The 144179-nt window shown below is 44.2% G+C and overlaps 4 protein-coding genes and 1 long non-coding RNA gene across 8 annotated transcripts; 3 read left to right on the top strand and 2 right to left on the bottom strand.

Moving 5' to 3' along the window:
* Positions 1-294: 294 nt before the first annotated feature.
* Positions 295-10089, bottom strand: LOC139552162 (tubulin-specific chaperone A-like). Its single transcript, XM_071363604.1, has 4 exons — positions 9694-10089; positions 5352-5478; positions 2830-2916; positions 295-1843 (listed from the first exon to the last, which is right to left on the bottom strand). The coding sequence occupies exons 1-4, from the start codon at positions 9744-9746 to the stop codon at positions 1763-1765; spliced, it is 348 nt and encodes a 115-aa protein (XP_071219705.1). The 5' UTR covers positions 9747-10089; the 3' UTR covers positions 295-1762.
* A 35538-nt stretch (positions 10090-45627) lies between these two features.
* Positions 45628-103406, bottom strand: LOC139552161 (AP-3 complex subunit beta-1-like). Of its 3 annotated transcripts, none has more exons than XM_071363600.1 (27): positions 103124-103406; positions 98154-98229; positions 97822-97896; positions 96067-96162; positions 95171-95331; positions 95029-95095; positions 90497-90679; positions 89516-89671; positions 88513-88610; positions 88336-88390; positions 87825-87896; positions 87651-87713; positions 84113-84245; positions 81336-81445; positions 81042-81218; positions 79971-80157; positions 79012-79142; positions 76569-76725; positions 76270-76447; positions 72970-73117; positions 71304-71352; positions 70983-71086; positions 65326-65554; positions 62157-62241; positions 61712-61809; positions 60634-60772; positions 45628-46626 (listed from the first exon to the last, which is right to left on the bottom strand). In XM_071363600.1, exons 1-27 carry the CDS (start codon positions 103255-103257, stop codon positions 46473-46475), a joined length of 3315 nt encoding a protein of 1104 aa, XP_071219701.1. In that variant the 5' UTR covers positions 103258-103406; the 3' UTR covers positions 45628-46472. The 3 variants fall into 3 exon arrangements, with proteins under 3 accessions (XP_071219701.1, XP_071219702.1, XP_071219703.1); XM_071363601.1 differs by lacking the exon at positions 103124-103406 and adding an exon at positions 98961-99110; XM_071363602.1 differs by lacking the exon at positions 103124-103406 and adding an exon at positions 98699-98717.
* Positions 103407-103822: 416 nt separating this feature from the next.
* On the top strand, positions 103823-117321 carry LOC139552160 (uncharacterized). The gene is made up of 6 exons (XR_011670390.1): positions 103823-104030; positions 104163-104258; positions 104538-104894; positions 104981-105111; positions 115319-115373; positions 116492-117321. It is a non-coding gene; the product is annotated as an uncharacterized lncRNA (long non-coding RNA).
* On the top strand, positions 109738-114107 carry LOC139552157 (putative nuclease HARBI1). Its single transcript, XM_071363598.1, has 11 exons — positions 109738-110766; positions 111080-111150; positions 111238-111414; positions 111505-111566; positions 111649-111750; positions 111906-112079; positions 112159-112194; positions 112293-112847; positions 112917-113032; positions 113129-113240; positions 113335-114107. The coding sequence occupies exons 8-11, from the start codon at positions 112376-112378 to the stop codon at positions 113703-113705; spliced, it is 1071 nt and encodes a 356-aa protein (XP_071219699.1). The 5' UTR covers positions 109738-110766; positions 111080-111150; positions 111238-111414; positions 111505-111566; positions 111649-111750; positions 111906-112079; positions 112159-112194; positions 112293-112375; the 3' UTR covers positions 113706-114107.
* Positions 117322-124310: 6989 nt separating the features above from the next.
* LOC139552156 (secretory carrier-associated membrane protein 1-like) lies at positions 124311-138334 on the top strand. Of its 2 annotated transcripts, none has more exons than XM_071363596.1 (9): positions 124311-124517; positions 132292-132369; positions 134103-134216; positions 135658-135769; positions 135903-136031; positions 137056-137215; positions 137345-137446; positions 137594-137711; positions 137955-138334. In XM_071363596.1, the coding sequence occupies exons 1-9, from the start codon at positions 124461-124463 to the stop codon at positions 138102-138104; spliced, it is 1020 nt and encodes a 339-aa protein (XP_071219697.1). In that variant the 5' UTR covers positions 124311-124460; the 3' UTR covers positions 138105-138334. The 2 variants fall into 2 exon arrangements, with proteins under 2 accessions (XP_071219697.1, XP_071219698.1); XM_071363597.1 differs by lacking the exon at positions 124311-124517 and adding an exon at positions 129756-129866.
* The last annotated feature ends 5845 nt before the right edge of the window (positions 138335-144179 follow it).

The raw sequence follows: 144179 nt of genomic DNA, 5'->3' as shown, positions 1-144179 counted from the left end.
AAAGAAATATAATTATGGTTCCAAATAAAATAATCAGCATTGAAGAGCGATTTCCTTAACGAGATGGATAGGCTGGATGTCACGGAGAGGCGCGCGTCTCATTAGGGCGATAATGAGACTTCGGGGCGATCCCGATAATTATCGAAATCTGTAAAATAAGGATCAAGCCAACCCTTAAATGTCTGCCCAGTCAGGTTTTTTGTCTTGTATTATTAGACTGGCATTCATGTGTCTTGGATGCCTTAACCTCGAAAGAGTCCGAACTTATTCGGAGAGAAATAATAGGCCATGAGATTTGTTTGAACATTTAATCAATTATATTATTCATATCCAATGTTATTAACAGGCTTAACTTGAGCACAACCTAATGCATGTTTTGTCGGCTATAAAAACATATATAGCCTACATTGAACAACATCTTCAAGCATAGTTTACCTTTAGGATAATAGTATTTATATAATCCATAGGTGTTTCCTCTATCTGGTTGGCCTACATTTTATGGTCCAGTAAAAATAAACTATTTGGACAATTCCATAGTGGAACATAAAATCTATATATGTTAAGCCAAATAAAATATTTAATAATACATATTTTTAAAGTCTACACTTGTGGACCAAAATAAGAAGTGACTTGATGCCCAACAACTACCTTACTGGTAATTCGGCAAACAGTCTACGCCTATATGAAAAAACACCCTGCTTCGAGACAGCTACGACCGGAAGTGATTTTTTTTCGTAGCGCGTTAGATCTTACACAGCAGGTTAAGATAATTAACGTAGCAGGTTAAGATAATTTGATCAAGGTTAGGAAAATAAATAGCGAAAATGCTCTCCAAACCTGCTACGAAAATCACCTTCTGGTCGTAGCTGTATTTTAGTGGCTGAAAATAGTGTGTCCAAGTGTACCCCATGCTTATACAGTGGATGTGACAGGCTATGTCCAGTTGGTGATGGCAGTGCTGATGATGTCACTAGGCCGCATGGATGTTATTGACCAGCGGAGGTTGGTGTCCTGAAACAGGCATCATGACAAAACGGTCCGTGCTGTCTGGGATCCTTGGGCCATCCTTACACCATTGAAGATGAAATTGAACATGGTTTAGGGTTAAAATAACACATGGTTTAAAGTATGGGGCTAGGGTTTAGGGTAGGGACATCCCAAGGCTCCCAGATAGCACTAACCATGTCAAAAACAGTGCTAAATAACTCTCTCCATCCAACCCCACACAGACAATAGGATGGATGTTATATAATAACGGTTTAGCTAGCTCTCCTCTTGTTAGGTTCTTTGGTTCTTTAATTATGTTCACTGTTGACATCTTGCTTGTTATGAGAGAATACATACATACTAAATATTGTATCAGTTATCATACAATCATATCTATGCTCAAATCAACAAATTGAGGAACACTTCTAAATCACTTGATGCAAGACGCTGAAGTACAATAGCTTGAATAGGAGATAAACAAGACAATTAGGCTTCATTTGAAGCTGTATGGTAGAAGCCAAGCAAATCCCCATGGTAAGAACAGAAATAAGTGTTCATTTGATGCTTGTGTGAGAGTGTGCACTCCAGAGAAGAATGTCAAGATCAGGAGGATGTCAAGATCAGACGACACGTTGTTCTCAAACGGTAGAAATACATCAAAATAAAAATAAAAGAGCAAGAAAAAGAGTGCTGAACGATTCTGTTTGTCTATGATTCCAAACAAGCCCAGACGAACGGAATGGACATCTAAGCGACGCATTAGAGAGTGAGAACATCATCCTTCAAGCTTCACTGAATCCAATACGGTCCTAGCCTCTTTGTACTCCTCTGCTTCAGCCAAGTCCTCTTCCGTTTCCTGAAAAACACACACAGCACATACAGGATATCAATACTAACCCCATCACATACACACACAACATTAAAATGACTAACCCATCAAATAGCATAACACCAAATCTAACTTACAGTCCACAATCAACCCATAGTTAACCTAGCCATGAAAAGTCCACGGTCCATTCACGTGGCTATTCACCAAATGATTATACAAAAACTGTTTTTCTAACACGTCCCTTACATAGTGCATTTAAATAAAATGTACATTAACAATCTGCATACGTTGATTCCACAGTGTAACATTTCTAGTCAGTGCAGAAGAGTGTGTGTGTGTGTGTGTGTGGGTGGATGTGTGAGAGAGTGTGTGTGTGTGGGTCACATCTGTGCTAATCGAGTGCTGCTGGGTTCCTATGGTGGCCTACCGCAGTGACAGAACTGCTAATGAACTGTAATGAGTGTGTGTGCGTGCGTGCGGGAAGGGGTTGAGGTGGGTGAGAGGGGATTTTGGTGTGAGGTGGAGAGGGACAAGTCGCTGTCACGTCTCCCCACCCTCCCTCAGAGGAGTCATCTGTGATTTCCTCTCTCCCCCTCTCCCTTCCGCCTCTTTCTGCACGTGTGTCTCACCGAGGCCACGGCTGCCTGACTCCTGCTCTCTGCTAATTGTGAGGACCCTGAGACATGCATGGGTGTGGAAGAAGGGTGTATGTTCCTTTCTCTGGCTTCTTAGATCTGTCAGGATAGACAATGCTACAGACAGTCACACGCATCTGCATGACGAGTGTCACTGAAAATCACACACTCCCGACACGGAAGCCCAAAATACTAACATCTGGATAAACCTGCAGCAACCAAGACAAAGGAGGATTGACTCCACCTCCAGTCTGGTTCCTCTTAACATTTCTTCCTTCATAACAGAGTCCAGCTTGGTCACTGTTGCCCTAGGATTGCTTCCATGTGATTTTATATATATATTTTTTTATTTCGGGAAGAAAACGGAGCTGTTCTTACTAGTATCTGGGACAGGTCTGCGTGTGCTATGGTCAGACGCCTGTGACAGTCTGGAATCATCATCTTGGACTCCTGTAGCACCTCCAACTGGAACCCAGAGACAGTACAACACATACTACTCATCAGCACCATCATCTACACCATTTATAAGCATATCAGTTGTGTGTGTTAGTTTTTCTTCAAGGGGTCCTCCAAGCAGAAGAACCATAGTACAAAAAAGGTTTAGAAACACTGCTTTAGAACATAATGTATTAAAAGGTTGAAAAACAACGCGTTACAGCTTCAGTAGCACGACTGTGTCGTTCCTGGCAATAGGCAATGTCTTGGTTTAGTATCCCACATACGCTGTGTTAAGGTTAACATCCCACAACAAGCTCTCTGCCTGTGTGACATTTTTTATTGAGTTATTGATCGGGCAGGGAGTTGGGCAGCAGCAGGGGTCCTCGCCTCGCTCTGCCTCCGGCACACCTGGGTGAGTGGAGAAGACTAAAGCAGAGAGGTAGCAGCACGGTGATCAGGCATGGAGAGGTATCGCTACGCCTGTGGGGAAGCGGAGTTAGAGCCTGAGGTTCAGGCAGAACTGAGTCCCTCAACAGGCAAAGCGAATGGGGAATTCCCCTGACTGGCATCCTAAAAAGCACAGAGGAGTCAGACACACTTCTAAGAAACTCCAGTGGTGAGCTGGAGACACACACACACACACACACACACACACACACACACACACACACACACACACACACACACACACACACACACACACACACACACACACACACAGTGAGGTGGTAGAGTGGTCATGGTGCCCGCCCAGTACCAGTGCAGTGGAATGATCCCATCAGCAGCAGCAGGATAAAGACTACACTTAGAGGCCTATTGATTCTATTACAATGAAAACCTCTAATCCGTCCATCCATCCTGCCCTTCAACCTGACCATCTCCTACTATAATCCATCTGCTCTCCCAGTCCCACCACTAACCTACACCTGGTATATATATGAGACCCTAATCGCACAGGGCTCTGGTCAAAAGTAGTGCACTATATAAGAAATAGGATGCCATTTGGGACGCACCCCTAGACCTAAAGCTCCCTCGATGTTCTAAAACAATCCACATCAACTGAACAAACCTAACAATGGGTCGAACCAGAGAACTTGTAATTCTGCGGCGGGGAAAAACACAGACGGCTGAAAAAGCGGCGTTTACTTTACTTTGATTTCAGACGTACACGAGCTATCTAATGTGCATACTGCAAGAGTAGAATCAGTTGTCCATTGGGCATGAAATCGTTGCAGATGATCCTCTCCACAAGGTGTAAAATCCCTAGAATAGCTGAGATGAAAACAAAGGTTATGAGGTAGGGCACACAGGGGACAGAGGTCACCCTGGGTCTTTATCTTCTAACAGCCTCTCATCCCTCACTCATTCTACACCAAGCAGGGAAAATAAAGGAGGGAGCGAGGAAGAGGGAGGGAGCACACGAGGATATGGGCCAGCGATCTCCTAGCGGCTGTAAATTACCAGCATGTGGCAGTAATTATCAAACTCCTCCAAAGTTACATAACGTCATTAAATCAGAAAATGACTAAATCACTAACGGACCCCCCCCCCTCCTCAAGCCTAATTATTCATAATGATACTACGCTGACCTCATTACAGCGAATGTAGGGCTACCGGCATCATCTGTTCTCTACTGTACTATACTTCTCTTTTACAATAGGCGTGTTAAAGCACATTAGAACGCTTCTATACATTTAGCCACGAAGGCAACAAAGAAAATGTTGATGAGGAAAATCACAACAGGTCATTTAGAATGCCAAATAAAACGTTACTAAAAGCACACACCTCATCGGAGGACAAGATTATTTGTATGCATTACTTCATCAGGCCGTGTCTTTCCTGTGTAGTAACCAAGTGGCTAGCAACATTGTATTATCTTGTGTAATAACAAAAATGGCTCCAAATCCATGAATATGCAATCACAAATCAATTGCTAAATCATAATGAACTTAATACAACGTTGTTACTATAGTATGACATATATATAGTATAACTACACAGCTTTAAAATCAACTTAATGTAAAGTGTTTGTATGTGTCGGCCTATGTAAAGCATGTTTTTACAACTTAATGTAAAGTGGTTGTATGTGTAGGCCTATGTAAAGCATGTTTTTACAACTTAATGTAAAGTTTTGTATGTGTAGGCCTAAGTAAAGCATGTTTTTACAACTTAATGTAAAGTTTTGTATGTGTAGGCCTAAGTAAAGCATGTTTTTACAACTTAATGTAAAGTTTTGTATGTGTAGGCCTAAGTAAAGCATGTTTTTACAACTTAATGTAAAGTTTTGTATGTGTAGGCCTAAGTAAAGCATGTTTTTACAACTTAATGTAAAGTTTTGTATGTGTAGGCCTAAGTAAAGCATGTTTTTACAACTTAATGTAAAGTTTTGTATGTGTAGGCCTAAGTAAAGCATGTTTTTACAACTTCATGTAGGCTATTTATTCTGCTGAGTTGTCACCGACCTGTTTCTTGATGACATACTTGGCCTCTGAGTCGGCCTCTTCGTCGCAGGCCTCTGCTTTCAGTCGTTCAATCTTCTCCTCCTGCTGCCTGGTCTCCTTGACGTACATGACCTTCTCCTTCACCAGCCTGGGGAGACAATAATAGACAAGACACAGCACAGCGTAGTTACAAACATACAAAAACAAATCAACACACTGGGGAGCCAGGCCCAGCCAATCAGAATAAGTCCCCCCCCCCACAAAAGGGCTTTATTACAGACAGAAATACTTTTCAGTTTCATCAGCTGTCTGGGTGGCTGGTCTCAGATGATGGTAACACATGGTCTGCGGTTGTGAGGCCGGTTGGACGTACTGCCAAATTCTCTAAAACAACATTTTATAGTAGCCTTTTATTGTCCCCATCACAAGGTGCACCTGTGTAATGATCATGCTGTTTAATCAGCTTCTTGATATGCCACACCTGTCAGGTGGATGGATTATCTTGGCACTGGAGAAATGCTTAATAACATTCTGACCACATGTCCGCGTAGCCAGGCGCTAAAATAGAACTTGGTTCTATTTGTGATGCTTGATGCACTACAAGTCCCGCTTCTCCTATCTCCTCAGGAGCATAAACCCACGTGGGTGATTGAAGATGAACTGACATCCACACTCCAGGCTAGTTGGTGGTGGTAATGCACCTCAAAGTTGGTTGCAAACCGCAATATAAAGTCCAAAGAAGAAGAACCCTGAAGGAGGAGAGATTACTACAAACAAACTCGGTTTACCCTTTTATCTGTGGATTAATTGTCGGAGTAGAGGACCTTGTGCACTTCCGGTAAAATAACAACCCAATGTTTATAGCCGAGGACAAATTAGCTAGCAACAGCAAGCTAGCTAAATTACCATAAATGTTTAATGCTTTTCGACCTATCACCAAATTAATATAGTTGGTTCAAAGTTCATTTTCATATTTCAACCTGCGTGTCCTGATCAGGTCTGGTGTGGGTGGACATTTTTTTTTTTACATTTTTAAATCAACATTCGTGCGATGACGTTAAAAACAACACAGAAAAAACACAAACACCTAAAACACAAAGCTGTACAAACTCAGGCCCCAAGATGTCAAATAGGAGTTTTCATTCAACTTACCACCAGGTAAAGTAATGGTCAAACAAAAAACAAAAATAGTCCTGACCAATTTGTCCCATTGTTTCCAGATGTGTACAGCGTTGGTGTAATGTAACAATGCCGTCTGTGTGTTGGTTATCTGTGGATCTACTACCGTACAGCGCCTTGCCTTCCTCCTCTGCCTGATCACCACGCTCTCCATTTAACTGCCACTTCTGGCAGGACACACACTCTACTGGCCCTTTCTACGATTAATTGATCATCAATTTAGTCCCTAATTTGGACCAAGTCATGTGGTAAATGGACCACTTTTCCTTGATTGTTAGTGAAAATGGGTTTGAGTACATTGATATATTTTGATTATTTATCAATTACGGGCCAAATGGAACTAAATCTATTAAATAAATTCAGATCCTGATTGGCATAATGGAGTTTGAAAATATCACTATTGATAATGATTCCTGACTAATAGTCTTTTTCCGGCTGCAGCTTTGCTTGTCGGGATGACGACGCGAAATTCATTTTTCATAAAATCAGCTGTGTGCGTTGGTTCGTGTGTGTGAGTGATCCTTCATTAATCAGGCACATTACCCAGAAACACCCTCTCCCTCAGTGTTGCCGTGGCGCCTTGCTTAGCCGAGGAAGCCAACGGCACTCTGTCATATTTTATGTCAATTACCGCTCATTTTAATACGTTTCCATCAAGACGCTGTTTAAACGGGCGGCATATGCAACAACGAACAGCAGAGGAGCGCTCCTCCTCTCCTCTTTTCCTCTCCTCTCTCTCAGGCTTTACACAGTAAGGACGTCACCTCTGAGGTTATTTAGAAGGAAAGAAGGCCTCAACAAGAGAGAGGGGAACAGAGGAAGGAAAAGAAAGGGGGATTGAAATTATTTAAATAAAACTGAAGGACAGTCTAATAACTAAATGTCCACCCCCACCCCGTCAATCCTCCTCTTCCTCTCATCCAGTCCCGATGTTCATTCCTTATTTCTCTCCGGCAGGGTCTTGGAAACGCTGGCTGTGTGTGTGCGTGTGTGTGTGTGAATGAGGGGTGGGGTCGTCGTGGCTGGTTTTAAATAGACCTGCCACCCTGGACTTAATGGAAAAGGCATCTCTCTGGAAAATAAGGGGAAAAAAGGGAATTAGAGATCCGACACACATTCGGCCGCCTCCTCCTCCTCCTCAGGCAGCACTGCATTTTTGAGCACCGGCCTAGCCCTATGCCAAGGCCCGAATGACAAAGCCAAATTACTGTTGTCATTTTATTAAGGGCATCCGCCTCGCTAGGGCAGAGAGGAGGCACTGACTGGAATGTACAACGCCACAAAGCCAATGGAACAGGCCTTACTGGGAGAGAGCGGACAGGGAGCTGCTAGGCTTTTAATAACACATGAGGAATGAGAGGGGGAGAAAGAGAGAGTGAGAATGAAAGAGAGGGAGGGGGACATGAGAGAAAGAGGGAAAGACAGACAGACAGGAGGACATAGTAGGGTACAGAATTACACGAGAAACAGACAAAAAGAGAGAAAAGGCAGTCTGTTCCATCTGACCTTGAACAGAGGCTGCAGGTTCCAATACCAAGGTCATGCTACAGGCCACAGGTGCTGAATGGGTAATGGGTCTCTCCTTACTTAATTTGCCTCAGTGAAATATTCCATTCCTAGGACAGCCAATGATGAAGTCAACCTATTCCGAATGGGGCCGCATGGGAAGGAATGAGAATAGAGACGTTTTAGAATGGAAATGAAGCCATTCTAGAATGGAGATGCGTTTGAACCAACTTGATAAAGCACCACCTCTCATTACACCGGCGTGCCTACAGTTTCCCCACTGCATCAGACTCTGTGACGTCACCCTCTGAGGGAGAAGTCTCAGCCGCCAGCGCCATTACCCACAATCATCAGGGAGCCCGTTAGTAATGTGACCCTGATCAAAACACAATCGATAGCACATTTACACAAAGGGCCACGGAGGAAGGGAACCTGGAGGTGATGAGGGAGAGAGCAAAAAAAATCCTCTCCATGCTTAGGCCGACTATTCTATTTATGGATATATATATATATATATATATATATATATATGGATGATGTCCAGTGTTGTGATGGAATCTCTCGATGAATAGAAGCTCTTGAATAGCTTTCAGGAGAATATGTATTAAAATATGACATTCTTGTTCTGTCCTTCCGATAAAAGATTAGGCTGCATCAGAAAAAGGGGACGCTGTAATTATTAGTATGATTAGTGAATTAGATCTAATCGTGACTACTTTTGTGTGTTCAATAAAATAAATAACAGATTGTGGTCAGATTTTGGACTGTAGCAATGGAATGCCCTGTCAGGGAAAACATCAGTCATTTGCAGCCAGGGTCTGATTGTGCAACTCTAAGCTAAAACTGATTGCCTTGTCAACAAAAAAAGAACCTGGTTCAGATGAGAATGAGCTTGCAGAAAATCAGCTGCAGTGCATCAAATGCCGCATTTAGGCTTATGTTTACAATTGCACAGTCACTGACCATAAATAGGCCTTTAGCCTACATTCACTTGAAAACTTAGCTAGCAATGCCTGGTCTTTTGGCTCTGATGAGTGCATCGCTCGCACCTTAGACAGAGATGACAAGAGAAAACTGCTTATTGCGCACCTGCCAAGAGAATGCCAAAGTAGATTTTTGTTTTGTTTTATTCACAACAAAGGCCTGAGCAAGTTTTACATAGAAAACAATAAGATACATTAAAAAAATAAAAAGTAGGACAACAGTACATGAGGGGTTGTCATAACATCAGATTTGCATCCTTAATAATTGTCGAGAAGAGAATGCAACGGACGTTGCATGCTAGCTTGTATGCTAGCCGCTTAACTTGACCGTTATAGGCAACACAACCTGGATGACTTGCTAACGTGACACACGCACTTACTATAAATGGTTAAAACATTGTATAAAAAGGCGAAAATGTCATCCAACAACATACAATGTATATTTAAATATGTTATGAAGTACAGGTTCCTATGTCCTTGCTACTGCCTAATTTTGATTGACAATGCATGCACCTCCCTAAAGTACCGGTGTATAGTTAAATCTATACCGGCGAAGTGTTCTCGACGCACAGTCTGACTTCTGTCTCGAGCCGTAGGTATCAGCGGCCTTGTGGGTGTAGCATGTTAGTCAGTTAGCAAGCTAACTAGCTAGCCTGCTATCTTTTAAGATTGTATTAATTAAAAACTACACTTACCGCTTAACAACGCCAGTCTTGATTTTAATCTGTCGTATTCTTGGATCTGCCATGTTAACTGATATTCTTAAACGACACAATAAAGTACTAGTTTACTGAAATACTGTGAAACGGTTGCTATCCAACACAGCACAACAATATCGCCCATGAGATCCTGGGCATGCGCACTGTGTACCGCGGGAAAGGAGGTGGGCATTTTGGGGCAGAAGTCCCTCTTGGAGTAGGCCTAATTCCAGGAATTTGGAATAAAGAAAGGCTAAGAATTTGATCTGTCTAGCGAGTCGACGATACGAGATCTAGTTAAATAATGTCATACAAGAGGAAATTAAATCAAGAAATGTTGGATTCAAATCCTACATGATTGGATATGTGTATGCTAAATCAAAATTTCGACTGATTTCACCGATTCAGTCATGTCAGATCATTATAACAACGGATGGGGTGGGTAGGGAAGGGAGAAAGGAAGGAAGGAAGGATGCATTCCTAACATTTCTTAATAGGTTCATGTGTGTTCAGTAAAGTAGTAGCCTAGACTTGCTCATTTATAGGCTACTCTCAAGTTGCAGAATTTTTTATATATTTTTTAAAACGGAGTTTTTGGTTTTACTATCCTTGTGGGGACCAGAAGTCCTCACAAAGATAGTAAAACAAGAAATGTTCGGACAAGTAGAGACATTTTTCCGGTTCCCACAAGGAAAATGTCAATTTTTTGGTTTAGGGGTTAGGTTTAGGGTTACAATCAAATCAAATTTTATTTGTCACATGCGCCGAATACAACAGGTGTAGGTAGACCTTACCGCGAAATACTTTACTTACAAGCCCTTAATTAGGGTTCGAATAAGGGTTAGGTTTAGGGGTTACGGTTAAGGTTAGGTTAAGGGTTAGGGTTAGGTTTAGGGGTTTGAGCTTTTGTGTGTGTGTGTGTGCTGTGCGTGTGTTGAGGCTGAGCATTTCAGCATCATGGACAGCGATTTTTAAAACCCATCTATATAACGTTAGTATGGAGATGCAATAGCGAAACCTTAAGCTGCTGAATTATTACGCATTGCGCATGGGTTGCTTCCATGTTGCTCCATGAGCTTTGTTCAAAGGCATTTTGTCTAAGTACATTTTGTGATGTAAAGTTTATATGTGTAATGTAAATGATTGTAAAAACTAATTCGCCTTACCTATATAGATTCTAGATTCTACAGCCTAGATGTTCAAAGCCCTCAGTCTGAGAACCTTACCTCGGATGCATCACTGTGAATAATAAGTCAAGTTACACCATACATTTATTTGTCTGCGCAGCTAGTTGATTAGTTGGGGCATAAACAAATGGCTGTGTGTCTTCCAAAACAGCCCATTAGATTCCATTTGAATCTCTGTGTCCTCGTCTGCTATTGATTTGTGGTATCCATGAAAAATCATTTAATTTCATAGCATTCTTCAAGGTCCCCTTGACTTGCATCACAAATGCAAGCACGTCATCAAATCTTGTATCATAGCCTCTATACAGTCGCAATGCGTGCGTTTGCCGTTTAAGATCTATAGGCCACACATTTCAAACTTATATCCAATTGAATAGCTGCATTGTCTCTATTTCACCAACAGCAGCCACAAGTTCTAGCGTAACGTATATTACAAAGGATGAATTCTCTAAACCCTTCAATGCACTCTGTTATCGTAATGTATGTTCTGCTATTTGTTTTATTGTTTAACAGTTGCAGAGAAGTCACTCAAATATACTCCCTGCATGTTTTAACCTATTGTATAATTTTTGACACAGAATATAAGTCAAATAATTTGAGGAGGTGCAAGAACAGTATCATCGATGCAATCTGTTCTGATAACTCTTCATTGTTTTACGGTATCCATTCGAAGGCTCAAAATTAGGTTGTGCCTTATCATGATAAATTATAATAATAATTTACAATTTATATTACTACAACTGCTAGGCTCCATTTGCTATAAGACTGTCATCGTTTCATGTAAGCACTGTTAGCCTACATAGTAATAAGTACATTCGCAAAACGTCATTATAGACAATAGGCCTGAAGTCTTTATAATCACAATTGTTATTGTTGTAGCCTAATACAATCGCAATCAAAACCACTGATATAATTAGATTATTACAAATGATTGTGGTCAAAAACAATCCATGATTCAGAGGAAACAAAATTAGGTTGTGCCTCAATCCCTCCATCATGTCCACTTCCACCGGTTGGACAGGTTTACATGTGGCGAGGGAGAGGGAGAGAGAGAGAGAGAGAGAGAGAGAGAGAGAGAGAGAGAGAGAGAGAGAGAGAGAGAGAGAGAGAGAGAGAGAGAGAGAGAGAGCGCGAGAGAGGGGGATAAATAATTATAGTCTTATTAGGAAATCTTTATCTAATGTAATAAATAAATAAAATCAGCCATGATTAACTTCTGTTCCAGCAGACTACAGAGGTTAAAGCCAGCGAAAAAAACTGTATCCATTCCCTCTTCCTCTGTAACGACCTAATGATGTAAGATTTTAGATTTGTCATGCCTTAATGCGATTCATTATTTTCAAAAGTGACTCCAAAAAGCCAGAGATATTACCTTGTCGAATACATTTTTCCTCCCTTGCACTTGACACGTTTTGGGAGATTTCAAAAATGGACAAGAGACAAATGGAACGCGCGCGCGTGCTCGTACGTGCACTCACGTGTAGGTGACGGTGGTTATTACCTGAGGCCTGCAGCATGCTTGGTACATGGTTCCATTAAGCGACAACAACAAAAACAGGGAAAGCTCTAGAAAAAAAGGTCAAAGGTCGAATAGCCAGGCCTTACAGCAGGCCTATTCTATTCAAACTGCAAGGAGGGAAGAGAAAAAATCCGTTGGCGGTTTTCCCTCTAGCTCCATGACCGTTGATTATTGGTATTTTCCGAGTTTTCCAAACTAATAAGTGGCACTATCAAGCATTTGGAAGCGCTGGGAGACTACAGACGGGCTGCTAAACTTAATTGATATTGAGCGAGGCGCTGGTAGGCGCGGACGGGGGCCACTGCTGGGTAATTTGCAGTTTAATCAGCGTTTGTAATGAGAGTGGCTGATTAGCACGGGGTGGAAATAAAAGAGAGTTACAAGGAACGTCTGTCAGAGTCCGGTGATAATTCAGGACTAATTGTAATGATTAGAGCAAACTGGATGACTTTGGAGTTTTCTAATGCGTTGTGTGTGCAGTGTGTGTGTGTGTGTGTGTGTGTGTGTGTGTGTGTGTGTGTGTGTGTGTGTGTGTGTGTGTGTGTGTGTGTGTGTGTGTGTGTGTGTGTGTGTGTGTGTGTGTGTGTGTGTGTGTGTGTGTGTGTGTGTGTGTGTGTGTTTAGCCATTAAGATTTATGTGAAGTAAAGCAAAAAAAGAAAAGCTAGACCTACTTATTCACCCCCACACCCATTGGTCTAGCCTACAGCATTGACATGATGTGATATTAAAAATAAATACCTAACCATACCATAACCATTTTCTGTAGCTCTACAAACCCCTGACAATGGAATGCATAATGTTTGTCAGATACAGTACATAGGCCTAATCTTGCGGTGTTACTGCCAATCATTTCAGCACCACGGACAGTGGTTTTACAAACGTGCAGGTATGCAGCCTCCTGCACTGCAACCAATACCGTGCTGCATTATTATGGGATGGGATGTTGGGTAGGCCTAGGCCTAAAGATAAGCCTGCTCTTACGTTGTTGTTTGTAACAGAAGGAAATATATTTTATTATTTTATACGTTTATATTGATGCGGTGTGTGTGTTTGTGTGTGTGTTTTCGTCCTCGTTTGCTAGCGCGGGGGCACATATTCGGTAAGGGGAACTACTAGACTGAATCACGGAGATCTGATTATCAAACAAAGCAGCTAATTTATCTGAAAAATCGTTGATGGAGTCCACGGTGACTGAGGGTGCCTCGGAATACCTCAGGAATAGCAAATGTGAAATTAGTGAGATTGTGTGTATGAACGTGGAAGGCCAATTAGCGAGAGAGAGGGACAGAGAGAAAGAGAGCGAAGGGAAGGGGACGAGCAAATCAGCTGTATGCACGCGCACATGACGCATCTGCCCGTGGAGCCGCGAGGACACTGGCAGCTGCTGTTGTTTATCTCTCTCGCTCTCTATGTCCCTCCTCCCCTCTCTTCTCTCGTCTACTGCTCTCTCTCCCTCTCTCCTTCTAATTCCCTCTCTATCCACTTCAGAGTAAGTAAAGTTGGAGATATGACAGGTGAATAACATACATTTCATGACCGGCAGCCACGAAAATAAAAAAAGTGTTAATTTGAATATCAACCACCATCTGTTTAAAAAACAAACACACAATAATGATAGCCTACCTATTTAAATACAACTGTAAGCTACATTATAGCCTATCTTTAGAGCATAACCACTCCATCGAATTAAAATGCAGGCCACGGCTTTCTCTTCATACTCCCCCTGTTAACGACAAAGCAGCATGGGTGACCTGTTTCATCTGAGCGTTTGTCTTCCATGCTTCTCTAAGTGACCTTCTCTTTCTTCCCCTCTCCCCGGCCTCCCTCCCTCCACAGCGGCCTGATAGTGAGAGCCAACTGCCTGGCTGGCTGGCTGCTGGGCTGACTGGAACCCGATCGATTCTCCCAGCAAGAGGTTATCTATACGCGGTATTTTAATGTCAGGGAGTCAGCCAAATTGATAGTGATAAATATTTGCCGGAAGATTAGGTGAGGGGAGTGTGTCGGTGGTGCTCTATCTCAGACCTGTAACCTCGGCAGAGCCGTCCCTCTCTGTGGCGGATTAGCCCCATCCATCCAGTGTCAATGCCTGTCTTGTTGAGAAAATCAGTGAGTAAACACGGCTGACAGAGAGGGGAGGGGGGCTGGGGGGAGGGGGGGGCGCTGATTACTCATACAAATAGACTGCAAACTCCGCCAGGACGCGCCTGCCTGCCTGCCCCTCCTGAGATGCGTTTTATCCTCTTTCCCCTGTCCTCCCTCTCTCCTCTCCTCCTTTTTTCCCGCGTGTTGACAGCGCGCGTTGTCTCCAAGGGTCCCCCTGTCCTGCTGTTCCCACTTTGTCCGCCATCAATCACTCCGTCATTGTGTCCTGGATGTTATATAGAGTCACTTAATATCCCCTCCTTCATCTCTATTCACTCCCAGAATGATTCTCCATAAGGGCCAAGCGCCGCGCGGTCTGGACTGGGGGAGGGGGAAGAGGAAGACGATTGGAGTCTGCACGCATTGACACCCCAAGAAACAGAGACAGAGAGACAGAGAGAGAGAGAGAGGGAGAGAGAGACTCAGAAACAGTAATATCAGATATTGGACAAGACATGTAAGCCTATCTGCGCGTTATTGAGACGTCATGGACTAACTGGATAGGGGGACCACTGGCCCGGTTCCTCTCGAGCTTCATAAAAATGAAACACAAAATAAAGTAGAACAATTTGGCCCGTGAAACATAACTTATAAAAATGTGTTCTCTTCCAAAATGTATTATGGGTTGAAGAGGAACATGGGGATATAGGCCTATATGGTTAGTAAAGTTTAAAAAAGAGAGATATTATTAATGCAGTGAAAATGTACATTTTACAAAGTCAATCAAAAGACAATTATTGCTATTAGTATCAAAGTGGATTTATAATTATTGACCTATACCAAACAACGCTAGATCAGTCAACGCTAGATCAGTGAGAAGCAGTGACAAATAGCCAGTTTTATTTGAATAGGCCTACATCTGAAATATTTCTAACAAATAAAAAAATGTACCTTCTAATGAAGAGAGTAATTTCTGAACCTATGCAAACACTTAAGTCATTACGAATAGATTTCAGTTCATTAGAACTCAGTAATTTTTCAATTAGAAATTACTTAGCGACTATGGTGGTGAATTAAAATGCACGTGCATGCTTTTAAATGTCTATATGTGAAAGGATGATTTATGCTCCTACAGCTTGAGAAGTTTGGAGTTCTTAAATTGGCGGTTAAACCTTTGGCCTATTACCTCGCGCCTCAGTCGAATCCAAACGCGTGATTATTTGGGCATACAGGCCTACATACATGTCAAGCCTTGGGGTTAACAACACATTAGGCTATGACTGATTGTTGTTGTTTTTTCCCCTATAACATACTGCTAGGCCTATTACAAAAAAAAATGATGGTAGGCCTATATCTCCCAGTTAATGTTGTCCTCTAACGGTCTACCCTCTGAGCCTCTTCGTGCCCTCTGCGTAAAAATAGAGACGTCAACTCTCCAATCCAGCCGACTATTCTATGAAGGTTCTCTGACAAATAGACCTCCGCGCTACACTTGGGTGGCCACCTTTATTCTGCCCTGGTCTTGTTTACATTGCGTCAGAACCATTCCCCTGGATTAAACTAATCACTGCCCGAGGGGGAGACCCATAACCCGCTAACAGGTCACCAGCCAGACAGTTATAAATGCTGGTGTCTGCTGGTTAGGTGGGATAGATGTCCGTGTCCAAAAATGACCTTCCCAACACCGGCGCTTTCAGGTAAAGTGTGTGTGTGTGTGTGTGTGTGTGTGTGTGGGGGGGGGGGGGGGGGGGGGTATGTATGTTCTGTTGCCTCTCTTGTTCCTTCTGTCATTATTAGCTCTGTTATAATTTTGAACAAATTGCCAAATATGTGTAAAAACGCCAACTACGTTTCACCGTTAAATCCATGCAGCCCGGTTCAGAGGAGAAACCATAACTTGGTTATAAAATAAAATGTGGGCCATCATCTTTTATCAGCTTTAACGACAGCCAGATCTCAGATGGGAGGTGTATGACACCTAAAATCATAGCAGGGGATAGCCTAATTTTCCGCAAATAGAGAGGCCGGGGAAAGAAATCCGGAAAATATTGTATAGATCTTGAACCTATTTATTTCATAATTCTGCATTAGAGCGTTATGAGTTGTTCAAATTTGATAACAAGCACTCAATTCACTTCGTTAGCTATGTAGCCTAAGTTAAATTAGACTTCAATAAAAAAAATTGCAGTGGCATTCAGTGGCTCCTTGAATAAAATGTAGGCCTAATTTGTGTTCGAATTTGTTGTATCTGTCACAAATATCCCCAATTAGCTGCAGTAATTATTTGATAGTTTCTGCAATTACGGCTTAAACGGGTGAATTTGGAACTGTGCGGGACCGTAATTGGCCTAAATGTGATATTTTGCATATTTGCATAATGAGGAAATTGGTATAAAATTGTGTTCATTCATTTGTGAAAAATCCTATGAATTTTATGAATTTGAAAGGTCTGTTCCCGCAGTCTGTGACTTTGGCTGGCTGATCCCGGAGGAGTCAACTGGAAAGTAGGGCGCAGGCACGTCGCCAAGTGTGGAGGAGGAGGAGAATGAGAGAGGGAAGAGAGAAGAGGAGAAGCGCAAGGAGTGGAACATGACAATCTCAACTCACGATCAAGAGGGAAATGCGTGCGCACCGTGAAGCTATGTGAAGCGGGCCTTTTCTCACGTCAAGCCAAGAATGTCTTGCCAGGTGGAACTTTTAAGTGTCAAAATAGTAGGGCCTATCGATTTTCGGTTTCATGATATGAGCTATTTTATGTGAACTCCGGGTTCTCTGAAACGTTTGGATATAATCAAACTATTGTGTGAAAATATTATAAACAGGAAAATACAAACATCCTTTCTCGCAGCACAAAAGGAATGTTATTTTTCTATCACCCCGAAAAACCCGCGGATCTATTTTGATTGAATACGGTCCTTCTAGACTTGGCTACATTGCAGGAGGGTTAATGTGCGAGAAGGCAGGTATAGGCCGTTATATGGTTATAGGGGCAGAGCAGAGACACGGTCACTTACAGTGCAGTTAAAGTGCTTTCAAAACCGCATACGGCCAGCTCTTAAATGCCGTGGTCTAAATGGTCTTAGGAACCTCAATTACTTTTTAACATACTGCGATGAATGACACTGTAGTGAATGAGGCCATAGGAGGCTAAGTGAGGTGTGGGTAATTGGCAATAAATAATCTAATTTCAGTCATTTGCAAAATCACAGTATTTTTCGTTCAACTAAATCCTAAATTACAGTGCTATTAACCTTCTCTGCCTATTCTCTCCCACGCTCTGCTAGAATGACTGATAGTAGTAGTGGGTTGCAGCAATGCACACATTCCTACCTCCAGCTGAGTGATATTGAACTTTGTAGGGAGTAGATTTATTCTACCTTTTTATTTGACCACGAGCAAATTAAAGCAAACTTAGTTTAGAATACCTTGCAAATTTTGGACTATTTTAAAGTAAATAAATAAAAGGCTACTAAATTGCGTAATCTCTCAGGGAGAACACACACACATCTGATGTACGAACGTAACAATTGGCTGCATGTTTTGAAATGTAATAAGGCTTAGCAAATCTTACAGGAAGATGGATATACTATCTTTATTTACATATCTGGACACATACTTATTCTCGATTGTGAAGTGTGTCCATGCACAGACAACATAGCAGAATTGTTGAGATCAAACTTTCCTATATATATCTAGAAAGCACGCCAGAAATACAGTCACTTCTTTGTAAGCATTGTAAGATTCTTGTTTTAGTCAAATTGTGTGAGGAATGTTATTTTTGCCTCATTGCAGAAATGTGAGAATATAGTTTTTGGTTGAATGTGTCGGCTATAAGCAAAGCATTGGCTGATATTTCCATTATCTTACAAATGTTCTCCAGCCTCATCATTCTCTTTTTAATGCGTGTCCAGTTGTTTATGTTTTTGCTTTGAAGATGGTACACATTAATCAGAATTTGAAACGCAATTAAAACAGTGGCTGTTGTTGATGTGATGGGACTACCACCAGGGGAGATACATAAAAATGCACAACACTGGCTTAATGCAAAGGTTTATAGTAACACACACACACACACACACACACACACACACACACACACACACACACACACACACACACACACACACACACACACACACACACACACACACACACACACACACACACACACACACACACACACACACACACACACACACACACCTCCATCTCTCTTTTCTATACAGCCTCTCTACCACGCCCCAGCAGCCCATAAAGCTAGTAGATGATAATGTTGCTGCCATAGACAGTAATGATCCAGCCATTTCATGGGGTATTACTCTATAATGATGATAGCCCTCTACATTTGCATCCCATCCTGCCTGCCTCCCGTGGCTGCGGTGAAGAGAAGCACCTCTGTCTTACCTGGCAGCCTAGTGGATTTATAAGGCTGAGGACATGAAGACGCTGTCCTGGAATAATACAAGCCATTCTTACAGTCAAGCACCTAGATTTATTACAGTGCTCTCAAACCCAAAACGCAAACAGAGCAGCCGTGTGTGTGTTTGTGCGTGTGTGTGTGTGCGCGTGTGTGTGTGTGTGTGTGTGCGTGCGTGTGTGTGTGCATGGAGACAAAGCAGAGATGAGTTGAAAGGATAGACTGCGATAAAGACATACACAAAAACTCACCAATGACAGCCCATAAAAGATGACTAGGGCGTGGGTCTGGGTGGTGGGTGAGTAGGAGGGAGGGTGAGGGACTGAGGGAAGGAGGAAGGGGAAGGGGTGAGGGAGGCAGAGAAGGAGGAAGGAATTGGGGGAGGGATAGTTGTTTGGAGGGATGAGCAGGCCCTTGTAAAAATGTACCTCCATAACGACACCAAAAAAACGACCATAAATGTGTTCTTTGCCAGATACATTTTCCACCGCCAACCTGTACAAACAAAAACACACACCACAGCACAAAGAAAACACACACACACACACACAATCACAAGCAACAACAACACAGAAAAGCCCGAACCCTGTGCGTATTTTACTCTGAGAGTTAATGGGAATGAAATACCTCGGTGGATGAGTGCAGATGTGTTTGATACAAATAGTCATTTTCCTATTTGCTGCCTCATTGAGCATGATGAATGATGGGAGTCAGGGAGGCGGCATGATGAATGGCAGCACCTTGGCTCCATTGCATGGCCTATTGATTCTCCTTCTTTATTACTCCTACAACCCAGCTGGTTGCTCCTGCCCTCCCTACACTCCCTCGCTCCCTCTCTCCCTATACTCCCTCTCTCCCTCCTTCCATCTCTCCTTCGCTCCATCTCTCCCTCTCTCCCTACACTTCCACTTCTGTCGCAGGTCCCTCATACAGGAAGAGGTGTGTGTGTGTGTGTGTGTGTGTGTGTGTGTGTGTGTGTGTGTGTGTGTGTGTGTGTGTGTGTGTGTGTGTGTGTGTGTGTGTGTGTGTGTGTGTGTGTGTACACGCCTGATTGTGTGTGTGTGAAAATGTGTTTTCTGATTAGCACTCATACTCAGGGCCAGCCAGCCAGCCAGTAGTCTCTAACAGGGTTGTGTCTATTAGAAGCCTGGTTAGTTAGTTAGTTAGAGGAGCCTCTCAGAACACCAGGACAGAGACAGGAAGTGAAGGTGCTGGGAACAGGATATGATGCGGCTAGAGAAGCCATAGGAGAGACACCCCAGCGGGCAAAATTTGGCATGGTACATTTCTTGGTTAAAATCTGTTTTGGGTCGACATCAGATGACAAGATTACAACCAGGTTAAGACACATTTTTCAAGCCTACAAAAAATATGTTTGATTTGACTAAAACATGCCTAAAACAGTTGCCTACTTCTTAAAAATACAAATCCACACAAGAGGAAAGTAAAGTACACAAAGGAGAATCAAACAACTTCCCAATGAGTCTAGTTTTCATCCCACACCCAACACAGTTGTCTCTGTCATAAGGCTCTACAGCGTGTGTGTGAGTGACAGTACTATGTGCAGCGGCTGACTGATCTGGTATAGGGAACAGAGAACAGAGAATAACATCTTCCCAGAGATTGTAACCCTGGTCCCCAAGGCTCTGTCATAACAAAGGCCACTCTTTCTGTCCTTGTCCGTCCTCTTGTCTCGTTCCAGATCTGAGACACACACATACTTGGCCAGGACAGAGCGACATGTTGTCATCTCTGGCCCGGTGGTCTTTTCATACATACAGAAGTTGTCACTGGTCTGTCTGACTCAGAGTGTGACCAATGACTGTAAAGAATATGTCAAAGTATGAGAATGAGCTCAAGAAGGATTCAACAGAGGTCATGTCACTATAGACATAAACACCTAGACCTACACCAATATGCCGACTACTTAAGTTTGCACGAAATAACTAAATGTCACAATGAATTAATAATAAACAAATCATATTATTGCTATTCAATATCCCTGACCTATCGTGAATTAGTCCTATTCAATAATGACTACATTTCGAGCTCTTTTACATACCCGCTCTCTTCCTACCCGGCTTGGGGTCAAACAACGAAAATCCAATTCCTGAGCTGAAAAACAATACTCATTGAAAATAATGGGCAATCTCTGCAGCTGATGAATTGCATTTCGATTCATTTCCTAAATGGGCTGAGTTGAAATAGAAGTGATCCAACCCCTTAATATGCATACACACATTACCCTGAGAGGTAAGGCCCCTGCTGATGCGCGCACACACACACACACACACACACACACACACACACACACACACACACACACACACACACACACACACACACACACACACAGACACACACACACACACACACACACACGCACACGCACACGCACATCTCCTCCATCTCCTGGCCTGTGTGTGTGTGTGCGCGCTAGCTGCTTCAGCAGACTAAATTAAAGATGTTTCAGTGGATTGGAATAGCGGGACATAATGAAGCAGCGCCGCGCTCCGAGAGGTAATTACCCAGAAGCACCCTCTCCCTGCGCCCGCCCGCAAGCCCCAACGAGGTGAGGGAGAGAAGATGAATAGCCAAAGTACAAAACCACTGACCCCTCAAAAGTTTCATTTACCGTCTCCCCTCTCCCCTCTATCTCCCTCTGGCTCCCCCCTGCCTCCCCCGGCCCTCCCCCTGGTTCTGGGCTGGTTTGGAAGAGGTAATCATCTAGGGACAGTTTTGGTGGCTTGATGAATGGTGTGTGTGGTTTTGGCGTTCGTACACACACACACAGCTATTTATCTGCTGCTGGTCCGAACGCAGCCGAGCAGCGCCGGGAGGTATGGAGCATGCTGGGACTTATTGAGTCACCAGGACCAGCAGAGCGGAGAGACAGACCAGGGAGGAGAGGGGGGAGGAGGAGAAGGAGAGGAGAGAGAGAGAAAGGAGAGAAGAGAGGGGGAGGGTGTGAGAAAGAGATGGAGGGGATGGAGCGATGAAAAGGAGGACAAACTGGTTGGCCATGGAGGAGAGAACAGGGGGAGAGGAGAGAGGAGTTGGAGGGATGGATGGAGGGATGGAGGACCAGGGGTTGGCCAGGGGACGTGGGAGCCGATCAATTCTCTCTCCCAGTCTATCAGTCACGTCCTCTCACTCTGTCTGTTTCTGCTGATGACACACTTTCTATGGCCAGCCACCCATTTCCAGGCCAGGAGCTAGGGGAGGGGAAGGTGTGTGTGTGTGTGCTTTCATGCATGTGTTAGCGAGTGTGTTTGTGTGTGTGTGCGTGTGCGCGTGCCTATATGCATGTGCCATCCAACGGGACTGCCTGCCTTGTCTTATTGGTTCTGTCAAACTCTCCCCTCCCAGGAGAGATTGGGCAAGGAGCTGAGAACAGTCCAGATCCCAGTTAAGGCCCCCACAGGTAAGAAGGCCAATCCAGCCCCTCTCCTATCTCCCCTCTTTTCCCAGGCGTGCCAGCCAAGGTGGCAGCAGCATCCAGGTTCCAGGGCTCTGTCAATGCATAATGCATTAGAGGCCTCCTCTCCTCTGCTGTCTGACAGGCCCTCTGCCTCCCTCTGCCTCCCTGCTCACTCCAACAGCCTGCACACTAATCAAATACGACACATCCGAATGTCCAGACACACACACACAGAAATGTACTAATCAAAAAGTGTATTTCCTAGAGGCCGACTCCCAGGAGAAATCCAGCTGGAAGAAATTGGAATAATTGATTAGCTTACAAGTTTTCGTTGACAGTTAGCGCGGGGCTATTTATCTCAGTAATCGAGATCAGCTCCAACGTGGCAAATTTGACCAAATCAAACAGCTTTGATCAGAAAATGAATCTGGCAAAAGCTGTCTGTTTCAAGGGTGTCCCGCGAGGCCAGAGAGAAACAAACACGACTGAAAGAGAGAGGAAGGAGAGTGTAGAGATAGAGAGATTTAACAAGTGGCCAGAGAGAGTGAATGATACGTTTACATTGCAAGTGAAATCTCTCAAAATGGATGATTAAATCCACAAAGGGTTTTGTCATTTCAAATGGAGGAGAGGGCTTGTGAAATGACGTGACAACATCAAACTAACTGGCGGAAGTTCAATACGCTCTCTCTCTTCATTGAGTTTGATGTGACAAAAATGGTCCCGCTTTTTCACATTACCACAAGTGGATAACTAATACATTTTGTCATCCGCAAAAACAATGTTGTGAAACAGAATAACCAAAAAGAACCTGTCAGACTGAAAATGAAATAGAAAGTGTTTTACACATAATTCTCTGTAGAGCTCTATCACATAGCTGGGGTAGCGAGGAAAAGCCATGATGGTGTTTTTTTCCGTCACATCCATTCTCATCTAATTTAATTAACAGTCCAACTACAGTTTGTTGAGACAGGAAAAGTGACATGATTTGCATGCTACAGCCGCAGGTTACAAAAAAATGATTGCTGGCTAGACATAACAACGCGTTACGTCACAAAGTTCCCTCTCAGGAAATAAAATATATTTGATTTGTATATGTTGCTTCCTCGTATTCCAAAACCTCTAGACATCCAGTTTGAATGAATAGGTCCTTCAGTGCCACCACATATAGCTTTTGTGAAAATAAATGTACTGCTTTTCGGATGTTTCTTTGCAATGCGAACCATGACACTGATCACAGAGAGAACTGCCTCTCTCAATTTCTCTTCTCGCCTCTCTTTCCTCCTCTCCCATCTTCTCTTTGTGACAAAGACAGTGAGCGCTGTAGAATATGTTCTTGACATGTTCCTCCCTCAGTGCCTGTCTGTTTGTTCCCCGGACTGACGGAGGGATTACAGGGTCGTCAGGCTGACACTGAGCGAGACGTAAGCACACGCCACGGCCGTCTCAATTAACAAGCAGCCCTCTGATCCACATTTCAAATACACACACATCACACTTTTTCCCCAGCCCCAGCTATCACACCTGACTCCAATAATCAACAATCATGATCTTCAGTTTAGAATGAAATTAGTTCAAATCAGGTGTGTTTGCTAGGGATGGGGGGAAAAGTGTGACACCAATCAGGCCCCGAGGACTGGAGTTGCCCAGGCCTATTCTAGCAGGACACACACACCACACGTTTTTTTTTGTCATTTGTAAACCGATGACAGCCCAGTCTTTATGACATATATACAGTTGAAGTCAGAAGTTTATATACACTTACGTTGGAGTCATTAAAACTGTTTTTTTCAACCACTCCACACATTTCTTGTGAACAAACTATAGTTTTAGCCAGTCGGTTAGGACATCTACTTTGTGCATGACACAAGTAATTTTTCCAACAATTGTTTACAGACAGGTGTATTTCACTTCTAATTCACTGTATCACAATTCCAGTGGGTCAGAAGTTTACATTGACTGTGCCTTTAAACAGCTTGGAATTTTTTTGAAAATGACGTCATGCCTTTAGAAGCTTCCGATAGGCTAATTGACATAATTTGAGTCAATTGGAGGTGTACCTGTGGATGTATTTCAAGGCCTACCATCAAACTCAGTGCCTCTTTGCTTGACATCATGGGAAAATCAAAAGAAATCAGCCAAGACCTCCACAAGTCTGGTTCATCCTTGGGAGCAATTTCCAAATGCCTGAAGGTACCACGTTCATCTGTACAAACAATAGTACGCAAGTATAAACACCATGGGACCACGCAGCCGTCATACCGCTCAGGAAGGAGACGCGTTCTGTCTCCTAGAGATGAACTCACTTTGGTGCGAAAAGTGCAAATCAATCCCAGAACAATAGCAAAGGACCTTGTGAAGATGCTGGAGGAAACAGGTACAAAAGTATCTATATCCACAGTAAAACGAGTCCTATATCGACATAACCTGAAAGGCCGCTCAGCAAGAAAGAAGCCACTGCTCCAAAACCGCCATAAAAAGCCAGACTATGGTTTGCAACTGCACATGGGGACAAAGATCATACTTTTTGGAGAAGTGTCTTCTGGTCTGATAAAACAAAAATAGAACTGTTTGGCCATAATGACCATTATTATGTTTGGAGGAAAAAGGGGGAGGCTTGCAAGCCAAAGAATACCATCCCAACCGTGAAGCACGGGGGTGGCAGCATCATGTTGTGGGGGTGCTTTGCTGCAGGAGGGACTGATGCACTTCACAAAATAGATGGCATCATGAGGAGGGAAAAGTATGTGGATATATTGAAGCAACATACTAGGATTAAATGTCAGGAATTGTGAAAAACTGAGTTTAAATGTATTTGGCTAAGGTGCATGTTAACCTCCGCCTTCAACTGTAGCTACACCCTCTCATCTGGCGACACAATGGAAAACCGTCATTAGAGCATCTAGTTCAGAGGAGATCTCTGTACCTGTCGACCGACATAGGAGTTGACCCATCCTCCCTCTCCTCCACCCTTTTTCTCTCTCCTCTTCCTCTCCATCTCATCCTTCCCCCTCCTCTCAACCTCTTCCCCTCACCTCCTCCCTCCTCCCCCTTCCTCCACTCCTCTCTCAACCTCCTCCCTCCTCTCCTCGCCCCCTCCCCCTAATGGGTTTTTACCTGGCACAGCCTGCCGTAAACTCCATTTGGACCTGAGCCTACAATTACCTCCTCAGAGTCTCCAAAGTAACTGCGGCCGGCCTAATTAGTATGCATTATCAATTAACAAACTTAATAGCTGGCAGATTGATTAGATCCTCTGTAGTGGAGGGGGAAGAGGCTGGAGCGAAACACATGTGAAAAATCGTCTCTGGTCTTGCACACTATTTCTCTCTTTCACTTAGACACACAGAGAAACACAGAAAGGCAAGCTTGCACACACACTTATGCAAATGTGAGCGTATACAGTGCCTTCGGAAAGTATTCAGACAGACCCCTTGCCTTTTTCCACATTTGTTATTCTAACTTTTTAATTGCATCCCTCATCAATCTACACACAAAACCCCATAATGACAAAGCTAAAACAGGGTTTTTAGAAATGTTTCCTGATTGATAAAAAATTAAAAACTGAAATATCACATTTACATAAGTATTCAGACCCTTACTCAGTACTTTGTTGAAGCACCTTTGGCAGCGATTACATCCTCGAGTCTTGGGTATGACGCTACAAGCTTGGCAAACCTGTATTTGGGGAGTTTTTCCCATTCTTCTCTGCAGATCCTCTCAAGCTCTGTCAAGTGAATGGGGAGCGTTGCTGCACATCTTTTTTAGGTCTCTCCAGAGATGTTCGATCAGGTTCAAGTCCGGGTTCATGCTGGGCCACTAAAGGACATTGAGGCTTGTCCCGAAGCCACTCCTGCGTTGTCTTGGCTGTGTGCTTCGGGTCGATGTCTTGTTGAAAGGTGAACCTTCGCCCCAGTCTGAGGTCCTGGGCAATCTGGAGCGGGTTATTATCAAGTATCTCTCTATACTTTGCTCCGTTCATCTTTGCTCGGTCCTGACTAGTCTCCCAGTCCCTGCTGCTGAAAAACATCCCCACAGTATGATGCTGCCACCACCATGTTCCACCGTAGGGATGGTGCCAGGTTTCCTCCAGAAGTGACGCTTGGCATTCAGGCCAAAGAGCTCTGTCAGAGTGGCCATCGGGTTCTTGGTCACCTCCCTAACCAAGGCCCTTCTCCCTGATTGCTCAGTTTGGCCGGGCGGCCAGCTCTATGAAGAGTATTGGTTGTTCCAAACATCTTCCATTTAAGAATGATGGAGGCCACTGTGTTCTTGGGGACCTTCAATGCTGCAGACATTTTTTGGTACCCTTCCCCAGATCTGTGCTCTGACATGCACTGTCAACTGTGGGACCTTATATAGACTTATATAGACCTTTCCAAATCATGTCCAATCAATTGAATTTACCACAGCTGGACTCCAATCAAGTTGTAGAAACATCTCAAGGATGATTCATGGAAACAGGATGCACCTGAGCTCAATTTCAAGTCTCATAGCAAAGGGTCTGAATACTTATGTAAATAAAGTATCTGTTTTTAATTTTTAATACATTTTCTGAAATATCTGAAAACCTTGTCATTGCTGAGGATTTAAAAAAATCCATTTTACAATAACAAAATGTGGAAAAAGTCAAGGGGTCTGAATAATTTCCGAAGGCACTGTATATTTTTGTATTTAACTCGGCAAGTCAGTTAAGAACAAATTCTTATTTATAATGACGGCCTAGGAACAGTGGTTTAACCGCCTTGTTCAGGGTCAGAATGACAGATTTTTACCTTGTCAGCTCGGGGATTCGATCTAGCAACCTTTTGGTTACTGGCCCAACACTCTAACCACTAGGCTACCTGCCACCCCCCCAAATAAATAAATAATAATAATATATATATATTTTTATATATATATATATATATATATATACGCACGCGCGCTCATAGAAAAATGAAAACAAATACACACAAATACACACATGTATGTAAGTATACACACAAGCACGCATACACATGCAAACAGACAATTATACATTGAGTGTACAAAACATTAGGAACACCTTCCTAATATTGAGTTGCACTCTGTCCATTTTTGCCTTCAGAACAGCCTCAATTCGTTGGGATATTTAACTTCTATTTAGCTAGGCAAGTCAGTTAAGAACAAATTCTTAGTTTAAAACGACGGTCTACATGAACTCTACAAGGTGTCGAAAGCCTCCACAGGGATGCTGGCCCATGTTTACTCCAATGCTTCCCACAGTTGTGTCAAGTTGGCTGGATGTCCTTTGGTGGTGGACCATTCTTAATAGACACGGGAAACTATTGAGTGTGAAAAACCCAGCAGTGCTGCAGTTCTTGACACAAACCGGTGCGCCTGGCACCTAATGCCATACCCCGTTCAAAGGCAATTAAATATGTTGTCTTGCCCCTTCACCCTCTGAATGGCACACATACATAATCCATGTTTCAATTGTCACAAGGCTTACAAATCTTTATTTAACCTGTCTCCTCCCCTTCATCTACAATGATGGAAGTGGATTTAACAAGTGACATCAATAAGGGATCATAGCCTTCACCTGGATTCACCTGGTCAGTCCATGTCATGGAAAGAGCAGGTGTTCCTAATGTTTTGTACACTCAGTGTACATACTTACAGTTGAAGTCGGAAGTTTACATACACCGTAGCCAAATACATTTAAACTCAGTTTTTCACAATTCCTGACATTTAATCATAGTAAAAATTGCCTGTCTTACGTCAGTTAGGATCACAACTTTTTTTTTTAAATGTGAAATGTCAGAATAATAGTAGAGATAATTATATATTTCAGCTTTTATTTCTTTCATCACCATTCCCAATGGGTCAGAAGTTTACATGCACTCAATTAGTATTTGGTAGCATTGTCTTTAAATTGTTTAACTTGGGTAAAACGTTTCGGATAGCCTTCCACAAGCTTCCCACAATAAGTTGGGTGAATTTTGGCCCATTCCTACTGACAGAGCTGGTGTAACTGAGTCAGGTTTGTAGGTCTCCTTGCTCGCACACGCTTTTTCATTTCTGCCCACAAATGTTCTATAGTATTGAGGTCAGGGCTTTATGATGGCCACTTCAATACCTTGACTTTGTTGTTCTGAAGCCATTTTGCCACAACTTTGGAAGTATGCTTGGGGTCATTGTCCATTTGGAAGACCCATTTGCAACCAAGCTTTAACTTCCTGACTGATGTCTTGAGATGTTGCTTCAATATATCCACATCATTTTCCTGCCTCATGAAGCCATCTATTTTGTGAAGTGCACCAGTCCCTCCACCGCCACAACATGATGCTGCCATCCCCCGTGCTTCATGGTTAGGATGGTATTCTTCGGCTTGCAAGCCTCCCCCTTTTTCCTCCAAACACAACGATGGTCATTATGCCAAACAGTTCTATTTTTGTTTCATTAGACCAGAAGACATTTCTCCAAAAAGTATGATCTTTGTCCCCATGTGCAGTTGCAAACCGTAGTCTGGCTTTTTTATGGCGGTTTTGGAGCAGTGGCTTCTTCCTTGCTGAGCGGCCTTTCAGGTTGTGTCAATATAGGACTTGTTTTACTGTGGATATAGATACTTTTGTACCTGTTTCCTCCAGCATCTTCACAAGGTCCTTTGCTGTTGTTCTGGGATTGATTTGCACTTTTCGCACCAAAGTACGTTCATCTCTAGGAGACAGAACGCGTCTCCTTCCTGAGCGGTACGACGGCTGCGTGGTCCTATGGTGTTTATACTTGCGTACTATTGTTTGTACAGATGAACGTGGTACCTTCAGGCGTTTGGAAATTGCTCCCAAGGATGAACCAGACTTGTGGAGGTCTACAATTTCTTTCTGAGGTCTTGGGTGATTTATTTTGATTTTCCCATGATGTCAAGCAAAGAGGCACTGAGTTTGAAGGTAGGCCTTGAAATACATCCACAGGTACACCTCCAATTGACTCAAATTATCTCAATTGGCCTATCGGAAGCTTCTAAAGCCATGACATAATTTTTCTGGAATTTTCCAAGCTGTTTATTTAAAGCACAGTCAACTTAGTGTATGTAAACTTCTGACCCACTGGAATTGTGATACAGTGAGTTAGTTATAAGTGAAATAATCTGTCTGTAAACAATTGTTGGAAAAATTACTTGTGTCATGCACAAAGTAGATGTCCTAACCGACTTGCCAAAACTATAGTTTGTTCACAAGAAATGTGTGGAGTGGTTGAAAAACGAGTTTTAATGACTCCAACCTAAGTGTATGTAAACTTCCGACTTCAACTGTATATACGCTCGCGGATCACACATACACACACTTTTTTTGAAACAAATTAGCCGTACATATTCCATTAATCCATTCTCTGAAAGAAGCAGGAGGCATGATAAGATACTTTACAGAAAAAAGGACAATGGTCAGGCAGTAAAACATATACACACACTGGCTTAAGAGGCCTCATTGTGTCGGTCTATACAAGTCTCCACATTCAGGAAATATAGGCCCTAGTGAATGCACTACGCCATTTCTGTAATTCACAGGACTTTTCATTTGTAATTCACACAAATGATTGTTAAACCAATAAGAAAATATGAAGTGGAAGGAATAACTTGTATTTTGTATGCAAAGGGTCCATCCCATAATGAGCGTGTGTTGTTATGGACTGCTTCACAAATACTGCAAAATAGAAAATAGAACCCTGCTTCCTAGAAGGTAAGTGGAGCCATGGGAAGCATGTTAGGAAAAGGAAGGCAATTTGTCAGGGAGATGAATATTACAGTTAAAGCAGGCATTCATTTTCTGGACATTGACGTCGCCTTTAAATTGTGCTGTCTGACATAAAAGTCGCTGAATAGATAGGAATGTCTACATGTTTCACTCTCCTTCTCTCCATTTATCTTTTTGTTGGCCTACTGTTTTTTTTTGCTGCAATTACATTTTGACAAGGTGATGTGTTTTTGAACACCCGTTGGGGACAAATATCATCGTTCCATGTTCAACTGCTCGATTAATTGGTTATCCTTCAACTGCTCATCTCACATTAAAAGTTCCTCCATTTTCATTACCCAACATAATAGGCTTGGCATGTAGATATAGCACCTTTATCGAAATATTGAGAAAATAAAAGATTTAGAGAAACGAGAAAATAGTTCCAGGTTGGAGGCCAAGAGTCAGTCCTGTTCACATCTCGGTTAAATTCATCATTACAAAGAATAAAAGTCCAATAATTCAGCCGAATGACAGAGCGTATGGAAGTCCCGTTACTGTGGAAAAACGTGGATTTATTTTCAAAAGCATTCAAATAACACCGAATGATTTATGACTACACAATGCGAGATTTGAGTGAGCAAATTTAGCCGAATGCGTCTCTTTTTTTCACGCATGTTGTCCATGGTGCTGAAAATTACTGTCGCCCTCATTTTCCACAAGCTAAATGAATTCCTGTGTGCTATTCAAACGTTTTCATCTATCTTAAATGATTGAATTAAGAATAGTTGATTATTTACATAAATATCAATAACAAAACATTACGCGAATTACCCGCAATACTGGCCACAAACTTTGTACGCCTGAAAATATACTTTATTTTCATTAGGAAGCATGAAATGCGATCATTATGCATTCATTAAAGGCCACTATAAACAATTACCTAGGTTCGCCTTTCCGTTATCCTGTAATGGGTCATTGTGGTGATGGAAGAAACTTCAGGGTAGGCCTATCATTTTTAAACATGCCCACTAATACAGAGGCCATTTTAGCATAGTTAGGTTACCTTAAGGGGCAGAGATGCAACAAATGGAATACAATTCAGCATTTTGATGGTGCCTGTATCATTTCCGTCATGTGTGTATGCGTCTTTCTCTGATATTTTCCGCACAGCAGACGGGTCCGGCAGATCCATTACCTGGGCATAGTGGGCAGAGAAGCGACAAAACGCTAGTTGCCCAGATAGCTCACAGAGCGGTAGGAATGGGCAGGAGATTCGGGGAAGCAGCGGAATTGAGGAGTCACATACAATGAGTGTCACACCGCACGGAGGACAATGGCGGAGGGGGAGAGTGGACCCCGCCGCGTGCTCTTTGGTGTCTGTCATCATGGTAACAACATTCTGAGGTGAGGGGACAGAGGGAGGGAGAGAGAGGGAGAGAGAAAGTGAGTGTAGGCCAGGGGATCTATCTCAACATCAGTGACAAATCTGTAGTAGAGGTTAGCAGTGTGTTTGTGTGTTTGTGCTGAGTGTGTTATATTACACACACAAAGTGCACTTCTCTGCGGATTGTATCGTTTTACTGAAAAAGGGAAAAGCACTGTGCGTTAATGCGGATCCATGATATTGGACTAACATGTTATTTGTTTGTGGGTATAAGCCTACATCTGGATGCATTATTTCAGGGCTCTATAGACATTCTCCAATGATAACGTTTTACACCATTTGATTTTCCCTCTCCACCCCCTGCCTCTAACTCGGGCCTGTGTGTAGGGACCGGTCTCACAAAAATACGTGTTGATGCTTATGCCTTAATAAATTACGTAAATAAATTACAATGTAAATGAATGAATTAGGTTAAATACAAAACAGCTGGATAATAGCCTTTTTTTCCTGAGACGTGGAGGCAATTCAAAGCATCTGAACTTTTTCTGTGGTGTAGTTTTCTAAAAACTGAACGCTGCTTACCATTAGATGTTTTTTAATTTGACTTTTCGCCTATTTTAAGAGGGAGTCCCATTTGATATTTCAGTAAGCCTAATTAATGTCAATATGCAATGACATTAACCTTCAAGATATATTGTCACGGTCTCTTACAGATGTAGGTAGGACTAGGACTGCAATAACCTCCTAGTTTAACACAAGAGTTTCAAGAGAAGCCATCTGCTCCAAGGTAACAAGAGTGGCCTCCGCATACAAGTGTATCCACATAACAGAACAGAGTTCGGCTCAGCTCACACACAGCTTGCTACCACAGAACAGAGCATATGTTCCCGCTGTCTCCGGGCACGTTGCCTATATACCTATGAGCTTGCTTCAGCGTCAGTTTGCACTGATGTATATTTCGTTGTCCGCAAGCTTAATTTTGATTTATCGTCCGTCCATAAATTAGAAAAATATGTTTTAGAATTCCATCCCGCGGAAAAGCGGCGCGTGATGTCAGGGGATTGGGTGATATTTAATATGTCAGAAATACATATTGGATTAGCGCGTTTTGTTTCCCGGCAACAGCAGGTGTTTAATCACGGTTGATGGCTGAGGCGAAATGCGTTAGGACAGCGCAGGCCCAAAACTGGAGCTGCCTTCCCCGGATTGCGATAAATCATATGGCCGAATGTTGCTGTTTACCCCCCCCCCCCCCCCCCCCCATATCAACACACACACAAACCGTGCATGGCAAGCTCTTGGAACAACAATAGCCTATTTTAGAGGCGCGTTTTTGTCGGTGTGAAATATACCAATAGGCCTACACTAGCTGTCTCCACTGAGAACCATCCACAGCCAAAAAGTCTCTCCTATAGGCCTAATTCACATTGTGTTGCTTGAATTCACTAACCCATGTCCACTCGGGTTAAATCAATTGATATCACCAGTGTAATTGTTACTAATATAGTAGGCCCATCCATTATCAAGGCCTGGAGACTGGGGTGATAACATCGGTGGAACAATTATGGCGAATATTAATCTAATTCTTTCTGTTAATCATGATTTATGTAACATAAATACATCTAGATAACTCGATTAAACTCGCGAAATGTGGACTGAGGCACTCAGGCTCAAGGTGTGAATGAATTCTGGTTTCGATATGGCACTTTAGTTCAGGCAGGAGTCTGTTACAGTCTGCTGCAGTGTCAGTGTGCTCGAAGTTTCTCATACACAGCCAAGCTTTCTTCCCCATGCACCATCATCGTTATCATTATCACCTTATAAAAATAGATTACTTTGCCAATACACGCTCTCCCGTTTCACACGGATGTGTATTTCCCCGGTAGGCAGAAATGGATGAGAGGTTTGGAGAGGCTGAGGGAGAGAAAGGGGGAGATAGGGGGAAGGAGGGAGAGAGAGAGGGAAGGAGCGGGAGAAGACGTTTAGGAGAGCAAACATTTTCAAGGTCACTTGGTGAATTGGAACGAGCGCGAGGAGATGCATTGCGAAAATAGCGCGTTTTGACACGAGCGCGCGGTTTGATTAAAAGGCAAAGTAATGGGTTTAAACACATGCCACGAGCATGCCGCCAGAGTCCATCGGCTTTTTTTCCTTCTCGCAAATTACTTAACGGTGCAGTGATGGAAATACGATTGTAATGTTTGGTAATAGAAAAATAAAGCCCATATTCTTTTTCTTGCCTTCTTGTTTTCTGACATACACAAAATAAATCACCCAAGCTAATAGCCACGGTGAATGGGATTTTTTTTTACTCTTCTCCCTGAAACCTTCTGAGGGAATTCGAACGCGTTCCTTGCGGTTTCATTTTACATTCGTTATCTCGGAACAATATTGGTTGAACTGATGAAATATCAAACACCCAATGTAACATTAACAGTTATGACTGCTGAGACAAAAAGCTGGTGTAGGTTTGCACAACAAATAAGGCAACCTTGGAAAATGAGGAAGGAGCCTTGTTACAGAGCGCCTTAAATATGCCTAATAGTGGAACCAGAACGATGGGAACCCTCATGAGTGGAACCCTCCGAGCAGAACAAAGGGGGTTGCAAAACAAACTGCGGGATGATTTAATGTTGTATGCGTGGGGGAAACAACTAGGACCACATTAGCCAGCAGAGAAACGTGCTAATCATGATTACCTGCAAGTGGGAACGCTGCCAGGCACGAGCTCAAGTCACAATGGATATGTATCCAGGATTCTGAAGTAGGCTATGAATAATAGACTATACCTGCAGGCCTAAAGTCACTGAATAAGCCATGCAGGTTTACAGGCTGCAGAAGACGGACCAGTGTGACTGAATATACGTCGATTGCTAATGACATAGGCCTATGTAGGCTATTTGAATATATTACAGGTGGAGGCTATTTTGTGTTTGACACCCAACCTCTGGTAAACCCTGAACAGCCATTCAGTCCCCTCCTCTCTGTCTATCGCTTCTCAAATCAAATGCTATTTGTCACATGCGCCGAATACAACAGGTGTAGGTGTACAACACCTTACAGTGAAATGCTTATCCTCCTCTCTTCTCTGTCTATTCTTCCTCTGTGTTTATCCTGGAACCACCTCTTCATTGAGGCTCTTAATTCGCCTCTAATTCTGTGTGTCAGAACAGTGTTCCCCCGCTGTCCCGCCATCGGCCCCTTGTCTCCCCGTTTTCAACCCGCTCTCTCTGCAGCGCTACACAGCCCAATGACACAAGGCAAATTGCGTTTAATAAATTAGCTTAATGGATCCGGCGATCGGTTAGCGGCAGCGATGTTTCCTCTAGTTAAGCAAAACATTTATATCCGCCACATTTCTCTCTCTCTCTCTCTCTCTCTGAGTGTGAGGGGAAACCGGGGAACTGGGCTTCGGGAGATGCACGTGCGCACAATGAGGCCCAAAATAAGACCTGAATGCGGCACGCTCTCACTGCACTTTGTTTTGCAGGGATAGGCTAGTTAGTTTGCTCTTGTTCGATGTATCCTTGTCCGTCCATGGCGGTTACAGCATGTTGATGGTAATCAGGTATAATGCTTCATTGATTAATGTTGGTTTGGATAAATGTTTAATGCTGCTGTGCCAAACAGTTTAGATTCATGCATAATGGGGGGGGGAGACACATTTTCATGACGTGTACCATTACATCATCATTACCATCGTCGTCATCATCATCGTCTGAGGAAGACGTCACCTTTAAAATCCTATCCTCTTCAACGTTAATGGCTGAGTGCCCTTATGCTGTGGGTTAAACGTCAATGACGATATGACACCCATCTCTCCATTCTCCCCCCCCTCTATCTCTCTTCTCACCCGTCCCTTTCTCGCTGTCTCCCCCTCTCTTTCTCTCCATCCCTCTCTCTCGCCATCCTTTACGGCCTCTGCATGTTTGGTTGCGCAAAACAATCTCATCAGACATTATTGATGTTACAGATGTTATAGTAATCAAATTATCGGCGCGTGAAGGGCCTCCCTGTCACCGCGGCGCCTGATGAATTACGGTAAAGGTCACAGCATGCCGCGACTTTATGGGAGCCCTCTCCGGTTTGCACAGCAACGCTCAGGTGAGCTCCTCCAGGGCCGCGCGCTGCAGACACATTTCCGTTCAGGTTAACGGTGTTTCTCACTCGGAGGGGCAGAGGCAGGCAGGGTGCCCTGAATGGCTTTTCAATGAACTTGAGCTATTTGTAGATGCAGTTTCACTGGAGAAGTCTGTTGCAATTATTCGCAGATATAGGCCTATTCCCTTTTCACAATTCGGAGGTTTAAACCAGTATGGATGAAAATAGTAGCACCGGGAGCCAACTCCTGGCTATGTAGGCCTCTTCTCCCATTAAATGGGGTTTTCCAGAGAGGCCAGTAATTTGCAGCTTCACCTGAGACCGTCGCTGTCCACTGCCTTGTGTAGCTGAACATCAGACAAGCCACCAATTCTGTCGCTGGCTGTGGTTCTGAAAGGGTAGCCTATTGAAACGTTTCAATGGAAAACAACGAATTGAACGCAACCCCGCTTGCCTTTTTTGATGATTCAATACACAAAAATGTACCACTTGGGATCTCCACCATGTGCCCACAATAAACAACTCTGAATCAAAAGTAACAAAATAACAATATTGCACGTGTAAGCCTGCAGTCGTTTCGGTTGGCTCGAGCTCTGAAGCGAACAATATTCTAAGTTGATTATGTAATTACGGTAGTAGGCCTGCTTTTAATCATCCTGTTATAGATTGCTGAATTAATTAAGGAACCTGTCATAACAGTTGTGGGTCAGAGTTTGATCTGAACCGCATTTCCCCCCCCAAGTGCTGTTTATATCACCGTCTTTTAAAATAAATGTATATAGAAAAATGTACTCTAACCATCTGAGCATTCAAGTGTCTCCTGACACTACACCTGACATTGGCTTTTGGGAAATGTGTGCCCTTTCGGAGAGACCATTCATAGAACTTGGCAATACATGGGTCTGTCTGTGGCCTATATTTAAAAAATGTTCATAATCGCTTCTCAAAATGTAATGTAGCCCAATCAAAGAAATTACCAATCGGAGATGGATTCATCGTTTTATTAAAAGGTCCGGGATCCTTGGGACGTCCCTACCCCATTGGAATTCAAATGTAAAGGGTTAGGTAAGGGTTATTGTTATGGTTATGGTTAAGGTTAGGGTAAGGGTAGGGGTTAAGGTTAGGGTTTTGAGTATTGACGTCCCAAGGATCCTTTTTAGCACAAGTCCTTATCAAAAAGGCCAGTCCTCGATTTAGGGTCCTGCTGTCTGGCTGGTGGTTATTGTCTCGGAGCGAGGGGTGGAGAGGAGGGAGGGAAGGAGACTGAGGCTTTACCGCTGTCACTCTCGACCACATTAATCCACACGCAATTAGGTGTCAGAGCGCGCGGGGCTTCTCTGTTTGATGATAGCCTTGGGCTGCGTGAGGCCCTAATCAGGAGAGTAAACTCCGCTATATTTCAATTTGGGAGAGCGCTCTTCCGCTAAGGGGGGCCCTGGCACCGCGATAAATTAAACGCCCATTTACTGCATCGCCTCATGGAGACATCCAAACTGCGCTCGGCTCCAAGCCTCGCCACCACCAAGCCCCCTAATCATAGCCTACATTTAGAGACCCAACATAAATCATACAATTGGAAACGCCATGATTAGGGATGCCATATAAACTAAACCCGATATAAACTACACTGCCTGCTGTTTCCGCTTTTCCTTGTTGTTGTTTGGAAAAGTAGATATGAAATCATTTGCAATAAAAACTAGATGAAATTGACGATTAGTAACATTTTTCAATATATGGCTACTGTTTTATTTAGGCTACAGTGGACTTATTTTCTGGTAGTCCATTTATATGTGATTTGGAAGCAGGATTTATAGGCGTGATGAGTGACAAAATGACAACTATTAAAGCGAGTAATCCCTGGTAGACTATTATGACACATCTGTCATTCACCATGTGAGACGGTCTCTACCGAAGTGCCCCGAACTCCTTTCAAATGTTAACCAGCCTGTTCCTGATCTCGTTAAAGTGTTAATTGTCTGAATATAGTCCATTTATATAATCCCCTTGGCTTCGCCGCTGCCCTTCCAAATAGGTTACTTCTAATTCTCTAAACGGAGTGGATTTGAGTGAAGTGCCGTACATAATCTCTATTCAAATATTTCCATATGACAACTGCTTACCGACCACTTCAATTAAAGGTCAGTCAATTTCTATTTGAGCCGTTCTATGGAGAGCCAGGCGGGTGCGTGGAGAGAACAATAGAACCCTTTAAAAAGCGTTTCCAAAACTGCTGATCGACTGGACCGTCCCACGAGCCGCCTCTGAGATCCTCCAAACCGCAGGCCATGGACCTCAGGGATTAAGGGGTGGATAGGGAGGGATGGAGGGGTATCACCACTGTGCTTTTTTCCCTCTCTCTCTACACAAAAGTGCCTGGCTGTGCGGTGCATGCGTGCTCATCGCGTGAAAATGAGATGCGCATTTAAATCTGAGAGCGCTAGCAAGTCCACCGCCTGTGGCCACCGCAGGAGTAGGGTACCTGCTCGCCCCGCGGGTTAATTAATTGGTCCTGAATGCGACAGAGCACGAGGAGGAGCGGCCAGCAGCAGCCAGGGTTTGATACTCTACATCTGTGGTTTCTAGAAGAATCATTCAGTCCCCCCTACACACCCCATCCCCGCGCGCGAGGGTGGATTTTAAATAGGAAATTAGCATTCAGATGAGAGCTGCATGGATGGAGGGAGGCACTGGGACGGGAGGCCTCACGCCTCTGAAAAGAGAGGGAGTAGGGAGGAGGTATATTAATGACTCTGCGCGCACTTCCGTGACATAATCTCCAGCCCCTCCATGCTAAAAATGGAGTTCTCCGCCATGGACACGCTATACAGCCTAGTCCCCTGCTGGATCGGTTCTAAGTTTTCACACAAATAGGCAATTTGTAAAACATATTCTGATCTGGCGAGATTGGTGGGTGGTTGTGCTTGGAATGGGGTTGGCACTGTTTGAGCTGGTTGTTCCCACAGGCAGTTCACTCAAGAGTGACTTCGAAATTGGACGTCTATCCATGTCCTGAGGACGTCGGTAAATGCCTTCAAAACCGGCCACTAGTGGCAACAGTGAGCGCTTTTACCATCAAGTAGGCTTGGGTTTTGCTAGGGTGTTGTGGATGGGGTGGATGATGGGCGTAATCCCATGACTCTGGATCAGAAGGTTGTATGTTGGTTTAACATTTTTTTGTGTGTTAACCTTATCACAAACCTTAACCCTTACTTTAACCATTCTGGATCAGAAGGCGGACAGCCTAGCAGTTAGAGCGTAACCGAAAGGTTAACCAAAACCTTAACCTTCTAAATTTGACATTTGGAGAAACGTGAATAAATGTCTAATTCTGCAGTGAGACTGTGAGAGCTTGTTGTGTTATAAATTATACTAGGCTAATGGTTTATTCCCAATATAATTTCTAGTAATCTTCTCACCATTCATAGAGTGACTAACTCAAAATGTCAAATGCTCTGTCATATTGACCAACATTTATCATCTTTACACACGATTAATATGGAACGAAAAATCATGTTGTCCCTCATTTCTTGTTGTGTTGTATCAATGATAGAATATAAAACAACTGAAATTTGGGTAAGAAACATGTTAGCATTTAATGCAACCCCATTTGAAGGTCCATGGATCTGACTGCATTGCTGCTTCCAGTCACGCTATGTACAGTACACAGTGTTCTCAGTTCACAAGAAAGAAAATACACACTGAATTAACATGTGCCTTACATTAACATAGACATGTGCTTCTTTAATAAAATAAGCAGCCCATTTCCTTTTTCCTTTGGTGCAAATGAAAGTATTCTGTACATTTTGTAGCCACTTTGTATTTTTCCATGCTTTTACACACACATGTATTTTGTGTTATAGATATGTGGTATTGGAATAGAGGCCGGAGGGCACACATTTAATGTGTTGTGAAATCTGTTGTGAAATGTAATGTGATGTTTCAATCGTATATAACTGCCTTAAAGGAAAACTCCACCCAAAAACTATATTTTGAAAGTTACTTATCTTGAAAACTTGATTGCTGAGAAGCAAAACATTTTGGGACCATGTCAACAATGGACTATTGAAACAAATACCAAAATATAGTTTTTGGGTGGACCCCAGGAAGAGTAGCAGATGCCTTGGCAGCAGCTAATGGGGATCCATAATAAATACAAATACACCACACACACACACAAACAAGCTCTCACAGTCTCACTTCAGAATCCAACGTTTGTCCATAAACGTACAATTTCGAAGGTTAAGTTTAGGCATTCATTCCGAATGGTTAAGGTAAGGGTTAAGGTTTGGGACAGGATTAAAACCCCAAAATAAAAACGAGTGCCTAGGACTGGGAAACCGACCCTCGGCGCCAGAGCTCGCATCTTATGCCCATCCGCCATCCCTGTCCACGACGCCCTAGCAAACCGCTGGTCTGCTTGACAGTAATAGCGATTACCGTTGCCCCTAGTGGCCGTTTTATAAAGTAATCTCCTGATAAGGAGAGAAACCTGGGAGGACATCGAATTTCACCTTGGCTCTTGAGCATGTGAGCGCACGCACACATACACACTTTGGTATCTCAGGTCAGAGCCTTAACAACCATAATTGTCTATCAATGAGTCCCCTAATTTAAAAAGCAACATGGCGGATCAACCCAAATAGATATTGCCTGGTTGTGTCTTATCTCTCCCCCTGCTATGGCTTTTAGAGTCAAGAGTGAAGAGGGAGGAAGAGGCAGATGCAAAGTGCTTGTATAGGCCGGGCAGAGTACCAGCCCTGAGCACTCCACTCCGCTTTATTGTGTAGGTGCTGTGAAATACAGGTCTTCATTAGGGGCCTGCCTGGACAGGAGAACCGCCAAGGGGCTTTTGTGAGCGTGAATCACAGAGGTTTATGTGTCTTTTGTGTCGCTAACACTCCACTACGTCAGACGGAGTCCGTTTTAGTGCAAGCCTTTATGGGCCCAAATTGCTCCTGAATAGGACAGGCAAGCACTTTAAAAGGCACTCACCTTCCTCTCACCCCTTTTAACTTATTAACTTACATTAACTCATTTTAACCTGTCAGGGGCCTCGTGCCTGAGATCCCCGCTGCTTGCAAATAAATGATGGTCGCAGTAAATAAAGTGAGTGTGTAGGTGAGGCACAAAATGTGTTTACCTCGGCTTGAATCAACACACTCAAGCTTTTTACTTCCCCATCCATGTTAATGAAGCCCGTCTCCGTTTGGACTGCGTTGATCCCTCTTTAATGCACTCCGCTGGTTTTTACAGCACAATCAAACGCTAATTAAGAACTGGGTAGGGTGGAGGGGGGGGGGGTGGGATCTTACAGAGAGCGATCATAAAGGCGTTCTGTGTTTCCATGGTGCAGTCACTTAGAGAGCAGAGAGAAGAGACACGGGCAGGAGAGAGGAGAGGGAGAACGCACCTGGCTGCATGCTGCTCCTCAAAAACCCGGGGTTTGGTAACACTTCACATGAAATTGTACTTTCTAAATGGTTTATACGCCCGTCATAAAAGGGAAAGTTGATACGCTACAATAAAATAAAATAAATTCAAATGCAACTACTTGGATTTTGTTTTTCTTCTAGATTGAACGTATAGCTCATGAGACTGGGTTGCTCTATCACTTCATGGACATTTCCATCAGTGTGTGTGTGTGCATGGGCCGCCGCGCACAAACACGTGCATGTGCACGCATTCCATCAAACCCCCCCCCCCTTCCTTATTCTTACAGAACATGTTCCTCCCCTACTCGTCTCCACACTGCAGATAGATATGTGCGAATGCAACGAAAAGTAACAGCGGGAAAATCTAAAGTAGTGAAAGCCTGAATGTGTCTTGTGGTCCTAACAAGGAGCTGATTGAACATTTCTGCGGGGGGACATGTAGTTCATTAGGCTCCACGCTTCAGAGCAGCATTTAAAATAAACTTCAGTGCAGGAAAAAAATCTAATTACAATGAAAGGAGAGACACAATAAGCAGTGAAGCATCCATTTAAGACTAATCACCACAATCACCATCCCCGGGGGTCCCCTGGTTACAGACAGAGATAGGTTTGGGGCAGAAGATTGTATTTGGTGTAGATATGTCATTTTCCACTTACCTCCAACACACAGTATTCATTACACTCTATTCTGTTATCGCGCTTCTGTTACGGTTCCACTTTACCTCACAAATGAATAAAATCAACATTTAAGTATTATGGTTTGTAAATTGTCTACGTATTGCCTAAAAGTGTGAGTTCTTGTTTGCAACTATTTCCCTTGATTTCTTATCATATTTAGGAGAAATCAAGGTGGGGACACTTGCTAAAACAAATGCAATTGAAAGAGAGGGACATTCAATGTACAGCGTCAAATACAGCTGCTGTAATAGATGGCTTGATGTACAGCTAGACTGCGTGGATGGAACGATAAGGAAACGCTTTGAAGTTGGCGAGGAAAGAAGAGCAGGAGGTCTGACTGTGAGGAAGGCGTCTGGAGAGGAGGCCCCGTTTCTGTTAGTGTACGGATGAAGATCTAAAAAGGTTAAAACATCACCTTTCGGTCCAGGTTTAGGCTTTGAAATGGCCCCATATTATACCGTATATTACTGATATACAAAGGTGCGCTAGTGCAAGCTGCTAGTGAAGGTGTCTTTGAATTGTACTGTGTGTGTGTGTGTGTGTCTGCACATGTCTCCCTGTCATCAGATGAGGAAGGCAGAGGGAGACACTGTGGTTAATTAGAAGTGCCTTCTCTGCTCAGGTCAGGCAGCCGTTTCCTTTACTGTCTGTCCGGGACCCTTCTAGCCATCCTTCTACCCATCCACTACCCCATCCCTCCATCCACCCCTCCACCCCATCCACCCCTCCCTCAATTTGGCATTAAGAAAGGTGTTTCCTTAACTGGAAGCCTCTCTTTACCTCCTTCTGCCCCCCATCCATCCATCCAGCAATAAGACAGGCGTTTCTTTTATCGGGTCCTTTCTCTTTCCACCCCCCCCCCCCCTCTCCTTCTCCCCCGTCCTCAGACACCACGAAGAGTCCATATTAACAGGCCCATCATGTCACCGCTCTGCCGCCCTGAGAGAGCACAAAATCAAGCTGTCACCACCGACCAGAGGGGAGAGGAGGGAGAGAGGGGGCCCCACTCCCCATTATAGCTGGTGCCAACCTGGGAGAAGGATCAGACACACAGGGAGAGGCTACACACGCATCCACACTGCCACTGTAGCAACGCCTACAAGCTAGACTAGCGGTTGTGTGTGTGTTCGCTTAGTTTGTCTACCTCAGTCTATATACAATTTCTTATGAGGGCTAACACTCAGTCAAAGACATTGAATACAAGACCATGAAGGCTCGGTTGAGCTATTCTCCGTGTCGTTTCCAATCCTCTAGCTACAATCACATAACTCAGCCGCTGCCTACATCAAATTAGGAAGACGACTAAACTTTGAGATAGTAGATGTGGCGCTGTTGCCGTGGTGATCACAACAAGGAGACAAACAGCCACCGACACCTGGTATAATTAGGACTCTGATTACGTTCCAGTAATCAGAGTCAGACCATGTAGCTGGTCAGATGAAAACCATTATCAACTTAACTACCGTAGTTAAGTCGCTATTCTGCTTAAATTTAGCCACTCTCCAGAAATAACTGTTCGTTTTATTGAGATGAAGAGAAATAAATCAAATGAAAATGAAAAAATGTAGAACATTAAATCACTACTTAGACTGTGTCCTGCTTGTTTGTAATAGTGTTTGTAATATGCCATTAGAGTTACAGCAGACAAAGAAGAACATGCCTTTCTCACCTACATGCACAGAAGGTATGATTATTTAAAATCGGGAAGAAGCGTCCAGAGAATCCGGTCATGCAGCCATTCTGATTAATTAAATGAACATGGGTGTGGTAGTCCACCACCTTGCTAGTTGAGTTAGCTTTATTTGGTTGTTATCACATGATAAATGACTACTCTCTTTCTCCCATATTTCATGATTTGTGTTTTAATGGGAAATACCAATCTAGTCAATGTACAGATAGATGTAAGGTCCTCTCAAACACACACACACACACACTCCATTAGTCAAACAACTCTACCACTAAGACGCTCTTTTCTACACCACACCTAATGACTGAACGCGAAGGGAAATTGTATTCACAGTACTTAAGCGGGCTTACACAGTCTTGTGACCCGCAGTCAATCCCAGTTCAAACTCAGTCGCTGACACACAGCAGATTCCTATAAGTTGCTAATAAAGTGAATTTGAACATGAGAGCATCTTAGAAACACATTCATCATAACACTGTGACTATCTTCATAGTGGGAGAAATATGGTTCAGCCTCACTGGGTCCGTGTACGAACCAACAGTCTGCCAGTGTTTGAAGAATATAGCTGATTTATAGAGCAACTCTAAAACCAACTATAAACCGACCGTGGTACTTATAGTCCTGATAGCATGCCTAATGTTCGACAGAATAGATAGAATGGGTTGTTATGTGTTCCAGCCTAATGGTCTAGTTCCATTAGGACCAACAGAGTGGTGATGGAGGTGTGTTTGTGAAGACGACGGCAGAGTGAAACACATTCGTCCCTCGCTGCCCGAGTCGGTGTGTATCAGCATCAGACCGTTCCCTCTCTAAATGTGACATAAAAACGTCACCATACCGGGGGTGTAAAAGCTCCAGATTTATATGCCAACGCGTGTGTTTGTAGCTCAGTGTGCGCTGTAAGTTACGGCTGCAGTAGGCCTTAACGGCTTGCGTCATAATGGAAGATCAAGCCTTTTTCCCACAGTTGCCAGCTACAGTAGCAGCACCCAGGGTGTCTGCCCGTGCAAGGGGAAGACGGCATTAGTGTGTGTTAGTACCGTTTATATTTTAGTGCATATGTGTGTACGTGCAGCGGGGTATACGTATGTAGAGGTGGGAATGCGGCCTGTCGTGTGTGTATCTACTGTCGAGGTGTGTGTGTATGATGTGCCATGGTGTGTGTTTGTGCTGGGAACAGCTGGCAGGGGGAATGGGTACGTAGGGAGAGGTGGTGGATGCTAGCGGTGCAGTGCTGACAGATGATCTGACAGGTGTTCTCTACAGCCCTCGGAGACACCTCGCTTATGAGCCGGAAAACACGGCCAGATGCAAACCACACACTTCGCCCATACTCAACACCTCACCCAAACCCAACGCACACTATACTCGGACCCAAAACGCAGCCAGAAACAAACCACAAATGCACACAGCACCGTAATCCGACCCAACAGACTAGAGCTGCCGCTTTCAAGGAGCGTGACGCTAATCCGAACGCTTCTAAGAAATCCCGTGACACTCTGCAGCGAACCATCAAAACAGGTAAAGCGTCAATACAGGACTAAGATCCACTCCGTCGGATGTGGCAGGGCTTGCAAACTACTACGAATTACTAAGGGAAACACAGCCGCAAGCTGCTCAGTGACGCAAGCCTACCAGAGGAGCTAAATGCCTTCTATGCTCACTTCAAAGCAAGCAACATTGAACCATGCATGTGAGCACCAGCTGTTCCGGACGACTGTGTGATCACGCTCTCAGTAGCCAATGTAAGATCTTTAAACAGGTTAACATTCAGACAGATTACCAGGATGCGTACTCAGAACATGCGTTGATCAGCTGGCAAGTGTCTTCACTGAGACTTTCAACCTGTCCCCAAGAACGGGCTCGGTACTTCTTGTATATAGTCTCGTTACTACCTCGTACCCCTGTACATTGGCTCGGTACCGGTAATTCTTGTTTATAGTCTCGTTATTGTTATTTTATTGTGTTACTATTTCTTTTTTTATATTTAGCAAATTGTACTTTTTAACTCTGCATTGTTGGGAAAGGGTTTGTAAGTAAGCATTTCACGGTAAAGTCTACACCTGTTGTATTCGGTGCATGTGACAAATACAATTTTATTTGACACTGCACACAAAGCCACAGTAACACTGCATCCTAATCCAACCCACACAGACACACCGCTGCACAATCCCAAGACACAGCCAGTAACAATGCACTCCAATGCACCGCAACCCAACCCACACACACTATAAAGTAACCCTACACACGAACACACTGCACCACAACTCTACACACCAACCCAAAGCAGACGCACAGCCATCAAGAGACAACCACTGTTCGTTCACTTAACCATTTTTAATAAATTCAGTTCATTTCACCAATAGTGATACAGACCTCAATGATTGATGAACACATTTTTGGTTACCTAAAAAACATAACTTTCTTCATTTATAAAGGCACTTCACAGGTGTTGCTCCGTTGGAAACAATATAAGGGTTTGGAATGGATGAGGCACAGTAACAGTGGAATTTTTTATATTGTCACACCAGATAGGTGGGTGAAATGTGTTTTACAGGGTCAGCCATAGTAGTACGGCGCCCTAGGAGCAAATTAGGGTTAAGGGCACATCAAATATTTTTCACCTTGTTGGCTTGGGGTATTCCAACCAGCGGCCTTTTGGTTAGTAGCCCAACGCTCTAAACGCTAGGCTACCTTCAGCTAAAAAGAAAAGCACTATCTTGTTTATATCAATGTCATACACTATATAGCATCACGGTAGTTCATTCGTCTTGGCTTTTGGCTCTTGAAACGCTTCAAATTCCAATAACAGTATTTAAATAAGGCTATAAGGAATCTAGGAGTGCTTTTCTCTAAGCAATAAAAAAAAAACGTTTCTGGAGACGATCTGAGATCTCCTTGCCTGCATGTATGTAAGTGGGTATTTGTGTGACAGAGAATGCAAGAGAGGAAGAAAAATGAAAGATCGGGAGAGAGAAAGACATTTGGATGAATGAGTTGGAGATATTTTTCTCGGTGTGTTGGAGTACTGGGGCTAGGGAGGGGCGCTCTAGGCCTGGGCCAGGGCCCATTTCAGGTGTTGGAGTACTGGGGCTAGGGAGCGGCGCTCTAGGCCTGGGCCAGGGCCCATTTCAGGTGTTGGAGTACTGGGGCTAGGGAGGGGCGCTCTAGGCCTGGGCCAGGGCCCATTTCAGGTCTCGGAGCAGCATGGGGCCCATGACACTCTTCTCTGTGTTGATGGTGATCAGGGCTGTAGACGACTCCCTCAGCTCCACCGTCACCAGCACCACAGCTCCACTACTGGCCGTCTTACCAGCAAACCTACAGGGAACAGGAGATCGGAGACTGGGTTACAACACTGACTGGAATACAGGACTGACTGGATAAAGGGTTACAGGGTAGCACGACCAAATAGATATATGAGAGAGGGTTACAGAACAGGTAACATGGCAGGGTAACAGGACAGACTAAATACATGAGAAATGGTTACAGGAATGAGTAGATACAGGGTAACATGACTGACTGGATACAAGAAAGAGAGAATTACTGAACACACATTTAGTCTTTAATCTGGGGCTAGTACTCCAAGTTCAGAGACCAAAGTAAAGGCTGAATAGCTGACCTATAACTAAACTGCATGAAATGCAAAATCAATGTGGGTGCCAGCTGCCTATGCACACAGAGCCCGTCATTAAATCCTCAACTAAGAAACATTCCAAAAAACATGACAAATCCTGCAATTACACAGCATTAGTAAGAAGGTGTGTGAGTGAGTGGGAGAAGAGAGAGAGAGAGACAGGAGAGAGAGAGAGAGACAGTCTATTATCCAGCTAACTAAAAAGCCATTAGGGAGGAGACACACCATTCTGTCAATCAAACACATTCACCCCTTTTTCCCCCAGTGAGAGTGTGTGGAATCTGAGACCAGGGTGTGGGCCCCTGAGGAACAGCCCCCACCCCTCCTTCCCCCTGGGAGAATTCTCAGCAGCCCAGTTTCCTAGGACACCAGCCCCGCAGACAGGGGACCAAAATAGGGTGCACATGGTGCCCATTGAGGGTGCTAACAAGAGCCAAGCAGGGGCCCTGACCCGGGGTGACCCAGCCCCTATTTAGGGTGACAGGCCTGGGCTGAGCCCCCTCTCTCCTGTTCCCTCTGGTCCTCTGGAGCCCCACGTGGATGACAGGCTGACACCACCCAGCCATCTGCCTCCGTTTAGCACTACATCCCTGGGACAAAGACCCCCTGCGTGCCCCTGGTTAGGCCTCACAAATAACCGTTCTTAGGACTGACAACCAGCCCACAAAGACCCTCCTTCAGGCCTGATAATACCCCAGTAAAGAGCAGAGGAGAGAGGAGCCCCTCACAGCAGATCGAGCTGGAGCAGAGCCTGTAGGCAGGACCAGGGGTCACCAGCTGTCATCGTCTCCGGGTACAGATAAACGGCACGACCACCAATTAACACACACTGTGGCACGCACACACGCACACAGTAGTGTGTCTGGCTGTGCCTCTGGGGAGCGGCTAAATTACCATCAACAGAAGAGAGGGAGTTTATCAGGCAGCTCTCACAGTCCTCTCAGACTTAATTAAAATATTAGCCACTTCAACAGGATACACACTCCACTGAAAACACCACTAATCCCTCGCCCATCTTGCCCCTGCCCCTCTTGCCCCTCCCTCCCTCTCCACTCTTTTCTCTTATTGTTAAATATTAAGTATTAGCCAAAAAGTGTGATGTAAGTTCAGCAGTTGTATAGGCCTCAATATGTAATTTTGCCAAATGTGTTATTTATCACAGGACATCACATGTAATTGCACAAACGAGCGTTTTTAAAAGTCCTACCTAGCCACGGTGTCCTGTGCTTTAGCCTCTTTCCATGCCAGCAGCCTGAGGTGTGTGTGTGTGGTGTGTGTGTGTGGTCCCTGTGGCTTTGTTAATGGGTTTAGGATATAAATCTATCATTAACACTAACACTGCCCCGAGGCTGCTCTTTGAGGCTGCTCTCTCTCTCTCTCTGGAGACACTGGTTGGAACACTGCAGCCCAGGGAAGACTGTGTTGGATTTGTCACTGGATGGTGTGTACTTCTAAGAGAGTTTGGTTTGTGTGTGTGTGTGTGTGTTCTCTGTACAGGTCAGTTTGGTAGTGGTGGACAAATACTTGATCCATTAGTTCTGTGCTGAAGGCCTCAGGGCAGGATGCTGCCTGGTTCTGATTTCACACTCACACACACGACTAGAGGAGAAAAATCATAACGGGGCACACACAGTGGAGACCCGAGGAGCATCCATTTACAAACCAGACGTGACCCAACTCTTTACTTACACACACAACCACAGAGAGAGCGATCAGCGGGGGTGATAGTGGTCTAAACCAGGTCATTGGTATGCCCGTGCTCTCTTCAGGCAGGCGTGTGTGGGTCTAAACACGGGATTAATTGCAGCGTATGAAAAGAAAATCATAACCCCTGGACTTAGAGGGGAGATTGGCATCGATCGCCAGGCTGCCGCTAAGCATCACTCTCCAATTATCTGTGTTTCTCCTCAGTGGAAAGAGCCTCACCCTGTTGCCATCTGCCTCCCCTGCACCTCCATCCCTCCATTCTCCTCCGCCTGCAAAACACTAAGTGGGCTTCACCTTTACATTCAACCTTAGGCTGGGTCAGGAAGAACAAGGTTCAGTCTGCCACCCACCACAACCAACTGGCTCTGAGATACTTAACAATTATGCCTGGTTGGATTTATATAGAGCTCTTGCAAGTGCTCAAAGCGCTTTGCATTTTGTGGATATATTCAACCCCCCAAAAAACATATGGTGTTTTGACTGGTTAGTTAGTGGTCAAACAGAAATCTCCTATCTTAATCCTGTGGTCAGACAGACCGCGGCTGCCTGGTGGACTAAACTAGGCCCTGCCTGGTTAAAACCATTAACGGGGCAATGTGCTCCCAGCCACCCCACACTCTGTCCTGACTGAGCGTAGCTGGGATTCACTGGCCACGTGATCCGACGAGTGTCCAATACCAAGTGTCCTTCAGCAGGGTGGTCAGTTCAGATCAGCTACAGCCAGACTCCTACTGTTATTAGAGAGCAGGACACTTCACAGGACACTGCCAATAAGGTCACTGACTGACCACACCACGGGCCATTATGGACACACCACTAGATGGAGGGAGGGAGATGAGGGGAAAAAGAAAAGGGAGAGAAAGTAGTGTCCACTTCACAAGGACAGATGTGTTAACTAATGCAGAGCTAGGGTTGGGGAGAGAGAGAGTACTCACACATACATTTTTATTGGTTATGTTCATAAATAACCATTGCTACCACTGTTTTCAGGGGTTCACAGCAAAGCTGTGAATACCTATTGTTATTTTCTGCTGAATTTATTTTCTTTACACGGTCAAATAACTAATATGCCACAAAGAAAAGTAGAGGCCATAAGCAATTTGGTCAAAAAGAATGGCACCGATTGGCCTACAGGGGGAGCTGTTATAACAAGCCTCACTTAAACCCTCATATCCGTCACATCGTTTGACCTAGACTTAACTTTGTATGTAGGGGTCTTTCCTCATGCTGAACGAACTTGCCTCAAGGACCCATAAGGTCTGCCAGGATGGAGGAAAATCTATCTTGGACATTTTTGAAAACCTTTGGAAAAACGACTCATGAACCATAGGTCCAAATAACACAAATTTGGTATGTAGGCCCGTGGTACGTCTCTTAACTTCGAGATAAGCTAAGGTATTGATTAACCAGGAAATCCTTTGTAAATCCCCTCCACAATGTTCTATCAACTTGAAACTTTTTAAGGTCATCAATACATTATGATAAGTTTGGCAATGATACCTTTAAAAAAAATGAAGGAAACTATGAACAATTCACTGTTTAGACTATGTAACATTAATGCTTAAAATAATCATAAAACATTTCTCATTGACTGAAAGTCAGATTCACTCCAAATTTGGTATTTTGACTCAATGCATTCAAAGATGCATTCAATAAATCGCAAAACATTCAAAGATGGTCACACTATACCTGCAGATGCATATTAGCCATATGCTAAAATATACAAAAATCCTTATTCATGAACCATAGGTCCAAAATGACAGCAAAATTGTCTTAAACGTAGTTTGAGAAAAGCTAAGGGATTGGTCAAAAGATGGCTGAATTACTGACAAATAAAAATAGAATTTTTACACGTCCAGTAAATTAATCCACTCCAGTGGCCTATCAACTTGAAATCACTATAATGAACCACACCGAATTTGGTATTGACGTAAGACAAGGAAACTATTAACGACTCATTCTTTGCATCTGTAACGCTAATGCTCAAAATAACCTTCTCCTCGTGAACCGCACGTCAGACTCACTCCAGATTTTGGATTTAGAGACTCATTTCATCAGTCTTTAAAAGGGATACTTCGGGATTTTGGCAGTGAGGCCCTTTATCTACTTCCCCAGAGTCAGATGAACACCATCTCTGTGTCTAGTATAAAAAGGAAGTTCGAGGCGGTTTCGCGAGCCGATGCGAACTAGCATTAGCGCAATGACGACGTCTACGGGTATCTGCTAGCCTGCAGATGCCCATAGACATGCTAGCAGATGCCCATAGACATGCTAGCAGATACACTACATGACCAAAAGTATTGGGACACCTGCTTGTTGAACATCTCACTCCAAAATCATGGGCATTCAATCAAATGTATTAATAAGCCCTTTTAACATCAGCAGATGCCAAAGTTCTATACAGAAACCCAGCCATAAACCCCAAGCAATGCAGATGTAGAAGAACAGTGGCTAGGAAAAACTCCTTAGAAAGGCAGGAACCTAGGTAGAAACCTAGAGAGGAACCAGGCTCTGAGGGGTGGGCCAGTCCTCTTCTGGCTGTGCCGGGTGGAGATAGCACATGGCCATTAAGGCCAGATTGTTCTTCAAGATGTTTAAAAGTTCATAGAAGACCAGCAGGGCCATTCAGAGGTCAAGACAGGAGGTGCGAGAGAGAGAGAGTCAAAAACAGCAGGTCAGGGACAAGGTAGCATGTCCGATGAACAGGTCAGGGTTCCAGTAAATATGAAGTTGGTCACCCCTTTGTCACTATAATAGCATCCACTCTTCTGGGAAGACTTTCCACTAGCTATTGGAAAATTGCTGCAGGGACTTGCTTCCATTCAGCCACAAGAGCATTAGTGAGGTTGGGCACTGATGTAGGAAAATTAGGCCTGGCTCACAGTCAGCATTCCAATTCATCCCAAAGTTGTTTGATGGGGTTGAGGTCAGGGCTCTTCGCAGGCCAGTCAAGTTCTTCCACACTGTTTGGACCTCTCTTTGTGCACGGGGGCATTGTCATGCTGAAACAGGAAAGGGCCTTCCCCAAACTGTTGCCACAAAGTTGGAAGCACAGAATCGTTTAGAATGTCATTGTATGCTGTAGTGTTAAGATTTCCCTTCACTGGAACTAAGGGACCTAACCCAAACCATTAAAAACAGCCCCAGACCATTATTCCTCCAAACGTTACAGTTGGCACTATGTATTGGGGCAGGTAGCTTTATCCTGGCATCTGCCAAACCCAGATTTGTCCATCAGATGGTGAAGCGTGATTAATCACGCCAGAGAACGTGTTTCCACTGCTCCAATGGCGTCAAGCTTTACACCACTCCAGCCGACGCTTGGCATTGTGCCTGGTGATCTTAGGCTTGTGTGCGGCTGCTTGGCCATGGAAACCCATTTCATAAAGCTCCCGACAAACAGTTCTTGTGCCGATTTTACTTCCAGAGGCAGTTTGGAACTTGGTAGTGAGTGTTGCAACTGAGGACAGACGATTTTTAACGCGCTACACGCTTCAGGCGTCCCGTTCTGTGAGCTTATCTGGCCTACCACTTCGCAGCTGAGCCGTTGTTGCTCCTAGACGTTTCCATTTCACAATAACAGCACTTACAGTTGACCAGGGCAGCTCAAGCAGAGCAGAAATTTGACAAACTGACTTGTTGGAAAGGTGGCATCCTATGATGGTGCCACGTTGAAAGTCACTGCGCTCTTCAGTTCGGCCATTCTATTACCAATTGTCTACGGAGATCGCATGGCTGTATGCTAAATTTTATACACCTGTCAGCAACGGGTGTGATTGAAATAAACGAATCCACTAATTTGAAGGGGTGTCCACATACTTTTGTCTATATAGTGTACCCATAGACTTCCAGTCATTGCGCTAACACTAGTTAGCAATTGCGCTAGTTACCAACTTCCTTCAAACTGCACGCATAGACATAAAACATGGTATCCATTCTCATTGCCAAAATCCCATAGTATCCCTTAAATGGTTTAGATCATTTTTTTTGATGCGGCATTCAAATATGGCTGCACTGTACCTATAGATTTAGCATATAGACTCAATGAATTAGCCTCTAAAAGAACTTGAGAATCATTAGTTGCCGCATTTTAAAAAACGGCCACAAGAACTGAACCAACGGACATGGGGCCATGAAATTTGGTATGTAAACGTCCTTAGAAGCTGTGCGAATAGAAAAGTCTCCGCAACCTTAGATTGGCACTAGTGGCATAATATATTCACACCCTTTAAGAAATGAACCATAATGTGTGCTATTCTCACCTTGTTGCCTCTGGACAAATTGCCTTGAGAAATTCTGGAGAATCCCAATTGCCTTAACTAAAGGGTGTGGTGTATACACTTACCTGTTGTGCATTTCAATTTGCACATCACAATCAATACAATTCCTAAACCTTACCCAATTCACGGTAACACAGGTAACTACATGACGGACACGCTCAAATGCACAAGCAGTCAAGAACAAAACTGTTAAAAGAATTCTAAATTCACAAATCATATTCAAAACATATTTGGTACGTAGATCTCTAATGAGTTTATTTTATTAAAGTCCCATAATTCAAAGATGACCGCAATACAGTGGCTTTGTAAAGTATTCAGACCCCTTCACTTTGTCCACTGTTACAGCCTTATTCTAAAATGGATTAAATAGTCCCCCCCCCAATCAATCTACACACAATACCTCATAATGACAATGCAAAAACAAGTTTTAGACATTTTTGCAAATGTTAAATATTTAAAATAAAAAACCTGATAACATTTACGTAAGTATTCAGACCCTTTACTCAGTAGTTTGTTGAAGCACCTTTGGCAGCGATTACAGCCTTGAGTCTTCTTGGGTATGACTCTACAAGCTTGGCACACCTGTATTTGGAGAGTTTCTCCCATTCTTCTCTGCAGATCCTCTCGAGCTCTGTCAGGTTGGATGGAGAGCGTCGCTGCACAGCTTTTTTCAGGTCTCTCCAAAGATGTTCAATCGGGTTCAAGTCCGGGTTCTGGCTGGGCCACTAAAGGACATTGAGGCTTGTCCCGATGCCACTCCTGCGTTGTCTTGCCTGTGTGCTTAGGGTCGATGTTCTGTTGGAAGGTGAACCTTCGATCCAGTCTGAGATTTTGGGTTCTCTATCTTTGGGATCTCTACTTTGCTCCATTCAGCTTTTCCTCAATCCTGATTAGTGTCCCAGTCCCTGCTACTGAAAAACATCCCCACAGCATGATGCTGCCACCACCATGCTTCACCGTACTGAACCTGGTGCCATGTTTCCTCCAGACGTGAAGCTTGGCATTCAGGCCAAAGAGTTCAATCTTGGTTTCATCAGACCAATCTTGTTTCTCATGGTCTGAGTCCTTTTGGTGCCTTTTGGCAAACTTCAAGCGGGCCGTCATGTGCCTTTTACTAAGGAGTGGCTTCGGATTAACCACTACCATAAAGGCCTGATTGGTGGAGTGCTGCAGAGATGGTTGTCCTTCTGGAAGGTTCTCCTATCTCCACAGAGGAACTATGGAGCTCTGTCAGAGTGACCATCGGGTTCTTGGTCACCTCCCTGACCAAGGCCCTTCTCCCCCGATTTCTCAGTTTGTCCGGGCAGCCAGCTCTAGGAAGAGTCTTTGTGGTTCCAAACCGCTTCCAATTAAGAATGATGGAGGCCACTATGTTCTTGGGGACCTTCAATGCTGCAGAAATGTTTTGGTACCCTTCCCCAGATCCGTGCCGACACAATCTTGTCTCGGAGCTCTACAGATAATTCCTTCGACCTCATGACTTGGTTTTTGCTCTGACAACTTTGGGACCTTATATAGACAGGTGTGTGCCTTTCCAAATCATGTCCAATCAATTGAATTTACCACAGGTGGACTACAATCAAGTTGTAGAAACATCAAAGGTCATCAACGGAAACAGGATGCACCTGAGCTCAATTTCAAGTCTCATAGCGAAGGGTCTGAATACCTATGTAAATAAGGTATTTCAGTATTTTTAAAAATTATTATTAATACATTTGCAAAAATGTTTTACTCAATTTTAGAATAAGGCTGTAAAGTAACAATTTGGAAAACGGTAAGGAGTCTGAATATTTTCCGAATGCACTGTATACCAATACACTAACATTGAAAATATTTCACAAATCTTAACCTAAACCATTACTCAAATTTACCCCAGAATTGGTATATAAACTCAATACTTTAAGAATGATTAACTGCTTCATCAAACCTACAGGCCCAACTTAACTTGCATCATCCTTGTGGTATTGAGAGAAACACGGTAACGCTTTCACTGATTGCACATTAAGGAAGACAGTCCCTATATGATAGTGCCTGCTTTGTTATCCAAATGATATATTTTTTCCTTTGTCATCCTGTGAATCCCGTTCATTGCAGCTCACAGCTATATTTATTATTTGGTTGCACATTCAGCAATAAAGTTAACAAACCCAACACAAATTAGACGCCGCAGAATAATAAAACAAATATTATTACGCCATGAAAGGTCTTTAGACTGCAAATTGTTGGTATTACAAGTGCTAATCAAATACCGATTATGACAGTTATGATTATTTAAATAATGGAATAACATATTGAACATCCTCATTCATTTAAGACTAATAGGACAAAAAGTTTATTTGTATTTAACTTCGTATATCAGTCATCACCAATTGGAAACAAAACTGGATATATGAATAGATTATATTGAAGCAAAGCGAAAACATAGCTTACAATTCCAAAGGTGCACTTTTAAAAATGAAGGTCTCTAACCAACCAAAGCATACAAATACAATCAAATTTGCTTTCAAACTGAGTGAAAAATAGAGCAGATTTATTCTATTCCTCCTGTTTAGACATAAACAAGAACAGCTTTTTCTACATTTGCTTTTCTGCTTGATTTATTGCCAGCCTCCTTTCCAGCAATCAATTGGGCTGTGTTGAAGTGGTGGTTAGGTTTCCTCGCTTACAACAGCGCTGCACCCTGCTGGTGATTAACGGGACTACATGTCTGAGGTAGGTGTGTGTGTGTGTGTGTAACACACACACACACACACCAAAAATAACCTGAGATATGCAGTAAAGTACCCCAAAAGAATATTCAAATAGCCACAACAAATGTAACAGTTTTCTAGCTAATAGCACCACACAATATAAATGGTATCACATGATACCATTTTCAGATCATTATTTCTACATTAAGTCTGAACCTTGACCCCCAGGCATGGATGTGCTGGTGCCCAGGCCAGAGCAGCCTGTCCCTGGGGAGAGGTGGAGAGGGGGTCCTAGTGGAGGTCACCTCCATCACAGTAATATTAATGCAAAGTGACCTCCACAATGAGCTCTCAGCGTCTGTATCCACTCATATCGATCCCTCTCATTCCTACTGTGTGCGTTTGTCAGCATTCGTCTGTGGGTCTGTGTCTGTGAGCACTAGTAGTTGTGCAGCTTCGACCCACCTATGAGATACCGCCACCCATTTGGGATTTTCAGATCTGAAGGAAACCGTAGATGGCTCCACCTAACCTTACAGTATATACCTGACCCCTTCAGCTCTGCAGACACAGAAGGGGAGGCTCTTCGGTAGGCTTTGGCGGTATCCAGATTTTCATATTGTCATTCCATCCTTCTCTCATACAGGAATTTATGGTATTACCGGCATATGACACAAGGGGGCGCTAAAAACGCTAGAAAATCCCATTAGGACTAACAGAATGCTATCCAAATCAGCACAAACGAATAGCAAAATCAGACGCTGTTACCTAAAGATTTTGCAAAGACAAGCAAATCCAGCTCATAAAGTTATAGCTAGTAGCTACCAAATAAAATGTTCGGTGAGTGTGGTCATTTACAAGAAAAAGTGAACGAGAGAAATTCTGCAAATGAACAAATTAGTGATGCATGCTTTTCTGAAGGAAGGGCGGCATGTGTACACAGAGAACAGAGGAGAAAATAAAACACTAGTTGGAAGCACAAAAAATGACAACCTAACCAGAGCTCTTTGACTTCTGGCAGAAAGCCATAAGATATCTGATGGCAAATATTTAGTAGTGACTTGCATACAAGTGTAACTTCATCATCTCAAGTGCGCTGCACAACAGAGACTTACCGATAGAGCTTCAAGTTCCTCGGCGTACACACCACTGACAAACTAAAATGGTCCACCCACACACAGTGTGGTGAAGAAGGCGCAACAGCGCCTCTTCAACCTCAGAGGGCTGAATATATTTGTCTTGGCACCTAAAACACTCAAACCTTTACAGATGCACAATTGAGAGCATCCCGTCGGGCTGTATCACCGCCTGGTACGGCAACTGCACCGCCCAAAACCGCAGGGCTCTCCAGAGGGTGGTGCGGACTACCCAACGCATCACCGGGGGCAAACTATCTGCCCTCCAGGATACCGACAGCACCCGATGTCACAGGAATGCCGAAAAGATAATCTAGAACAAGAACCACCTGAGGCACTGCCTGTTCACCCCGCTATCATCCAGAAGACGATGTCAGTGCAGGTGCATCAAAGCTGGGACCGAGAGACTGAAAAACAGCTTCTATCTCAAGGCCATCAGACTGTTAAACAGCCATCACTAGCACATTAGAAGCTGCTGCCCTATATACAGTTGAAGTCGGAAGTTTACATACACCTTAGCTAAATACATTTAAACTCAGTTTTCACAATCGCTGACATTTAATCCTAGTAAAATGTCCCCGTCTCAGGTCAGTTAGGATCATCACTTTATTTTAAGAATGTGACATGTCAGAATAATAGTAGAGAGAATGTTTTACTTCACCTTTTATTTCTATCACATTCCCAGTGGGTCAGAAGTTTACATACACTCAATTAGTATTTGGTAGCATTGCCTTTAAATTGTTTAACTTGGGTCAAATGTTTTGGGTAGCCTTCCACAAGCTTCCCACAAACAGTTGGGTGAATCTTGGCACATTCCTCCTGACAGAGCTGGTGTAACTGAGTCAGGTTTGTAGGCCTCCTTGCTCGCACATGCTTTTTCAGTTCTGCCCACAAATTGTCTATAGGATTGAGGGCAGGGCTTTGTGATGGCCACTCCAATACCTTGACTTTGTTGTTCTGAAGCCATTTTGCACAACTTTGGAAGTATGTTTGGGGTCATTGTCCATTTGGAAGACCCATTTGCCACCAAGCTTTAACTTCCTGACTGATGTCTTGAGAAGTTGCTTCAATATATCCACATAAATTTCCTCCTCATGACGCCATCTATTTTGTGAAGTGCACCAGTCCCCCCTGCAGCAAAGCACCCCCACAACATAATGCTGCCACCCACGTGCTTCGCGGTTGGGATAGTGTTCTTCGGCCTACAAGCCTCCCTTTTTCCTCCAAACATAACGATGGTCATTATCGGGTTCAAGTCTGGGCTCTGGCTGGGCCACTCAAGGACATTGAGACTTTTCATCAAGGATCTCTCTGTACTTTGCTCCGGTCAGCTTTCCCTCAATCCCGACTAGTCTCCCAGCTTGCTCAGTTTAGCCGGGCGGCCAGCTCTGTTATGGTGGTTCCAAACTTCTTCCATTTAAGAATGATGGAGGCCACTGTGTTCTTGGGGAAATTCAATGCTGCAGAAATGTTTTGGTACCCTTCCCTAGATCTGTGCCATGACACAATACTGTCTCTCGGAGCTCTCCAGACAATTTCTTCGACCTCATGGCTTGGTTTTTGCTCTGACATGCACTGTCAACTGTGGGACCTTTAAATAGACAGGTGTGTGCCTTTCCAAATCATGTCCAATAAATTGAATTTAACACAGACGGACTCCAAGTTGTAGAAACATCAAGGATGATAAATGGAAACACCTGAGCTCAATTTCAAGTCTCATAGCAAAGGGTCTGAATACTTAAGTAAATAAGGTATTGCTGTTTTTATTGTTATATTTAAATATTATATATTTTTTTTACTCCTTTTTCTCCCCAATTTCATGATATCCAATTGGTAGTTACAGTCTTGTCCCATCGCTGCAACTCCAGTACGGACTCGGAAGAGGCGAAGGTCGAGAGCCGTGCGTCCTCCGAAACACAACCCTGCCAAGCCGCACTGCTTCTTGAGACACTGCTCGCTTAACCCAAAAGCCAGCCACACCAATGTGTGGGAGGAAACACTGTACAACTGGCGACCGTGTCAGCGTGCATGCGCCTGGCCCGCCACGCCACAGGAGTTGCTAGAGCACGATGGGACAAGGACATGTTTTACACATTTGCAAAAATGTCAACAAAAAAATATTTTCGCTTTGTCATTACACAATCAACATGTAGATTGATGTGCAAAAAAATTATTTACTCAATTTTAGAGTAAGGCTGTCATGTCACAATGTGGAAAATGTCAAGGGGTCGGAATACTTTCCGAATGTATACAGTATACCGCACAAGCCTACAGCTAGGCCTTGGGTCGTATCCATGAAGCGTTTCAGAGTAGAAAATTGGTCTTAAGTGATAAGAACAGGAACATTTTACTCCGACTCTTACGGGTAAAAATAAAAGCTCTGCAAGCCTCTTTAGCCACAAGAGTCTCACCTAGTCGACAGGTATTATGGAGACCTCGTGAAAAAGCCACCTTCCAGGCGGGAGTGTGATGAGACTATGGACATGTTCTAAAATCTGGACGAGGGGTTGCGCACCGCTTGTCACTCATTGCTTCAAGTCACACCCACCAAACGGAGCAAACGTTCAAGAAAGCAGAAAAACCTTTTTGGGGAAAACTGCCATGCAGTGTAGAAAACGTTGAAAATCCTGCTTTTAACAACCATTATACTGTATGATTCAGTACAATATGCCTATCACATTATTCAAAATATCAGAATTGGTAAAAAAAAATTAAGGTTATGCATGCCAACATATTAACCAAGAATTAAGAGTAGGCAAAGTGGTCGTGTCAGGTGAAAATGATATCAAACGGTTTACCATCGCAACATTTGGATGTACATTCACAATCAAGCTGGCGATGCCTCATCGGGTTGGTTATTCCCCATCATTTGCAAAAATGTCAATTAGCACCATAGATTCTATTTCGATCAGAGAGGAAGAAGCATATAGATGCTCCTTGTATCTTTGGTTGTCACCTTTCCTTTGCGATACCTCAAACTGTCGTGATGACCAGCTGAGATACTTTTAGGAGGTGATTTTACTCCTGGCTCAGTTTGTCTGAACCGTTTGTCTGAACATCCTAAAACCTACTCTGAGCTGGGATTCTTTTTGTCTTAAAAAAACAGGTTAACAGGAATTCCTAGGAACTTTTCTGAGACCCTTTGTGGATACAGGCCCAGGTCCATGTCATCATTGTGAGACCAGAAGAGAGCGTGTCATCATTAAGGGACGGTGAGGAGAGTGCAGCTTCCTCACCAGTCGTCAGCCAGCCAGGAGACAGAGATTGATAGTCCAGAGTCATTTGTCCTATTGGTTATTCTAAATGAAGTATGGGGTTATTGGAGGCAGGCCTCTCCCACCGGCTAACATTGATTTCCACTGATTCTCCTCTCCTCCCAGCTCCCTGTAACCTTGTGCTGGTGTCTCCTGTCATCTCCCTCCCACTCTCCTCTTTCTCCCTCACCTTTTCTACCCCCCCTCTATTTTTCCATCCCCTTCTCTTCTTTTTCTTCCTCTCTCGCTCTCTCTTATTCACCCTCTCCCGCTTTCCCCTCCCTGTTGCTCATCCTCTCTCTCAAACAGAAAGAGACGGGGGAGACAAAGAGAAGGAGGGAGAGAGACGGACATCCAGACAGTGGGATAGAGAGACAGACAGGGAGGTAAAGGTAAAGTGAAAGAGGGACAGAGTGGGGAGACAGAGGGAAAGATAAAAGGAGAGACAGGAAGAGGGACAGAGAGGAAGTGAAAGAGACATAAGGAAACAGAGCGAGAGATAGAGGGGAGGGGTAATTATCCGTCAGGTGTGTGGGTGTGCGTGACGGAGGAGGTAGCTCATTAGCACACCATGTGTACACCAATTACACAACAAGCCTTCACACGCACACACACACATCTCACCTGTGGATGTTGTCTTGACCGGATGGAACCACTCCCAGGTTGGCCACAGTTGCCACCTGTCTGCTGATTGGTTGGCTGGTCGTGTTCTCTGCTGCCATGGTGATGGTTGCCGAGCTCTCGTTCATGCCCAGCAGTTTCCCTGATTGGGTGAGAAACAGAAACAAGTGAAATGATGCACTCGCATCACATCGAGGAGGTTGCGCTGCAGGTGCGCTGAGGAAGAATCCTCACTAACTAACTGTTCACTGTGCTCAACACACACAGCCAGTCTGATTGTGACAAACGACAGGAAATGAACCTAGTGCTGAAGAGCTTGACTGTGAAGAAGACGAAGAAAGAAAGTGCACTTTTGGACAACACAAGAGCTCCCAACACTCCAGAAAGAGCATTTAATGAGGACTGGGGGAGGGAGGGGTGGAGTTTAGAGTGAGTAGGGTGGTGGGGGCACAAGTTAGCCAAGGGAAAATACCCCATTCAGGTCGAAATAACAACAAATCTGTTTCTAAAGACCACCTGAAGAGAAGTAAAGTGGTTTGGTTGAAATAATCTTCTTTAAAAAGAAAAGGGCGGGTTAAATCTAGCCGTTCGGTCTCCTATCCTCTTCCCTCTGATTGCTATGAGGAGGAGAGCCCAGAATAGGACTATAGTGAATGAAGATTCGTTAATGAATTAACAAGACGAGGAAAGCATTTAGCAGGCACTTAAGACTGCTGCATTCTCTCAATGCCTCTTATATTCACAGGAGAGTGAGGTGTGTGTGTGTGTCTGTCTCTGCGCGTGTGTGTGTGTAAAAGATATTCAACCACTCTTGGGAGGCGAATCAAAGTTGAATGTTTCTTATTGATTCAATTGATAGAAAGCCTCCATAGAAAGCAGGCCAGTAATTATTGTCCCCACTTACGAAGCCATTACCTACACACTACATATGTTGCTGCTTGGACTAAGGCACACATCTTTAACAGTGACTAATCCTAAACACCCGTGATTGGTCACGATAATGCAGCTAATGTTCTGTCTGATTGTGTAAGATAATGATTCGGATATTTTTGGGGGGAGTTAACAGCGTATGATAACTTACCTTGCTCCTTGCGGAAGTCCTGTTCGGTCATGGTGACGGGTAGGAAGAGTTCTCCTACGGCAGGCTGGATGGACACACTGAACTGGTCCTCCTTCGTACTGATGGACAAACAGGACGACAGACCAACAAGCCCCTCTATGAAATTAGTGGTGTGTGTGTACAGCTGCGTGCGTGTTTGACGTTTTCTCCATCTCTGTTGTGATTGTCATGCAAAACACACTGGGCGATTGGCATTTTAGGAAAGATTGATTTGCTCGGTCCCAAACAGGTTTTCTGATCAACCTATTGATCAGCGAGCAGAGCAGAGACATGGATAAGAGAAGAGAAGAAAATGAGGAGAGGTTCCTTCTACGGCTGGAAGAAAAGCAGGATAGGAACGAGGAAGAAGAGGCTATAGCTGTTTCAGCCTCACTGTCTAGAACGACTAGACGCCAGAGTATCTTACCACAGCTGGAAGTTGGCTGCTTGTGTTGAGTCGTTGAAGTCGACGCCCAAAGACACAGTCACCGAGGCCTCTGGCAGCAGACACTCTGAGAACGGAGAGAAGGAAGGAGAGGAGGATGAAAAGAGAGGAGTGAGTGACAAGGGCAGAGGAGGAAGGGGCAGAGGACGAAGAGAGGGAAAGGGGGAGGTCATTAGAGTGGAACAGACAGGCATGCAGACGCCACTTGTGTTTTCTACTTCACAAAGCAAGGCCACCGCGTGTGACAAATCCATCCTTCAATCTCATCCTCCACAACGAGACGAAAGACAGAACACAAAAAATGAAGGAGTAGCATATTTCCAAAACAACAGGGTTGTCAAAGAGAATGTCAGGGTCTAAAGAAGAGAGAGAGAGGAGAGAAAGAGAGAGAGACATGAAGCAGAGAGAGAGAGAGATCTGAGAGACCGAGGGGAGAGAGAAAGAAAGAGGGAGCGATAGGCCAAGAGGAGACAGAAGGATCCTCCACGGTCTCCTGAGCAACCATGTGTTTCTCTGTGTGTCTGCGGAGTGGAACTCTGTCACACAGAGGAGAGGACCCTGGACACCAGAGCCATCATCCACTCTTTTTCTCTCCACTCTTCTCAAAGCTGCTTTCTATCCCTCCATCACCCCTGTCTCCGTCTTCCCATTTCTCTCACTCTCCCTCTCCATTTTAGTTTGAAGAGAAACGTGGACTTTACTCCAGTAGATGCTGACATATAGAGGAGACAGATCTATTGTAACATTGTGGGCTATGCTGCTGTAGGAATAGCCAAGCACTAGTCTGTAACATGTCTTTATGAGGTTAAATACACTGTGGGGTAAAGTAAGGTATTCTGTCTGCATTCACTCTCTGCTGCTCAATATGAAAAGCAACTCCACTCTCACGCACACCCACACTCTAAGCTCAATCGATCCCAATTACCCAGTGTTTGGCTGCCGGAGTTCCTTCAATGCCCAATCAATCCACAGCCAATTGATGCTTTTAACACGCTTGAACGCACACCTTTTCATCTTGGTTTCCCCCCCCTTTTCTTTTGCTTTTCTTTAATGTCTGGGCTAAGAGGGATGTGTGTGTGTGTGTGTGTGTGTTATGAATGAAGACACACTATATAGACAAAAGTGTGTTGACACCCCTTCAAATGAGGGAATTTGTCTATTTCAGCCACACCCGTTGTTGACAGGTGTATAAAATCGAGCGCACCGCCATGCAATCTCCATAGACAAACATTGGCAGTAGAATGGCCTCACTGAAGAGCTCAGTGACTTCCAATGTGGCACCGTCATAGGACGCCACTATTCCAACAAGTCAGTTTGTCAAATTTCTGCCCTGCTAGAGCTGCTCCGGTCAACTGTAAGTGCTGTTATTGTGAAGTGGAAACGTCTAGGAGCAACACCGGCTCAGTGGTAGGCCACACAAGCTCACAGAACGGGACCGCCGAGTGCTGAAGCGCGTTAAGAATCATCTGTCCTCGGTTGCAACACTCACTACCGAGTTCCAAACTGCCCCCGGAAGCAAAGTCAGCTCAAGATCTGTTCGTCGGGAGCTTCATGAAACGGGCTTCCATGGCCGAGCAGCCGCACAAAAGCCTAAAATCACCAGGCACAACGCCAAGCATCGGCTGGAGTGGTGTAAAGCTCACCGCCTTTGGGCTCTGGAGCAGTGGAAACGTGTTCTCTGTGATGAATCACACTTCGCCATCTGGCAATCTGACGGACGAATCTGGGTTTGGTGGATGCCAGGAGAACACCACCTTCAAGAATGCATAGTTCCAACTTCAGTTTGGTTGACGATGAAAAATGGTTTGAGGCTGTTTTTCATGGTTCGGGCTAGGCCCCTTAGTTCCATTGACGGGAAATCGTAACGCTACAGCATACAATGACATTCTAGACAATTCTGTGCTGCCAACCTTGTGGCAAATGTTTTGGGAAGGCCCTTTCCTGTTTCCGCATGACAGAGCCTCCATACACAAAGAGACATCCATACAGAAATAGTTTGTTGAGAAAAACTTCACTGAGCGCTGAGCTCAACCCCATCAAACACCTTTGGGATGAATCGGAACTCCGACTGCGAGCCAGGCCTAATCGCTCAACATCAGTGCCCGACCTCACTAATGCTCTTGTGGCTGAAAGGAAGTCCCCACAGCAATGTTCCAACATCTAGAGTAAAGTCTTCCCAGAAGAGTGGAGGCTGTTATAGGGGCAAAGGGGGGACCAAATTCATATTAATGCCATTGATTTTGGAATATGTTCGACGAGCAGGTATCCACATACACTACATGACCAAAAGTATCTAACTCACCTATAGTATTGAAGCAGTGAATTACCAAAACATGTATCCAGCATTGAAGGTCCGCAAGAACCAGTGGCCTCTGTCATTCTTAAAGGAAGAGGTTTGGAACCAAGACTCTTCCTAGAGTTGGCCGCCCGGTCAAACTGAGCAATCAGGGGAGAAGGGTCTTGGTCAGGGAGGTGACCAAGAACCCGATGGTCACTGACAGAGCTCCTCTGTGGAGATGGGAGAACTTTCCAGAAGGACAACCATCTCTGCAGCACTCCACCAATCAGGCCTATATGGTAGAGGGGCCAGATGGAAGCCACTCCTCAGTAAAAAAGGCACATGACAGCCCGCTTGGAGTTTGCCAAAAGGCACCTACGGACTCTCAGACCACGAGAAACAAGATTCTCTGCTCTGATGAAACCAAGATTGAACTCTTTATGCTGAATGCCAAGCTTCACGTCTGGAGGAATCATGGCACCATCCGTACGGTGAAGCATGGTGGTGGCAGCATCATGCTGTGGGGATGTTTTTCAGCAGCAGGGACTGGGACACTAGTCAGGATCGAGGGAAAGATGAACGGAGCAAAGTACAGAGAGATCCTTGATGAAAACCTGCTCCAGAAAGCTCAGGACCTCAGACTTGGGCGAAGGTTCACCTTCCAACAGGACAACAACCCTAAGCACACAGCCAAGACAACGCAGGAGTGGCTTCGGGACAAGTTTCTGAATATCCTTGAGTGACCCAGCCAGAGCGATCAAACAAGTCAAGGGGTCTGAATACTTTCTGAATGCACTCTATAGTATTGAAGCAGTGTATTATGTTATCCAACCCACCTATAGTATTGAAGCAGTGTTATGTTATCCAACCCACCTATAGTATTGAAGCAGTGCATGTGGAGTCCTGTGGGGCTCCTGTCTCCGATGTGGATCTGTTCCAGAGGGTGGTCTGAGGTGTTGGTCAGGCTGATCTGGACTGAGACCATGGTGGGCTGGTAGAGACAGGGCTGTCTGGGGAACTGGTACTGGGCTGACAGACCTTTACCTGCCATACGGTGCAGCAGGTCATGCCTCTTCTCTGGGACAAACGTCGGGCCGCTCACCTGGAGGAGGAGGGTGGCACAGGAAAGAGGACAGGGGTTGAGTACACAGAGAGAAAACAGAGAGAGCGAGACAGGCACTTCTTTGGAACAAAACCGTGTAACCGCTCACCGGGACCGCAGATAGAGGACAGGCACTATGAAGGAGGTATGATCTTAAAAAAGGTTGGTTGATAACTTTCTGACCGACATGGTCTTTGTAAAAAGTACATGTACAAATACTTACTATTTTCATTTGTTGGTTGATAGCGTAGGCCCAGCACTCAATATTTATTCACCATCTACAATTCAGTGGTTATGCTATTCGACTTTGTTTCGAACGCAAAAGAACTGAGGGTTTGTTGACAACTTAAGCCTAGCTCTGTTCATTAAAACACAACCTTTCTCCCTTGAAAAGGGCCCATTCCACTGTGCTAGAAAAGCCCCATATAAACCCACTGTATTATTATTGGTATTATTCCCCAATCAGGCAGACTAGTAGTGAGTGGGTCTGATGGCAGGCTGAAGGACTGCACAGGCTTAATGAATGGGAACACTCGAGGCCTGCCATTCAACTCTCCATTAAACAGAGCTTTTACCTTTTCACCAGCAGGAAAATGGAATTACCATAGCACAGAAAGGCAGGACAAAACACCATGCCAGGAGGAGAAGAAACTTAGAGACATTCTTGGGTTTAAGTGGAGTGTTTTTCTTGTTCCTTATTTTCCCGCTCCCTGCATTAGCATGGTCCTTCTCGTATTCTGTTCCTTTCATTCTTTTCCCGGTGCATAAACCGGCTCTTCTCTTTCTCTCTCTCTCTCGCTTCGTCCGTTTGACGGCCTCCTCTCGACTCAAGAGGACCTACCCTACATTAGCATTGTACATGGACTTGTACCTAGGCCGACCTGTTGCAGTACAAGTCATGTACTTCACAGACGAAGACGGGAGCAACAACAATTAAGCTACATGGCAAAAACAAATAAACCTAAGTCGACTCGGTGGTTTCGTAACACTTTGCATAGGCACAAAACGAACCTCCATTGCAATATCCCCATCAGCAACTGTTACAAAATCAAAAAGCTACTTTTTAATGAGGATTGAAAAGTAGCATTTCGCAACATTGATGTGTAACCACTCATGTCGCATCCACGTCTGAATAGGGGAGTAAACTCATTAAAATGTGACGTTGCTTTGTGGCTCAATCCTCATGAGCAGTAAAAGGCTGCCCTGGTGACACTCAGCCCAGCCATGCAGTATAAACATACCTGTCAAACTATCAGGAAGCGAAACAAACGCACACCTGTTTCGGCGAGGTGCTGGCTAGTGGAGTAGAACACTTGAAAAATAAAAAAGGAGAGAGTCGCACACTCTAGGAGCTCAGATACAATAATTTTATAACCAACGTTTCGACAGCCAAGCTGCCTTCAGAGTGTAGAGACGGCGTGGCTGTCGGAACTAAATATCAGGACCATCATGGCCATATATACTAACTAGGCTATAGAACGCCCAGAACTCTACCAGCTTAACATGAACCTCTGTCAGACAGACACACAGATATCAACCGTGTTAATGAGAGTAAAGTGACAGAACGCTAAAACGAGTAGTTAACGCCCGAATCCCTCCGTTCCACCGGCGGCTGCCACGCGTTTACCTCGACAAGCTGAGAGATAGAGGACGTCAGGGGAAGGGATGGGGAGGGAGAGCGCTCGAGAGAGGTGTGAGAAATCTCACAATGCAACGTCAAAAGTGTCAACAAGTAAGATAAAACAAGACCAAGAAAAACAAACGTGTGAAACGAGGGGGCGAATATAACTCCTCAGTTCTGAAATGGGAACACACACGGTTTTGAGAGGTGTCAGAAACGCGTTGTTTGACAGGAGATAGGCGGATCAGACGAAAGGAGAAGGGAGAGAAGAAGAGATGTGTGTGAAACATTCTCAGGACTGTCATGGCGTGCGAGTGTGGAGAATCAGGTTTGAAATACAACAGGGTGCTGAAGAACTGGAAGTCAAAAGTGCAGTCTCTTGGGGCGTTACCGCCCTGGGTCCCTAACTGACTCAGCGTTCAACGACACTGCTTACTTTAGTAAAACAGAAACTGGCTAATCACAGTCAAAGGGTCTTCTTAATGCAGGCGGCAGGTTAGAGCGTTGGGCCAGTAACTGAAAGGTAGCTAGATCGAATCCCGAGCTGACCAGGTAAAAATCTGTCGTTCTGCCCCTGAACAAGGCAGTTAACCCACTGTTCCCCGGGTAGGCCGTCACTGTAAATAAGAATTTGTTCTTAACTGACTTGCTAAATAAAATAAAAAATACAGTAGAAGAGGTGGTAAACTTTATACGACACCACAGGTTTGAGAACCTCCTCTTCTATGGTAATAGTCAGCCTTGACGTTTCGGTATTGCGTACCCTCAGACATCCTGGACACACAGACAGGGGGGGGGGGGGGGGGGGGGTCAAACAAACATTTGCCGGCGTAGCGCGGCGCCCTCACACTCGCCCGTCACGCCAACGAGGGAAATTTATCGGGCCACTTTTGTCCGTGTCAGAGCAGTCGCTGTCGATAAAGCTGGCCGTAACGTCTGCCACCCCGTCACAAAGCAGATTTACCTTCCTGACAAGCACATCCTTGCCTCCAACCGGCGCTCAAGGTCCTGTCTAACACAACCCGAGAAGAGGGAGGGATACAGAGAGGAGGGCAGGATAGGACAGGGCTTTAAAGCGCTTATCATCACCAATTTCACACAACGGACAGTGACGGTTTAACGCACACAACCCCCCCCCCGTCTTCCGCCACCGGAGGCATCCCCCGGACCCAAAGTGTAAATAACAGCAGGCTAGGGATGTAACCTTGACTCCCCTGTGGCGCGCACACACACAGGGTCTCTCTTTTTGGCTCTCCTGGACTTGAGGGAAGCTGACAATGGGGGGAGGAAGTTGATTGAGAGGCTTTATTATGTCTCAACTTAAAGGATGCTACTGTGATGGATGATACACACACGCCAGTCACCTTCAGAGCCCGGATACACACACACACACACAACGGGACGACGCGCTCACTCCCTCCCAGCATCCTCTCTGGTAAATGACCTGAAAATCCCGCTGACATATTCAAAAAGGGGCTAACCGTAACCGGGCGTCTGGCGAGCATGTGGACGCATAAGATGTCCAATTTAAAGAGAAAGAGTGCGTGTTAGGAGATGTATGAGGACGTATTGAAAATCCATTTCTGCTTTTGTGACATTGGCGGCTTGTTACTTCCGAAAGAGGATTTCATTACATTGTGAGATTGTGCGAGAGAGAGAGCGAGAGAGAGCGATGGAGAGAGACAGAGCGAAAGAGAAAGGTGTGTAAGAGACATGCGTCTGATTGTAATTGCCCCCCCCCCTCCTCAGTCAGTCAGGAGCTGACAATTAATTGAGTCAGTCTATCAGAAGACCTTGACTAGAAGGAGTCAACTAGATGTCACTGCAGTCACCTACAACCATATTAAACCAACAGGAGTTAGTTAGCCCAAAGCACATCGACAGAGGTTAGCTCATCTGGGGTGAATCATCACCGAATGTGATTTTGTTTTAAGTGACTCACCTGGTTACTTTCAAACCAGCATGGATAGTTATGGTACAGTACACCAGTTTAATTGAAGCATTTGCATCAGGGACTTGATTCAGAGACAGACAGACAACCCCGACACACTCACCCAGCCACATCCCATCAAAACCAACCGATTGCATATTGCACTATTTCCTACAGGGCATTTAAACCTATTTATACCCAGCCAGTGTGTGTGTGTGTGTGTGTGTGTGTGTGTGTGTGTGTGAGAGAGAGTGGCAGGTAGGGGTGTGTGGAGGGCAGGGCTGCTATATTCCAGCCTTTCCCGGCCCACTGCTGATTCATAATTAGACCTTAACCCATCGCGCCCACACCGGAGGAGGTCAGAGTGGGGAGACGGGGGAGGAGAGGCCCGTCTGATGGGCACCAAATGAACAAATTATGATGGCCCCCTCCAGGTGTGATGGGGTCAAACGGCCCGCGCCCTGCTGCTGACAGTTCAATTTCCCCCCAACGCAGCCCCATTCGCCCAATGCTAATTATGAATGAAAAGTTATCAGCCTTAGTCAACCCCCCCACACACACACGCACACACGGACAGAGGGTGTGTGGCAGGGTGGGTTGGTTTAAAAGGCATTTGAGAGATCCTCTAATGTCAAAATGTTATTAGAGAGAGAGGGAGCATGAAAGACAGAGAAAAGAGAGAAAGGAGAGAGAGAAAGGGAAAAAGAGGGGGTAGAAGGAGAGGAGAGAGGGCGATAGAGAGGAGAGGAGGGAGTCAGAGACGGTGACCAGGGTTAATGTAAATATCTTTGATAACCAGGCAGTAATTCTCTAAAAAGGGCCGAAGCGCTCAGCTGAGACACACACCGCTTCTGCGGGCGGATTGGTGAGATGTAGAAAAGACACAGGGGTAAGTGTGTGTGTGAGAGAGATAGTGAGTGAGTGGGTGACACTGCGCGCGCGTGTGTGTGTGTGTGTCTGTTCGTACGCTTTTGAAAGTAAGTAGCAATAGAGGGTTTTGAGGTTATTTACCCCCCCAGTCTATGAATCCTGATGGCCATCATGTATGTATGCATAGGATTGACTCTCAAATCAGACGCTGATGTGCAAACAGCACCCTGTTTAATCTGCAATTCTATTCTCCATTACTGCCCGGGCTTTCACCTTTCAGTACACACACCACTCTGCATACAGACAGGCCTGGGAAGGGCTGTCAATCACACACACGCACGCACACACGCCTTGGACGAGTGATGACAGAACAATTCAAAAAGTACACAAAGACTGGCTACATGAGGGAACTTCTTTGTAGCTAAGATAAGGAACGTAAATGGGAACATTACGGGTCCGTATGGCGACGTTGTGGGGACATATCGGCTCTCTAATGGATTAGCTGATTGGTTGGTCACGCACGGTCCTCAGCTAAACTAGCGCGAGGCCAACCCGCGCACATAAATCTCAAACCAAAGACAGACAGAGTTGTTACACTGGGGAGAAAGGTCAAGCATCACGCACAGACACGCTGTGCAGAGACGACAGGGAAAGAGCGACAGAGAGAGATGGAGGGAGAGGTGGAAAGAGAGACGGAGATGGATGGAGGCTGTGTGAACAGGGCAGATAGAGAGACAGAAAAGCACAGGCATTGCACCTGGATGAGAAGTAGGGACGGGGAGGAGGAGAGAGGAGTACTAAATATGTTCAGGGAGGAGGAAAAAAAGGTCAGTAGCCAACCTCAGGAGGAGATATCTCAGCCACCGGAGAGACCCGACTCATTCAGGAGACACACTACTGGATGCTGTCTCTCTCTAAGCTCTGTCAACCAGACACACACAGGACCCAGTGGACTTACACACAGAGCGAGGGATAGACAAACCAACACAGATAACACACACACACACCTGTATGGTTGATGAGATGTTGGAGAGAGACAGGCCTTCCAGGTCTCCAAGCAGGCTGGGGGAGAGGACAGACATCGTGGGCCGGGTCACTGGTGTAGGAGTGACTACAGGACAAAGAGAAGGCCCGGGGACCACCCTTACGTAAAATGTATGCGCGCATTACTGTAAGTCGCTTCGGATAAAAGTGTCTGCTAAATGGAATATATATTATATTATGTAATTTAAGGCAGAAATAGGCTTAATTCCCACTGGAAATATTGTGATGACTACAGTCAATGTATTTTTCACAGTTACGTGCTGTAGCGCAGGCAGAAAACGTACAGTCATCCAAATCCAACAGGGACACCTCCTTCGTTGATTTCACCTCCACCTAGGGGAAGAACAGAAACCTACGTGAGACACAAACTGGCTCTAGAGCATACAGATATCGACTGGCTTGGAACAGGTGCTGGGTAACGAAATAAATACTAATTCAAATGTGTGACCCTTAGGTCTTTGTCGGATTGGGAAACAAATGTATAGTAAAACACACTTGGCAGAGTACAGAACGGTATATCATAACATATACACAGTCAACCTTTTTAGATAAATGTTTCAACATGAACGGCGCGACGAATGAAGGATATAGATGAAAGAGATAGAGGAACAAGTGGAGGAGAGAAAAGATGACAAGCAGAATATTGGAAGTAAGCCGTATGTATTGTTTAGGGGGGGGGGGGGGGGTGTAGCCTACGCTACCTAATTTGACTGACAGCGTCTATCCAATGTAACATGACATTTCTGAACATATCTGCTATGTACATAAAATTCAATTCGAGATCAATTCTATTTCTCAGGCTGCTGTGCATACACACAGAGTACATCTGAAGCGCGTCTCTGATCTGCATGGGCCAGCCATGAGGTGTGTCCCGTCACAGCCCGATGCACTCTAGTGACTCTACCTCCAACCACTAGGCCAGGCTTGTCAAACGGCCACTCGGAATATTAGGGCGTGCGTCGCCAGATCTACACGACAAAACGGGCAACATTAAAAACGCTATTAAACATACGAGCGCTTTTACAGCCCTCTCTCGCTCTCCGTGCCCTCCTAACCAACCACGGCCCTGTTCAAATCTTATAAAAGAACCGTAAAATTCCACTCTGCTTACTGCGGGATCCACTAACGGACAGAGCGAGCGAGCGAGAGGTGTAATAGTGAAAACAAACAATGAAGTTCGAGGGCGTATCTTATCAGATCGTCTCTGACGCTTGGTGGCGGCATAATAGAGAAGGAACCCTTGTTTGCAGGCGGAGTGAGCGAGGTGAAAAAGTGGAAGAGCAAAAGAGAGGGAGAGAAAAGACGGAGATGCATAGGTCACAGAAGCAAAGTATGCAAAATGAGAATTTCATAGCAGAGAACGAGGGAGGGACAGAGAGAGGGAAGGAAGAATGAGTGACGGAAGAGAGAGGGGGGGGGTGGTGAGGTAGATGGGGAAGACGACACTGCAAAGAAGCAGACCAAATCCTATTCCACTGTGTAGGATCTGATTTCTCGGCCTCCACTAGCACGGAGAAAGAAAGTGGAGGAATCTCAATTGCATACTCCCTCGCGTCCTCAATCCTCACCATCTTCTCAAAACCCATTGGATGAGAAACCCAGAAGTCCCTCCCATCTGACCTTCTCCTTCAATGGGATTTGAGAAGGTGGTGAGGAGAGAGGACGCGAGGGAGTATGCAATTGAGATTCTCCCACGGTTCACGCTAACACATTATATAGCGTTGTACTATGACGAACAGAAGTTTGGCTCAAACAGTCTTATTTACAGTGTGGAGAAGAGCTCAGATTGGACACAAGTCAACAGAAGTTCATCTGTTCAGACTCAGACCATGGCCTCAATTCAATCAGCTGCAGATAAAGGAACACACCACTAGGGGTTATTTCTGAGGTGCTAACCATGTTAAAACTGACGCACCCAGCAAGCGGTTGCCCTCACGTTGGTTGTCTCACCTTGGGTTTGGCTTTAGACTTGGTTTTCTTCTTGCGTTCGGTGCCTGAGTGGGAGTCTGCGTCGGACCCAGATTCGGAACCAGACGAGGTCTCTTCTGCAGACGAACTGCTGGCTTCTTTAGCAACGTTCCCATTCTCATCCGAATCACTGACACGGAGGAGAAATAACACGAAAGGGTGTTAGAGAGCTAAAACGGCCTAATCACAATACAACTGGGGGCTGGTACAATTACCGTATAACCGACGGTTATGGATGAAGACAGTCATGAAGATAAAATAACCGTCGTGACTTTTTTGTTGTTGTTGTGGGACCACGGGATGGACATTCTTGTGGTTGACTGTTGTAACAATGTGTTGCTCCTAGCTGAAACCAGCGAGGTGTTGGAGCAAACAAGTCTTCGGTTGCCTAGGCAACGCCCCCCTTACCGCAGCAACAGCACACAGAAATAGAATTAATAAAACTGGCTTGGTACCCCTTAACCCTGGCAATTTGACTGGTAAACTTGCAATGGCTGTCTGGTAATGTGCCGCAATAATTTCCATGTAACATTTTCATTCAAATTACGTTAACGGATGTGGCTCGTGCAATGGAATGTCTTTGTTTTGTTTCGTCAGTGGAGTTGAATCAACAAATCACAGCACAGATTGATGGGTACACTTTCTGCTTTTACTTCCTGCTGTGCTCCTATGGGTTTGCGGGTTTTTGTACAGCGCCAAAGCTTCTGGGACAGCTTTATGGTCACCTTTTGATTACATTCGCAATGGCCGCCAGTCCACCCGTTATGCCATTAAACCATTATTAAATCATTGACTTCCTATGGCAGCACATATAGCCAGGAGTTGCAGCCTAAATTCTTTGGCTGGCCAATAACCGTCATCCAAAATTCCATGAGCGTCTTCCTTATGTACCTGTGAGATTAAGGAGTGCGTCTTGAAGGGTTATTCCGTGGGAGGATTTTAAAAACTATTACACCGTCAAGATGGAATCCTTAGTGGTGAAACTGCCACTACCGTTTGCTATATAACAAACAAATGGCAAACAATGACCACTGGGTTTTCCCCCCTCGGACATCATTGCACGCGTGATCAAACAGCAGAATGTGTACTGAAAAGACATTTGGATATCACGTTGTGCGATGCTCCTCACCTCCACCTCGTCAACAAAAACAAAACATAACGGCCTTGGGGCAGACGGTGGCGCTGTTTTCCCGACCGCGGACTTCGTCTAACACAGATTGAAATATAACATTAACTTGGGTTTTTCCTATATTAAAACATGAAAAGTTTCATTATAAAAAGGGGAACGTGTTATGAATCTATCCATTAAAGGCACTCTAACCAAAACCCTTTCCACCCCCACCACGTACTGCAGTCTGCTGGAGCTCATGCTAAAACTCTGTCAGAACAACCAAGATCAATCTGTTTTGGTTTGCCCACTTAATTTAATATCGCTTTCGTTGAAACTTTTTTCTCCTCCTCCCTCGCTCGCTCTCCTCTTTCCATCTCTCTCTCCAATTTGTCCTGATAATGAGTGTTTACTCGGGCTGCCTGGGATTTTCAGCTGTTAAATTAACGAGCAGAATTGTGACGGTAACTGGCTTTTTAACTTGGCCGATGATGAGAAGCCAGTATTAATTTGGCCTACAGATTTCATTTGTTGCGAACAGGAAAAAGCGATATAAATCAGAGCGGGCCTGATTAAGCCCTGCCTGGAATGACTGGGCCGTAATGAGGGCATTATGCTGTGTTTGTTGTGGAAGCACTGGGGTGAGCTGGGATAATTACTGTGTGTGTGTGTTTGAGAGCGAGATGGTGTGTGTGGGACAGTGGGTATAGCATGTGTGGGTGCGTGCGTGTGTGGAAGCACTGGGGTGAGCTGGTCTAATTACACCCTCTAATGGAGGGAACAGGGTCAGCTGCCGGCCTGTCACACAGCGCGAGCAGGTAGGGTGTGTGTGTGTGTGTGAGAGAGTGAAATAGAACGTGTCAGGGACAAAATTTGCCAGTGTGTGTCTGTGTTCAACAGTAATGTCTCAGATCTCATTCATTGCTACCACCAGGAAGCTAAATGACCAATCCACAGCTGCACTGCCGTATGAGAGCACTTTACAATGGAGCACAATAAAGCAGAAAGTTCCTCTTTTCAAAACTAGTTGAACGGCTATTTACCACAGGGGAGATGAACTACACAGTAAACGAAATTCACTTGCCTCCAACCAAATTCATTTGAATTTCTTGGTCCTGTGCAGCTGTAAATCAAACAAAAACACATGGAAACCAAAAGTTTGAATTTCAACATTTTGAATAAATATAGTGCTGCGCGATTAGCTGAAATGTCGTTTTATTTCCGGTACATTATTTTTATTATTATTATTATTTTATTTTTTATCGACCAACGTCTGTTCAATGATTCTAATTCCATTTAGTTCTGGTATTTTCTGTGAGCTCAAATCATTGTTGTTGGAATTAGTAGGAAGTCGAAGTTTTCAAAAGGTTTTCAACAAAGTTTACCGCAGAAAACGTGGTACTTTTTACAATGGCCATTACGTTGCCTTCTTCACACACAGACACGAGAAAGAGAAGAGCGTGACATGAGGGAGTGGGACAGAAATGGAAACAGTTGCTTCGTGATGTAGCCCCATCTCTAGCCAATAATACATCTAATTGACTGATAGCTGGCATTAAAAACAGGTTTGAAGGTATGCCTTATGTACTTTGAAGAGCTACTAAAATAGTGATTTCGTCCACCAGGTAGCTAGCCTAACTAGGATGACTCATTGGGGAGCAGAGCAATAGATGGTGGCTGCTAATGCCTGAGCAGAGGTGTGATGACTCGGCATGAAATACAAAAGTCATCATGTGAAAATAGTGTAATATTACACAACTGAAATGTGTTATTAAAGTAAAGTCATGGGATAAAGGATGGGTAGTCATTGGCATTGCTTTTATCAATGAAACTGCTACTAAAGTCATCATCATACTAAAACAGATATTTAATATACCCAACTAAAATATTTGATTAAAGTAAAGTCATGTGATAAAAAACTAGTAAGTGATAAGCAGCAATGGGCTTTAATTAATAGCTGTATTCTGTGTTGTTACAGAATTCAACTGACTTAACGTATTTATTGCAAAAAATACATGAATTGAAACCCAAATCAAAAACCGTGAGGATTGTTCAAAGACTGAGCTGACTTCAGAAAGCACTAGCCCCTCAGCACCAAAATAGTGAATCGTACAAGGCTGCCACCATACTTAACCACAACTCTACGTGTTGCATACTTCATTATAGTGTGGTACCTGTCTTTGGCCGTTGGTTTGACTGTCTTCTTCTGTGGTGGTTTCTTAGTTGTTTTCTTCTTCTGTTCAGAGTCGGACTCACTTGAACTCTTCTCCGATTGGCTGGAGGACTTGTCGGACTCTTCACTGCTCTGACTACTGCTCTTTTCCTCATCGCTCTCTGCCTCACTGCTTGACTCTGTAACACACACACAAACACACAGGTTCATCTCGTACGATTATGAATACAACCTTAGCTGGCATTGCAAACATTCACAAAATAACATTATACTTTATGGTACACACATGGACAAACAGACCTTCACTACTGCTGCTGCTGCTGTCATCACTGCTACTGCTCCCTGAGCCCTTATCCTTCTCCTCCTCCTCTCCAGAGTCAGAGTAGAACTTATCATCTGATGACTTGGACAGCTTGGACTTTCCAGTCTTCCCTAGCGATGGAGCCCACTCCTTCACCTGGCAACGGATTAGGAAGTGAGGTCAGAGGAAGGGAGGTACAGTAAGAGGAAGTAAGGAAAGATCGAAACAAAAGTTACACTACCAGTCAAAAGGTTTGGACAAATCTACTAATTCCAGGGTTTTTCTTTATTTTTACTATTTTCTACATTGTAGAATAATAGTGAAGACATCAAAACTATGAAATAACACATATGGAATAATGTAGTAGCCAAAAACGTGTTAAACAAATCAAAATATATTTTATATTAGAGATCCTACAAAGTAGCCACCCTTTGCCTTGATGACAGCTTTGCACACTCTTGGCATTCTCTCAACCAGGTGCACCTTATTAAAAGTTAATTTGTGGAATTTCTTTCCTTTGAGCCAATCAGTTGTGTTGTGATAAGGTAGGGGTGGTATACAGAAGATAGCTCTATTTGGTAAAAGTCCATATTATGGAAAGAACAGCTCAAATAAGCAAAGAGAAACAGTCCACTACTTTAAGACATGAAAGTCAGTCAATTCGGAAAATTTCATGAACACAGAGTAGGTGAATGGATGATCTCCGCATGTGTGGTTTCCACCGTGAAGCATGTAGGAGGAGGTGTGATGGTGTGGGGGTGCTTTGCCAGTGACACTGTCAGTGATTTATTTAGAATTCAAGCCACACTTAACCAGCATGGCTACAACAACATTCAGCAGCGATACGCCATCCCATCTGGTTTGCGCTTAGTGGGACTATCATTTGTTTTTCAACAGGACAATGACTGAATACATACCTCCAGGCTGTGTAAGGGCTATTTGACCAAGGAGAGTGACGGAGTGCTGCGTCAGATGACCTGGCCTCCTCAATCACCGGACCTCAACCCAATTGTGATGGTTTGGGACGAGTTGGACTTTTAGCGTGAAGGAAAAGCAGCCAACAAGTGCTCAGCATATGTGGGAACTCCTACAAGAAAGCATTTCTCCTGAAGCTGGTTGAGAGAATGCCAAGAGTGTGCAAAGCTGTCAAGGCAAAGGGTGGCTATTTTGAAGAATATAAAATAAATGTTGATTTGTTTAACACTTTTTTGGTTACTACATGATTCCATAGTTTAATGTCTTCAATATTATTCTACAATGTAGAAAATAGTAAAAATAAAGTAAACCACTTGAATGAGTAGGTGGGCAAACGTTTGACTGGTATTGTATGTGGACACCTGCTCATCATCTCATTCCAAAATCAATGGCATTAATATAGAGTTGGTCCACCCTTTGCTGATATAACAGCCTCCACTCTTCTGGGAAGGCTTTCCACTAGATGTTGGAACAATGCTGCGGAGACTTGCTTCCATTCAGCCACAAGAGCATTAGTGAGGTCGGGCACTGATGTTGGGAGAGGTCATTGTCATGCTGAAACAGGAAAGGGCCTTCCCCAAACTGTTGCCACAAAGTTGGAAGCACAGAATTGTTTAGAATGTCATTGTATGCTGTAGTGTTAAGATTTCCCTTCACTGGAACTAAGGGGCCTAGCCCGAACCATGAAAAACAGCCTCAAACCATTATTCCTCCTCCACCAAACTTTACAGTTGGCACTACGCATTGCGGCGGGTAGCGTTCTCCTGGCCAAACCCAGATTAGTCCGTCGGACTGCCAGATGGTGAAGTGTGATTCATCACTCCAGAGAATGCCATTCCACTGCTCCAGAGCCCAATGGCGGTGAGCTTTACACCACTCCAGTCAACGCTTGGCATTGTGCCTGGTGATCTTAGGCTTGTGTGCGGCTGCTCGGCCATGGAAGCCCATTTCATGAAGCTCCCAACGAACAGTTATTTGATGACGTGGCTTCCGGAGGCAGTTTGGAACTCACTTCAGCACTCGATGGTCCCGTTCTGTGAGCTTGTGTGGCCTAACAGTTCGCGGCTGAGACGCTGTTGTTCCTAGATGTTTCCACTTCACAGTAACAGCACTTACAGTTGACCGGGGCAGCTCTAGCAGGGCAGAAATTTGACGAACTGTTGGAAAGGAGCCATCCTATGACGGTGCCACGTTGAAAGTCACTGAGCTCTTCAGTAAGGCCATTCTATTGCCAATGTTTGTCTATGGAGCTCCCATGGCTCTGTGCTCGATTTTATACACCTGTCAGCAACGGGTGTGGCTGAAATTGCCGAATCCACTAATTTGAAGGAGTGTGCACATACGTTTGTATTTCATAGTGTATCAACACAGAGCTGTATTAAAATGTCTGAGATGACCATGGCCACCCTTGGTTTAGGGCCTGGGTGATGAGCGGGAACGGCAGTAGAAGTAAAGATGGATCCTTACCGGCTCAATCACCTCCACGTTCCTCACTGATTGGTCAGGAGCCACGGCAGGCCAATCAGAGAGCTCCAGGTAGCCGCTGGCTTTGGTGTTGATGGTGTGGGACAGGGTTCCCAGCTGGTAACGATCACGGTCTGACAGAGAGTGATGGAGGGGAGAGGAGAAAAGGAGAAGACGGAGGAAGTCAAGGAAAAATCGTAGACAAAGAGGGGAAAATGTCAGAGGAGAAACATAATGAGTAACATTGGAGGAGGGAGAGGGGGTGAGAGGACGAAGGGAAAATGGTGGGGGGGGGGGGGTTGGAGGAGGGGAGAAAAGAGGGACGAGAGAAACATAATGAGTAACATTGGAGGACGAGAAGGGGGTAGAGAAAGAGAGGCAGGGGTCTCAATGTCACAGCAGTGCGCTCTCAATCAGCAGGACAGAGAGTAATTGGCATTAAACACTCTGAAATGTCACTGTATACACACAGTGCTGTTTAATAAAGGGTCCAGGAGCCCACACGCACAAGAGTAAAACGATTCTCCCTCCCTAATGGTCAATATAGGAGGTGTAATCAGTCAAAGTGCCTGGGGAGGTCGGCCTTCTCTAACGAAAAAGAGAGGGAGAAAAGAAATCAAGAGTTAAAAGGGTGAATATTAAGAATGACAGGAGTGGTAACGTTTTCCATAAACATCTAGTAGACGCAGAGACCACCACAGAATAATAATGTTTCGGAGGCGGCTTCTGTCTTTCTCTCATCTGGATTGAAGTTAACTGTGTGTGTGTGTGTGTGTGTGTGTGTTATCTGCATCTCAAAGGTTATCATTAGCCAGGTAATAATTCACCCATCTCATCAGAGCCGAGAGAGAGGACCCTGGACCCTCTGCCATTCACAGACTCACACCAGCATATTAAAAACACCCGTGTGTCTCCTAAAGGGCACCCTATTCCCTATTTAGTGCACTACTTCCAAAAGGTACCTTTGTACGTGGACTCGAGGACGGGCGCTGGTTTGGGCGCCAGCAGGATGCGGCGGGCGTACTTGCCGAGTGCTCCGCTCTTCTCATTGGGCACGATGAGCTGGCGGATGAAGCGAGTGCGGTCTCTGATGTCATAGTTCTGGTCATACTTCCCCAGGTTCAGAATGTACTGGGTCAACAACTTGGTCTGGATGTTGGGAGAGACAGAAGGACGGAGGGAAAGAGGGAGATATGGTGGTGGAGAGGGAGAAGGAGGAGAGGGAGAGAAAGATGGAGGGGAGGAAGCGGGAGAAGAGGCAGAGGGAGATCGGGTGAGAAGACGCCGCCAATCCAACATTAAAAAAAAGCACACAGCTCCATTAAGGTAAGCTCATGAATCAGTATGGTGCTTCACACTACATTTTCTTCATACAAACACACTGTTCTCCTCCAGTCTGCTCCCCCTCTCTAGCTGTATGAGTGACAACCTCTCTCTGTGCCAGGTGGGTTTATGGTCTGAGATGGGGAGCGCTTGCCTTTAACATATATTATTCAGGGAGGTATAAAAACCAAGAGTTACGACCCCAGAAGGACGACATTAGCACTCTCTCACACCTCCCTCTATTTCTTCATCCCTTTTTAACCTCTTCCCTCTCCGTCCGCCTCGAATCTCTCACCATCCCACTCTCTCTTCCCCCCAGCCCTCCCTCCATCCTCATCTCTCTGAAACATTAGCAAGGGGGAAGAGGTCTAATAACGTGCTCATTTGAGGCGGCAGCAGCTGCATCTGCAGTGTGGTCATAAACCCAGCCTGGCCGCCATATTGCTTTGCATCTGATAGAACGGATCTTTAGTTACCAAACAGAGGCAAGGCAATGGCACGATGCGCAACATTAAAGCTTGCGCTTAAGGAAGCGGGGAAAACTAGATTGCAGTAGCCAAATAACAAGAAACTGGAGGCTAATGACGTTGTTTACTTCCATGACAATAAAAGCTGAATAAGATGAATTATGTTTGGGCAGAATAATGCTGCAACGTGTACTGCTGACTCGACTGTTCTGTGTACCTACTGTTTAGCGTAGGCTAATGTACCTGTTTGGAGTTGGTGAGGTAGAGTTTGGCAGCCAGGTTGACAGTCTGCAGCTTGACGATGTCCTCCTCGGAGGTGAAGCTCTTGGCCATCTTGCGGAGGACGTCGGGGGCGATCTGAGGGACCCTCTCACAGTACTCTCCCATCAGCCACAGGATGCTGGCCCGCGCCATCGGCACCTTGACACACAAGAGGGGTTAGTCCTGTTTTTGGGGGTGTGCATTTTGAGTCCCGACTCGCACGCGCTCGGGTGCAAGAGCAAATACACAGACGCATTGAGGTCGCGGTAGACGTACAGCGATGTTGTCGAAGAGCTTGGCCATGTGTTTGATGATGTCACTGTGCTGGGTGGGCTGGGTCTGGAGAAGCTTCTTGATGACCACCACGCTCTCAGCCACCACCGTCTCTGTGAGGAGACAATACATTTCGATTTCAAAATGTAACTAAATGTAATCAAAAATGTAATATATACGTAATCCCCAAAAAGTTATTATTTATCATGAGAAGGGCCATAAACAGCTACTAGTTATTGTTTATGGCCCTCATGATACATCATTACTTTTTGGGGGATTGTTGCTGCATACTCCAAGAAAGGTTAAAATCTCACCTTTCTGGTAATTTTTTAAATAAATTGCTGAGGTGTAGTCACTTGAGGACACAAGCTGAAGTACACAGTACAAACATAATAAAAATATGAAATATTGTATATGATGTATTGCCTATTCAACAAAAGTATGAAAAAGGCTTGAAATTACATGTTTACTAAATATATTATAATCAATTTATAAAATGACCAACTATAAGATTTCACCTTCCTTATAACTGTAAAATACATTTTTTGTATATTGTGTTAAAGAAAACGTGCATAAACATATGTGCAAAACATCTGCCCCCATCGCGTCTCACAGAGCTCTAGCTCGGCATCCTGAACTCGTTAGGAACTCGCCTTTCATCTCATATTAATCTGGTCCCTGACAAACAGAAAGTGTTAGTTTCAAAATCAATGAATCATTTTTCGATTACTGGCTATAAAAATTGATCTCTGAATGTGCTACAGCTACAAAACCAATCTCTCCTACTGCGTTACGGTGTAAGGATTCCAGGCATATGCAGTGTTAGTGGCTGTGAAGTAGGGTTCAGCCAGGTGTTGGGCAGTGTTGTCAGATGTCACACCTTGCTTCACACAGGCAGAAGAAACATAATCCTCTGTCCATGAGAATCAGGGCTACCGCTCAATGCAAGCCACTTTAAGCTATGGTGTCCACATATCCATTTAGAACAACTAGTACCAGAACCACGCAAGTGCCTAAAACTGAAGACTTTGCATCTAAGAGGTTAAAACAATACATACAAAAGAGAGGGTTTGACGCATATATCCAACTTTGAACAGGAGCTGGACAAAGACAACCGATCGACTGATTCTCTGGACAAAGAGGACCAATACAGTGGGGCAAAAAAGTATTTGGTCAGCCACCAATTGTGCAAGTTCTCCCACTTAAAAAGATGAGGCCTGTAATTTTCATCATAGGTACACTTCAACTATGACAGACAAAATGAGAAGAAAAAAAATCCAGAAAATCACATTGTAGGATTTTTAATGAATTTATTTGCAAATTATGGTGGAAAATAAGTATTTGGTCACCTACAAACAAGCAAGATTTCTGGCTCTCACAGACCTGTAACTTCTTCTTTAAGAGGCTCCTCTGTCCTCCACTCGTTACCTGTATTAATGGCACCTGTTTGAACTTATCAGTATAAAAGACACCTGTCCACAACCTCAAACAGTCACACTTCAAACTCCACTATGGCCAAGACCAAAGAGCTGTCAAAGGACACCAGAAACAAAATTGTAGACCTGCACCAGGCTGGGAAGACTGAAATCTGCAATAGGTAAGCAGCTTGGTTTGAAGAAATCAACTGTGGGAGCAATTATTAGGAAATGGAAGACATACAAGACCACTGATAATCTCCCTCGATCTGGGGCTCCACGCAAGACCTCACCCCGTGGGGTCAAAATGATCACAAGAACGGTGAGCAAAAATCCCAGAACCACACGGGGGGACCTAGTGAATGACCTGCAGAGAGCTGGGACCAAAGTAACAAAGCCTACCATCAGTAACACACTACGCCGCCAGGGACTCCATTCCTGCAGTGCCAGACGTGTCCCCCTGCTTAAGCCAGTACATGTCCAGGCCCGTCTGAAGTTTGCTAGAGAGCATTTGGATGATCCAGAAGAAGATTGGGAGAATGTCATATGGTCAGATGAAACCAAAATATAACTTTTTGGTAAAAACTCGGCGTGTTTGGAGGACAAAGAATGCCGAGTTGCATCCAAAGAACACCATACCTACTGTGAAGCATGGGGGTGGAAACATCATGCTTTGGGGCTGTTTTTCTGCAAAGGGACCAGGACGACTGATCCGGGGAAAGGAAAGAATGAATGGGGCCATGTATCGTGAGATTTTGAGTGAAAACCTCCTTCCATCAGCAAGGGCATTGAAGATGAAACGTGGCTGGGTCTTTCAGCATGAAAATGATCCCAAACACACCGCCCGGGAAACGAAGGAGTGGCTTCGTAAGAAGCATTTCAAGTTCCTGGAGTGGCCTAGCCAGTCTCCAGATCTCAACCCCATAGAAAATCTTTGGAGGGAGTTGAAAGTCCGTGTTGCCCAGCAACAGCCCCAAAACATCACTGCTCTAGAGGAGATCTGCATGGAGGAATGGGCCAAAATACCAGCAACAGTGTGTAAAAACCTTGTGTAGACTTACAGAAAACGTTTGACCTCTGTCATTGCCAACAAAGGGTATATAACAAAGTATTGAGATAAACTTTTGTTATTGACCAAATACTTATTTTCCACCATAATTTGCAAATAAATTCATAAAAAATCCTACAATGTGATTTTCTGGATTTTTTTTCTCATTTTGTCTGTCATAGTCGAAGTGTACCTATGATGAAAATTACAGGCCTCTCTCATCTTTTTAAGTGGGAGAACTTGCACAATTGGTGGCTGACTAAATACTTTTTTGCCCCACTGTAAGTCGATCAATCAATCGGTCAGTGGTTCCGTACCGTCTCGGTTGGAGAGTAGCAGCACCAGTCCTTGGAGGCAGGTGTCTGTCACCTCAGAGATGTTGGTGGCACACCTGCCGATGGCCTGGATGGTACCAGCTGCAAACTGCTTGTCCTGGCTCTTCACATAAGTCTGTTCAAATCAAAGCACAAGGTGGAGCCATTCATTGTATCTAAAAGGCGATAATATATGTGGAACCGCTGGCAGTGACGGAAAGGGATATTGAGAGAGAGATTACAGAATGTAACAGAGATAATCAAAGAGAGAGATTACAGAATGTAACAGAGATAATCAAAGAGAGAGAGAGAGAGACAGAATGTAACAGAGATAATCAAAGAGAGATATGCAGTTGATGTTTTGTCTATTCCAAAAAGTAGCGTCGAAAGCAAATTTGAGAAAACCAAAGAAATGCAACATCAGAAACAAAAAACTAAATGTTTTTGAAAAATGGTTCGATAATGAATGTAAAACAATTAGAAAACACCTAAGACAAATGTCAAATGAAAAACATAAGCAGCAAAACAACCCAGAGCTACGATATGAATACTTTGAAACAATGAAACAGTATAAACATACACTGAAACACAAGAAATTGAATTATACCAACAAGACACGAAATTGAAAACGCAATTGACCAAAATCAGTTCTGGGACAAGTGGAACAATTTAAGCACGACAAAGCCACAAGAATTAGCCATACAAGATGTAGGAATTTGGAAAACTTATTTTGATAATCTATACAAAAACATCCCACAAAAAGACTTACAACAGAACCAATTAGAAATTAAAGAACATTTGACCTTCCTTGAATCAGTCATTAAAAACAACCAAAATCCATTAGATTACCCAATAACCCAACAAGAACTAAATGAAAAGCTCAAATCTATAAAATCAAAGAAGGCTTGTGGTCTAGACAACATCAGAAATGAAGTTTCAAAATGCTGTGCTTAAATTATTCAACATGATTTTAACTTCTGGCTGCTTTCCCTGATGTCTGGAACCAGGGGCTCATCTCCCCTATCGACAAAAGTGGAAACAATTCAGACCCCAATAATAACAGGGGAATTTGCATAAACAGCAACTTGGGAAAGGTTTTCTGTAGCATTTTGAATTCAAGAATTCAAACCTTTCAAGAAAAAAAATGTAGTAAGTAAATATCATATTGGCTTTCTCCCTAACCATCGCACTACTGACCATATATACACACACACACACACTAATTAATAAACACGTCCACCCCCCCCAAAAAAGAGGGCAAAATCTTTGCTTGCTTTATTGACTTTAAATAAGCATTTGATTATATTTGGCACGAAGGGCTATTCTACAAAATTCTCCAAAGTGGGCTTGGTGGTAAGGTGTATGACTTAATAAAATGTATGTACACAGAAAACAAGTGTGCAATAAAAATCTAAAACCAAAGAACAGAATTCTTTTCACAACGTTGAGGTGTGAGACAAGGCTGCAGTTTGAGTCCAAATCTTTTCAACATTTATATCAATGAACTAGCAGACATGTTGGACCATTCTCCAGCCCCAGGACTCACACTATTTGACACAGAGGTGAAATACCTGCTGTATACTGATGACTTGGTACTTCTATCACCAACCAAAGAAGGTCTTCAACAGAACATTAATATTCTAGAGCAATATTGCCATAATTAGGCCCTGGCAGTAAATTTACAATAAATGAAAATCATGATTTCCCCCCCAAAAAACATGTCAGAAGCACAAATTTATATTTCACCCTGAACACCATAATTGAACACACTAAAAATTACACCTACCTTGGTCTGACCATATCTGCGTCGGGAAACTTTAATATGGCAGTGAATGCACTCAAAGAAAAAGCCCGCAGAGCATTGTATGCAATAAAAATGAAATTATTCAAAATCAACATCCCAATTACAATTTGGACCAAAATATTTGACAGTGTAATCCTACCAATAGCGCTTTACAGAAGTGAGGTTTGGGGGCCACTCAATAAACTGGACTTAAAAATTTACATTTTACATTTTAGTCATTTAGCAGACGCTCTTATCCAGAGCGACTTACAGTAGAGTGCATACATTTTATTACATATTTTTTTTTTTTTTTACATACTGAGACAAGGATATCCCTACCGGCCAAGAGCAGACGCTCTTATCCAGAGCGACTTACAGTAGAGTGCATACATTATTACATTTTTACATACTGAGACAAGGATATCCCTACCGGCCAAACCCTCCCTAACCCGGACGACGCTATGACAATTGTGCGTCGCCCCACGGATCTCCCGGTTGCGGCCGGCTGCGACAGAGCCTGGGCGCGAACCCAGAGACTCTGGTGGCGCAGCTAGCACTGCGATGCAGTGCCCTAGACCACTGCGCCACCCGGGAGACTGTGGGACAAACATCCAATTGAAGCCCTACATGCAGAAGTCCAGAGAAATACACCAACTAATGCATGTAGGGCAGGATTGGGCCACTTTCCAGTAGTAATGAAAATACAGAAAAGATCATAAATTTTTTGGCTACATCTAAATTCAAGTCTGCAATTTAAAGCATTTCAAACCCAAGAGCTGAGCCCAGAAACGAGCCCTCTCAGTCAGCTGGTGTTGGACCTAACCAACCAGGCTGACACCAGCACTGCTTCAAAAGAAAGAATTCCAATAATCAAAATCATGAACCAATCAAAGGACTCATATTTACAACATTGGAAAAATGAAAACAAAATCCCAAAGCCGACTAAATTGCTATCTGACCCTAAACAGAGAATATGAATTGGCTGATTATCTCTACTCTGTCAGAGATACGAAGCAGAGACAGATCCTTACCAAGTACAGGCTGAGTGACCACCAATTGGCAATAGAAACCGGCAAACATAAAAAGACATGGCTACCCAAAGAGGAGCGCGTATGTGGTCACTGCATGACAGGGGAGGTAGAAACAGAGATGCACTTTCTCCTTTACTGTGATAAATATTCCACACAAAGAGAATCATTATTCAAAGAAATGACTACATTTATTCCAAATTTTAACCTATTAAACCCAGAGGAAAAACTCAAAATACTCATGGGCGAAGGAGCAATGGCTCTTGCAGCCAAATATATATTTGCCTGCCATAGCCTGAGGGACACTGAATAATAACATCTGCATAGTAAGCAGTAACTTACTATTATTGTTGTTTATCTTTCCAAATAGTAGTTGTATGGGTGGTAATGGTAATGATAGCAGTTTAATGATGGTGGTGGTAGTGGTAACGATGATAGTAGTTGTAGTACTGATGTAAATAGTGAAGATGACCGTTATTTAGTTTTAAGTTAATTTCATATTTTTTTAAATATTTATTACATTTCTACTATTGACTGTTACCATTTGTTATTATTTTTCTATTTCATTTTACTACCATTTTCTATTATTATTTGTTATTGTTTATAATTTTATTACAATGTATATTGTATACATTGTTGCTTTGGCAATACTGACAATGTTTTTCATGCCAATAAAGCAGCTTGAATTTGAGACAGAATGTAACCGAGAGAGACAGACACAGAGACTTACCTGGAACTCTCTAAGGATGGTTGAGATGTTGGCTTCGTTGGCCAGGCTGGTCAAGATCTCCAGCTGGGGAGACAAGATAGGTCTGATCACACACACACACACACACACACACACACACACACCTGACCTCATGGTTTACTTTTACATTAGCTTGGTCATCACGAGGGAGCTTACCTTGAGTGATTTGATGTGAGTGGCATCTGTGGATCTCACATAGAAACTCTTCATGTAAGGTTCAAACATGCCCTGGCGGGAGAACATAAAACCATAATGTTACTTCCTAATAAAAAGGCAGAGGCCGCGCGACTAGATTGAACTGCCCTGCTCCGCCCACCGCTTTGTAATACTGCAACGCTATTCGTTCAAAACCGACGGAAAAGTTTGCCCAACGTGTCATTTATTACAGTCACAACATAAGTCAGTAGTCCACGTCGTCACAACCGTGACGTTTACAACAGACAAAGTGCGTACAACATGACGATCATGCCGTTTAGAACCACAGACAACGAGAGAGAATGTTGTCTCCGGTACGTCTGGCGACGAAGGAACGGTTGTGAAGCCATCTCGGCAAGAGGAGTCCAGACAATCCGGTCACGCAGCCACTCCGATAGTAAAACAGTAACAGGTAACACACACCATGTCCCGCAGCAGACACTGAAGAGAGGAGCCATGTTTAGAGCCTTACCTTCCTCTGGATAGACATGGTGGCTATGTTCTGTAACACAATGTACTGCACCTCCCTGACAGGGAGAGACAGAGGGGAAACATTATGGAGTGCCTTTTAATTTTATGTCCTCACAACAGAGACACAGAGAGGGAGAGAAAAGAAACAAAAAACGTAAAGAGAGGGGTTGGGGTGTACCTGTGGCTTCGGAGCAGTCTAACCAGTGACTTGGTGATGACGCCGACCTCGTGTTTAGGAGCCAGGTGCCAGTACAGCTGAGCTACTGACACCACCACCTGAAACGACAGACATCAACAGGTTTTTTCCTTTAACCTAGCCCTTCTAGCCACGCCTCAAATACAGGCGGTTGTTTCTCAACTCCAGTCATGCCCTATCTAGCCTGGTCCCAGTTGAATTTGTGCGGTCTTCCCGAGTCCTGTGGTCATTGTCACGCCATTGTTTGGTGTCACAGACCCTAGGATTCGGCAAGACGATACAAACAGACCTGGGATCAGGCAGTGCTGTATCTACTTCTCGTGTAGGACGGGTCTTTCATCCTCCCCCAGGACACAAAGCTCTTTAAAAAGCTCAATATATATCAAATAGCAACACCAAAGTCATGCTTTTTTTTTTTAACGTGATGAATGTCATTTAGAAGGTAACAGACAGCCAGAGTAAGGACTGAGGAGTCACATTTGGAAGACGTGACGGTAAGTGTCGGTAAGATGGAGGGCCGCATCGCGTTCTCGCTGTTAAAAGACACAACACGTCACATTTTAAATCAACATGCTCATTTGGGACCATTTTTCCTCCCGCTGCTACACTGCCGCACAGACCTTGAGTCTCCTGGGTGATGGAGACCTGCTCAGTGTGTGTGTGTGTGTGTGTGTGTGTGTGTGTGTGTGTGTGTGTGTGTGTGCAGCATCAGTCGTGGTGTGCATCAGTCGTGGTGTAGCCTCGGTTCCGGAGACAGCTGTGCGGAAGGAGTGACATCAGAACCCCATGCTCAGACGCCTTCACCAAGGCTGCCTGTATCCCTCACAGCCAGCAGGTTCAACAGCAGTCAACACTGTTTCACACACACAGTTTACTGCTGCATGCGTGTGTGTTTATGCATCTGTTTGTGTGTGTGAGAGAGAGACTCGGACCAGTGTGCTTCAGAGCAGTGTGTGTGTGTGTGTGTGTGTGTGGTGAGACTCACAGCAGTGTTTCTACTCTGCAGTAGAGGCTTGGTGTTCCTGAGAAGCAGTCGGTGGTCGGGGTCCATCATGTAGGACTTCTTTTCGTCCCCATTTTTCGTCTTCTTCTCATCAGACTCATAGAACGCCGTCTCACTGTTCTCATCAAACTGACCGTCCTGAAACACACACAGGTGTCGTTCATTCTGTTACTCACCGCATACATGCCAATCTGATAGCACATCACCCACATATTTACCTTCAGGTGTCAATTCCTTCTAGCCAACGCCTCGTCGAGCCAACGCCTGCTAGCCAACGCCTGCTAGCCAACGCCTGCTAGCCAACGCCTGCTAGCCAACGCCTGCTAGCCAACGCCTGCTAGCCAACGCCTGATAGCCAACCCCTGCTAGCCAACCCAAGCCAGATGCATACGCACATCTAGAAGTTGCTTGCAGGTGAGTTGGAGAAGTGCGCTCGCTAACTATCACTTTTTACTGCGCTAACGTTTTGCTCTTCGTCAAGTAACGACAAACAGATGGATACTGAAAGCACATCTTGCGTAGGGTTTCTTTGTTTATTATTGAAATAACTTAATAGTAAACAATTTAAAAAAAACGCATACTGACTGACAAATGTCTCCTTAGTGGTTTTTGATTCATTTACTATATTTGACTCATCACACTGAGGCAATAATGACATTATTACTTCAGCGTTGATGTTTGATAGATATGTGGCTGATAGATATGTGGCGTTTAGTCCCCAACTGAGCCCTTTATTTGTTCGCTGATGAGAGACGTTCAAGAGAAGCCACTACATCTCAAATCTAAATGAAAAACGTTCTTCATTAGAGCTCACGCCACACGACGCCGTTCTGACACAAACCACGTAGTCGCCTCCCGTGCTCCCGTTCTCCATCCCACACCTCTTTCCACAGGCTGGTGCGCTGTGTCAACATGGAGCTGATGCCACCCCCCGCTGCCATCTTTCTTCCTCCCATCTCTCACCTCTTTCCAGGGGCTGGTGAACTGCGTCCTGGCGTAGCGGGTCAACATGGTGATGATGACCACCTGACCCCACTCCTCCACGTCCACCAGCAGATTGCAGAGTTTACGGTAGTTCTTATGGATCAGGTCAATACGGTCCGGACACACTTCCTCAAAGGCCATCACCACGCTGCCCGCTACCAGCTATAGGGGGAGACGTCAGGTTACTGCAGGGCTAGAGTAAAAGCCTGCACACCCAGTAACTCTCAGGATCTGACTTGGTCAGCCCTGCTTTAGCCCGAGTCCATTGTATGTGTATTTATGTAACTAGGCAAGTCAGTTAAGAACAAATTCTTATTTTACAATGACGGCCTACCGAAAGGCCTGGTTACGTCTTGGTTAGAAAGACAGTGTACTTCATGATCTAAGAGCAAGAATTTTGTTTATGAACAGTTAGCTATAATCTAAGAGCCAGGCACCAAACAGGAGAGGAGTAACTGGGTGGAAAATTACCGCATTTAAAGTCTTTACTGAACAAATCTAATTTGGCATCACCATGGTAAAGGGCATCCTTCTAAATCGCTCATACACATCCAAAACATTTCTCATATTTCACCACAGACTTTTAATTTTTCCTTCAGCTCATAACTAATTGAATGTTCCATTCATGAGACAAGAGAAAGGGGGAAATGGGAGGATGGAGGGAGAGGGGGAGGAAAGGGAGGCAATCAAGTACATTTTATTGGGAGAAAAATCCATTTGTCTGGTCCGTGTTCTATTCCTATAACGCTGCTGGCTGGCAGACTGACTGATTGACATGGCCGGGTATTAATATGCAAACAGCATTAACGCAGAGAGGCGAGGGGGGACAAGGAAGGAGTAGGCGAGGAGAGGGGTAGCAGAATCCGGTCTCTCCCATTAGAAAAGACTGGCCCCTGGTGGCCCCTGTGGAAACCCTGTACATTTACCCATCATCCCTGCCGTGCAGCTGCATTGATTGTGTAGGTGTGTGTGCGTATGCGTTTGAGGCCCTCTGACAACTGGGGAGCTGGGAACCGAAGCGCTAATCATTCAACAATCTGGACAGCTATAGGGAGTAGGCTTCTAAATGACTGGTAAAACCAGAGAAAAGGTGTGAGGTAAAATACGTGTTTGGAATTAGCCTAACTTTGCAACCAAAATTACATTAATTTTTTTATTTATTTATTTAAACAAGCTGTTCGTAAAAAAAAACACTAAAAAAACATGGGCGAAACAAATCAAAACAGAGGCAAGGAACACATTGTTTAAACACTTGGTTTAGCAAGCAATTAAGAAACCTCATATAAGCAGAGTTTAACGGACGTGCTTGTGGTTTATAATTGGAAAGGGGCCTAGTTGGGAAATGTATGTGTGGCTTTTCATTGTTATGCACAGCGTGGTTGGTCTCAGAACTAACAGATGCTTGATGTAAAGTTCCAAGTCCGCAAACCTCATCTAGTGCATAGCCCTTATATTGGAGTAAAGTACTGACAGGAAAGAACAGGAACTTTGCGAAAATTGTGCCTGTGTGCATCAACGGATACTAGGAACCTCAGTCCTGTGTTATGTTCCCTTCGACGTCTGTCTCTCTCTCCCTCTTAGCCTATTACAGTGTCTCTGGGCCTGCCTCCGCCTCTCTTTGTGCATCATCCCTCCCCCACCTCCCTCTCAACTTCCCCCATTAGACGCAGGTAAACTACATGCGCCATCAACAAAACTGACACCCCAATCTATGGAGTCCCACAACCAGCCCTCCCTCCCTCACCTCCCTCCCCCATCCACTTCCACCCTATTATCTACACTACGTGACAAGCCAGTAATGGAAAAATCACACTAAGCAAATGGTTCCTCTAATAACAATAAATTTCGTATAAAATTATGAAGGGCCCAAACCATTTCCTTGCATCTATTTTGTCATGAATTCTAATTAGGGCGCCAGGGAGGCGGCGAGTGCTGGGTCATCACGCCAGAGACGGCGCGCCGCCTTGATTGATGGCACGGTGCAGGGTCGGTCGGCCTACCCTCCCTGCCTTCTCTCTATCCTCTCCTCCTTTTCTATCTCCTCCCTCCTCTTTCTCTTAAATGAATGGGCATCCCACCTAGCCTCTAATCATACCACACACTACCACACACACTCCTCCCTGTTCTCATTTCAATTTTGCAGGAGGTGCAGGGAGAGGCAGGGCGGCGGGATGGGAGGGATCGATCATTTATCTTGTAATGGCTGGATAATAGATCCATCACAGTAAAACAGCTGCACAACCTCCTGTGTTGTGTTTCTCCCTCCTCTCCCTCTCTCTCTACAGCCCTTCTCACCATCCTGTCTTTAACCAGGGGTGTCACACTAATTTAGCGTAAAGGGGCCATCACCGTTCAGACCAATGTCACGAAGGCTACAACAGAGACAGCCAAATATATATATATATTTTTTTACATCTCTCCAAATATACGTACATTGTAACATACCCAACATAACTGAATTCACTACCTTGGTGATAATCCTTATTTTTTTACAACGCACAATCATTTCTAATAAGCGTAGAGGCTAGTTTTGGTGCACAGGTAGGGGACACATAAGATCTGATGGTGGTGGGCCACACTTGGCTCCTGGGCCGCATGTTTGGGACACCTCAGCTTTATATACTGCCCTAGAGACTCATGTGGCACAGTCCATATCTACATGATCAGCCTGTGATTCTCACTCTCCAGAACGATAGCAACTTCCTATCTCAAAGTGAAGGGGAATATAAGCTTAAAGCTTTATTTTTCCTCCAGGCGAAAATAAATAAATAAAAAGCCTAGTCTGCAAAGTGTATATTGTATGACATCTTGTGTAAATGCACTTTAAATAAAGTTTGATTTGAAATACTACTGTGGGATGAACGGTGATAAAACAGGTAATACAAGGCATTTGTAAAATACATTCAAAGATGGTTCTTATGAAGCTCTGGTCAAGATAAAGTGAATTGTATCCATATAAATGCAGATGTCCTTTGAATAACAGGACAAACACAACACGATAGATCACCGACAGAAAGCAAAGAGCTAAAACTGGCAGTAAATAAATTGGTATAGAAGCTCTCTGAAATTCTAATAACAAATCATAACACACAAAAAAAATATTAAATATTCAAAAAAAAAGACATTAGCATTCCGGTCTTATTAATCTTTTTCTTCCAGTCCAAAACACAGCGCACGGACTTGTGTGACTGTGCCCTTTCTCGGTGTCCCCCAGCCAGCCAGCCTCATTGAGAGAGTGTTTCAATGGGGAGAAATCATCTATCTTCGTTAGTGACTGAAGCTAAATATGCTATGCATCTGGTCCTGGGCCCCCCCCCCGCCCCTTTAGTGCTACGGGTTATTTTATATAATGAGAGATGCATGCAACGAATACCTAATTGCGCGAGAGAGACCGTGTATGGCTTGTATTTACTAACATGCACAGGGCATTCTATATGCTAACTTCAGCACGTGCGCAATTTACATTATTTTAACTAGCCGTTATAGGAGCATATGCATTTATAGTGACCTTCTGGAGAATATGCACCATCTATTAGCCTAATAGTGGAAGGAGACGCTGTATTTGTGCTTCAAACACTGGAGTTGGAGAATACCATCAGGCTAATCTAGGAAAAAAATATAACTTGGCCTTAGAAAGCAAATTACGGTGACACCAGCATCAGTGAGAGAATGCCTTTCTAAATCGACAGTTAACTAGGAGCATCTGAAGATGTGTGGATTTAAGTGGGCGCTAACAAAGCATGGCATTGGTGAATGAGCTGAGAGAGAGAGGAGAGAGAGGAGAGAGAGGAGAGGAGAGAGGTAATGATGGGGGGAACTGTTCTGTTGGACTGGACTACCCTCTGGTGGCTGGATGGGATTACTGCACCTAGTAGACCAGTGACGTCATGGATTTGGTTTGAATGAATGCATTGAGTAAGGACTGACTGCTGAACCCATCTGATATCAAATGAATGAAATAGGTTTGTCGTCTATCTGATTCAGAGTGATTACAATTGAATCCATACTTATTACTGCTTTGTTCAGATCATGCTGTCTCCAGTGTTTCCCCCAAAGATTTTTCCCCCAGCAGCGGTGGCAAAGTTAGCGTGGGGGGGGGGCCTCTTGGCAACAGAGACAAAATGTTGCTGTTTTAAACCTAATTTCCTGCAATTCTACATATTTTGCCATGGGGCGGAGAGAACATTTTACCGTTTTAAAATTGGTTTCCTGCGCTCCTAAACATTTTGTCATGGCTTATGCCATGTTCTTACACCATCTGAGTGACTCAAATAATGAGGGCCCCCATGTAATGACATTTGGGGAATTTTAGATTCTCCCTGACCGTCTATTTTTTATTATGGTGATCATTAGTCTCAAAGATAATCTTAGAAAAAAATATAAATATATAGCTCCATTATCTTTCTAAACACTTTATAATCTGGTTGTAGTCATTTATGTTTACAATGAAAACATTTGACCGTCCCAAAACTTACTTGGATTAGCTGGTAATGGGAGCTGGTTTTACTCACAGTGCTTTTGTCCTTCAGCAATTTATCAATGACTTCTATCAGGTGCTCCTTCTGATCCGGATCCAGGCTACGGAGAAGGAAAGCTTTGAGTCAACTCCCAGTTCCATTGCTTTACAAACACACACACACACACACACACAACCTGTAGAGTTTCTGGATGGCGTGGGCGGATGTTTTCCTGACGTAAGGGGACATGTCGGAGGCAGCCTCCTTGATGGCCAGCATCATGATGGGAACGATGATGGGAACTCTGATACTGGACAGAACCCTCAGAGCACTGGCTCTGATCAGCTGGTTAGGGTCCTGGTAGAGGACAGATGGGGAATATAAGGATTATCTTAACACACATTCACGAGCGCACACACACACTTCCACAAAGATGTACACAATGAGACAGAGTGAGGAAAGTAAAAGAAAAAAATAAAAGGACTGGAGACAGAAATCTCTCATGTGGTTTGGGTTAAGAGATACTGAAGACATGATACAGTACCACACACACACACACACACACTGGGAGGAAGTGAAGCATGGTGTAGAGCTAGCAGGGGCTGAAATGGGTTTTCCAGCTCTGGGACCTGAGACACATCAGGGTGACGGGGTGGGCTGTCTAAAAAAACACAACTCTGTTGTCCACAGAACTTACAGAGAGACAGACAGCCTCTCTTTAAATGTCTCAATAGTCCTACACACACACCTTTATACACGTACATACCAAACATGACACTTTCCTCCAAGACCTGTATGAGTGTGTGGGAATTCAAAACGGTAAAAAGAAAAAACACATAAAACGCTCTGCATCAAAGCCTGCTGTGCGCGTGCGCACACACACACACACACACACACACACACACACACACACACACACACACACACACACACACACACACACACACACACACACACACACACACACACACACACACACACACACACACACACACACACACACACACACACACACACACACACACACACACACACACACACACACACACACACACACACACACACACACACACACACACACACACGTGTTACCTTGAGGGCCCTCTGAAAGGTGCTGATGGACAGTAGGGCCAGGTCCTGCTGCTCCTCTGCATACCTCACCAGGTACACATACACCAACTTCTTCAGCTGTAACACACACAGACACACGTTGAATTAGTCAATGAAGGAATCCCAAGTCTATTGATTCACTTTTGGGTTGAGCTCAGTACACATTCCAAAATATTTAGGTAACACTATTCTTTGACACAGTGGAGAGAATGGCTAGACCTTGGATGTATTTCTTGGGCTGGTTGTTTTAGAGTGGGGAAAGCGGAGGTTGAAAGTGTTCCTGTTGGATATTATTACAGTCTAGATGGTTGAAAGTGTTCCTGTTGGATATTATTACAGTCTAGATGGCATGTTTCGGGGAGAGCAGAGAATGAGATTTAAAAAAATATATATAAAAAAAAAATGTTTTATTTGACTTCAGAAAGTCTGTTTGACTTCCTCCCCCTCCTCCTACTCCTCACACGTAGCGGAGACTGAGCTAATATTTGTCCAGTGTCCGACTGAGTTAAAAAGGATACTTCGGGATTTTGGCAATGAATGAGTGCAGCCCCCGCACTCCTCCTCCTAGCTCCTTCAAAACACCCACGCCCTTAATCTACTTCCAGAGTCAGATGAACTTGTGGATACCATTTTTATGTCTTTAAGTCTAGACTCTAGTATGAAGGAAGTTGCTAACTAGCGTTAGCGCAATGACTGAAAGTCTATGGGTATCTTGCCAGATACTCCATACACTTCCGGTCATTGCGCTAACGCTAGTTAGCGTCGGCTCACGAAACGACCTCTTACTTCCTTCATACTGGACAGTCACAGACACATACAAATGGCATCCACAAGTTCATCGGACTCTGGTGGAAGTAGATGAAGTGCCGCACTGGCAAAATCTCTAAGTATCCCTTTAAAGGTTGGCCCTGATTCACTTCAGTGTTATTCGGCGTACAGCTGTGGTTTTCAATCATCATTGCTGTGATTAGTGGGTGAATTAACATCATTACTGAGTCTAAGAGGGGACATAACCCATCTGGCCTTGTCTGAGGGGAATCACATCTTATCGAAAACGTCACAGAAAATAGATGCTCAAAATTAGGAATAGTAATCAAATATGCTAATGATTTCATTTCCATTATTTGATCAGTTATCAAATACCAATAACCATACTCCATATAGCCCTCCATCCCTCTCACACACACCTCAAGGCTTTCAAGTCTCGGGTTGTTGTTGCTCGCGCTGGTTGAAGTAAACAAAGCATCCTGATATTAAATCACACTAGTCCGTCAATACTCTGTGTCCTCCAGTGCTGCTTTCTGATTAGAGACAATCAATAACACACAGCACAGCAGCAGAGGGGGGGGGGGGGGGAGGGGGAGTGGGGGACAAGAGAGACAGAGTGACTGAGCTGCCCGCAGAGAGGTGAGGACAGAGAGAGCGTGAGAGAGAGAGAGCCACAGCGAGGGACCTAGCACTACCCTAGCATCTGGTGTGTGTGAGGAGAGAGGAGACGTGGCCACGGGCTCTCCTCTGCCAATTACCCACATGCTCCAGTTCCCTACCATGGGCTGCCCTGCCACACACACACACACACACACCTCACAGGCTGCCCCTCGTACAGCCTGTTTATTCTGCTGATCAATATTACCAGGCAGTGGTTCGGTGGTCTCCTCCTGGCAGTGGGAGGGACCTCATCCATCTTGTCTTAGATAGAATCTACTAAACATTATGCAAACAGAATGGAACTCATACCTCTATATTCTTACTGGCCACATTCTTCACCACAGCTGGGAACAGCTCGGAGGCATTCTTCCCCTTGGCGATCAGCTGTTGACAACATCACTTGCATGTTTCACAGTATTCAATGTGTTATTAACACTGTACATACAATATACTACAGCAATGTACCGCACTGTAAATTGCATTTTGGAAATTGTCCACCAATTCTTCAAAGGAGGAATTTACAATTGGCCTAATTTAATTATTGAGACTGGAACACCTAAGTACACTTGAACTGAGAATACACTGCACTTAGCGGAAGTGCACTCTCTCAGGCCTGGAATGTGTGTGCAGGTGGTGCTCACCGCAATGATCCTCTTCATGGCGTCCAGTTTGAGTGAGTCCTTATTGCTCTCCAGCATCTCTTTAAGGTCATCATTCCTGGTGGAGAGGAGAAAGAGATCAGAACGTGCTGTAGGCTATTTAATATCACCACACTGCTTTTTTTGCATAGTGGACGGCCTTCTTTACACCTGACAACTTCCACCGGTGTAGCCAAGAATTCTACACTTCCGCCGGTGTAAAATTCATTAGGCTAATGAGTTGAAGAACGTCATTGAATCGGGACTGGAAAACTGTGGTACACTTATAACAGAGATTTGAGATATTTGATCAAATTACAATCCTATCGCACAAAAAAAAAAAAAAGATATGCAGCCTGACTTGATCGATCTCTAGCCGTGTCCTTGGTGGGAGACAGGCCAAAGGTCTGCCAAGACCCAGACTAATACTGATCTATGGAGAGCATTATGTCCTGTATTAACTTGGCTCCTGCTAGAAATTGGTAGTCATGTGGAGAACCTCTCCGCAATACAACAGCCATTTTCAAGAGAGAGTAGCTTACACATACCGGTAGAGAACCATTCTAGTTCCATCAACGTCAAATGAAAATATAGGGTCTCAGATGACCTATTTTCGTAGGATACTCTTCCACACGGTCTACGATACTAAAACTATCAACAGCCGCTTCAACAACTCATCCCGTCACTGTAGCGCCACACTCAAGTGGACGCATTTAAAATGTCACAGCATCTCTATGGAAACACCGTCAACCCGGAGAACAAGCAGAATCTCACATGATGTTAACCCAGCCAGGCCTACACGACCCTTACCCTTCCACAGAAGAATGTGAAGCCACACAGCAGGTCATTGATGAGAGAGCGAGAGAGCAAAAAATGTTTCTGCATCAGAATGGACTGTTGGGTTCAACACACCAGGCAGATGTTTCACATTGAACAACAACACGAGGAAGAATGGGTAGAGAGCGAATGAAAAACAACACAAATTAACCATATTGGGAGTTGTTGCCAGGCGCAGAGGAAAGAAAGTCACGTTGTGACTCACGATAATGTCACAATCAATAATCAGCTAGAGAGATGAGGAAACTAGGCGAGTTCGTGAACTTGAAAACACACACACAAGCATGTGATGAGATACTACTGCAGAGAACCCTTTGGTGAGTGTCTCGTCGGGGCCTCCGTTGGCGTGCGTGAGGGTGCTGCTCCTCCTGGCGAAGTTTGGTCTTTAAGGTGAGCTGAACGTTCTCAGCAGACACCAGAGCTGTCCTCACAGTCCCCACGAGTACACACACACACATTTCCTGACTGTCAGCTGGCTGTAACGTTCGCTGTGGCTACTTCCCTCCAACCGCTTTTGCACTTCACAGGCAACCTCAGCACACAGCACTGAGAAATCACGGTGACCGTTCATAACTGCTACAGCATCTACAGGCCCGTCTGTTGCTCTCCTCTCTCTGTCCGTCTTCCTCGCTCCTCCTCTCTCAGCTGATGAGTCACAGGATGCCCCCTCCGCTGGCTAAAGCTCCGGCCCTCGCCCTGGCAGACAGAGCTCCCACTGGCCATCCGGTTGTATCCGCGAGTCCACACACACGTTTCCTGACTGTCAGCTGGTTGTAACGTTCGCTGTGGCTACTTCCCTCCAACCCGCTTTTGCACGTCACAGGCAGCAACCAACTGTAGTGGTCACAGGATACCCATTCTGCCGGCTAATGATCTAGCATTAGTGGTTCTGCTACACACACAGACAGACACTACGCATACCCTCTCTGGTATGCTCTCTTCCTCTCTAAACTGAAGCTGTGACTGACAGCACCTTCTCCTTAAATCTCACGTATCAGGCTACTAAGCAATTAAGAAACCATCACATCCTTAGCTCGAAGATGATAACGCGAGTGGCAAGATGAAGTGGCCCTCTTAAATGGCTACCAGTAGGCTTTGACTCTTCATTGCTTGTAAATGCAATGCAGAGACGGGTTGAAGTTTCCTGCCTGATGGATCTGTAGCTCTTGGACAGGGTCTACTTTCTCCTTCTCTCCTCTCCCCGTACTGTAGTTCTCTGCGTCTATGTGTAGCTGGGTGGTAGTTTGGTTCTCTCTGCCTGTGGCCACTTCCTCCAGGGGAAACAGGAAGGCCTTATCAGCCTCGGGGTAAACAGTGAGCAGCTTTCACCACCTATGTCCACAGCACAATGCTTCACGCCTGCCAAGTGCCCTTCAAGGGAACTGCTGACAGGGCTAGATAAAAAGTCCCTGCCAGCCTCACACCACCACCAGAAGAACCACACAGAGTTAGAACGACACCCCAACAACACTACGTGTCTCACTTCATGTTTAAACCAGCCTAGTCTCCTTTTCCAGGTTTTCAAGACTGGCAAGCAAGTCATTCACATAACGACCAGTAGGATAAAGCACTGTAAACAGCTCCAATCAGCTGACGCTATTGAGCCTACTACTGTCTGCCATGTCCTCTAGTGTTTATAACCAGGATGATAATGTTGTCAGACATGGCTCAGATGATATAGCCTAATACATAATCTGACATCACATGGAGGCCCTATAAAAACATGGGAAACTGAACCGCAGTGAAATAATATGGCGTTTTAAGAAGCAGCTGATCACTTGGGGACAACCAGCCAGTCACATGTTGCTGTGCTTCTGTCAAGGCCAGAGCAGTAGAGTGGACCGTGAGGTAACAAGAGCCCAGCCAATACAGGATAATCTACAGAAACGTGACTTTGACACCGACTGTGTCACATGACATTATTCAAACAGCATACTGACTGTGGTTTCATTTCATTGGAGAAAGCTGACTAACACAACGGCCACCTATCGATATGTTTATGACAAATAAAGTGCAAGAGAGGATTAAGCTTACGGCCATTAAATGCACATACGTCAAAAGGCAAGTAAAGTAACATTGACGATAGCTTCATTTAAAAGGAAACATAAAAACTCCATGAGTGCTTCGCTGCTTTCTGACTTACCATTCAAGTCTGCCATCTAGTGTTATGGTGCAATCACAGCGAGATCGAGAACTACACAGAGCAACATATTCTCAGAAATCAATCCCATGACCCTCTGAAGCTATTCCTGGAGAAATAATAGGATTGAATGGGTGTACCCAATATGATAAAACCTTCACCTACCCTTACACCCAGCCATGTCATTCAGATCTACGAGCGATGTGGGACTACTGGGTTGACTTCATAGAACAATGCTATCAGTCACTGACTTGAGTTTGGGGAGTAGAGAACAAACAAAATAAATCTTCATTTGAAAACTATAATGTAAAGGGAATTAGGCTCATGGTGAATATAGAGTGAGTGAATTTATGAATGCCTGACAAAAGCCTAGATTATGTTAAGATGTGATACTGATAGGACAGACTCCCTACTATATCTCATAGTAAAGCCGAGGCATTGTGTGTCATAGTTTGTGTGTGGACAGTGGAATCATTCACACCCCCCCGCCCCCCAGCCCGGCAGGCTCCAGCAGCCCAACCAAGAGTCATCTAGTCTCCATTACCAGACCTGGCCTACTGGCCCTGCCTCGCTGCTCAACAGACCAACCATCGGATCATGTGAGAGGACTTAAGAGATTGCCTTAGGGCCAAACCACGTTAAAATATTAGGCTGACGCAAGTCACTGCTCGACGGAGACAGAGATGGTTGAAAGTGTTCTACTGCCCGCTGCTATGAAGAGCAGCACTAGGCTACATGGAACAGACATACCAGTAGACATTCCATTGTATAATGATGACATGAGCACAATGCAAACATTTTCAATTAAACCTTTCTACGGGTGGGCTACCTCTTAAAACGGATAGAACTGATAGATAAGGGAAACAGTCCCAAGTGTGGAGAAAGAGACAAACTAACAGTAAGTGGCTAATTCAAAGCTTCCATGATAAATCATGTTGAATAAACATTCATATGATAATGGCTGACTGTTGGGGAGACTTTCCGGGAGAAAATGGCCTTCAGAGAAGACAGTGACTTGAGGCCTTGTCTGGAGCCAGCTGGGGAAAGACTAACCTACTGATAGTGAAATTATAACTGATCCCAACTCCAAGGCTACAGTTTGGGAAACACTGATTCACAGTAAACCCAATCCTACAGCTGAGTAAGTCAACTACTGGGCACGTATTCAAGATCATAATGAAGAAGATTAGGCTATATGGACCTGATCCTAGGTCAGCAACACTTTTTCTGAGATCCTATGTGAATACAGGCCCTGATTTACAGTAAAAGACACATGACTACAGGATGAGGATGGCCGACCTAGTGATGGAACTGCCCTCTAGTGGTATCATAACGTGATGTTGATTGATGACATAATTACGTGTAAAATGTGCTCTCAGTTCCTTTTTATTTCACTTTATCCAATTTATTTAAAATGGGTTGTTTACAAGGATTTTAAACAATATTTCAATGATATGCTACTGTTTGGCACTTATCATAATCACTTGAGTTTATGACAGTGAGGGGAAAGAAGATGGGGTATTTTTTTAACCTGCGTTGTACCGAGGACCACATCAATTGACTTGGGTAGCCAGACCAACTACAACAGAGCGTAGCCTATGTGCATAACACAGCCAGCATTATGTCCGTGTAGATGTTCATTTAGAATACATTGACCTCGCACAACTCTACAAACATAAAACGACGTGGTGGAAAAACATTGTTGAATGTAAAATATATGTATGTTAGAGAAAATGTCTGGTGGTGTCTCTTTGTCAACTTGTTGCTTTTTTGTTCATGTAAACATGTATTCCAAACACGCGGCATCTTCGACAAATGAAACATTGCTTGCTGTCAACAAAAGCGTTTTAAACCGTGAAGCTACCATAGAGATGCAGCTGTATATCTAGCCAACTAGTTACCACTAGCATCCATCTTGGATAGCAAATTAAGTTGCAAACACAGTTTACACACAAGTAGGTTAATAAAATAATTAATTGCTAGCTAATTGACCTACTTTTTAAAGTTGGTGCTGAACAGGCCAAATCCAGCATTGGAGGAGGTCGGGGTAGTCTCCTGACCAACCTCCACCGCTGAATCCGATCCTCCTTGGTCGTTATACGACAAGTTGTTGGTCGACATGCTCAACATTTGACGTTTCACAAATGTACAGAATGTTTTATTGTATAAAGTAAAACTATCGGAAACAAAATCCCAGTCGTTAACAGTTTGATGATGCCAATTAGAAGAAGAAACGCAAAACAAAACTTTGTCCTGAACGTGTAACTTTTACCCCTTATCCACGCAGCACCGGAAGTAAGAGTTGGATACGTTTGTGTCAGAGTCACATGACAGGGGGAAGAGAAATCTGTCGTCCCTAGTTACCACAGTCACAAAGTCATAAACCCCGCCTATTTCTTCAATTCTCTACTTAAATTTGTATTTTAAACGTAACCCTAAGCTTAACTCTAAACTTAACCCCACTGCAATCCTTATGCCTAACCCTAACCGTAAATGAAGACCAAAAGGCTAATTTTAGTTTTCATTCATTTTTACGATAACCTATTATGACTTTGCAGCTGTAGTAGCTCCGTTGCCATGGTAACTTTGGCCGCAAGCCAATCAAATGAGTTTAGGGGTGTACTCAGTGACGCGCGTGCGCGCTAAACGAAAGCGTCCAGTATTTTTGTTATAGCGGTGGCGCAAGGTACTGGAATTGAAGTAAACTTCAGAGCTAGATGATTAGCTGTCTGTCACTACCTTGAGGAGAGTCTAAAGTGCTCTGCAGTCTGCATAGTGAGAAATTCAAGTACTATTGTCTGGAGGATAAGAAGCCCATCTGTTTAGTGTGTCAATCTTCTAGAAAACACAAGAGTCATGACTGCTGCCCCATAGACGAAGATGTTCAGGACCTCAAGGAGAAGGTACAACGACGTAAAGACATGCGTTTTACAGAGTCACGTTTTTATTGAACATAATACATTTTCTATGTGAGGTGTTTATAAATACTGTATACAGATTATTCTACTGTAAAATAAGGTGTTCTTTCGTTTCAGGGTGAACTCCAGAGAGCACTAAAACCCTTACAGGAGATGCTAAAGTATTTCAAAGAAGCTACAGAAATCTGTACTTCCACAATGCCTCACATTCAGGTAGGACGACGTTGAGTTTAATATAAGAGAAAGCAGCAGTAATGTATTAAATCAATATTTAATTATGTTTGCATTTGGTTGCCAAATGTTTCATAGAGATGGCTAAATCATAATTTTGCACAGCTAGACTCTGTAGTAGGACTAATTCATTCACTACTGTACCGATGGATAGCTAAAATCAGACCAAAGTCTGTCAACCAGACCAGGGAATTGGTTTTCTGGATGAAATGTGAGAATTACAGTAACGTAATGTAATAACAGTTCTCACACTGTCTACAGAAACAATTCCAAGACACAGAGATGGAGATCAAGCATGAATTCAAGGAGTTTCAGGAGTTTCTTAGAGATGAAGAGAAGGCCAGGATTGACACACTGAGGCAGGAACAGTTTGTGAAGACTTCAGCAATGGGTTAATAGGATTGACCAGTTGAGACAAGAGATGTCATCACTTGTAAACACAATTGAAGCTATAGAGGATGAGCTATGAGATGAAGACACCTCATTCCTTTAGGTCAGGACTGCTCTAAGTTAACATGATTTGTTGGTGCATTTATACTGATAAATAGTGATAGATAAATATCGGAATTTAATCTGGTAGTTTGTTCTTCTGCATAACTACAAGACTAGAATGGAAAGGTAAGTGAGCTGCATCCTGTCTCTCTTCTCTGTGTGTTCTGAACCGCCACAGCACAACCCCCACTGACTCCTGAATATTCTTCCAGAGCCCAGTGCACACTGCTAGATCCAAATACACAGCTGGTCTCAGGAGCACTGATTGATGTGGCTAAACATCTGGGCAATCTGCAGTTCAAAGCTTGGGAGAAGATGCAGAGGAATGGGATTGTCACTTACAGTTTGTATCCATTTTTTTAATCTTAGTAAATATTGGTGGTGGACACCAATATTGATAATTCGATATGATATTGATATGAGCAAGGCATATCGTGAAAGGTTTATTATTCCTGTTAACCTGACCTGGCCCAATGGGCAACCCGCAAGCAGTTGTCTGGACTACACAGAACTGTGGAAGTGAACAGAAAAGTGAAAATGTTATATAGGGCTGTTAACGTTAATAACCTGTTAAGGAGTGACATGTTTTTTTGCCGCAATTTTTGTTGATGCCATTAATCCATTTCTCCATTTCTTCACCGCACAGAACTTTTTAAGCGCACGTGTTTCCACACGGGCCCTTTTAGGCGCAGAACACGACACGGAACACAGCTACAGCAGAGAGGAAGAGAGGCCAAAGATTATGGATATACTGACAAGATACATGTCTCTCCGCCCTAACGATGGGAGTCGTTGTCCAAAAAGCTCCTGCCTATCCTTTCTAGATCCTGCCTATCCTTTCTTTGGATTGGTGGATACATCTCATTATTGTAAACCTTTTTTGAATACTCGATGAGGGTTGTTGAGGTCAACCGCCTGTATTCAATGGAGAGGTGCTTTGCTACTATCCTCATACCAGATTTTCGGCGGAAAATCTGTTTCCCTCCAACAGGTGGCATTTTTTCTCAACTTTTTTTTGCCCACCAGGTAAGGAGTGTTTGTAATGGAGATCAATGAGAGTGTCGAATTTGGTCAACAAAAAACTGAATGGGTTATTTTCCTCATGAGATTTATTTGATCGAATAGAAGTTTCTTAATGCCAAAATTGTTACGAGTGTACTGATGTGTGTATGTGCAGTACCGGTCAAAAGTTTGGACACACCTACTCATTCTAGGGTTTTTCTTTATTTTTACTATTTTCTACATTGTAGAATAATAGTGAAGACATCAAAACCAAGAAATAACACATATGGAATCATGTAGTAACCAAAAAAGTGTTAAACAAATAAAAATGTAGCCACACTTTGCCTTGATGACAGCTTTGACATTCTCTTAACCAGCTTCATGAGGAATGCTTTTCCAACAGTCTTGAAGAGTACCCACATATGCTGAGCACTTCACTCTGAAGGATGCTTTTCCTTCACTCTGCGGTCCAACTCAACCCAAACCATCTCAATTGGGTTGAAGTCGGGTGATTGTGGAGGCCAGGTCATCTGATGCAGCACTCCATCACTCTCCTTCTTGGTCAAATAGCCCTTATACAGCCTGGAGATGTGTTTTGGGTCATATTGTCCTGTTGAAAAACAAATGATAGTCCCACTAAGCGCAAACCAGATGGGATGGCGTATCGCTGCAGAATGCTGTGGTTGTCATGCTGGTTAAGTGTGCCTTGAATTCTAAATAAAGCACCGACAGTGTCACCAGAAAAGCACCATCACACCTCCTCCTCCATGCTTCACAGTGGGAACCACACATGCAGAGAATATCCGTTCACCTACTCTACGTCTCACAAAGACACGACGGTTGGAACCAAAAATCTCAAATTTGCACTCATCAGACCAAAGGACATATTTCCACCGCTCTAATGTCCATTGCTCGTGTTTCTTGGCCCAAGCAAGTCTCTTCTTATTATTGGTGTCCTTTAGTAGTGGTTTCTTTGCAGCAATTCGACCATGAAGCACTGATTCTCCCCCGAAGATGAGTCTGTTACTTGAACTATGTGAAGCATTTATTTGGGCTGCAATCTGAGGTGCTGAAAACTGTAATGAACTTATCCTCTGCAGCAGAGGTAACTGGTTCTTCCTTTCCTGTGGCAGTCCTCATGAGAGCCAGATTCATCATAGCGCTTGATGGTTTTTGCGACTGCACTTGAAGAAAAGTTCAAAGTTCTTGAAATTTTCCGCATTAACTGACCTTCATGTCTTAAAGTAATGATCGACTGTCGTTTCTCTTTGCTTATTTGAGCTGTTCTTGCCATAATATAGACTTGGTCTTTTACCAAAAAGGGCTATCTTCTGTATTCATAACACCTTGTCATAACACAACTAATTGAATGAAACGCATTAAAAAGGAAAGAAATTGAACAAATTAACTTCACAAGGCACACCTGTTAATTGAAATGCATTCCAGGTGACTACCTCATGAAGCTGGTTGAGAGAATGCCAAGAGTGTGCAAAGCTGTCATCCAGGCAAAGGGTGGCTACTTTGAAGAATCTCAAATATAAAATATTTTTTGATTTGTTTAACACTTTTTTGGTTATTATATGATTCCATATGTGTTATTTCATAGTTTTGATGTCGTCACTATTATTCTACAATGTAGAAAATAGTCAAAATAAAGAAAAACCCTGGAATGAGTAGGTTTGTCCAATCTTTTGACGGGCACTGTATATATACATGTCACGCCCTGACCGTAGAGAGCCTTTTTATGTCTATTTTTGGTTGGTCAGGGCGTGAGTTTGGGTGGGCATTCTATGTCTGGTGTTCTATGTTGTCCTTGTTTTGTATTTCTATGTGTTTGGCCTGGTATGGTTCTCAATCAGAGGCAGCTGTCTATCGTTGACTCTGATTGAGAATCATACTTAGGTAGCCTGTTCCCACCTGTGTTTGTGGGTGGTTGTTTTCTGTTTTGTGTGTTCACCTTACAGGACTGTTCGTTTATCGTTTTTTCAAGTGTTTCATATTTTAATTAAAATAATGAACACTTACCACGCTGCACCTTGGTCCTCCTCTCCTTCTCCAGACGACGAACGTTACAATACAGTGCATTCAGAAAATATTCAGACCATATTCAGACCACTTTTTCCACATTTTGTTACGTTACAGCCTTATAGTAAAATTGATTAAATTCCCCCCCCCCCCCTCAATCTACACACAATGCCCCATAATTTCAAAGCAAAAACAGTAAAAGTAAAAACTGATAACATTTAAATAAGTGTTCAGACCCTTTACTCAGTACTTTGTTGAAGCACCTTTGGCAGCGATTGCAGCTTTTAGTCTTCTTGGGTATGACGCTACAAGCTTGGCACACCTGTATTTGGGGAGTTTCTCCCATTCTTCTCTGCAGATCCTCTCAAGCTCTGTCAGGTTGGATGGGGAGCATCACAGCACAGCTATTTTCAGGTCTCTCCATAGATGTTAGATCGGGTTCAAGTCCGAGCTCTGGCTGGGCCACTCAAGGACATTCCGAGACTTGTCCCGAAGCCACTCCTGCGTTGTCTTGGTTGTTTGTTTCGATCCCGTCTGAGGTCCTCAGCGCTCTGGAGCAGGTTTTCATCAAGGATCTCTCTGTACTTTGCTCCGTTTATCTTTCCCTCGATCCTGACTAGTCTCCCAGTCCCTTCCGCTGAAAAACATCCCCACAGCATGATGTTTCCACCACCATGCTACACCATTGGGATGATGCCAGGTTTCCTCCAGATGTGATGCTTGACATTCAGGCCAAAGAGTTCAATCTTGGTTTCATCAGACCAGAGAATCTTGTTTCTCATGGTCTGTGAGTTCTTTTGGTGCCTTTTGGAAAACTCCAAGCGGGCTGTCATGTGACTGAATAAATTTGGCTTGGCACCTAAAACCCTCACAAACTTTTACAGATGCACAATTGAGAGCATCCTGTCGGGTTGTATCACCGCCTGGTATGGCAACTGCACTGCCTGCAACCGCAGGGTTCTCCAGAGGGTGGTGAGGTCTGCCCAACGCATCACCGGGGGCAAACTACCTGCCCTTCAGGACACCTACACCACCCGATGTCACAGGAAGGCCAAAAAGATCATCAAGAACAACAATCACTCTAGTCACTGCCTGTTCACCCCACTATCATCCAGAAGGCGAGGTCAGTACAGGTGCATCAAAGCTGTGACCGAGAGACTGAAAAACAGCTTCTATCTCAAGGCCATCTGTTAAATAGCCATCACTAGGCGGCTTCCACCTAGTTACGTAACCCTGCACCTTAGAGGCTGCTGCCCCATATACATAGACTTGAAATCACTGGCCACTTTAATAATGGAACACTATGCCACTCTGACATTGCTCATCCTAATTTTGACATTTTCCTTAATTCCATTCTTTTACTTTTAGTTTGTGTGAATTGTTAGATATTACTGCACTGTTGGAGCTAGAAACACAAGCATTTCACTACACCCGCAATAACATCTGCTAAGCATGTGTATGTGACAAATAAAATGTGATTTTGATTTGAGGAGTGGCTTCCATCTGGCCACTACCATAAAGGCCTGATTGATAGAGAGCTTCAGATATGGTTGATATGATATGTGTCTGAATACTTATGTAAATAAGGTATTTCTGTCTTTTTCTTTTTAATACATTTGCAAAAATGTCTAAACCTGTTTTCGCTTCAACATTTTGGGGTATATTGTGTGTAGATTGATAAGGAAATAACATAATTGTATCTCTTTTAGAATAAGGCTGTAACGTAACTTGAATTGTTTTTCACATTTTTGTTGTCTGAATACTTTCCGAATGCACTGTATATGACACGTGACATCATGGCAATTTTGAGAAAAAATACTTCATATTGGAGTTGTCTTTAGGTGGCTATGCATAGTCGTAGTATGAGGCTAGTAGCATAGCGTTTATCTCCATTGAATACAGGCGGTTGACGTCAACAACCTTGATCAAATATTCAAAAAAGGATTACAATATTGAGATGTATCCACCAATCCAAAGGAAGGATAGCCGGGAGCTAGACATCCTGCTGTTCTGCTTTGTGGACTACGATTCCCATTGTTAGGGCGGAGAGACAATTCCCATTGTTAGGGCGGAGAGACATGTAATCTTGCCAGTATATCCATAGTCCTTGCCTACAGTCAATGCTTGCGCCTTTACATTATTGTGTCTATAGTTACCACAGCCAGTTTTGCAGTTACCACGGCAAAATTGGCTAAACCTAACATTAACCACACCGCTAACCTTATGCCTAACCTTAAATTAAGACCAAAAGCAAATTTTTGTTTTCATTACATTTTACGATATAGCCTATATATCGTAAACATGTATGATAACAAATTTGCTTTCATGAAAACAAACATTTGAAATAGGTGGTGTTTATGACTTTGTGGCTATGGTAACTAGTGACAACCCCTTAACATTTCTGAAGACTGTGTGCCTCTTGCCAAAATCATGTAAAAGTTATGCCCAATATTGCCGGAGATATGTTTTTTTTCTTTCTGTCATGAATTCATGAGCATGTCGTGGGCCGTTTTAAACTAGTCGCAAGACGGTATTTTTGGGTTTGATAATAAACATTGTTTATCTAGCTAGTCATGTTACCTAGCTAGCTAGAAACCTGGGGCCTGTTGCACAAAAGTAGAATTAAGACATCCGGGATAAATGACTCAGCTGAGCTCAATGAAGCCAAAACATGTGCGTCCAGGCTTAATTGGTTGCACAAAGACCAAGCCAGGATGAGCAGACACGGATTCATTAAGCCAGGTGAAACCAATCCTGGATAGGTGCGCGCTCACGGCTCACTCAAATAGACCCCGCCACAGATCACAGATTAACTGATTTACCATGGCAACTAGAGCCGCGTACTTTTCCCCGTCGGAAGCACAAATCCTCATGGAGGCATACGAGGAGGTAAAAGATATAATTAAGAAGAAAGGCAACACCGCCACAGTGATAAAGCAAAGAGAAAAAGTATTGCAGACCGCCTGAATGCGTAAGTAGTGCACAATTACACACTCACCGCTCCGCTGAAACATCACAATTACAATTCAAATATTTAATTCACATCTCCAAAAATGCAGTTGTACTGTAATTATGAAACGGTTAAATTTTTAATTGAAATGCACTGCAGATATGAGTGAAATTGTGTAAACTAACTCCATCACACTGTATAAAGCTATGATAAATTTTTTGATATTTTTACTGAAAACAAGACAAAAATACCAAGTAATTTTTTGCAGTGTGACTCCATTAAATGTGTGTGTGTGTGTGTGTGTGTGTGTGTGTGTGTGTGTGTGTGTGTGTAGATTAAACATGAACGGGCCAAAACGGACATGGCAGCAGGTCAAAATCAAATACAAGAACATTCTGCAGAATGGTATGGTCCCTGACTAATATTTAACAAAGCACAAGCATATATTGTACCCAGAAGGTGCCTGCTCACACATTGTCTGTACTGTTTTAGCAGTGAAAAAGAATACCCACAGACAAGGCACGGGTGGTGGGTCACCAAAGGCTGACCTTACCCCAGCAGAGGACATGGCCTTGGAGCTAAATAAAGGCAGGCCCGTCTTAGAGGGGATCCCTGGGGGGAAAGAGACGAGCATAGGTTCCTCCCAAGATGCCACCCGCTTCATTCAAGGTATGTCCTTCCATCTCTACATGGGATACAACCACATTCATATTGAATCAATTTGGACTGTCTGACTTTGGTTTACCTATTGCCTTGCAGTGTCTGGCAGCACTGTGTTCCTGTTAGAGCCACCAGCACAAGCACCAGACGATGCTGATCCAGTGAGTACTCCATCAAAGGCATACTGTAGGCCTGGCATGTCTTGTCTACTAGCTTCAATATGAATCCGATTAAATGTGATAGGGTGAAGACCCCAGTGCAGCAGCAACAGCACATGATGGAGACGATGATGAGGAGGAGACCATCTCTCTGGATTCCAGAAGAAGTACTATTTACTCTACAATGGTGAGGAGTCCTCATCAAAATCAAAAAATCTAATTTCTTTTACAGGACCCAGATGCTATACAGTGGGAAAACCAGCCTGGCAACATAGTGCGTATTAATAAAAGGACACCACATCCTGCCAAATTCCAGCTGCGCTAATTGTATTGTGTTCACAGAGCTCACAAGCTATCAAAAAGTTGTATGGCAACCACCTCCGGCGCCAAATAGAACTGGCAGACATAGACATTCAGTACAAGAAGAAAAAGATGGAAAATCTTGCACTGGAGTCCGAAATAAAAAAGAGGACAATTAGGAAACTGGACCTTGAAATAAAAAAACTTGAGAGGGAGGTGAGATATGCCTTCAATGTACACTGTATGCTAACTGTAACACAAATGTATTAATCATTATTTTTCTTTCCTCCCCCAGCTCCAAGAAGATGACACAGCTCAAAATAAAAATTAGGTATATTCTCGTAAAGTCAAGTGAGCCATGACATATGAGCTCTTATTGTGAGCACACAGGACGGTGGCATCTTTCTAAGTTTTTTTTTATTTCCCCAGCAATCAGTACAACCAAGTCATCGCTATAAGGCATCGCCCTCTTTTGCCCACCCCCCCAGCACCAGGTGTGGCCACTAGCCTATATGAAGGCCCAAAATTGTGTGTTCCTTTCTGCTCTGACGATGGCATGCCCATTCGTGCGAGATGTGGTGGATGAAGAAGCACTTGTGCTGAGGAGAGCCTTCAGGCGAGAAAGGGTCTTCAGGGACCGGTTGGACCCACTGGCCTTCCCTGATGACCATCTATATGAAAGATACAGGTTTTCTGCAGATGGCATCAGGTATCTATGCAGACTACTGGGTCCCAGGATTAAGCACCGCACTGCACGGAGCCATGCACTGAGTGTGGAGCAAATGGTTTGTGTGGCCTTGCGCTTTTTTGCTAGTGGAGCCTTCCTGTACTCAGTGGGGGATGCAGAACAGCTGAACAAGGCCACAATTTGCCGCACAATAAGGAGTGTGTGTCTGGCTATCAAAGCATTAGCAGATGTCTTCATCTCCTTCCCTGGCCACAGAAGACTCTGTGACATCAAAGAGGAGTTCTATAGGATTGCAGGTAAGAGGATCTACAAATTACAGGACAACTGTTAACACATAGTAGGATACTCATTACTTTGTGTGACAGGTTTCCCCAATGTCATTGGTGCAGTGGACTGCACACACATAAGGATAAAAGCCCCCTCAGGTGCCCATGAGGCCGATTTTGTGAATAGGAAATCCTTTCACAGCATTAATGTTCAGGTGAACATAACTTTTTGATATTGTCCATTGACGAACACTCTGCATTGCCAGTGATGTGCATTGATTGGTGTAATATTCCTCATCTTATGATTTCAGATGGTCTGCAATGCTGACTGTGTGATCAGCAATGTTGTGGCAAAATGGCCTGGCTCAGTCCATGACTCCAGAATCTTTCGGGCCTCTGAAATCTATCAGTGCCTATCACAAGGTAAGCCACACAACCCCTATTTATAACCATCATGGCTGTGTCAAGAATATCACTGTGTTTATGAGGTAGTAATGATGAGATTTTGTGTTGACAGGTGAATTCTCTGGTGTGTTGCTGGGAGACAGGGGGTATGGCTGCCAGCCTTTTCTCCTGACACCTTTCACAGACCCCCAGGAAGCACAGCAGGCCTACAACCATGCCCATGCCAGGACCAGGGCCAGAGTTGAAATGACCTTTGGCCTCCTGAAGGCACGCTTTCACTGCCTTCACAAATTAAGGGTCAGCCCTGTTAGGGCATGTGATATTACTGTGGCTTGTGCTGTCCTCCACAATGTGGCCTGCCTGAGGAAGGAGAGGGCCCCCAGAGTGCCACCAGCCATGGACTGGGACAATCCGGCAATCTTCCCTGATGACGACAGTGGTCGGCTGCTGAGGGACCAATATGTGTTGAATTATTTTAGTTAGTATGTGTGCTTTCAATTTTGGTTAAATATGTCCTGCGGTGGCAGAGGAATTTGGGTTTTTTTGGGTTTGTTTTTTGACGAATTTGGCCTCTTATGATGTTTGTGCGGTATACTGTGTGTAATACAAGGCTGCAGGGAGGCTACTGCATCCATTCATTTGTCTGTTCAGTTGATGTGTATGGATTTGTCCTGCATTTATTTTAGTGTGCAGACATGCAGGGTGTGTTATATACAGACCTTTGAATGTGTATGTATCATTTTGTATAATATGCTTGGATTCTGTGCTTTCCATCTTGTAGAGTCACTGTGACTTCAGTTTCGAAAGGAGCTGATGGTTTACCTGCTTTGTTTTGTCCTTATTCAATAAAGGAACATAATGTTACACATTGTGTTTTTATATTCATATGGAATGTGTATTTGTTTATATGACAGAGTACTAGGGCCACACTGAAGAAAAAGGATAAAGTCATAAATTTATGAGGCTGGTTCTTTCTGCAGAAAAGCTACATATTGTTTTTACAGTTTTGATACTTATGACAATGTGATACTTAATATTCTGGCACATCAGCATGTCTTTGTTTATGAAACCATACTGAAGTACAATTTCACGAAATGCCCCACATCTGTCATTTTAACAACTGTCCTCCTTTAAAACAACTGGTTACAATATTATGACTTGTGTTTTTTTCCCCTCTGTGGCCCTAATATTCTATCATTTTATATATAGCCTTATAGTCTATGGGAAACTGTAAATTATCTAATGATAGCAACATCATCTAAAAATCATTTTTTATCCAAAATCATTGAAATTAATGATCACAAACGTTTAAATAATAACAGTGGGTCTAGTTATATGTGATAACAATGTATAGTGAGCAGTGAAATAACTATTGGTTTCCATTTGTGGTGACTGCTGACTGACATTAGGGATGAGATTAAATAGATCCTGGAATTTAGCCTGGTCTGGAGCAGGCTAGCTCCACAGAATAAATCTCCATGGTAATTTATACCATAACATATCCTCCTGCCCCCTATCCATCTTTAGTGCAACCGGATTACGGATCAATTGAGCCAGGATCACCAAGATATCCTGGCTTAATCCCTTATCCTAGTTTTGTGCAACAGGCCCCTGATAACTTGACCAATGACTAGGCTATGCACAAATTTGGATGGCACAGGAAGAACTGAAAAGGAATAGGCTACTCAACAAAAAAAAGGGGGGTGGTTTATCGGGGTAGATGTATAATGCGAATGTCTAGCAGCCCAAAGGTTGTGAGTTCGAATCTCATCACGGACAACTTTAGCATTTTAGCTGATTAGCAACTTTAACTACTTACCACTTAGCATGTTAGCTAACCCTTCCCCTAACCCTTTAACCTAACTCCTAAACTTAACCCTAACCAAGCTAATGTTAGTCACCTAGCTAGAATTCGTAACATATTGTACATTTTGAGAATTTGTAATATAATTCGTAAATTATATATACATATATATAATGCGAATTGTAATATGTAACATATTATACTAAAAGGGTGATGGACAACCACAAGTGAATACAGACCATACGAAATGTAACGTATCATACTAAATGGAGTATCTTGGATTTACTTACAGAATAATATGAAATGCTCTGAGACCAGTTTGGGCTACTCAAAGAGATGCTTCAAAGGTACAGTAGGCTGCATTTGCCAGAGTGGGGTGTGTATGATTGTGTGAGAGGATGTGTGTGAGAGCTAGAGTAAGTGAGAGAGCGGGTGTGGGAGGGAGGGAAAGTGTAAGATTAAAATGTTCGGAACAGTACAGATTGCTACAGAGTTTTCATAATATTGTTGGACAAGTTTAAAAGCTCCTTGTTCTTTTGTATCCATAGAGCAATTTCTTTTTTCCCTATAGTCACACTCATTTAGAATGCCTAAAGCTTTAACAGTACTTAAGTGCTGTGCACAAGTGTTCAACTTCAAGAACATTGATAAGAGGAAGTAGGCCTTCTTAAACATTGGGAGGATTAATAGCTGTATGTTACAGTGACATTTGTGTTGTTAATTGTAAAATTACATTAACATTTAGATGTAGATAATTTAGTTGTTCCGTCCCTTACAGTCAAAACATAGTATGCCTGTAACTCAATGCACTGCTTTTTTTTATGGAAAAAAAAACATTTTTTAGGGCCAAATTTTAGCAAATTCTAAAATTGCGACTAACTAATGCCATTAACTCGACAACCCTAATTTTCTACAAACCGATATGATCTTGATATCGACTCGGAAAAATGCAACTGATATCGTTTTTTTCCTTCTCCATATCGGTGCCCATCATTCGTAAATACTTTACCCACTGAAGTTTATTTCTTCAGAAAAATACTATCACTGGTATGTGCCTTGGTACCCAGGTGTACACACTAACCAACAGGTTTCTGTGCCTTTGCCTAAGGCTTAGGACATACAAATGTTACTATTTAATGTACAAGCTAACTCCATCGCTTAGGGCATACAAATGTTACTATGTAATGTACAAGCTAACTCCATCGCTTAGGGCATACAAATGTTACTATGTAATGTTCAAGCTAATTCCACCGCTTAGGGCATACAAATGTTACTATGTAATGTACAAGCTAACTCCATCACTGAGAGTAGGGAACTACCCTGAATTACACAACTACTAGGAATTTGACTCGTCCATTGTCGTGTCAACAAGAAGACCGAAGAGGTTGCAAACAACGAGAAAACCAACAACAACAAAAATCACCCACTTATTTAAGACTAAAGTATCTCTGATCTTTCCACTCAGCTCCTGTGATTCTGGACCCCAACACTGCCCACTCACAAATTGTCCTGTCTGATGATCTTCCCATTGGCACACACTTGGAGCACAGCATGCAGCTTCCTGACAAGCCAGAGAGGTTTGATAAATGGCCCTCGGTCCTGGGCTCTGAGGGCTTTGACTCAGGCTTACACACTTAGGACGTTGTGGTTGGGGAAAATGAAGAGTGGATGGTGGGTGTTCTATCAGAGTCTGCCCTGAGGAAGGTAGAAATAAAGACTAGAGACCAGTCCTGGGGTTTAACACACTTGTATGGTACATACAAAGCTTTTTCCCCACCAAATGACCAAATCCTCCTCACTGTAGACTATACCAGGACAATTAGAGTGCAGCTGGACTGGGACAAAGGAACACTCATTCTCTAACCTTGATAATGCCACACATATACACACTTCCACACACACTTTTACTGAGAGAGTCTCCGCATCTTGGTAATAACAGCAAATACCCTCTGACGATCTTACCTGGGGAGGTCACGTTAGTGATATCACCTGTCAAGTGTAAAGCCGATCCAGACTCTGACAATGAAAATGAATAGAAGAATGCTTCTTTGTCTGTCATTTTTAGATCACGAAAACTGGTGTCTTTTGATGTTTTTCAGTGGAACTGCAGTCAGAACCAGCTGATACCAGTGGCATTTGTTGTAAGCAAAATGCTCTGTTCATTTGGATTTTAGTTGATGTTTCATGTTGATATGTCACCAAGATAAATTTTCATTGTGCCATTTTTTTTGTCTTGAGAGAAGAGAATATTTTATGTAAAGGTTAATGAGTCCATTAAGACATGATTAAAACAATTCATTTTTAACTGGACACAAGTCACTCTTTATTAATATTATTATTATTCTGATAAATCTCTTCACGCTGCCATCTGGATCTGAGCTCAGCATAATACTGTTTGACTGTTTCATCAATGAAACTGTTTGTTTCCTGAAGAATGTCTGTTACGGTAGATGGCAGCAATGGACCAGTATTTGATTAGGCATGACTGCAAACTGCTGACTTAATTTGACTGTGAAATAGAAGCCCAGTCAGCCAGCCATGTTCACCAACATCAGCAAAAGGAGAACAGAAGATACTGACCCTACCGTTATGCTTTTTTAGTGAGCTGGACTGTGGTCAGAATGCAATCATGGTTACATTATTAAGACACCGTGAAGCCTGGCGTGAGATATGGGTCGGAAAACGTACTTCAGTGTAGGAATGGGATATGCCTGTGTACTCAATGTTACCTTTATCCACACTGATACATCGAGAAGCTTGAAATACTGCTGGTTTTCCCGGAAACTGGCCTTTTTGTCCTTATGCTAGCTAACAGTAGCCACCTCAACCATTTTGGAACATTGTTCATTGCGACGTGCTATTCCATAATGGCTGCTGTGGCTACTGCTAGCTAGCAGTATTTCAATCTTCTGGATGGAGCAGTGTGGATAAAGGGATCATTTTTTCGGAACATATCTGGTGCCGGCTCCACAGTGTCTTAATGTAACCATGATTGCGCTACGACCCAGTGCAGCTCAGTAAACAAGCGTACTGGTAGGGTCGGTATCTTCTGTGCTGTAACATTTGGATACTCATTGATTTACCCAGTTTTTTTTCTCTTCAGTTTTCTCTTGCTTGAGGCTATTTAGGACTTTCTTGGAGATAGCCTGTGGTCACCCTCCTCTTGTGACCAGGCTGCATCTAGATAGATTGGAAATCGCTTCCTTGTCTCCTTCTGAGAGAACTGAACAGATAAAGGTAAATTCATATTGGACTTCCTGTCCCATGTTTCCAGATCAGTGCAGATGAAGGAAATTAGAAAATAAATGGTATTGGGATTGCGTCATCAAAGTAACAGTACATTGCTCATATAGAGATGACTATTTCGTTATATTTCATTGCCACTGTCTAATGCATTTAATAATTCCCCGAAGAATACTCCATGTAGCCCTCAAAATAACCCTACAATTATGATGATTCATTGATTAGCTGGCCAGTGATTGAGTATGTTTACATGCACACTAATAATTCGATATTAAACTGATTATGGCAGTAGGCAGAGCATGGCAATAGTCATTAAACCACTTTACTCTGCTTATCTTAATCGGCGTAAAAGGTCAGAAACAAAGCAAGCATACGCTGATTAAAACACCTGGTTTTCTGAGCAATCTTTAGAATTATTAGGACATGTAAACAGATGAATCAGCATTCTAGCTGTGTATTTGATCTGCGCATGTGCCAGCACCGGTAGTGCAAGCCTCCCTCTTATTAGCCTAAGCAGCCGGTAGTGGAGCTGCACTATTGTCTAGGATTTATTACCGGTAATAAATGTTGCCGTAATGGGCGGGCCTGCCCCCACCACTACCTCCTTGCCTGTCCAAATAAAATATTGAAATATTTATAATTTATTTGACCGAGACGCACAACGACAGAAAGATGCATCAATCTAAGATAAAGCATTGAGTGTGCGAAACAGCACCCCTTTGTCTCAGTATGTGTAGACCATGTATCTAATGCTCTGGTGGACATTCCAGCAGTCAGTATGCCAATTGCACACTCCCTCAACTTGAGACATCTGTGGCATTGTGGTGTTTGACGAAAATGCAAATTGTAAAAAAAAAAAAAATGTCCCAGGTGTCACAAGGTGCACCTGTGTGATTTTACATTTACATTTAAGTCATTTAGCAGACGCTCTTATCCAGAGCGACTTACAAATTGGTGCATTCACCTAATGACATCCAGTGGAACAGCCACTTTACAATAGTGCATCTAAATCTTTTAAGGGGGGGGGGGGGGGGGGGCAGAAGGATTGCTTTATCCTAGGTATTCCTTGAAGAGGTGGGGTTTCAGGTGTCTCCGGAAGGTGGTGATTGACTCCGCTGTCCTGGCGTCGTGGGGGAGTTTGTTCCACCATTGGGGTGCCAGAGCAGCGAACAGTTTTGACTGGGCTGAGCGGGAACTGTACTTCCTCAGTGGTAGGGAGGCGAGCAGGCCAGAGGTGGATGAACGCAGAGCCCTTGTTTGGGTGTAGGGCCTGATCAGAGCCTGAAGGTACTGAGGTGCCGTTCCCCTCACAGCTCCGTAGGCAAGCACCATGGTCTTGTAGCGGATGCGAGCTTCAACTGGAAGCCAGTGGAGAGAGCGGAGGAGCGGGGTGACGTGAGAGAACTTGGGAAGGTTGAACACCAGACGGGCTGCGGCGTTCTGGATGAGTTGTAGGGGTTTGATGGCACAGGCAGGGAGCCCGGCCAACAGCGAGTTGCAGTAATCCAGACGGGAGATGACAAGTGCCTGGATTAGGACCTGCGCCGCTTCCTGTGTGAGGCAGGGTCGTACTCTGCGGATGTTGTAGAGCATGAACCTACAGGAACGGGCCACCGCCTTGATGTTAGTTGAGAACGACAGGGTGTTGTCCAGGATCACGCCAAGGTTCTTAGCGCTCTGGGAGGAGGACACAATGGAGTTGTCAACCGTGATGGCGAGATCATGGAACGGGCAGTCCTTCCCCGGGAGGAAGAGCAGCTCCGTCTTGCCGAGGTTCAGCTTGAGGTGGTGATCCGTCATCCACACTGATATGTCTGCCAGACATGCAGAGATGCGATTCGCCACCTGGTCATCAGAAGGGGGAAAGGAGAAGATTAATTGTGTGTCGTCTGCATAGCAGTGATAGGAGAGACCATGTGAGGTTATGACAGAGCCAAGTGACTTGGTGTATAGCGAGAATAGGAGAGGGCCTAGAACAGAGCCCTGGGGGACACCAGTGGTGAGAGCGCGTGGTGAGGAGACAGATTCTCGCCACGCCACCTGGTAGGAGCGACCTGTCAGGTAGGACGCAATCCAAGCGTGGGCCGCGCCGGAGATGCCCAACTCGGAGAGGGTGGAGAGGAGGATCTGATGGTTCACAGTATCGAAGGCAGCCGATAGGTCTAGAAGGATGAGAGCAGAGGAGAGAGAGTTAGCTTTAGCAGTGCGGAGCGCCTCCGTGATACAGAGAAGAGCAGTCTCAGTTGAGTGACTAGTCTTGAAACCTGACTGATTTGGATCAAGAAGGTCATTCTGAGAGAGATAGCAGGAGAGCTGGCCAAGGACGGCACGTTCAAGAGTTTTGGAGAGAAAAGAAAGAAGGGATACTGGTCTGTAGTTGTTGACATCGGAGGGATCGAGTGTAGGTTTTTTCAGAAGGGGTGCAACTCTCGCTCTCTTGAAGACGGAAGGGACGTAGCCAGCGGTCAAGGATGAGTTGATGAGCGAGGTGAGGTAAGGGAGAAGGTCTCCGGAAATGGTCTGGAGAAGAGAGGAGGGGATAGGGTCAAGCGGGCAGGTTGTTGGGCGGCCGGCCGTCACAAGACGCGAGATTTCATCTGGAGAGAGAGGGGAGAAAGAGGTCAAAGCACAGGGTAGGGCAGTGTGAGCAGAACCAGCGGTGTCGTTTGACTTAGCAAACGAGGATCGGATGTCGTCGACCTTCTTTTCAAAATGGTTGACGAAGTCGTCTGCAGAGAGGGAGGAGGGGGGGAGGGGGAGGAGGATTCAGGAGGGAGGAGAAGGTGGCAAAGAGCTTCCTAGGGTTAGAGGCAGATGCTTGGAATTTAGAGTGGTAGAAAGTGGCTTTAGCAGCAGAGACAGAAGAGGAAAATGTAGAGAGGAGGGAGTGGAAGGATGCCAGGTCCGCAGGGAGGCGAGTTTTCCTCCATTTCCGCTCGGCTGCCCGGAGCCCTGTTCTGTGAGCTCGCAATGAGTCGTCGAGCCACGGAGCGGGAGGGGAGGACCGAGCCGGCCTGGAGGATAGGGGACATAGAGAGTCAAAGGATGCAGAAAGGGAGGAGAGGAGGGTTGAGGAGGCAGAATCAGGAGATAGGTTGGAGAAGGTTTGGGCAGAGGGAAGAGATGATAGGATGGAAGAGGAGAGAGTAGCGGGGGAGAGAGAGCGAAGGTTGGGACGGCGCGATACCATCCGAGTAGGGGCAGTGTGGGAAGTGTTGGATGAGAGCGAGAGGGAAAAGGATACAAGGTAGTGGTCGGAGACTTGGAGGGGAGTTGCAATGAGGTTAGTGGAAGAACAGCATCTAGTAAAGATGAGGTCAAGCGTATTGCCTGCCTTGTGAGTAGGGGGGGAAGGTGAGAGGGTGAGGTCAAAAGAGGAGAGGAGTGGAAAGAAGGAGGCAGAGAGGAATGAGTCAAAGGTAGACATGGGGAGGTTAAAGTCACCCAGAACTGTGAGAGGTGAGCCGTCCTCAGGAAAGGAGCTTATCAAGGCATCAAGCTCATTGATGAACTCTCCAAGGGAACCTGGAGGGCGATAAATGATAAGGATGTTAAGCTTGAAAGGGCTGGTAACTGTGACAGCATGGAATTCAAAGGAGGCGATAGACAGATGGGTAAGGGGAGAAAGAGAGAATGACCACTTGGGAGAGATGAGGATCCCGGTGCCACCACCCCGCTGACCAGAAGCTCTCGGGGTGTGCGAGAACACGTGGGCAGACGAAGAGAGAGCAGTAGGAGTAGCAGTGTTATCTGTGGTGAGCCATGTTTCCGTCAGTGCCAAGAAGTCGAGGGACTGGAGGGACGCATAGGCTGAGATGAGCTCTGCCTTGTTGGCCGCGGATCGGCAGTTCCAGAGGCTACCGGAGACCTGGAACTCCACGTGGGTCGTGCGGGCTGGGACCACCAGGTTAGGGTGGGCGCGGCCACGCGGTGTGAAGCGTTTGTATGGTCTGTGCAGAGAGGAGAGAACAGGGATAGACAGACACATAGTTGACAGGCTACAGAAGAGGCTACGCTAAAGCAAAGGAGATTAGAATGACAAGTGGGCTACACGACTCGAATGTTCAGAAAGTTAAGCTTACGTTGCAAAAAAATAAATAAATAAAATAAAAGATCTAATTGACTAAAATGATATAGTACTGCTGGCTGGTGAAGTAGCCTGGCTAGCAGTGGCTGCGTTGTTGAAAGTGAAGCTGGCTAGGTGACCTCGACAATTTCTCTAAATTTCTCTAAACTACACAATTATCATGGATACAAGGACAGTAAAGACAACTAGCTAACACTACGCTAATCAAGTCGTTCCGTTGTAATGTAAGTTTCTACAGTGCTGCTGTTCGGTAGAAGTTGGCTAGCTAGCAGTGTTAGCTAGCAGTGTTGGCTAGGTAGGAGGACGGCAGCGCGGCAGGCGAGAATAGCTGGCTAGCTAACCGATAATTACTCAAAGCTACACAATTATCTTAGATACAAAGATAGCAAAGAAAACTATGTAGCTAGCTAACACTACACAAATCAAGTCGTTCCGTTGTAATGTAATCGTTTCTACAGTGCTGCTAATCGGTGGCTAGCTGGCTAACTAGCAGGGTTGACTGCGTTACGTTACGTTAGGACGAGAATACCTGGCTAGCGAACCTCAGCGAACCTCGATAACTACACAATTATCCTTGATACAGAGACGGCTACGTAGCCAGCTAAGTAGCTAGCTAAGATCAAACAAATCAAAGATAGCAAAGACAACTGTGTAGCCAGCCAACACTACACTAATCAAGTCGTTCCGTTGTAATGCACTCGTTTCTACAATGCTGCTATTCGGTGGCAAGCTGGCTAGCTAGCAGTGTTGGCTACGTTGCGTTACGTTAGGACGAAAATAGCTGGCTAGCGAACCTCAATAACTACACAATTATGTTTGATACAAAGACGGCTATGTAGCTAGCTAAGATCAAACAAATCAAACCGTTGTACTGTAATGAAAATGAAAATCAGACCGTTGTACTATAATGAAATGTAATGAAAAGTTATACTACTATTGGGTAGACGGTGGACGTTTGCTAGCTGGCTAGCTGCTGGGCAGATAGCAGTGTGGACTACGATAGACGACGAAATACGATAATACGATAATTGTGATGATCATGCTGTTTAATCAGCTTCTTGATATGCCACACTTGTCAGGTGGATAGATTATATTGGCAAAGGAGAAACGCTCATTAATAGGGATGTAAACACATTTGTGAGAAATAAGCTTTTTGTGCGTATGGAAAATGGGGAAAAAATTTCAGCTCATGAAACATGGAACCAACACTTTTATATTTTTTTCCATGTATGTAATGAAGAATTTATCAAAATACAAAAGTACAATTAAAGGGCAAACAATTCACAAAATGAATGTGCAAGTGTCAGGGCTCTGTGCTGGCCAGTCAAGTTCTTCCAAACCGATCTGAACAAACCATTAACTTGTTTCTGTATGGACCTTGCTTTGTGCATGGGGGCATTGTCATCCATCTGAAACTGGAAAGGGCCTTCCCCAAACTGTTGCCACAAAGTTGAAAGCACGGAATCGTCTAGAATGTCATTGTATGCTGTAGCGTTAAGATTTCCCTTCACTGGAACTAAGGGGCCTTGCCGAACCATGAAAAACAGCCCCAGTTGAACGTCACTTAGCTCTTCATTAAGGCCATTCTACTGCCAATGTTTGTTTGTGGATATTGCATGGCTGTGTGCGCGATTTTATACACCTGTCAGCAATGGGTGTGGCTGAAATAGCCGAATCCACTAATTTGAAGGGGTGTCCGACCTCCGAAATAAATAGGCTTTGCAAAAAATAACAGTCGCTGTGGTGGAATGTTTATTTTGATCAAGTGGTCTGATTTCAGATGTGTCCATGTAAACAGCACTATTAATAGGGAAATCCGTCTTCTTGCAAATCATGTACACGAACTATTATTTTAATCTGACAATCCAAAATAATTATATTATTCTGTACATGTAACCGTACGCATTGATGTTGATCACATTTTACAGGGGCAAGCAAAGCAGACATCACTTCCGAGATCCTGCCATTTTGCTGCTGATGCTCAAAGCAAGCAGCGTCCAGACTAGCTGGTGCTGGCTGCAGCCATTGTTTTGAAGTACAGCTGATTATTTTTTTTAACGAGACTAAATCAGTTTTTAACAATTGAAGACGTCATCAAAGTAGAATGTCAGATTTCGACCACAACCCGTTCGCGGACCCTGAATTCAATAACCCTTTTCAGGTAAGTGAAATAGCTAACTCACCGGTCTGTCATTTGGCTATGCTAATTTGTTAGCCTGCTAATGTCAGTTATGTTTAATTGAATTTAGCTAGCTTTCTAGTGATGACAGTGTCAAGTTGTTTCCTTTGGCATGACAGCAGTTACGCCAGCTGTGTAATCATTAGTCTAAACAGTTGCTTTTGCATTTAAAACGAGAGTTTATATTGAGAAAATGCAGATAGATCCCTCCCGGTTTCGTTTGCTTCGAAACGTTTTGTAACAGAAGCGGCGTAATGAATAACTTATGCCCCAACTAACTAGCTAACGTTCATTATAAACTGGGTGGTTCGAGCCCTGAATGCTGATTGGCTGACAGCCGTGGTATATCCGACCGTATGACAAGTATTTTTACTGATCTAATTACGTTGGAAAGCAGTTTATGATAGCAATAAGGCACATCGGGGGTTGGTGGTATATGGCCAATATACCACACCCCCTCGTGCATTATTGCTTAACTGTAGCACTTGCTAACAAAGGTTTAACGTCAGCAAGTCGTTACTTTGAACAAAGAGAAAGTTGTATCAAGCAATTTATTTACAAACTATAGCTAACTAGCAAGCAAGCTAGATGATGACGTCGCTTATTGCCATTCAATTGTGGAGTTATCACTTTGTGTCCTGTTCAGCCAGATATAATTTTTCTAGTTGCTACCTCTAGCAAACGTTAGCTATTTTATGACTTGTTACCCATCTCTTGGGGTGCGTCTTGACACCTGAAGTTTTTTAACATCTGATAGTTAACTAGGTAGACAGAGGCAGCATATAGGGTTTGACATTACTCACACAAAGGTAACATTAACTGTTGCCTCATCTCTTGATGATTCATTCACTAATGTTTACATGTGAGTTTTTCCATTTAAGGAGTTCATTGACATTAAGGTTGGTAGGCAGCTAGCCCAGGGCCTACATGATGAGACTTCATCAGACCGAATTGTTGCTTGTAGTGAGTTTGACTGTGTGGCACTGACAAATTGTATAGTTATGGGGCAACAATGTAGTTTTATACATGTCCAAAATACACCCTTTCCCGACTGACACAATGCAGGTTAATCTTCAAAATCAAATTTTGTCACATGTTTTGTAAACAACAGGTGTAGACTAACAGTGGAATTCTTACTTACGGGCCCTTCCCATCAATGCATGGAGAAGAAAAATAGAAAAAATAATAACACAATTATTACACAATGAGTAAATATAACTTGGCTATAAACACGGTGTACCAGTACCGAGTTGATGTGCAGGGGTACAAGGTAATTGAGGTAGATATGTGCATATGGGTAGGGATAAAGTGACTGGGCAAGAGGATAGATAATAAACAGTAGCAGTATTGTATGTGATGAGTCAAAAGAGTTAAAAAAAGGATCAATGCAGATAGTTAAATAGTGTCACTGGACAGCTCGCGGTTGGGTTTCCCTTTGTAATACGTGATAGTTTGCAAGCCCTGCTACATCCGACGAGCACCAGAGCCAGTGTAGTAGGATGCGTTCTTGGTCCTGTATTGACACTTTGCATTTTTTTGTCGGAGGGCATAGCTGGATTTCTTATAAGCATCTGGATTAGTGTCCAGCTCCTTGAAAGCGGAAGCTCTAGCCTTTAGTTCAGTGCGGATGTTGCCTGTAATCCATGGCTTCTGGTTGGGATGTGTACGTACGGTCACTGTGGGGACGATGTCATTGATGCACTTATTAATGAAGCCGGTGACTGATGTGGTAAACTCCTCAATGCCATCGGATGAATCCCAGAACATATTCCAGTCTGTGCTACCGAAAAAGTCCTGTAGCTTAGCATCTGCTTCATCGGACCACTTCCGTATTGAGCACGTCACTGGTACTTCCTGTTTTGAGTTTTTGAATGTAAGCAAGAATAAGAGCTATGGTCAGATTTGCCAAATGGAGGGCGAGGGAAAGCTTTGTATGCATCTCTGTGTTTGGGTCTAGAGTTTTTTTTCACCTCTAGAAATTCGGTAAAAACGGATTTCAATTTTCCTGTGTTAAAGTCACTGGCCACTAGGAGCGCCGCACCTTCGTGAGCGTTTTCTTGGTCGCTTGTGACCCTATACAGCTTGTTGAGTGCGGCTTCAGTGCCAGCATCGGTTTGTGGTAGTAAATAGACTGCTTCGAAAAATGTTGATAACTTTCTTGGTAAGTAGTATGGTCTACAGTTTATCATGAGGTATTCTAACTCAGGCAAGCAGAACCTTGAGACTTCCTTTAATATTAGAGTTCACTCACAATGTGGCCTGTCTGGGTCCCCGACGCCACCGTTCTGTCCTACGGATTTATATAGACAAACCAGCTAGATTTTTATCTTTACCATGTTCATTTACCCTGTAAACAAGTTTACAGATTAGAAGTCTGAGCACAATCCTCATGCTATGGCAATGTGTGTGTGATTTATTTGAAATAAATAATCCAAGGGATTTGAAGAGCGGGTGAATGGGGCTTTTGAATGGGGCTTTTGTTGTCAGTGGTTCTGGGAATGATAATCCCACTCTTTGGGACATCCATCGTCCCAGCTGTTGTCTTGGAATCCAGGACAGGCCACATTGTGATTGACAGGTGAAATACTCTATTCCAGTCTCAGCCATTTCTTCAAAACAACATGGTGTGACGGATGCCTACAGTCATTTGATGTTCTGTCATAATGCCACATCATATTCTGTGATCCCACCACATTGTCTTTCCAGGAAATCACGCTTTGATACCGGCTGCTGTGGCGGTTGTAAGATGACATGATGCATTGCTTTCATTATGAAAATGGTATTACTTAGATGTGTCTTTGGAGACAGTGGCTCACCAGGGAGAAACTATCTTTGATCCTCATAAGCTAAAAACTCACCCCCAAAACTCACCCCGTTTTGCTTTGTGTTGTTTAGGTTAAGCTACTTTCCAGGCTCGTTGGTGTTCCTTGTTTTAGACACAAGCTTCTTCCTTCCTTCATTCTCTCTTTATCCTTTATCTCTTTCTCGCTCTGTCTCTCTCTCTCTCACTGCAAGGTTGCTCGCTGCCACTCGCCCTCTGACATGCACACTTTTGCCCTTTCTGGTCCTTTAATCATTGCTCTGTCACTCCAGGAAGCTGCAGAGTTGCCCTCAGGAAAATGGGTCCCCTCCTTGCTGTTTGGATGACGTGGCTCAGTCTGTAGGTTGATGATTATGTGTAAGGAGTATCGATAATTGATTGTAAGCATGGGTTTTATTGTTAGTGAAGGAATGAATGGTGCACTTCCCACAGCTAGCCTAACTGTGCTGTATAGAAATGTGTGTGTAACTCAACATTAGAGCTGCCGCTGACCACCACACCACGTAAACAGTCAATTATTTATCGGGCTATACATGATTAGTCCCTCTCTGTTATGTCTGTACTGCTGCAGGTCTCCGAGGAATCCTACGTGTGTGTGAACAAACAAGATTGGTCAGATATTAGAAGCGTCAGGTTTCAGAGTTTGAAGGCTGTAGTGTAACCCTCTCAAGTCGTTCAGTCTGTTACTTCAGTCTCTTGAAAAAGGACATGGGTGTCTGCCTGACTCCGGTCCTAGTGGGTTGCTGTCCTGTTGTTTTTTTGGTTCCTCCCTGTCACTTCATGGATCAATAAATTACAGCGTGCACAGCACACACCTAGTTTCTCTGAAAGTGATTGGGAGGCATGTATGAAAACCAGCAGGCACTGCAGTCCTCAATGACCGGATCTGTGTATCCCCTGTATTAGCCCTAGGCTAACCTATCAGGGGAAAAAATATATATTTCTGAAACTGTCTGTTAAGTAGAGCCCTATAAAATCTGCAATGTGGACGGGATCACGGAATCCAGACATTCAACAATATTCAAAAATGTATTGAACTTAGTAGGAAATCAACTAAATGTATTGAAGTTATTAGAACATGAATATGCCCAAGATTATCATAAGACATTAACCAAATGCATCAGTGAATTGTATTTTTCTTAAACTTTCTGAAGATGCAACGCAGGAATGCCCATGTCTGTGTGTGAGCGATTGTCTACCACTTTGTGTAACCTAGCCGTTAGCGATGATGCTAATAATGATAAGCATCTTCCGGTAGTTTGAAAGGCTTTCCCAAATACCTTCTGAATGAAATGTTAACTACAAAGTAGCCTATGCCTACCTGGTATCATGATTATTTGCATAAATCCAGTGCCAATTTGTTTAGCAAACTGCTACATGTGTGCTACAGAAACACTACTAACCAAACAAGTCTATTGCTGGTGCTCATGTGAATTGAATGGTATCTACACCCGAATTTTTTTATAATTTTTTCCCCCAGACCGCAAACTTGGTCTCCTGATGTGGTTTAAGCATTTTTGGGACTTAGAACATCCAACTCTTGTTTTTCTTGTGTGATTTATGAGAGCGAAAACCTGAAAAAACGAACGAAATTAGGTAGAAAATGTTTTTTTTTTTTTTTTTAGGGCCCTAGTTATGGCATTGTTAGTTGACTCCCCGTTTCAGCCTTGCGGCCAGTAGCCTACTGATTCATGCCTTGCAACTCTGGGCTCTCTTCAATAGTTCATGAAATCATATGGTGCTGTCATGGCGACAGCTGGTGCTTAGTGTTACATTAGCTGATTTCCCCTGACTTACTTTCTGTTCCTTCCTGGTAGTCTCTTATCAAATCAATTGCGTTCATAAAACCTACCGGACATTCAGTACATACAGAAGTGTCTGTGTCACAGTGGAATTGATGTGGAGGGAGAGAACTTGTAGGCCTATCTAACTCACACGTTTGTCTGTCAACGTTGCTGCTTTCTCTTTGCGAGACGCTTTTTTCCCCTCGAGAGCAATAGGCATACTAACAGCTTCTAGTGGAGGCCCCTCCTTTTATCTCTAATATTAAGAGAGAGTTTTGTTGTGTTCACATAAATTCAACAGGTAGGCCTAGCGCATTTTTGGCCCAATTTATATTGTAATGTAGCCTGTGAACAGCAGTTGCCAATCCTGTAGTTGTGTAGTTCCGTGGGGTGTACTGAGCTTGTACGTGAGCACTGTGTGTCAATCTGGCTGTGCATCAGGACCATATTAAAGATGTATCACGATGCACTCTGAAGTATTGATGACATGCCTGTCCTCGAGACAAGGCACAGCCTGCCTCCTGTTACACACAGACATGAGACTCTCAGTCAGAACAGAACCTCACAGCCAAGGAGAGAGGAGAAGGGTTGGACTGGGACGGAGTGACTGATACTGGAGCGTACTGGCTGTAACTGGACTATACTGGAGTTACTGGACAGGCCTTCTTGGGCTGCACTGAACCGAAGTACCGTCTGAATTGATGCTGCATGCGCGAACTTGCCATGGTGAGCTAGCCACCTGAAATGCACCCTACACACACACACACTTATCCATGTGCACAGTACCGCACACACACAGCGATGATGGGCTACACCACTGCAAGCCGCACCTTATTCTCTGTTTCAGAGAGGAAGGCATCACACACCTGTAGACACCGTAGGACACACACTAGTTAAACAATGCGTCAGTCCCGGAAGGTGCAGCTTTAGGTCTATACTTTCATGACTTTCAAATAGCTTACTCGTAGCCTCCCGGATTCACATGGAGATTGGAAAGTGGCCAATGAAACGGAGATTTGAACTCGCTGATACCAACCTAGAATCTGCATAGCTTGACTAAAGGTTGATTAAATAAAACAATTAGCCTAGACTGTGTCGGTGTCTGCACTACAGCACAGCATGCCAGTAACGTCAGCACACCGGGTCCTTCGTCTTAGCAGAGGAAAGTGTTCTCTTCTCGAACTCGTGGGCTCTGCCCTATTCATAGCTGTCTGTGTGGTGGTGACAATGATTGGAATCATCTCGTCTTTGCCAGTTTCAGAGTATTAGGGCCTAATAAAATCGAAGCACGAAGCAGAGAACGCGGACGGAATCACGGGATCCAGACATTAATACGCATTTTAACAATATTAAGAAATGTATTGCACTTAGTAGGAAAACAACTAAATGTATTGAACTGATTAGAAAATGTATTAATATGCCCAAGATTATCATAAGACATTAACAAAATGCATCAGTGATTCATATTTTCCTTCAACTCTATAACTAAGGTCTAGCCATTAGCTATAATCAAATCAAACGTTATTTGTCACATGCGCCGAATACAACAGGTCTAGACCTTAGAGTGAGAAGCTTACTTACAAGCCATTAACCAACAATGCTATAAGACATTATGAAAAACGTGTTAGGTATAAAAAAATTAAAGTAACAATTAAACAGCAGCAGTAAAATAGTATTAGTGAGGCGATATACCAGTACAGAGTCAATTTGCGGGGGCACCGGTTAGTCGAGGTAATTGAGGTAATTGTACATATAGGTAGAGTTATAAACAGAGAGTAGCAGCAGTGTAAAAGAGGGGTCTGGGTAGCCCTTTGATTAGCTGTTCAGGAGTCTTATGGCTAGACTTGGCGCTCCGGTACCGCTAGCCGTAAGGAAGCTTGGCCCAGTGATGTACTGCGCCGTACGCACTGCCGCCTGTAGTGCCTTGCAGTCGGAGGCCGGGCAGTTGCCATACCAGGCAGTGACGCAACCAGTCAGGATGCTCTCGATGGTTCAGCTGTAGAACCTTTTGAGTATCTGAGGACCCATGCCAAATCTTTTCAGTCTCCTGAGGGGGGAAAGGCTTTGTTGTGCCCTCTTTACGACTGTCATGTTGTGCTTGGACCATGTTAGTTTGTTGGTGATGTGGACACCAAGGAACTTGAAGCTCTCAACCTGCTCCACTGCAGCCCTGTCGATGATAATGGGGGCGTGCTCCGTCTTTCTGTAGTCCACAATCATCTCCTTTGTCTTGATTACGTTGAAGGAGAGGTTGTCCTGGCACCACACGGCCAGGTCTCTGACCTCCCTATAGGATGCTAATAATGTTAAGTCTTCTGGTAGGTGGAAAAGCTTTCCCAAAAATATTCTCAATTAAATGTTAACTACAAAGTATGCCTACCTGATATCATGATTATTTGCATCAATACATTGGCGATTTGTTTAGCAAACTGCAATTACATGTGTGCTACAGAAACGCCCCGAACCAAATAAGTCTCTTGGTGGTGCTCAGTTCAACTTTTTTTCCCTCCAGATCTTAAACTTGGTTTAAACCATTGTTGTGGACGTTTTGAAAAACAAAAAAAATCTGATGTTATAAAAAAATACAAAAGTTGTTTTTGAGAGCGAAAACCTGAAAAAACAGAAACCTCTGAAAATGGAATTCAGGGGAAAAAACTCATTTTATCGGGCCCTAGATTATAGACTGTGAAGGGTTTACAGTGAAGGGTAGCCTGCTGTTAGGGTCTTTCTGTCTGTGGAGGTATTCTCTTCTTCAGATGGAAAGTACTTGTCTGACTTGATGTGGCTTTTGAAAACCAGAGGCCGGGTTAGGCAAATGAGTCTCGTGGTGGTGCTGCCCTTGACTTTTGTTGCGCTTGATTCGTAAGCAGACGTCATAGAATGGGTTGAAAGAACTTGCTATATGCATGTAGGCTAGGCTAGCATTCACTACAGATCCGTTCAGTTCACACTGGACTGGCTTCCGAGTGCATTCATCACCGCGGCAACGCAGCATATAGGCTAGTCAATTTGAGTGTCTATTATTTCGACTTGGGTTACTACATGGGAGTGAAGCCTGTTGACGGACTCCCTTAAGGCTCCTCATCCTTACTGTAGAACGGTGTGCCATATGTGATGAAGACTGAGTTTCTCTCGTTCCCTCTCCTCTCAGGATCCGTCGGTGACCCAAGTAACACAGAATGCTCCTCCAGGGTTGGAAGAGTACAACCCCTTCACAGATGCCAAGCCGGTGAGTACAGTGTAGTAATATTTGACGTGTGTGTGTATATAGGATACTGTAAAACCTCACATGCGACTCGTAATTAGCCTACTAAAATGTGTATCTGACGCCATAAAGATGATTTTAGCAATATGGAAGAACGCTAGGGTTGCGTTACTGTAATAGGCAATGGAAAAATGTCTGAGAATGGAATTCTAAATACAAGTGTATTTAATTACTTTGCTAAATGAATGGATTCGCATACAAGGCATAAAGCTTAACTTGCAAATCATTACAAGGCGTTATTCTAAGCATGATCAGAGAACGAATGCGAGGGACGACAAAATCCTGGCTTGTTCCACTAGGCCCAAGGTAGCCTAGTGGTTAGAGCATTGGGCCAGTAACCGAAAGGTTGCTGGATCGAATCCCCGAGCTGACAAGGTAAAAATCTGTTAACCCACTGTTCCCCGGTAGGCCGTCTTTGTAGATAAGAATTTGTTCTTAACTGACCTGCCTAGTTAAATAAAGGGTTAAATCAAATGTAAAAAATTTCTCATGGGAGAGAAAGGGATCTCACCACAGCAAGTCAGGAACACGTAATAGAAAGAACAATGAATCTAAGACCCTTTTTATAAGCATTTGAGTTGTTTGGATTCAATCTGAGTTGTTGACCAATAGCATTACTGTAAAGTTAACCTCCAATCAGATATCAGACCTACAGGCTGTAACCGCTGCTTCTCAGAGGTGAGACAATGGGGGTTGGTGAGATCAACACAGTGGAAAATCCTGCACACAGTTGATAAGTCACTTCAAGGGCTGCCCTACAACTGCACTGCACAGTGTGAGAGGAGAGGTGGCGTGGCGTGTAGGTGTGAGAGACACCATTGATGAGAGCAGTCTATGTACAGACTGTGAGCATAGCCTTGCTATTGAGAAAGGCTGCCGTAGGCAGACCTGGCTCTCAAGAGAAGACACGCTATGTGCACACTGACGACAAAATGAGGGGGAAACTGAGCTGCACTCCCTAACATCCTGCCAAATGTATGACCATATTAGAGACACATATTTCCCTCAGATTACACAGATCCACAAAGAATTAAAAAACAAACATGATTTTGATAAACTCCCATATGTACCGGCTGAAATACCACAGTGTGCCATCACAGCAGCAAGATTTGTGACATGTTGCCACAAGAAAAGGGCAACCAGTGAAGAACAAACAAATAAATATAACCCATATTTATACTTATTTATTTTCCCTTTTGTACTTTAACCATTTGTACATCATTACAACACCGTATATATACATAATATTCTTCTTTATTCTTGTGGAACTTCTGTGAGTGTAATGTTTACTGTTCATTTTTATTGTTTATTTCACTTTTGTAAATGATCTACCTCACTTGCTTTGGCAATGTGAACACGTGTTTCCCATGCCAATAAAGCCCCTTGAATTGAGAGCAAAACAGAAGCACCGATAAGGACTGATGGTGACGTGGTTCCAGATGACAGGTGTTAATTATGTTTTTACGTCCCGACTCAAAAGCTTCTGTCCCGGAAGAACGGTTGAAGATGCTGATTCCGGACGGTGTCTGCTTCGCTGTTGACACCCTATTCCCCCTTCAGTACACTACGTTGTTTTGACCCAAGCTACACATGTTTCTTGTCAAAAGTAGTGCACTACATAGGGAATAGGGTATGGTTTGAAACATAGCCAGCGTGGGATTGTTAAAAGATGTAGCTATTTTTCCCCCCCCTCCCAGGTCCACCCTGGCCCAGCGCCTAAAGTACCGCCCCCACCCACCACCACCACCACCAACACACAACCAGCCATCATGAAGCCTACTGAAGAACCTCCTGCATACTCACAGTCACAGGTACCTCACACGTGCCTCACATCCTGTTCTACCCTTTCACTCCGTGCTATTCCACCCCTCTGAAGAAAGAGGGCTCAATGTAGCGTTGCATTTCCATAGAAACACTATGCACGCACACACACACACACACACCATGCTCTGGTGGGTTTGTCAGCAGGCTCTCCCACAGAGCGTGGCGTGCTCTAATAAAAGCTGTTTGTGACTGTGGAGATGCTTCTAAGCCACAGAGACACTTCATAAACATGAATGTGGGCTCCACGCCTCGGCTTTCCGAGGGACATGTGTAACTTCGTGTTTGCAGCTGAAAAGAGAGCGATAGAGAGACCTCAGCAGACAGGTAGCACAGGAAGACAATTCCTTATTCTACTTCCTCTTTTTCTACCTCTACTGACGCATATACCTTCTTTTATGTTTTGGCACACACACACACACACACACACACACACACACACACACACACACACACACACACACACACACAGATTATATCAGGATGCTGCAACCTAGATCAGATATACAGCTTAAGACAACGTCGTCACAAATCTGGGACTGGCGCCGTTGCTAACTACCAGCGCCGCTGCGAGCTAGCATAGTTCCATTGTTGCAAAGAGTTATGGGATATTAGAATCCCGTTGTCTCAACCGTTGTCATCTTCAACCTAGGCTGCAACTAGGAAGTTGGCAATAGGGCATGTGACTACTATCCTGTCCCTTGCCCTATTGAAAAATCTTCCCGCCTTTTAACGATTGGGGCCTCCCCGAGTGGCGGAGCGGTCTAAGCCACTGCAGGTCAGTGCTAGAGGCGTCACTGCAGATCCTGGTTCAATTCCAGGCTGTATCACAACTGGCCGTGATTGGGAGTCCCATAGGGCGACGCACAATTGGCCCAGCGTCGTCCGGGTTTGACCGGGGTAGGCCGTTGTTGTAAATAAGAATTTGTTCTTAACTGACTTGCCTAGTTAAATAAAATTAATGAATAAAAAAGTTGCATTGGGCAGCATTTTGTCAGTAGTTTGGCTAGTGACATCAAATACAGCCATTGCTTCCTGCAGTTGTTGCTTGCTAGAGTTGGGGCACACACACACACTAGCGAAGCCTGCACAGCGATTTGCCTTTAGTCGAATTAAAAGCAGAGTGTAAATTATTCTGAATCGCATGGAAAGAGAGGAGGTGGAGACGACTACTGGGACTGTGCTGTGTGCTGATACAGTAGTCTGCCGAACACACACACACACACACACACACATTACTAAAACAAAAAGTCAGCTGCCTCGATGTCAGTTTCAAGTTGACTTGAAGTTCAATGTTTTCGGTCAAATCCAACTTGTCAGCCATGTGGAGTGTGATCTAGCCTGGATAACATCTCTCTGTACTGTATATCGCTTGTTTGTGTAGTGTTAGTGGGCACTGTTTGATGTGTGTGTGTGTGTGTGTGTGTGTAGGAGCAGGCGTGGGCGGCTACAGAGCTGCTGAGGAGACAGGAAGAGCTGGAGAGGAAGGCCGCCGAGCTAGACCGTCGCGAGAGAGAGATGCAGTCGCTCAGCACATCAGGAGGTTGGCACCAACCTTCACACAACATTCAACCAAGGGTCTTGCGCGCAAACTACCTAGAAGCTTTGTCAGGCCCAAACCTTCACGCAACGTTTGGCAGAATCATTCAAGCGTTGCTCCTTTCTCTCTGGCTCAGGTAGGAAAAACAACTGGCCTCCTCTCCCGGAGAAGTTCCCCGTGGGCCCCTGTTTCTACCACGACATCACAGTGGACATCCCTGTGGAGTTCCAGAAGACTGTCAAGATCATGTACTACATCTGGATGTGTGAGTGACCTCTGCCCTCTTGTCAAGTCATCTGCCCCCCACCCTCACCCATCCCGTTCAGTGCTTGTAACGTCGGAAAACGGACACTAGTATGGTACATGTAGAATTCTTTAGAATTGTTCTTTCAATATGCCTGAACCTCTGTCTGAGTTTTGTCGTCAGCTTCGGAAAAAAACTGATCTCCATTTTTATTTTATTTTATTTTTTAATATATATATATTTTTTTGTTTGCTTGACAGCCAGTCTGTTAAATATGAAAAGGCCATTGAGCGGGATTATAAAGGAAATGTATTAGACATGGGCCAATAGCACAGCTTGGAATTCCATCACCACATGGTTAGGTCATGTGGTTGGTTATGTGACTGGGTCAGGTGACCCGGGGGGGGGTCACGGGGAGTTCCAACCTGTCTTGACGCCCTACCTTCTTTCTCTCTTATCTCTCACTCGTCCTCGCTCTACCCTCTTTGTGGCTCTCACTCACTCACCCTCTCCTCTACCTACACGTTATGTATTCTCTCTCACCCAGAGTGTGAGTGTTAGATGCCTCAGCATGGTGCAGTGTCCTGCCGCTGTAGCTATATGCCAATCTGACTGTAGACAGCAGCACACCAGAATCTCCACAATGCCCAGAGGCCTGCCATTATTATAGCCCCAAGGTAGAGTTCTGCTCAGTGTGTGAATTATTTAATTGACTGCGTACGCGCACCACCAGGCTCCGTAGTGTTCAATTATTGAGCAGCCATCGTTCCTTGTCCTCCTTTTCCTAACCTCCTGTGCTTCGTTAGCTTGACTTGGCAGGACCCTGACGTAGCCTATCAGGGCCTCCCTTTCAGATAGAGATGGAATGGGATGCAGCATAGGACCTGTATCAAGTACTCTCTCACTTTCACATAGAAATGTAACTTAGAGAGCTGATGCACATCTCTATTCTACACAACTGGCATTTCTATCTGCTCTGTTACATTTCTATGCAAAGTTTTAATTTAAACTAATCAGAGGTATTGTGCTTGTCGTTCCCCTCAAGTCCACACGGGGACGCTGTTCGCCAACATGTTTGGCTGTCTGGCCTGGTTCTGTGTGGATGCGACCAGGGGAGTGGACTTTGGTCTGGCCATGCTCTGGTTCATGATCTTCACCCCCTGCTCCTTCGTCTGCTGGTACAGACCCCTCTATGGAGCTTTCAGGTGGGTGTAGAAACAAGCGCGCGCACACACACAGAGACACACAGACATACACACATGTACCCAAAATGCCCATATGTACACACACTCCGATGTCGTTCATTAAACGGCAGTGTCTTTCTCTCTCTCCAGGAGTGACAGCTCGTTCCGTTTCTTTGTATTCTTCTTCGTGTACATCTGTCAGTTTGGCGTTCACGTGATGCAGTCCATCGGCATCTCCGGCTGGGGCGCCAGGTGAGGACAGTCACTGTCACAGACATTAACAGGAAGTGACATGGCCACACGGTTCTCTGACATCACCCGGAATGGATGTTATTCACCCTGTTTATGGATAGAGATGCAGTACCTAGTATCCTCTCTGGTTGTCCTTCTCTCCAACAGTGGGTGGATCTCCGCTCTGATTGGTCTGAATAAGAGCATCCCTGTTGGCATCATCATGATCCTCATCGCTGCTCTTTTCACCGCCCTGGCTGTAATGTCGCTCATCATGTTCAAAAAGGTACCCCCCCCCCCCACACACACACACACACACAATCCCTCATTGTAATCATAAAGGTGTGAATGCGACTCGGCTGTTCACCAGGTTTGTGAAGATTAGACTCAACGGCATCAGAACATCCCGCACGTTCTTTGAGATGACGAACACTTGGGGTATTCATAGACCTCATTTCAATAATCGCCTCTCCTCCTCTCTCTTCGTTGCTCTCCCTCTTTCCCTCTCCTCTCCCTCTTATCCCTCCAGGTCCATGGCATGTACCGTACCACAGGGGCGAGCTTTGAGAAGGCCCAGGCCGAGTTCGCCACGGGCGTCATGGCCAACAAGACGGTCCAGACCGCCGCTGCCACCGCCGCCTCCAACGCCGCCAGCGGAGCCTTCAAGCAACAGATCTGATTGGCCCCTGGAGCCCGTCCTATTTCTTCACTCCGTCCAATCCAGCCCCGCCCCCCCTCGAGCCGAGCTCAAGCTTCCCTGCCCTCCTAACCTAGCTCTACTCGCATGACTAGGATGAGACCATAGAGAGAGGTAGAGGGCTCGTCTCTGCATCTGTGGCGTTGTAGTCGTCTGTGACAGCATGGGGCAGCGCCATTGAGGCTACAACCCATAAAAAACATACTGACCCAGTTGACTACTTTTTGATTTCTTTAACCCCCTTATGTCGATGTCCGCGCCCCCACGGAAATCTAATTAGCATTAACATAATAAGCATAATAAAACAATCCCCGTAACAATGTGTCAGTTTAAGCTAGGGAGATGGTGTATTGGATGCGTCTCAGTCCACCGCATGCGCCCATGCCACACTTCCTCATCTGCGGTGAAAGGTGACGGAGCTAGAGCGGTGTTTGTCAGACCAAGAGACGTCCTGAAAAATGGTTCTGCTCACAAAATCGTCCGTAGCGTCCGAATGGTTTGACCTAGAAAACTATCTATGGAAAGCTGGGACTCTCACGAACACAATGGTGTTTTGCTCTACGACCCCCCCCCCCCCCACACACACACACACAACCATCTTGGGACTCGTCTGAGGTCGCTACAGCCGATCTGTAAACTTCTGTCTGTAGTTTCCGAACAGTTTGGGCTACACACTAATACCCCTCTGTGGGAAAGCAGTACTCTCATGATCACAAACATGTCGGTTGTTTTTCTCTAGGACGCCCACAGGCCTCGCAAGACTCATATAAAAGGTCCCCCGGTACAAGTTTAAAACATTTATGGAAGTATATATGGAGACTGTTTAGTGCCAGAAATAAGGGGTTAAATGCATGTAATGAAAAATCACATATTTCCTGATCTTTCTAATTTCTCTGATATAGGACAGACACAACAAACTTCCTTTAGATTTTTTGGGGGGGTACTGTTGTTCCATGTAGTGAATGATATTCAATGCGTTTGTATGGGCTAAGAGCACTAAGGCTTTATTTTTTATATAAACATTATACTTCAAGGGGTCTTAAAAATCAAATAGCTAAATTATCCTTGGTATGACCTCTTAAAACAATTCCACATAGCTTAGTAGAACCCCCCTCCCCTGGCTTAAAATGGCGGAAGTACTCAATGGCGCTGCCCATGCTAAAACGGTCTTTTGGCCAATCGAGTTCTCTATCATTCTCTATGGATGACACCTAGAAGGATGAGCCCAATGATGTCATAGTAGATGAAAGCAGGAAGTAGACATGAGAGGCTTGTGTTTAAGTCGTTTCATTCAGTTCCGTCCAGCTCCCAGTGCAGATCTACATCCTGTGGAATCTAGAGGTTTATGACATCACCGTCTTATCCTTCTCGTCTCATCCACCAATCCCCGCTTCTCATCTTGCCCTGAGGGCTTTAACTCCGCTCACCGTAGTGGCTTTATTAAAACACTCCTGTCCTGTGTCTGTCTGACCCCACACCACTTAGTCATGTCACTATACAAGTGTTTGCAAACTTTCCTTGAAGTGTGTGTGTGTGCATATGAATATGAATATTAGTGTCTCTCTATATGTTAATGCCGAGGCCTATACATTGTGTACGTTCCACATCCAGTTTCTGTCACTCCCTCTGATGCAAGTCAATACCCTTCACCAAGACTCTAATGGCTGTAGCTATCCATAAACGTACACGACTCATTTATTCACTGGATTTAACCAAGTACCGTTAGAAATGTTTAACACTTAATGAAAACAAAACACTTGTTTTGAACCCTGCGCCAGTCAGGCGGATATGGCCGCCAGTCAGTGGTCAGTCTGCCCTCTGTTGTTGAGACCTGGTAGTGTTGATGAGTGCTGCGCATTCCACAACGTTGTCACCTCGGGAATCGTCTAGACTGATTCATCTCAAGAAGCGAGTGTAAACCCATCAGTTTTCTAAACGAGGAAGTGTCTCAGAAATCAGGTTTGGTGTCTTGGTTAGATTTTTTTCACGTTCTGTCTCACAGCCTTGTCGTATTAGCTTTTAAGCCTTGCCTTTTGATAACATCTTTTGTTCTCAATAACACTTTATAATATAAACAAAGAGCCAGATGACAGCGACCTAAATGTCATAGCCTCTATCCTTGTCCCTTTGCTTTAGTGGTAACGTTGCACTTCACGTAGACATCGCATCACACACGCACGTCTGTATACATATCCACCCACACCCCCAAAAGCCCGATGCTTTCAGACCTGCAAATGTATGCTAGCTGAGCTGTATGCTAACAACTGACTCCAGTGAGAGAGAGCTAGCTCGTCTCCAGCCTTGGTTTTCTAGCGGGGATATATACAGTACCTCAGTTAGTGCTCTTTACGTGCATGACCAAGCTTGCTGATCTACAGGACACCGCTCTGGTCTAGGCCTCTGTATTATAGAAGTCTATGGTTTGTGAGTGAACTGAACTGTCTTGTTTTGAAGTTAAAATGCTGTGCATTAAACTGAACCGGTCCAGGAATCGCTGTTTCTCCAAACGCTCCAAGAACAGGCGAAATCTCCCAGTAATATCATTTGTCTATGCTGCACGGATGTGTCGACGCTGATAGCCTGAGTATTCATTGTATGATTGAGTGAAAGGAGCAAATCCCCCCCCGCCCACCAACATGTGTTTTAGGCCATCTGATCCCGAGAGTGGCTTGTTTATCTTTTTGTTCTGTGTGTCGTCCTTTTAGTTGTATTTTATTCATTATCATGTTGGCGAGAAGGTCCTGCGTACGCTCTAACTTCCTTGTTTTTGAGTGTAAACCGTGAACCTGCCTGTGACTTTCTCCCTTTGAGTGTGACATGAAGAGGGGTTGGGGGGCGTTAGAGAAGGATGGATGCACGTGTGATGTAATACCATTTTGGTGTGGCGTGTGTGTGTCAGTCAAAGTGAAGTCTAAATAAGGAGACTGAACTGACTGTTCAGAAGAACTGACTGTTCAGTTGAACGCTATTGTGGGCAGGGCAGAGACATGCTGAGATCTTCCGTTCTGTTGCTGCAGGATACCTGTTGTGTTTTTCAGCAAAAAAAATTATGCTCCTTTTTTAATATATATATATATCTTCCTGTTTTCCTTTTAGACTGATAGTCAGTCATCTCTCTGTGGTTTGTTAGTGTCTTGAGTTTATGCCTGTGAAAGTTTGTGTGCCTGCGTGTGAGAGAATGTTTGTGTGCTGAGCTACTTTGTTGTTCTTCCTCTTGAAAATCTAAACGAATGGCACCTGAATGTTCCTGTTAATAATTTGTTGGCTTGAAAACAATGGAGAGAAAAAAATGCATCAACTGCTAAATGTGAGAGAGTCAGTCGGTGGAATTAAGCGACGTGAACTGTGCGTGTTTTGAGATGGACTGTGGCTTTAACTTGTACTTTTTGAATCAATGACACAAGTATGTAGTAGAACACACTGAGACTGAATATGAAATTGGTCTTGCTCATTTCTGACAATGGAATAAATTGAAGTTATTTAAAAGAAAGTGAGCAGTCTTTAAGGGATGTTTGTATATTTTGTAAAGTTTGACGACTGGTCGGCTGGTACCCTGAATTTCATTTTACTGTACAGAAGCTCTGTCTCTCCTTCAAGTTGCATGTTGAGTAGTTTGTTTTGTATATTGTATTAATGCTAAATAAAATTCTAAAGTCAACTCCACAGCCTCCTTTGTTTGAATGGTGTTTTTCTGGAAAGGTGTTTGAAGCTGCACTACAAGTTGTAGACCAGAAGAGGTCAGTAGAAATCAAAGGAACTGGAGGAGAGTTCTGAAAGTAGTTGATCAGCTTGTTGTGGATCATAATCCCAGAGTTTTATGGACATCTTTTTGATTGGCCGATTTTATTGTTTTGTAATTGTTTGGGGTCTTTAACAGATGAGCGGTACAGACTTGGGGAAACAAACAAAAGGACAGAGCGAGACTGGGACAGAGAATGACACGTATCTCAACTCCTCCACAGAGTTGATCGCAGACTGAACCAGTATCATCTGTACGTTAGAGACCTCTCTTAACGCCCAGAAAGCTGAGTCAATCTCACTCGCCAGCTCGGCCAGCGTTATAACAAAATACGTTAGTTGATTACCAAATATGGAGTTTCCCTAGGCAACTATCTTAATTTGTAATCCTGTTAGGGACTGAGCCTTATAATAAAGGACACCTGGAGAAAACCAGATTTTCTATTCAGTAAAATATATTTTTACCCGACCCTCCCTATACCCAAAATAATAATGAAATCAAAGTGGATAGCAGAGAACCTACCGTTTTTACTTACTCCTAGGACAGACACTGCCTTAGATATGCCGTTTTAGAAACTGTTATTCCTTTTGTAAGCATTACAATCCAAAGTAGCCAGAAAGTTGTGGATTTACAGACCACCACAGACATGGGTAGAGGTGAAAAAATATGCATTATCATATACTGAATTGAAATAAATTCATTAGGCCCTAAGCTATGGATTTCACATGACTGGGAATACAGATATGCATCTGTTGGTAACAGATATCTTAAAAAAAGAAAAGAAAGGTAGGGGTGTGGATCAGAGAACCAGTCAGTATCTGGTGTGTGTGACCACCATTTGCCTCATGCAGCGCCGCACATTTCCTTCACATAGTTGATCCGGCTGTTGATTGTGGCCTGTGGATTGTTGTCCCACTCCTCTTCAAAGGCTGCACAAAGTTGCTGGATATTGCCGAGAACTGGAACACGCCGTTGTACATGTCGATTCAGAGCATCCCAAACATGCTCAATGGGTGGCATGTCTGGTGAGTATGCAGGCCATCGAATTGTGTGCAGATCCTTGAGACATGGGGCAGTGCATTATCATGCTGAAACATGAGGTGATGGAGGTGGATGAATGGCACGACAATGGACTTCAGGATCTCGTCACGGTGTCTCTGCCTTCAAATTGCCATCGATAAAATGCAATTGTGTTAAATTGTGTTCATTGTCCGTAGCTTATGCCTGCCCATACCATAATACCACAGCCACCATGGGGCACTCTGTTCACAACATTGACATCAGAAAACCGCTCGCCCGCACAACGCAATGCATGTGGTCTGTGGTTGTGAGGCCGGTTAGACATAATGCCAAATTCTCTAAAATGACTTTGCAGGCGGCTATTAACATTACATTCTCTTGCAACAGCTCTGGGGGACACCCCTGCAGTCAGCATGCCAACTGTACACTCCCTCAAAACTTGAGGCATCTGTGGCATTGTGTTGTGACAAAACTGAACATTTAAGACTGGCCTTTAATTGTCCCCAGCACGAGGTGCACCTGTGTAATGATTACGCTGTTTAATCAGCTTCTTGGTATGCCACACCTGTCAGGTGGATGGATTATCGTGGCAAAGGAGAAATGCTCACTAACAGGGATGTAAACAAATTTTGTGCACAACATTTGAGAGAAATAAGCTTTTGGTGCGTATGTAAAATTTCTCTGATCTTTTATTTCCGCCCATGAAACTTGGGACCAACACTTTACATGTTGCGTTTATAACATACTTCACAATAGGTTTCTTAAATTGCAGGCTACAGCCTTGAAATAATAATAATTCATTTTTGTTCCTTCTTGGCTACCTGGCTTGCTGATTTAAAGTTGGTATGTTGTTTAATAGCCTATTGAAACGTCTAACATCAATTGATTGTGACAGAATCACACATTAGGCTACTTCCCAAGCAAAGTCAATGTTGTCTCCTATAGGAGGTTGTAGCGCAGCCTCTGAATATCATAGACATTTGCAGCTTGTTTTTAGCATAAAGCATTGTGGATTTAAGCCTTGTTATAGATCAAAATCCTAAACTAACAAGGGGCCTATGACTTTATCCATGTTCTGTAACAAAAGCCACACTACCCTCACGTACCCCCTCAATTCGAGCTCTGATTTTTAACATAACACACCGAGCTCTTCACTGACACTGAGATATTTAAGGAGTGCATGGAGATTAGGGTTGAGTAGCGGAACTGGGTTACAGAGATTTACCAAGATTTCCCGCCCAAACCCACTCCCCTTTCCAGGGAAAAAAACAACTGAGAAACCGGTAAATTATGATACA

Source organism: Salvelinus alpinus, chromosome 24 (assembly GCF_045679555.1).
Source record: "Salvelinus alpinus chromosome 24, SLU_Salpinus.1, whole genome shotgun sequence".
NCBI lineage: Eukaryota > Metazoa > Chordata > Actinopteri > Salmoniformes > Salmonidae > Salvelinus > Salvelinus alpinus.
The sequence above is the reverse complement of the archived record's forward strand: the minus strand, read 5'-3'. Positions and strand labels throughout refer to the sequence as shown.

Excerpts from the sequence above, each read along its gene's own strand:
- LOC139552162 (XM_071363604.1), bottom strand. The coding sequence starts at position 9,746 with ATGGCAGATCCAAGAATACGACAGATTAAAATCAAGACTGGCGTTGTT. Across the intron at positions 5,479-9,693 it reads AAGACTGGCGTTGTTAAGCG|GCTGGTGAAGGAGAAGGTCA; the intron begins GTAAGTGTAGTT and ends TTGTCTCCCCAG. Across the intron at positions 1,844-2,829 it reads CAGACCTGTCCCAGATACTA|GAAACGGAAGAGGACTTGGC; the intron begins GTAAGAACAGCT and ends TGTGTTTTTCAG.
- LOC139552161 (XM_071363600.1), bottom strand. The coding sequence starts at position 103,257 with ATGTTGAGCATGTCGACCAACAACTTGTCGTATAACGACCAAGGAGGA. Across the intron at positions 98,230-103,123 it reads TTCAGCACCAACTTTAAAAA|GAATGATGACCTTAAAGAGA; the intron begins GTAGGTCAATTA and ends CCTCTCCACCAG. Across the intron at positions 90,680-95,028 it reads TGCTGAAGGACAAAAGCACT|CTGGTAGCGGGCAGCGTGGT; the intron begins GTGAGTAAAACC and ends CTCCCCCTATAG.
- LOC139552157 (XM_071363598.1), top strand. The coding sequence starts at position 112,376 with ATGAAGGCCCAAAATTGTGTGTTCCTTTCTGCTCTGACGATGGCATGC. Across the intron at positions 113,033-113,128 it reads TTCACAGCATTAATGTTCAG|ATGGTCTGCAATGCTGACTG; the intron begins GTGAACATAACT and ends TTATGATTTCAG. Across the intron at positions 113,241-113,334 it reads CTATCAGTGCCTATCACAAG|GTGAATTCTCTGGTGTGTTG; the intron begins GTAAGCCACACA and ends TTGTGTTGACAG.
- LOC139552156 (XM_071363596.1), top strand. The coding sequence starts at position 124,461 with ATGTCAGATTTCGACCACAACCCGTTCGCGGACCCTGAATTCAATAAC. Across the intron at positions 132,370-134,102 it reads CCTTCACAGATGCCAAGCCG|GTCCACCCTGGCCCAGCGCC; the intron begins GTGAGTACAGTG and ends CCCCCCTCCCAG. Across the intron at positions 137,216-137,344 it reads CCCCTCTATGGAGCTTTCAG|GAGTGACAGCTCGTTCCGTT; the intron begins GTGGGTGTAGAA and ends CTCTCTCTCCAG.